The sequence below is a fragment of the Haemaphysalis longicornis genome, unplaced genomic scaffold (assembly GCF_048455015.1).
Source record: "Haemaphysalis longicornis isolate Haplotype H1 unplaced genomic scaffold, Haemaphysalis longicornis Haplotype H1 scaffold_19, whole genome shotgun sequence".
Classification (NCBI taxonomy): domain Eukaryota; kingdom Metazoa; phylum Arthropoda; class Arachnida; order Ixodida; family Ixodidae; genus Haemaphysalis; species Haemaphysalis longicornis.
In genome coordinates this window covers 2,982,907-3,127,085 of record NW_027526288.1, presented here as the reverse complement: position 1 = coordinate 3,127,085, position 144,179 = coordinate 2,982,907, and the positions used below count along the sequence as shown (strand labels likewise).

The 144,179-nt window shown below is 48.6% G+C and overlaps 2 protein-coding genes and 1 long non-coding RNA gene across 7 annotated transcripts; 1 reads left to right on the top strand and 2 right to left on the bottom strand.

Annotated features, from left to right (window-relative positions):
- Nucleotides 1-26,187: 26,187 nt before the first annotated feature.
- On the bottom strand, nt 26,188-130,971 carry LOC144166778 (uncharacterized). 5 transcript variants are annotated; one of them, XM_077696263.1, is made up of 10 exons: nt 130,874-130,971; nt 113,645-113,787; nt 112,964-113,280; nt 105,780-105,859; nt 81,523-81,839; nt 74,811-74,890; nt 47,072-47,725; nt 41,894-41,927; nt 34,665-34,754; nt 26,188-27,661 (listed from the first exon to the last, which is right to left on the bottom strand). In XM_077696263.1, the coding sequence occupies exons 8-10, from the start codon at nt 41,903-41,905 to the stop codon at nt 27,386-27,388; spliced, it is 378 nt and encodes a 125-aa protein (XP_077552389.1). In that variant the 5' UTR covers nt 41,906-41,927; nt 47,072-47,725; nt 74,811-74,890; nt 81,523-81,839; nt 105,780-105,859; nt 112,964-113,280; nt 113,645-113,787; nt 130,874-130,971; the 3' UTR covers nt 26,188-27,385. The 5 variants fall into 5 exon arrangements, with proteins under 5 accessions (XP_077552389.1, XP_077552391.1, XP_077552390.1 ...); XM_077696265.1 differs by lacking the exon at nt 112,964-113,280; XM_077696264.1 differs by lacking the exons at nt 105,780-105,859; nt 112,964-113,280.
- LOC144166779 (uncharacterized) lies at nt 34,450-37,581 on the top strand. Its single transcript, XR_013321769.1, has 2 exons — nt 34,450-36,029; nt 36,597-37,581. It is a non-coding gene; the product is annotated as an uncharacterized LOC144166779 (long non-coding RNA).
- Nucleotides 123,246-128,248, bottom strand: LOC144166777 (uncharacterized). The gene is made up of 4 exons (XM_077696262.1): nt 128,108-128,248; nt 126,568-126,721; nt 126,364-126,480; nt 123,246-124,304 (listed from the first exon to the last, which is right to left on the bottom strand). Exons 1-4 carry the CDS (start codon nt 128,224-128,226, stop codon nt 123,834-123,836), a joined length of 861 nt encoding a protein of 286 aa, XP_077552388.1. The 5' UTR covers nt 128,227-128,248; the 3' UTR covers nt 123,246-123,833.
- Nucleotides 130,972-144,179: the final 13,208 nt, after the last annotated feature.

Here is a 144,179-nt window from a genome sequence, read left to right as displayed (position 1 = left end):
CAGGAGAAGCGCAAGCAGGTGGTAGGAGAGAAGTGGAGAGAGTAACGCGCAGCTGTTGGAGAGCGGGAAGGGGGAGAGTTGCGCATGCGTAGTGTGAGTGCGGACGCCGACGCCGCGGGACATACCCCCGAGCAAGAGATGTTCCGCATCTAAAAAAAAACAGCGAAAATAAGTGCTCACCAGTCGAGCTAAGAATGCAACAAAAATGACTTTGATTGGAGAAATAAACATGTGCATAAAACGGTGCCAGGGCGACTTGCCTTTGAGTGGGGGCAAACAGTAGACGTGCCTACAAATTAGAACGAGAAAGCACGCAAACTTCCCCGCAGATCATCGCCTTGTAAAGTATCCAGCATTGCGAAAGGTTGGACCTCGTTCAGCCTCGGACCGTCGGCGGACCGCCCTGTATATGTGATCACGCAATTGATTTTCTCATGCGTTCTTAAGGGAGCTCCGGTCTGAAGGCAGTCCGCGAGCTGCCCGCAGACTTTCCAGACCTGGTAAATCGAGGATGTCTGTTATCAGAAAAGTACACTAGGAGCCGCTTCCGCTCATGGATCTCCGAGTAGCATTATTCGAGAAAAGAAATAAGGGGATGGTCACTTCACGCTAGCTTGTTATTTTCTGCCCATCGGTGCCTTTTGTTCACCACAGTCGCCTAGCTTCACCTCAAGACTCCAACTTTGCTGCGCCCGTGTAGCCATGTTGGGAAATCTTAGCCTACTCAACCACTTAGACCTAATGACATAATGGGATAGCTTCCTTAAAATGCATAGTTGACAACAAACATCCTCGCCCCTGCTTGCTTCGCTGCAGATGAAACCAAAATACAGCGCTTCTGCTGCCCCCGCAACGTGTTATTTTCCCATTGACCCATCACGCTACGCTCCTTTTCTCCTGCCCATCTGCCCCATCTCTTCCTACACTCCCGCTCCCCCTTTCAGCTCACACCTCCTCTTCCTGCTCTACCCACGTGTTCCACACCCTCTTCCTCCAAAGACACCCACGCTCTTCCAACCTTTCTCCACAATTTCTATCTCCCCCTTCACTCCTCTGCACCTATCCCTTCACATCTTTCACCCTATAATTTTCTGTATTTTTTCCCACAGCAGTGGGCTGCCATGCTGAACAGCGAGGTCCTGAAAACACAGCGTGGCCTCGTGACCCAGGGTAAACCCGTGGCTGGCCATGGCATTTCGGAATGCGAAGGCCACGCCTCCCCCTTTCCTAATTTTTGCAAACAATAAACGTTTAGCACTGTGCTAACAAAAGGTATAGAAGGTCTAAGAGCTTAACATAAACGAACACTACACCAAAACCGCCATCACACTTTTGTACACTTCATTCCTCCGCCTCCTCTTTCGTCCTAGTACCTGTATAGGTTCACTAAAATAAGCATGCTGCTGTAATGCACGGAAAGTACGACCGTGAAGCGTCAGCGTGCCTGTTTTCCTTCCTTATCAGTGTTGCATCGCTTCCTGATACAAAGACGAACTTTCCTTACTCATCGATGTGTACAGACACGCGATAACGCTGTGTAAACGCGTCAGAAGGTCGCTTTACTGACACAAAAGGTATTTGAACCATAAAAGCAGTCCGTGCTCGAGCACGCACACCGCACGTCCGTGGTAGTTCGCCGGAGGATTCTCAAAGCCACGTTCGCAGACCCATCGCAGACCCATCATGAATTCCGAAATACCTGTCACTGAAGAAATCAACGTTTTGTGCGACGTTTCAGACAGAAAGAACTTAAAAGCAGCCGTCAAGTACTCTTACACCGGAGGCATCATCACGGGCGCAGGGGCAATGCTTGGCGGTCTACTTTTTGGTCCCATTGGATTTCCCATCGGTGAGTTCTCCGCGGTTTATCGTAACTGTATACTCCGCGAACTCATCTTTCATTGCAAATCGAACTGAAACAATGAACTATCGACACATCAAATTTCTTAGTATTTTTTTTTTAATTTGAAAGCAGAAATTCTTAGAGCGAAGAAGTTGAGTGGTGCAGGTAGGAATAGCAATTATTAGTTATTAAGCAGCCCAGAGGAGTGTTGCCATCTTCCTAAAAGAAATGAACTTTCCCACTCAGACCACTCGGGAATGGAGTACGATGGGTCGAAGTCACAACTCAGAAAATGCAATAAATTTACCAGGCTAGGTTAATTATGCATTTTTAGTCCCGTGCTCAAAATGTCGAAATGAAGCCAATCATTGCTTTAGACAACCTCCCGAAATCATTTTCATGTATAAGGATCGCGGTAATCTTCTAAGCCGCGCATCCATTGTGGCACCACGTTATGAACATGGCCGTTCAATGTTGAAGGGGCCCGGTCGGAAACGCATGATTTGTGGGATCTTACGTACGTACAGCACTTAGGGAATCGTGTCTCCGCCTGGAGAACTCTCCAAAAATACTTAGACCGGTGTCTTACAAAACATGCGGAATTTTGTTTTCCTTACGGCCGTCTGCCCCCCTCTCCGTTGAGGTGTTCAAAATGATTCCGTTCCCTGGGCTTTCTTCACCATATTTTATTAGTCCACAAAGTTCCTGGTCCGCGAAGAATTCATGGCCACATATAAAGGACCAAAAAGAAAACAAAAAATTTCGATCCCATCAAAATAGAACCTCATCGGAGTAACACTCATGCCAATCGTAACTTGAAAGATGATCAGAAAGGTATATAAAGTAAAACAGAGGGGTGAAAACGCTCCGGCATTTTTCTACCATCGACAATTGTGGCTAAATGAGTAATTTCAGCGGTTTGCTGATGACGAGCGCATCAAGCGAATATGTAAATACTTTGCTAGGCCTGCAGCCTGAATTTTTCTGTTTTGTTACAAAATTCCTCTGTGATGATAGGACGTCGCAAACATCAAAGTTAATCGTATACGGAGGTTAGGAGCGGGAGGATCTGTATAGGCCATCTTTTGAGTGCTCTCACAATAGTGTGGCAGCTTTCAAATTCAGAAGAATTGCGAATAGTGCCTGCCGTTCACTCAGTGAGCATGAAAGGTTCCGCTCCGAAGCTTGCACGCACAAAGCCAGAGGCTCCACAACATGGCCTAGTGTTACCACATGCTAAAGCACTTTCGACATTTTGTCAGACTTAGTCCGTGGCTTCAAGGTTGCGGTTTCTTCATGGGGACGTCGAGTCAGTGTACGGACAGCATGTTTAAACACAAAAGTGTTTCATCCCGCGATTTACGAAGATGTCACTTACGTCATATCCGTCACGGAAGTGACGCCAGTACAACGAAGCAAGCGGCTTGTAAGGGGTGCGCCCCTGCACACAGGGTCTTCTTGCGGGAAATCAACCTTTACTACTAAAGAGTACGTTATACGTCGGGTTGTTCGTTTTCGGGTTTTATATTGAAACACGATAGTGTTTTATGCCGGGATACCCTAAGACTTCAGTGACGTCATATGCGTCACGGAAATGACGCCAGTATACCTTTGCCGAAGCAACCCGCCAGCAGGACGTCGCTCGCCATGCACAACCACAAAACAGCCACCGACCCGCAAATTATGGTGAGCTATTTCGTTGCAAATGTCACTTTCGTGTTTTACCGATTCCTATGACAGAGGAATCAACCACAGTTTTGGTTTCGTTACCTACTCGGTCACAGGGCCCTTCGGGAGCGTGTGACACGAACATATATTTTTAAGTGCGGCTTGTCGTCTTAGCTCGGCCGGATTCAAGGTATCTAGACACAGTTACAGTATCGCGGCGTCACGTATTCAAACAGAGGCTTTGAAAGATCACCAATTCCCCTGGTGGGGATCGAACCTGAGTCCCTCGCGTTACGAAGCCGATGTCAATCCTATTGCGCCACGGAAGCACATGTTACTCATGTGCAAAGTGTTGGGGGTAATCTTAGCGCATATCCGTTGCCACCGAGGTTGAGACCGCAAATAAGCACAAAACAATACAACATACTTAAACAATAATCACTAACGGATCAACTACCCAAAATTGATGAAAACTTGATCCGGTCTTTTTTGGGGCCATTTAAGGGGCTACTGCGCTCCTTCTCGACTAGTTTTGGTGTCAACGTTAGGCTAATACTGAAACTAGTCAAAAGTTGGCGCCACAGCCCCTATGGTGAATCGCTGATCCGCACTTGACAGCCTTCACATTGAGTGGAACTGATATAATTTTTTTTCGTGATGACGCCAAGTGGAAGTATTAACTGCCAAGTATTTCTAGTGAATTACCTTTGCATGTTTTCTCTATGGTTCCTTGAACTCTCAAGTTAAGGAAAACTACTTGACACCAGTAACGAACTTTAGGAGTGACCTAGAAACTTTAGGAGTGACCTAGCGACTTTACTCAACCTTTTTAAAGCTTGTATTCGCCCCGCAGAAGCATCTATCCGGACTTTTTTTGCTCTGGACAAGACCTTCACATCGCAGGCAAATGATGCGACGTTTCACTTGTGCAGGAGGCCTCATTGGTGGTTGCCTGGCCGCGGTAGCGACGCGGAACAAGTTTGTCGCTGTTTCCAAGATCATCAGTGACCTCTCAGACAATGAGAAAGAAGCACTCATTGCTCATGTCAAGACACGTCTCTCACTGCTCGGGCCTGCCGATGCCGTAAAACTGGGCATGTCTCTTCTAAACGACAAAAATGTGCTGGAAAGTATAGCCAAGTTCATCATAGAATTTTTATGCGACGTCAAAAATGTGAAAATTGACGAACCCCAGAAGTGAATTTGTGAGAACCTCCCTTAAAGTGTATTGCTGCTTATTAAAAGCATAAAATTTGTTCCTAGCGATGGCTCCGGCATGTTCTTGTACGAACGTTTGTGCGTTTTTGTACCTTTCATTTTTACTGCTTTCTGTACGTTTTGGCACAGTTACATCACGACCTTCTGCTTGTTAGAAATTTAAGCCTATAGATATATAAATCAGACTCATAAATGCTTCCTACAAATCTTCTGCAAGTAGCACCGTTGCGCCATGTAACACGCCTGCTCAGTAGTAGTGACTACTTACATATCCATTTTTTCTCCTACGACTGCTTCGGTTGTGGGCACATGGGTGGGCGGTCAGTTCCCACATTGGGGGTGAAGCAGGGTGTCGAACCGGGACCGGAACCGAACCGAAAACCGGAACCGAACCCGTATTCTTGCCTGGAACGGGAGCCGAACCGAACCCGTATTTTCCCGTCATGTTGGAACTGAAACCGAACCGAAACGAATTGAAGAACCGTTCTGAACCGGTCCCGGGAACAGTTTTAGTGATCTGACAAATATCGGGTCAGTCGGATCAACCTCTACATTGCGGGGGGCAATAGCATTTGCCAAGTTTACGGCGCACTCACTCCCAATCCATCAGAAAAGTTAATTTCACACATAAAATTCTACAAAATGTACTTCTTTATGCACGTATTGCGCTGTTACATTGTCTCTACCGTAATATTGAGATCTCGCGCTGAAGTTAGTAAATAGTTGTCTATGGACATTTCACATTTATGCGAATGTGCAGTAGTGTATTTCCTTTTGTAAGTCTGTGGACTAGTGTATTTCCTTTTGTAAGTCTTTTCTTTCAGCCACTTCACTTTTACTTCCTTCTTCAATCTTGCGGGCAGGAAGTTGCAGAGTGGCTGCTTGGGCGAGTTAGTGTATGACATCACGGTTGAGGAAAGCGTGAGCTGTCGACAGGTACAAAAGAAAAAACGAAGATGACGCAATCGCTACCAACAACTGAAATCTTATTTTGAGGCAACACAACTTGTCAACACTAGCAAGGTCACTGTAAAACAGGATGGATTGTGGGGTTTAACGCGCCGACGCAACGCAGGCGATGAGGCGCGCCGTAGTGGAGGGCTCCGGATTAATTTTGACCACCTGGGGATCTTTATCGTGCGCCGAAATCTCGTACACACGGGCGTTTTTGCTTTTCGCCTCCATCAGAAAAGCGGCCGCCGCGGCCGGGAATCGAACCCGCAACCTCGTGCTCAGCAGCGCAACGCCTTAGCCACTGAGCCACCGCGGCGGGTGTCACTGTAAAACAAAAACAGTACTAGGAAGTCTTAAATGTATTGTCACCTCGAGCGTCGAGAGACAGCGAGAGAGAAGCTTTAGTAGAAAAGGATGACCACTGGTCACAATGGACGAAAGGAATGGGGAGGGAAGGTAAGATGCCCTTCTTCCAGCTATTAGCCACGAGCCGTCCAACAGTATAGTAAGAGAGGGACACCGATGGAACGCTGATGCAATGGTAACCAAATTTATGAATTTCCGCCACTTCGATAATTCCTTGGGTATTTTGATTTCTGAGCCGGCTGATTACTGTTGTTACGAAGTTGCCATCCCACCGCTGACAACCCGTTGTTACATACGGAAAGGCGTCGCAGCACCGTGCTCCGTCATGCAGTGGTAGGGTGGTCGAGCGGCCAGCAAATGTTGCTGCCTTGCTGACGACAAGGAGCCGAGGGCAAACTTAAATGGTTTACTCTAGGCGAGAGATGAGCCGAAGAAAGACTATAACAATGCCCTTCCGGGCGAGGTTACAGTACAGGACTCGAGCAGAGTGACAGCATTGATTCACTGTTCAAACAGGAATGAACTACAGCGCTTGAGATCACGTATTTATACCCAAAGCACCAAGTTGCCCCCTGCTTTTTTCACACGGCGCGAACATAGTACACTACACACACACAACACTTTTTGCAGAGTTCCTGAGTGGTCGGTAGTAGCGGCGCACGGTGAGTCCGAGAGCTGTAGATCTCCGATGCGGCGTCCGCATCCTTCGGGCGTACCTCCACACGACGCGTTTGCCGCCGCCGAAATCTGAATCCCGCCGACAGCGAGGCGCCCGCGATACGGCCATTCCTAGGCACGTTGCAGCATGTAGGGATCTGTTGGCAAGCTTGAGTCACCTACAGAGAGGCGCCCACGCAGAAGGCGCACGTTGCGGTAGGCTCTGCCACAACGCACAAGAGCACTGCACGAAACTTGCAGCACAGCGGCGCACTGAGTCGTAACACTATGCACTGTTCAAAAGGCGGCACGCTGCCGCACTGGTGGCACTGTAAGCCTAAAATTCAGTGGCGTCGCTAAGAGGGGGCCGGGGTGTCCTGGGCTCCGGGTACGAGCCCCTCGGTAAAATGGGGGGGTGCCACTTGTCCCCCTACAATGTGTAATGCGGACATAGAAAACTGGAAGGAGACTATAACGAGACCACAGCTTTGCCCTGTTCAATTTACGTCCCCACCAGCCTATTCAGATTTGTTTCCTGGTACAATGGAAGAAAGCGAGTACAATTCTGGCATCCAGGCATGTCGCGGTAGTCGAGGATGGGCGCGGCTTTAGGAGTTAATTGGCTGCAGGATGAGCGGAGGAGAACAAGGTACGATTCCTGGAGAGGGGGCGTCGTCGGTATGACTTTGACGCTCGAAGGGGTGTAGCGAGCGAGCTTGTTTTTCAATGGGAACAGGGGGCTAACAAAGCGCTCCTTCATCACGTCCAGGACCACTGTTGGGGCGCGGACGAGGGCAGTAGGGGAGGAAGGGTGGAGGCATCAGGGCCAACTAGACTTTGGTCATGTGTCCTCGGCGGCTTTCGACGTGGATTTTTTTACGCACATGAGATGTTGTGTACGGGCTCATGGTGAATGTTTATCATTTTCTGGAGCCTTCGCGGTGACGCGTCGGAGACCGTGTACCCCGGTACGCTTGTCATATTTTCAGAAGGGAACCAAGGTGAAAATGACTTGAAAAAAAATATGGGGAAGATTGAATGTTGAGGAAGCGGGGACTGATAATTAAAACTAAATGCAAGCAAGTTGAAACATGCAATGAAGGTTGGTGTGGAGGAGCTAACTGTACAAATTAAGCCTGTGTTGGGAGGAGGGGCGCAAGTGGAGGGGGGGGGGGAGCTCAGGTGTCCAACAATGGGCGAGACAAATGGGTCGTCGCGATTTCACTTGGTTGCACCAGATTCCTTCAGTGCTTGCACTAACCAACCAATTCGCGATCCAAGCAATCGCGGAGGATCTGAAATCTGGTGTTGATAGCTCCGATTTTTTAAGTCGTTGACTTCGGTTCATCGTGCCCAGCGACGCAGCCAGTACATGGCGATTGCACGAAGATGGCGATATATGGAAGGGGCGTATCCGATGCGGCCCCTAGTAATTAAACTAAAGAACGACGGACGAGTAGGTTTTTGAACAAAGTATGCGAGAAATAGAACACTTATGTGGCCATTTATTTTATTTATCTAACTGATAGTCAGAGAAATCTACGTTTTCTTTATTTCATTCTCCTGTAAGTTTGAAGCAATAAAAATGAGTTCTGAATTGCGTTGCGCACATAAATAAAGCGAATATCATTGTGTTCATTTTCTTTCTTGTTTATCATGGTTTTCGTGTGGGCGTCCCACGGAGTTCTAAGTAAATAAATATTTGAAGCTGATAGCCTAAATACTTTGCTTTGGTAGGTTCATCTTTCAAGGTGGAGAGAGAGAGAGAGACAAACATTTATTTTAGTAATGAGCAGGAGGATGTTCTTAGGACCTCCACCCAGTGAGAGGCATCCTTATTCCAAGATGCCTTGGAGCTGGCTGGCCGTCCGGGCCCGTTCCACCAGTCGGCGCTGGTCCGAGAGCTCGGAGCTGGTCAGCTGCTCCACCCACTGCTGGATGAGTGAAAAAAAGGACAGGGCAACAAAATTAACTGCATAACAAAAAGATAAACACCTGGTACGTCACCCACTTACTATCATTCATTCGATCCGCTGAGTGCTTCCATCCTGGAAGATGGTCGGGGGACCACACGATAATTGAGGTGGGCGAGAGGGGCAGTTTCTGTGCTAGTAAAAGCGTTCTGCTGAGTGCTTTGTGGACATTACTAGAAAAAAAATGTCAAACACTGTGCGACAAGGGAACGGCGCCCGGTGTCGTATACAGGATTCTTGAGCTTAGGGGAAAAATCTACTGGATTGAGTCAGGCAGCGCAACGACGACGTCCGGCTGCAAAACCGTCGCCCAGTAATAGACCGCAAAGGAGACTTCGGTGAAACGTTCCGGAAGCGTGACCAACTGGAGAAAAAAATTACACCATCTTCCCACGTGGGAACCCTGAGGGGATGCAAAGCCGTGGAGTAGTAGCGTGTTAATTGGTTGTTAGAGTAAAGACACGTGTACTAGCGTATTAAATGTCTTCTTTATTTATCGAGTAGTGGGGAACGTTTTGCGGCTTCTCGTTCTCGAAGCGAGGAATCCGCTGTTCGGCGCTGGCGTATCGAAGCGTTGTCACGTTGCCGAACGCCATCTGGATCAGCTACTCGCCGCTGGCGTTTCAAAGCGGCTTCTCGTTCTCGAAGCGAGGAATCCGCTGCTCGACGCTGCCGTTTACGTTCGGCGTCGCGAGCTCTCCTCTGTGCAGCCTTGTCTTCGGAGGCACGAGACGAGCCGAGCGGCGAGAATGAGCGGCGAGGAGGAGAGCGGCGCTATGACAGCTGGTTAGGGCTCCTGGAGCGACAGTATTGCCGGTGTCTTCCTGTGCCGGCACGAGACGAGCCGAGCGGCGAGGAGGAGAGCGGCGTTATCACAGCTGGCGTGGAGAAGGGAACGAGGAGGAGAGGTACGGACGACGGAGGGTCGACTAAGAGATGCTTTGCATCTAAAAGATGCAAAGAACATAAATCCTTCCCTCCGAACCCTCCCACTTGTGTACACGCGGGCACCGCTCTCCGCAGAGAGGCGCTTTGTGAGTGACTGGCGCTACAACGTGACCCCAGTCACCCATGGCAGTCACCCCTGAAGAGGGAATCGAGCTGGTTCCCAAAAGTCTTGTTCTTGGTTATTAATTTGGTTGGAGAGGGAAATATTATTTGCTCAGCTATCGTGAAGATGTTGATTTGTCTAGGAGTCGTGTTCAACTAGTCGACTGCACAACGACGTGAATGAAATCGTTGTCACCAACATATCGGGATGGGCGCGACTGAACGTTTGTAAGCCAGTGTGTGGCGCCGATACACTCGGGCCCCTACGAATCTGATATTTTACGAAAGAGTTCCTTTTTTTATCACTTCGTAACGCCCTTCGATTCGGTTTTCCTCCATTGGAGCTGTGGCTGCTTCACTGGTAAGCCCGAACCTGTTCATTTTCCCAAGACGCATGTGAACTAATTTGCAAAGGTGTGATTGAATATTTTTACAACGTACGAAAGGAAACGACGACATCGTCGCCGACAAACACCCACATGACCAGCCGTGCCCTGGCTGCGCAGACGACTCGCGTACGGCCAGTCGTCTTTTCCCGCTAGATGTCCCCTTTCTATCTGCTTCCATTCTCACTAACGAGATATCTATTGAAATAAAGAGACCCGACAATGTATCTATTTCAAACGTACTGAAATGCTCACCTAGAGAAATTTCCAGCATGCAGTTGCTGCCACATAGGCTGCCTTTCTTTATAGGGTAAGTCTCGTGCCCCGCGCGGGGTACGAGATCTAGCCCCCTCGCGGTGGCTCCTGCCCCGCAGAAGTGACGTCAAACTAAACTAGTCACGTGACTTCCTGTGACGTCACTAATTTTTTTTTTTCACATTTAAAAGCGTTGACGGCCAGAGCTCTTCGATGTGTTGCTTCATGTGGGATTCTGGCCTTGGCTCCAACCGCAAGCCTGCGCAACGTTACGTCCTTATCGCCTTGCACAGCGGCTGCCTCGCGGCGCTTTTTTCTTGTTGGGAGGATTGTTTGCAGTTATTTATTGGGTATTTTTCGTGAACTTGCTGCTGCTAGTCTTGGTAAGCCTAACGCATCCTATTTTGTGCTATTTTGGCAAGCTGCTTTGCACCGCTTTTTTCCGTGCTCCTTTTGTTGCCTTTAAATATGTTGCTAGTTTCATATTGTCTTGCAATTCGCGTGCCATCGGCTTTATGCTCCTGCATTCGTTGTCTACTTGTTCCGATCGCTACTTGCATTCCAAGCCTTGTATTTTGATTCTGGCGTGAAACGTGTTACGTGCGGATCAGTTTTCCAGCGCTTTGCGCCGTGGCTAACGAGGTAGCTGACTTTGATGACGTGATAACGCGAGCAACGCAGTGTCAGCGGCGTCAGTGTGCACGAATCAAGTATCGTCAGGTAGCGCAGGGCATCGTCGAACGCAATCCGTCCTCGCATGTAGCCTGTTCTGCAATTTTTCTCGCGGGGCACTGCAAGAAACGTTACTACCCCGCGAAACGATCCGTGCACGCTGCATGCAGGGAGCGCAGCTCCACTTTCGTGGGTGGCCTGGTGAATGGGAGAGCCCAGCAGCCGTCCGTCCATGGGCAGCATAGGTACTCAGCTATCGCTGAAACCAGCCGCTCACTGGCTGGCTTCCTGTGCAAGGAGGCCCAAGCTCCAAATGTGCAAGTTCGGGAGAAGTCAAGCCGATAAGATCGCCGTTTGTGCCAAGCTTGACACTTGTGTTAAATAGTGCTTTCAAGTTTGGTGTGCTCAAGGTAAACAAGTGGCTCTTGTTGTTCATCTATGTTTTTCGAATTTGTTGCTTCGAATAATACTATTGTGCTTTCATGATATGCAAGACTTCAAATGAGCTGCGAATTCTAAGCAATCTGTAGGCAGCCATTATTGAATGCACAGGAGACAACGTTTTGTCTACCTTGAAATTTTCTACATAGGTACGTGGAACTGCCAGCTAGCAAGTTTAATGAAAGGTTGTTATCTGCTCAATTATAGTAAAGAGGTAGCAAGGGATAGATAGGATAGCCCTCCCTCCTCACCAGCTGATCGTCTGGCAGCGTCTCATAACTTCGTTCACAATTACCGCATGGATTTTATTTCCCTAACCTTTGCCCCACTGCCTTCTGCCTTCTTCAACCCGGTTAGTCAACAAACTTCATCCTGCATCTGTTTGATTATGTATTTTGGTACACTAGTTTTTTTGTTTACTCATGTTTGGCTTGGAAGTCAGCATAACCAACAACAATACTTTCATGCCCACTCAGTTGGATGGCCAGTAATGGTGAGAGCTTCTCTCGAAGGCTTACAGAGGATTCACGAATTCTGATTGACTGTTACCGCTGTTACATCAATGTACCCATCCGGAGCACCCTGTGGAATTCAACTTGACGTTAATACTTGTGTTCACAGCTGGTAATTGTCTGCTCGGTGTTTGGGGGAGGGGGTTGAACAGTAAAAGTTTCTAATTGCAAGGAGATATTTCATGTTCTTTTGCTTTTTAACTCTGTGCTGTGTAAAAAACTGTTTCGGCTAATTGCTTAAGTGACTATGCTTAGTCGTAAGGGTCATAATGCAGTGTCCCATATTTTGTTTGCAACGATGCATGCCCAGCAGAGCCCAACTGCTAGAAAGCACATTCTCTGGTGGTGGTAATTAGCTTGAAAAAAGGGCACTGAAACTATTTTTTAAGCTAACAAGCCTAAAAAACAGTTTATGGAGCACATCTACGAGGGAATGGTTCTTGTTCAGCTTGACATTACCCTCTCGTTGCGCTGCTGAGCACGAGGTCGCGGGTTCGATTCCCGGCCGCGGCGGCCGCTTCTCTGATGGAGGCGAAAAGCAAAAACGCCCGTGTGTACGAGATTTCGGCACACGATAAAGATCCCCAGGTGGTCGAAATTAATCCGGAGTCCTCCACTACGGCGCACCTCATCGCCTGCGTTGCGTCGGCGCGTTAAACCCTAGAATCAATCAATCAATCGACATTACCCTCTCCCGAAAGTACTTAATACCTTGTGCAGGAACTGGAGCCAAGGACACCTACGTGGACGTGAATGTCTTTATTGGTGTTTGTGAACATTGCAGTACAGCTGAAAGCTGTATGTATCCTGGAAGGCTTCAACAATAAAATGACTCCAGTGAATGTACTTCTGCTTTGGTGTCAATGGGCAGCATGTGAGCATTGATAAGTGCTTCGCTGTTGACATTTTTGTTAGACAAAAACAGGGTTGATCAGGCACTGTAGCAAGTCCTCATGAAAAAACACAGGAAAGAAACTGGACAAAAAAGCTGCGAACACATGAACACTGTTCATCACAGCACCTTTCTTTGTACTTCAGTACTGTTATTGTCGCTGTATTTTTCCCCAAAATATAAACCAACTCTCCCAGATTCACACCTTCAGACAGAAAGCAAACATGGTGTTTGTCAATGACAAGTGATTCTACCAAAATTCCGTGGCTGTGAAAAAAGTCAGTGAGTAGCTCTACTTTCTCTGCACAGTCTGTGGTGTGAAGTTCCTTTTCCAAACAAAACGCAAGGGTTTCTTGGAACAATACACAAAAAAAATGCCAAATAAGCAAGTGATGCCTTCTAGCACTACACTATAGTCCTGCAGGAAAGCCAAACAACCAAGTGATCTTTTTGCTTGAGTGCAAAGCTCTGCAGAGAAGCCAAGAAAGATTCCTTTTTTGTTGACACCAAAGCGCTGCTGGAAAGCCAAAACGTGTGGCTTCTGTCACTGCTGATTTGCTCTAAGACGGGCATGTGAATGTATTACAGTAAGGCATTTATTGTGTACATGTCCTTCATACCTAGATAAATATGAACCAGGCTGGCTGTGTAGCAAAAACGTCAAGTGAGGTAACAACCAAATGTTTTATGTAAAATGTTAGAATACTGTTTGTTATAAATAGCAATTAATGTTTTAATATGGTTTCGACAGTAGTTAAGTGACCTGTTGGAAATCATAGGCTAAAACTACACAGAAGCAATGTTTCATACAGCTGCAATCGTGTGAAATAGCAAAATAACGGTTTGGGCCCTAAATTCAGCAGGCATGTTCCAGCTGGGAATGTGTTTGTAGAGCACAACAATAATAAAGGTATGGAAAAAAAGGGTGAGCTGAGTTGAGTTACCCCTAAAGTATTGGTAACCAGTTAGAATGCTTACAAAAATTTATAAATAGTTTGGATACCCTGAAACAATAGGGGAAACTTCACTTGCCCTGGTTTTAAGTTTATTAGTACTGAGCTTAATGTGCCCCACACAACACCATTGAAGAATGTTACGCCTGCATGGACACAGCAGCGTTTAAGGTATAACACAGTTTTATTTGAGCAGAGGTAAATAAGAGAATATTCCATAATCAATCCATTTATACGTAAATTAGAAAAAGTAGGGTTTTTGAAGTGAAGCTCGGAAGCATGCTAAATGAAAGGAACGAATGGCGAGTTGATGTTGTTACTAATCACAAATTTCAACTCGACCACCTTGCCGGAAACAAACCCCTTCCATGGAGGGAGTGTGTGTAATCGCAAGAATTTTTATAGAAAAGTTTGTGAATGCACTGTACACGTAGGCCAGAAGGTATTTTGACACCCCAGCCGAGGACTCCGAGTCATCAGCGCTCTTCTCTGCTGTTTTGATGATCAAGGGCTGTTTGTTCAGGAACCGCCCCCTTTTCTCCCTTTGGCCACCATCTTTCTCATTAACTGCATTCATGTGCTTGCTGTGGGAGCTAGCAAACATGAGGACCACCTATAGGCAGGGTTACCTCAGGCTCGCACAATTGCTGGAGAGGCTAAACAATGTTTTCAAGGTCCCCAACTGTGAGCTTGCACTTTTTTTTTTTGCGAAAAAAAAACAAAGACATCTATATAGGCCTTTGAGAGCTGTCTGAAATCACAAAAGTGAGTATTATGTGCCCAAACTGGCCAGCTAACCTCACTAGTGAACCCACACATTGAATGCCTCGCATAAAAATCAAGAGACTCGCTGCATTGGCTTATTGCATGGCATTGTGTGGGTGGGCTTCTGGTTTCCACCTATGAAGCCTGTTGGTTGTGTTAGTGTCCAGTCCTGCTGTCAAACTTCTTTTGAGACTTGCACTGCCCTGGAGTGTACCACTGTGGATTCCTTGGAATTTATGTTGGCCATGAGAAATCCTAGTAAATCGTTACAAGCTCCTGCAGCTGGCTGGCAAATGGGCATTTGTTTAGCGACCACTGTTTAGGCTGTTACAGAGGCTACGAAGAAAAAATACAAGGTTCGTTCATTAAAAAGACTTCTTTGCCCAAAAAACAAATGACATCAATTTTATTGTAAACTTCAAACAAATAAGATAGTACAGAAAATGTGCAGAGCAGTGGAAGTTCCATACACACTTTCCAGCTATTTCTCTATGACATCACAGAATTTTGTTTGTGCAATTGACAGCCACCAACCTAACCCACCGCAAAAAAAGCATAACTGGGCAATTTCAGTGGGGCCTCCATTCCGTTTGATCGTATCACTTGAGTGCTAACGTACAGTTAACACACAGATAACTGCATTTACAGTGCACATCCATATGACGTCACTCGTGCCCATATTACATCAATGCAGTTTGAAATTGGGATGTTTTTCACCATTTCTTTTGGTTAAACTCGCACCATTACAGCCTTGACCTTTGCCTATCAATTACATTTGCAGTGTGCTCGCTGCTCATACCCATGGACACAAACCATCCGCTGAGGTTTTCACGTTCCAGGCACATCTTCAGATTCTCTTTGACGTTGACTATTGAGCCTGCGTAGAACCCATGGGTTTTCATATGCTGGAGACATGATGGTCGGCCAAGTGTATACCCTTCCTGTTACCGTCTGTACAGCTTCTTCTCTGACCCTATCGGCTGGGTGTCCTGAATTAAGTCCCTTTGCATGAGGGGAATCGGTAAAATCTGGCCAACATAGCCACATATACAGACGTGAAGGTTATGCCAATGCAGCAGCTATGGCATGAAGCGCATAGCTAGTGTACCTTTTGGAGGACCCAGTTTCTAATTTGTCGTAGCATCATGTGTGTGCCAATGTGAGGAGCTGAATGCATGATGGAAACTACCCAGCCACAATCTAGGCCACGGGATACGAGACTGCCAATGTTCTCAATCTTTCACTTCCTTTGTATCGCAGATGTATTTCTGCTACATTTTACTGTAGTGAAATGGCTCACCACTACAGCTGCAATAATTTCTTCTGAAAAATCTTTTCAAGCGCTGAATACCATGCATTTATGATGCAAGAAGCTCATGATCACCAGACTTTTCCGCGCACAAAACGTATTTCGGGTAAACAATTTTAAGCCACAATTCAATCCACTCGAAAATATATACAAAAAACGCGACAAACTGCCGATTTTCGGGTCTTTTTTGCTAATCTCCATAAAGGCGAAACTACTGTGCTGGGTTGTACGCGGTACATGTGTGGGAACACCAATGATTACCTTTTCTAGCTATCCGTGGTTTGCACTTGTAATGCGCACGTGCGACCAGTCAAATATCAGTGGCCGCGTCTAGCCTACGTCCTGAGCACTGTAAGTTCGGCGCTGCTGTCATTTTGAAAACACACCGCGATTTCAGGCCACCCATTTAGGCATTCTGAACTTGCCGTGGTGCAAACTGTTGATAGCAGATGCCGCCGCGCGGACATGCCGCAGCAGGCTCACATAATCACGCTCGGACGGTGTCTTTTCTTGCGTGGGACGTGGGCTGTTCGAACGGGGCCACTCGGCTGCGCGATGTCGTAGATCTAACGCAGGTACCATCGGCATACAGCAGGCGGTCACAGGTCAGCATTACTCGAGAGCGGATTTCGCTATCGTGTGGAAAGGCTGGCTTGGTCCCCGCATACGGCAACGTCGCAACGTTCTCGCACATTCTGATAGTGCTTCTAACTCTATCAACTCTGCTTCGTCTACGTTGTTGACCCAAGAAATTCAGGCATTCAGGGCTTTCGGCACTTTCGGATACGCCATACCGCCAGCATCGGCAGCATCGGCGGCTTCCGCAAGAACGAACAAAAAAATTATTTTATAAAACTTCTAACATATGAGTGGCTTCCTAATGTTTTATTAAAATGTAAAAAAATGTGCTTTTTGTATTCTACTACGCAATACAATAGCAATTGCTGTTAATATGACGTCACTATGACGTATTTATGACGTCACGCGGGGCAGGAGCCGTTGCGAGGGGGCTAAATCTCGTGCCCCGCGCGGGGTTCCAGACGCTGCCTAATTACAAACACAAGCCGTGATTTAGGCACCGACCCGTTTGGCCAACGTAACGCTTATTTAAGGAATGAAAATTAAGACACCGAATTAAGCAGCTCCTTTCACTCGCGGCACAAACGTACGTAGCTCAAGATCTAATTAACTTAATGTAGAATTAATTGGTGCGACTTAGCCTTGGGCGATTTTCTTTAACTTGTGAGGAAAATGATTCATGTAAAGGATGATCTTTCCAATTCGGGCTTCTCTTACGTATGGGATTTGAGTGAGTAGTGTTTTCTTTGTTCCGATTCTTTGATAGGACATACATCTAGAGAGGACAGAATTAAGATGCTCGGACACCTCGGTTCTTCAAGGCGCTGTACGTGTTTGGCTGCGGAAGCTCGCCTAGACCGTTTGGTGACATTAAAATATCTCCGCAGAGCAATCTTACAGCATCCCCGACGTGTGTCTTAGTCCATAGTGGGCCGAAGTGTCTACATTTGGACAGCTGAAGGACGTGACGTAGCTGTTAGCAGCACTGTGCCGCTTGTGCTTCTTCCATGGAGGAAAGAAAAGTCATGGTTTCTTCTAAATCGTCATGTTCCTCTTCGCGCTCTGTTCAATACCGCTTGGGATTTCATGAAAATTCACTCGCCTGGAATCTTTTTCCTCGGCTACCCAACGAGAGCCCGATGGCATGGTGATCCGCACGCTTGTAAGCGAGTACGCGAGCAAGAAACAAATACTGAAAATATCACTTTGAAATCGCACATAGTGCCAATGGTTCATACACTTTATGTGCCGAAACTGTTATCCGAATGTTTCGACGTTTCGACCGACGCGGAAAACAGCACAATGATCCAAAACGCCCGAAAAAATGCATAAATATTTTGCGCCCTCTTGCGGTACAAACCGGCATATGAAGGCCAATCTACGAAATATTTATGCAGGCATTTGTAATGTAGGAGGCTCTAGTCAGCGTTGACTAGAGTACACAATCCAATCCGCTGAACACCATTGTTTGTGTTTGGCGCGCCCGCGCGGGGCCGCGGGCCGAACAAAACTGCTCGTCCCGGTTGTGTTGAAGTGACCAAGATTCACAGAATGCAGGAAATGTGCTATGTAAGAGGTGAGATTTGTGCCGTGCGTCGACATTGCCGCGTGGTATTTCATTTGTGTATGTGAAGTGCGTAGTAATCACTGTTGTAACAAAGACGTCCCTGACCATCGGGAAAATGTAAGCACTGATGTGTTCGAACGACTTGCATCCTTTTTGACGCAAGCTGAGCAGGGAAGTGCCGTTGTACCACTTCATATCCTCGAGGAAAGGTTCGACGCGTTGTCAAACGGCATTCCAGGTGATTTAAGCATGCTGGCGAGAGATATCGTGTGTGAAGCAACGTCGTAACTGCATTTGTACGTGGCAACGGAAAGTAGGGTCGGAGCACGGTTTTGTTCATTTTAGTCTGTAACAGGACCTTAGCTACGAACGGCATGATCCGTGCACTTAGAATATTTTAGTCGCCAAAAAAGTGTTGCAACGTCCGCGTCTGTGAATTCGAGGCCTCAAATCCTGTGTTCGCTTGCCGGACGTCTACTGCAGGCAAATGACACACACACACCTTTAGTAATGGCGTTATACCTGTGCAATACGAGCGTTTAAAATGACATTTGAGTCGAATGACCTTCGACGAATTTTCAAATGCCATTCGAACTGGAAGGAGTTCCACTGACCTACACGACAGTTCTCAAAGGCAGTTGAAAGTTTCCGCGTTTGCCCGCCATCTTTTGGTGTCGCCACTGCTGCCCTGTTTCGTTCTTGGCAAAATTTTAATTTCAGAGTTAAAATTGGACAGAAGATAATTATTAGTGGTAAATTTGATAACACTCTGCATGCGCGCACAAAATATGCACAAGACAGCCAGTTTTTTTTTGTTTTTACGCACCGCCGGTGCTGAGAGTACCAAGTTACCTTGTAATCGTCGAGCGAGTGACAGAAAACACAAAGAATTGAAAAGGTATGAAGATCGTGCACTTTAATCACCTAGATTGCTTTTGCTATTACCGCATGCAGAAACTGTGCCCGAGGGTACGACTGTTTGTGTTTCAAAGGCCTTTGGGAGTCTCAAAGGTCAGTTGTCGTGCTCCTTCGACTCAAATGCCATTTCAACCAAATGCCTTTGCAAAACGTTATGTAGCAGCTCAAAGGGTGTCATTTGAGTCAAATGACGTTCGACTCGAAAGCCTTCGAAACGTTCGTGCGGCACAGGTATTAGCTGCCCATTACAAGAAGCCATTGCTGCGAGAGAAACCAGGGCAGTTTACAATTACACCTTCAACCCAGCACTTGCTGCTTGTACGTAAAGCTTGAACTTAAATTTGAACAGCCTGCCTTCGAAAAGCTTCCCAGATTTTCTGTTACAGTTTTACCCACATAAAGCACCCCAAACGGCGCTGACACTAGTTGTCATAAGTCGGGATTGCCGGGCGGTAACATCAGGATGGTTGAGAGAAATCAGGTTGGCTGAGTGGAGGTTACCGTGGACCAAAGGCCGACGAAGAAAGCAGGAATGGAGTCATGCAGTCTGAGCCCACCTGCTTGCCCAGAATGAACTAACTTTATTTTCCTTTAACTGGCAGTAGCCACCTATGACTGCGCCAGGCCTGCACAACACAGAAGGGACAGCACCATGTGGTGGGAGGAGTTTCTTTCAGCAGGACGTCTTTTGTTGCTGTCTTTACATTTTGTTACCTTACTGCTAGGTGTGCAGTTAGAACTGCTAGGTGTGCAACTTATGGGAATATGCAAATTCAACAGTAGCAGTCAGAAAGGCTCAGTTGTACATTGTTGTTGGCAGACAAGCTGGCGACGACAGCAGTCAGCCACGCTTAGTCGGCCAGCTGATGCTACCAAAAATACATGTCTCTAATGCAGCTCAATACAAGACAGTTCTTGTGAAGATGGTCGTGCCATCTGCCAGAAACCACTAATAGCGTCCTCGATAAACGTGCACCGGGGTTGCCCCCAAAGCCGGTGCTGTGCACAGTGCCCCACGACGGTGCGTATCGGCTGGGAGCGTCGATCGAGTACAAACGGAGCTCTTCTACCCAAGCACCATCTCTTAAGCTAAGAAAGCAACTCATAAAAACTTTCACAAGTGGCAATACAGCACTGTAAGGAGACACAGTGCTATTAGAAAGGATATTTATCGAAGGCCAATGATTATATGTACGCACAACCCATATCCGTCACACATGTGCGACAACGTACCTCTACCGCTTCCACTAAACAGCTACATACAAGCTGCTTCTCATCTTCGTTGGAGCCATAATGCGAGTGCCTGTTTTGTTCCATCCTTCTGCTACAGCAAAGCAAGTAGGTCTTTATGATCTTGGCACTCCAGTGACAGTTCATGATGATTCAGTCGAACGAAACAAATGCCAATCCCCAAGTGGCTGGCAATGCATACAGCCTTCTTTGAAGTACACGAAGTTCGCATCCTCATTTACAATCTCTGGCCATTGTTACCGCCCGTTCGGAGCCTGTCACATCTTTGCCCGATGAATTAGCAAGCAAGTCATCCTTGTCAGCAACAGTATACATACAGCTCCTTCCGCCTTGACATGAGTGCGTCGGTGCGCCGTCGCTGCAGCAGATGGCGGAGTAAGCCGCTTCTGTGGCGTCGTTCGCGATGTATTTTGGGATTGCACCACGCCGCCCCGTCGACTCTCAGAGCGCAACGGTGCTACCGGAAATCGCCCTGTGACGATGTGCCCCGGTTTATCGAGGACAGGCGGTGCACATCGGTGCGGTTTATCGAGGTTGAAAAGGCGCACCAGTGCGGTTTATCGAAGACGCTTGTTACTTGGGAGAGGGCGCCAGCTCTTAAACAAAAAGCATAATTCCCAAGCCAACGTTTTTGTACTATGCTGCATACTCGTGCTCACAACAATTCATGAAAATAGAGTGCAGGTACTTGTCACACGGTCACTTTTTCTGGTCCTGCCACAGAAATCTTGCAGCGTGTTGCTTATTTCGTCACTACCCGCCGCGGTGGCTCAGTGGCTAAGGCGTTGCGCTGCTGAGCACGAGGTCGCGGGTTCGATTCCCGGCCGCGGCGGTCGCTTTTCTGATGGAGGCGAAAAGCAAAAACGCCCGTGTGTACGAGATTTCGGCGCACGATAAAGATCCCCAGGTGGTCAAAATTAATCCGGAGCCCTCCACTACGGCGCGCCTCATCGCCTGCGTTGCGTCGGCGCGTTAAACCCTACAATCAATCAATCAATCATTATTTCGTCACTTTCCCATTTCCGATAATACGTGCCCGCAGTGTAGTGCAGGAATTTTCACAGTGCAAGACAATTTCACTGCTGTTCTTGCATATCCTGTAGCCAGATTGTTGAAAAATGCCAAGTGGTTTCACGCAGAGCAAATGCAAGCTTCCCCACACTGGAATTGAAGACTGCCAGCTCTGCCCCTGCTGTGGCTCGGAATAAATGATGGGATGGCCAGGCTGCATGGGGGTTTGGGATAGAGGCGTGCTCCATATTGGCACTGGCAGGGTAAGACCACGTCGAACAAAACTGTGGTTACAGTGTTGAACTGTACATGGCCCCGCTCTCACAGGCTTAACCTGGCCTTGCTGTGCGTGTGTGCATTATGTCAAAGGAAAAACGGGTCTGTAAAGGACTGAACGACTGGCGTGGGCTCGGCATTTTACTGTGGTGACTTATCGGAGCAATGCTGCATTTTTGGTACACAGCAAGAGCTTTTTTTTGTGGTTTAAAATGTGTCCTTCAGACTGTTTTTACACCTTGTGCACTTTTATAACTACTGCACTGAAGAATACCAAGGTGCAGCAGAGTGTACTCCTATCTGGTAATTTTGTATTACCCTGTTCAACTGTTCTTTGTAACAGCACTTACAAGTGAGCCCAGTTTCTAGGGTCTGTTGCTAGGGTCTATGGGGACGTGGCTTGCTTAGTTGCTGTTTATCCCAAGCCTCCAAAGTAAGAAGGGCACACACTTCTTATTTGCACTTTTATTAAGTGCCAGGATGCAATATCCATTGTGTTTGCTGCAAATGAGACCACAGCTGAAACTGTGTTTCTTGCCAACCTCTAAGGGTATCGAAGAAAAAAATATACAAAAAGCCATTGTTCAAGCTACTTGGTACACACTACCAGTGTTGTGAGAAAATCTGTTTTAGGTCGTTCTGCATCATCATGTGCTCCTTGCACTAAATGTTACAATGAAAAACATGTGCCCCATCTGTTCTCCAAAATTTATCTGACACAATCTGTGCCTTTGTGTCACTATTCTATTGATGGCGCAACATGCCAACAATAATTTTTTTTACACGTGTTGTCTTGTAAGTGGCACGGAGTTAGGTAAAAAGGCAGCGCGAGTATACTCCGGTGTGGTGAGTATACTCCGGCGTTGGACTGAAAGGGTTAGACATTTGTTGCCGGGCCAGGTGTGCACCAAGGTAAAAAATTTTAAGTACTTTAGTATGGCCTAAACTTTTCACTTGTTTGAGCTTCTGCCCACATGCCATGCCTGCTCATTCGTGCTAGTTTTGTGATAGCTATGCACTTGTTTTCCCAGGTGCATCTAGTCGACCTAGTTCCGACTTGAAGTGTCCAGGCCCAGGGAGGACCTTGCTTCGCTTCACAGTAGGTGCCTGGTGGCTACAACTGGCAAAGCAGATAGAGCACTTTTTTGCACAGAAAAAAGGCAAGTGGAATCGCATGCAACTGAGTTGTGGATAAATAAAGTTCTGTGTGTAATAATGTGTGTGTGTACGTAAGCACCAGCTGTTCCGTGCATTCCTACATTATCTTTAGCTACTGGCAAATCTCTCATGACTTAGAGACGGGAACTTCAGGCACGAAAAATGAAGTCACTAAAAAGTGCCATGTAGGCAAACATAGGCACCAAATACTGTCTTTTAGGCACATGTAGACTCAATTCATATTTACTTCAGCAGCGTATTTTATGACAAATTTTTTATAGGCAGTAAAAATAGCAGACAAGTCTTGTGGTGTGGGAAAGTGGTATTATTTTATCCATGAAAATAAGCCACTCCAGAATTTTAATTTCAACAGATTTGGGTTCAATGTAGGCTGATTTGGCAACAAAAGAAAAACTTAAAAGCCGTACTGTAAATGAAAAACCAGAGCCACCCCAATAATTTCTTGCTTGAAGTTGTACCTAGTTGAAGTCGATAATTGTGTGCGAAAAACAGCACCCAACAATCATTGAAGTTGCAGGAGCGTGCGTGTACTTCGGGATGTTCTATGACCTGATTCCATTGGGAATATCAGAACGTTTGCTGCTTATAACCTTTGACAGTTCTTTAACTGAGGGAATGGAGGAGTTTGATTTTACGCATAATGGCAGAATGTCGGACAGGAATGGCTCTAGCTGCAGTCGGTCCTTCGGGTAGTGGCAAATTTATCCTGGACCTTGGAAATGACTTCAGCGTTAATAGTCAGAGTGGGGCCCAAGCTCTCGGCTGCAGGTATTCTTTGTGCTAAGAGTGTGGAATAGGCACACGAATGTGCCAAGTCATGTTCAAGGTTAGCATGGTGCAAATAATTTGGGCTGCGGTACTTTTGTCGATTACAAAGCTCTTAGTAGCACTGGTGAGTGTTTTTGTTGGGCTTTCCACCTTTAGCCAAATTTTTTTTAAGGGGCAAGAATGGGCTCTGGCAACTGCTGCTTGATGACACATCTGCGCCTCAAAGATCTTAACTTTAAGATCTTAAGATCTTAAAAATCGTAACTTAAAAGATCTTATTTATTCGTTGACAGAGCAGAACGACCTCCTCAGCTCTTCACAACACCAATGAATCTAATGGATAGTACAAGGAAGTGCAATAAGTCCGTACAAATTACTAAGCTATTGTGTTCTACAGAAGCAAATGACAAGCTTCCGCATCAGTTCGACGTGAACCCGGCGTTACCGCAAGAAAAACAAGAAATCACTGGCTTTGCTGCATCGCTACAGCGGATGTTTTTCGTCGAGCTGAAAATTACGTCAGACACCTTTAGCGAAGCATCGAATTATAACCGAAGATGGAGCCCGAGCTACCCGACATTCACCGTACCGCGTGTCCTAACACGAGCGGGAAGCCGTCTGGACACAAGTCGAAGACATGCTCAGCGACGACATTATGCAGTCTACGCCCGTTACAACAGACCCTCTTAATCCGGAAAAAAAATGTCCGCTGTAGCCGAATATGCAGTGTCCGATCAAGGAGGCCGGGGGGGCACAAAAGTGGGTACTTTGACCAATATTGTATATACATACTATAGACACTTTGTTCTTTCTACATGCCTGCAGCACCTTTGCACAGTGTTCGCTCAAGGGCAAAGAATCGCGTAAAAGCCGTTTCCAAAGCTTAACACCGGCACTTCGAAAAGGCCTTATACATGCAGTCAAGTGTGCAAAGACGATTGATAATCTGAGTAAATAAAGCAAGAATATAAGTAGGAGCAATTACTAACCAACTACAAAAATCAGTCGTGGCCATCAGAATTAACTACGCTCTTTTAAATCTTTTCGTGACAAGGCAGGTTTACCCGAAACCGTTTGTCAAACAAATCGGATCGCTGCTTGACATTCCGCCTAGGCAGCTTCCACATTTTTAATGATTTTAATCTGGTCATTGAAACAGCTGATACAAAAAAACATGATGAAGGAGAGCTGTGAAATCAAAAGTTGGACCAGTTGGACTGCGCGCAGCCACCGGCAGATTGCACACAATGGATGGGAACCAACTACCCTTACTTTGAATGGAACGGGAACGAAGCACGCGTATGAATAATAAAGAGCGAACTTCACTGAACCCGAGTTCTTTATTACATAAAAGAATTGTGACAAGAGCAGACTCGACTCCGGGTGCACTACTTCGCGTATTTGATATCGCTTTTCAGTCTCACCGAAGTCGCGTTTATCGGCAGTGGCCTTGTTCTTGACGGTTGAGCGGACTCTGTTTAGACAGGCCTGTACTTCTGGCGATGGCGGTTTGCTTTTCCGTGCCCCAAATTTGCGCCCCTGCAGTTATCGAATGAAAAGAGCTATCGATTTCATTCAAACGCTGTGTTGTTGCGCGCAACGTTTTCTCTTATCTGTCCAAAAATGGTCCCCATGTTCAACAGCATTAATTATGCTTAATTTATGAACAGTGAAATCAGCTTCCCTGCCACTCATGCTGCTGATCACACAAAAAGAACATCGAAGCAACTGGCTCTGGCTTGGCTTGGCTGCGCCAACGACCCGGCTGCCAATAATTGACAGACAAGTTTTTGTGGTAAACTAAACAAAGAAAAAGCATATTGGGTGCCGGCCTGCGGAAGTCCACTATAAACATTCACTCAAAACAATTTTCGCCTAAAATTTAGTCTGTTGTAGCCGATAGCCTGCTGTAGCCGGGTCTGTTGCGAGTGGAGTGGATTCCATTCAAAATACATGGGGACCAGACAAGCCAACAGAAATTGTCGTCCGCTGTAACGGGCATAAATTGTACAGCCATCAAAAAGCCTCTGGGCTGCGCCGGTCGTATGTTGCGAGTGGAGTGGATTCCATTCAAAATACATGGGGACCAGACAAGCCAACAGAAATTGTCGTCCGCTGTAACAGGCATAAATTGTACAGCCATCAAAAAGCCCCTGGGCTGCGCCGGTCGTACTCGTGAAGAAAAAAAAATTCCCCGCATTTCCCCGAGGGGAAGAATGTGGAAGTGCGAAGTGCACGAGTTGAATTTGCGCGGTTCGGTAATGTTCGCGAAAGAGAGATCACACACACACACACAACTACAAAGAAAGAAAGATGCATTTATTCACAGACACCTATTTGTGTTGTCGTTGTACTTGATTGCTAGAGCGGATCTCAGCTTTGAAATTTCGTGTCAGTACTCCTTTAAGCGGGTGCATTAGCCCTTCTCACGCCCGATTACTGGCCAATCCCCCACGTGGGTATGTGCCATGTCAGCGGCCAGGCAGCGCGCGCCCATCTCCCCCCGTTGCCAAGGAAGACGAGGAGATTCCTGGCCAATCCCCCACGTGGGTATGTGCCATGTCAGCGGCCAGGCAGCGCGCGCCCATCTCCCCCCGTTGCCAAGGAAGACGAGGAGCGCGCGCACCCGCAGCTGTTGCTATGCGGACGGCGGCGGACGCTTCAGGCTCGCTTAAGAAGTGCATTCGCACTTAAAAAGACGGCACATTAAGGTTCTGCGTTGACTGCCGATGACTGAACAAAATCACCGAGAACAATGTACTGTACCCCCTGCCATGAACCGACGGCACCCTCGACCACCTTTGCCACATGAAGTATTTCTCTTCAACAGATCTGAAGACACGCTATTGACAAATTGAAGTGGACCAGAGATCAAGAGAAGACTCCATTTATGACCCCGGACGGCCTATACGAGTTCAGGGCGATGCCATTTGGGCTGTGCACGGTGCCAGCAACGTTTCAGACTCATGGACACCGTGCTAGCTGGCCTGAACGTGCTGCATTCGTGCTTTGTGAATGCTACCAACCTAAAATTGGCTGCTATCATGCCGTCGAAGCAGTCACATTTATAGGAATGTGGAGATCATAAGTTGGGCAGGAAGTAGGGGGCAAGCCCATGCATGACAAAACTTCAAGGGAAGGGGAAGACCCTGGCACCCTCTGCTTTCCCCCCGCCCCCCCCCCTTGGTTTTGGCGCTTCTGACTAGTTTAGTGCTGTGCCTGATTTGCTTTCAGTTTATTAGGCCATGGACAGCTGGCAGGTTTTCATGTGGTGGAAGTCCTGTGCGGGAAACAAGAATTGCAAATGTGTACTTAATGTTCATCTTAGCAATTTGGGCAAATTTTGCTGCTAATGGCTGCTGAAAGGGTCTTTTGCCTCAAATAAACTTGCTACTGACCTTCAGTGGCCTTTTTAAGTAAATAACTTATAAGCTTTAAATGCATGCAAAGCAATGTCTGAAAGCGTGCAATTCCTTTGAGGTTCATTAGGACAACTAATTTGTGAGCTTGATGTTGATGTGAGGCCTTAGCTTTCACCTGATAAGTTGAGCTTCCCAAACATTAGTGGGAAGAAAGACGCTTGAGTTGAATTAAGGTCAATAATTCGAGCAAGTGCAATAAACATCATTGCTTACACCTGCTATTTAACAACCTGGTTTTTGTGTATTCCACTTTCCACGCGCCATGTTACTTTCAGGATTTTAACTACAGTAATGGTATACAGAAATGCGAACGTAGGATCTTTTCTTGTCGATACAATAAGCCACAAGGCAATAAATGAATCGGAGATTAACAAAGCCAAGTGTTTACCTTTATTCTTTGGCTCAGTTTGGACTAACATAAGTAGTTGGTCAAATACAAATGCAAGTCACTATACATGCAGATCGTGAACTTGCACCCTTGCTACAAAAGTTAACATTGTTCAGAAATATTGATTTTGTTGCTCATAGTTCGGCCTGAATGAGATGTCAGCTAAGAAGTTGGAGAGGCGGCGCAGCTCTTCAGCAATGTTGATGAGTGGGAATTGCTGGGGGGGCTGGCCCAAGACATGTCCTTGCAAGATGCTAGGCACGTCTGGTTGGTGGCCCTGTTGCACCACCCAGTACTGCCACGAAACGGAGATGACCGAGCGATCCGCTCCCAGGTATGTCCAGTAGGCAACGGAGCTGTACTGCACGAGCAAGGAGTGACCGGATCCCTATGAGGGCACAAGAAGACCTCGTGAGAAAGGGGACATGTGAAAGATCACACGAGAAAAGAAGGAAAAATATTGAACGCTAGAGATGGAAAGAAAGGAGCCCAGTTGGCCTAACATAGGAGGGGGATGGCACAAGTAGCATGAAGGGCTGATCGGGAACTTCCAAACAGGGTTGGGCAAAAGAAAAGAAAGCAGTGAAGATAAACGAAATAAAAGTTTTGATTGTTCGTGAGTGTGTGTATTCCCTGCTCAAAACAGGGAAGTGGCACACTTTCGAAAGAGAAAACGTCATTACTAGTACGTGTGGTACCGTTTAATGTCTGACATCTTCACTGGGTCGGCAGGTTCACCTGTACTGTTGACATGAAAAAACAAAAGACTACTCTCTGTGAAGTCGCTGTCTCATAACGCTGTGCACACCTCTTTACGCTCGTTGCTTATCTTCCCCTTTTTTTACTGGTTTTATCTTGTCTTCCCATTGTCTCAGCACGGTGACATCGGTGGCAAGGAACCATTTTGAACGCCCATTTCACTACCAAAGTTTAATGAGCTCCAAAATCAGTTCCAAGCGGTGCATCAAAAAACTAATTATCTCATTGTATTCGCCAGGTTTCATGGTATTGGAAAATATATAAAGATTACAGTGTTATGACCAACACTGTTTTGTCTACTGTTCCTCCAGAAATCACTAATTATCTCTAATTGTCTTGGGAACTAATTGACCGACTCAAAAAATAATGGCATATTTGATATCAGTGGGGGAAAAAGGCAGCAAGACTGGCAAGTCTCACAGAGTTTACTTAAAAATAAAGGAAATTGTTTTAATAGCCTTGTGCCCCCTTAGCCTGGGCGGCGGATGAGAGCAGTACGCTTGTGAAAGCTTGTCAGCGACCTGGTTTTGCGAACCCGTCCTTAGCTGGATAGTGGTATTTTAAAACTAAAACACAAGTGCTCAGCTCCCCCAGTCCGCCAGAACTCATGGGAGGCGTTGTCTTCTCTCGTGACGTCGTCTTCGTCCGCTTGTGCTCTACTCCCCTTTTTGGACTGCCATAGCACCCACTCTGGCGAACACACGCAATGGCCATACAGTCACAATGGGAAAATATATGCTGCAGGCCGTGTTGCGTTCATCTGAAACTTTGAATCATGTTGCGAGGAGCCCATCTCAAACAACAACTGGATGGACTTAATGTATAAAGGTGCCGTCGTCGTTTCTTTTTTTTTTTTTTTGCTTGCCTGCAAGAAGGTCGACGAAACCTTAGTCGAGGGCGCCATTGGCTGCCATTGAGAATACTATAGTCCCCCTTTATTGACAAAAAAGTCGGTGAAGGGATTTTAGTTTAGACCTCGTCAGAAGGAAACGCTTGCAGGGAAGCAGATGTTTTTAGAAAGGCCCACCAAAGGCAGCGGGGAAAATCTTGTTCACGCCATGCTTTGACATTTGATCCGGTTGGAGCACGTGCGTTCCAAAGGCAGTTTCGGAGCACCTGCTCTTCGAGGGAGCAACGTGCTGTTTGGTGGAGCTCAGCGACCACCCCCGATCTGCCATGGACTTCAACATTAGTGCATACCAGACCATGGCCTCTGTCGACTACGGCGATGTCGGGAGCGACTCTGACTTTGTCGACTGTCAGTGATCAGACTCCTATTGCCGCAGAATAAGGGTCCGCATCTCCGGTGCCACACCACCTCCCAACAGTTGTTTGCGCTGCTAGTTGAGCCACTTTATGCTGTCCAATGGCGCAATAAACCGTTTCACTCATCATCAACCGTATGGTTCAAAATGGGTACTTGTTCCACCATCACTTTGCTCGCATATTTTGGCTTTTCTGCACAGTGACGCTGCCGCCGGACGCCTGGGCTTCCAGAAGACTCACAATCGTGTCCGGACACGTTCCTTCCAGCCTGGACTGTCTTCTAGGGTCGCTCGATACATGGCTTCGAGCATCTTTTGTCAGCAGCGAAAACTACCTGCTGGACCTCTACAACCGCTTTCACGACCTTTTGATGCAGTCGGAATTGATATGTATGGACCCCTACTTGCTACCTCCTGAGGATACCGCTAGATCGTCACTGCGATATGCAGAAACAGCGCCTGTCCGTGCTGGCTGTGCTTCAGGGATTGCTGAATTCTTTTTACGGGCAGTCCTTTTGCGTCGTAGTGCCCCTCGTGTTCTTTCGAGTTTAAGCAACTAAATTGGCTAATCACTTTAAAAACGTGCGGATAAACTTCCCAAACTGCAAGCAAGTAGCACGATGAGGAAAGCTAAATTTAATCCCACTATACTGAAGTTACGTGGGCATGTATTCTGTGCCAAAGTGTGACACCGAAACACGGACTATAATTGGGCTGGCCAAAATCTGCGCAAATTTGTGATATTTTAATAGCCCAAGAAGTCTGTGCAATTCGTTCTTACTAGCCTCATTGCACAACACATTTTACACTTCACAGCAGCAAACCTTCACCAACGGTCCTTTTCTTAACTTGAACTAGAGGGAACAAGGCGTCATGCATGCAAGCATTAGTGGTGCTTCCCATGAGTTTGCGTGGGTCAAACCAAATGGGATGCTGAGCACTGGTCAATGAGAGTTGCCACTCTGTCATGCCGCTTAAACTCGCACAAAAATTTGTTGTTTAGTGTGACGCATCGGCGAAAGTGTACAGAGAACCCTCAGTGCATGATGTTCGAAGTGGCATGTAGCAACTTTCGGTGAGTGCTGCTCAAGGGTGCAGGTCTACTACCAGGCAGTGTAATTGTGGTCTACATAGACAGAATGATCCTTACGATGACAAATTGTATAGATGTCTGTGAGTATAAACATTCCTCACTAATTTGGGTGTATTGTGACAGGGGTGATTCTGGATCTCGCTATGATGTCATGGGAAGTATTAACTCTATGTTTGCCACTTCAGTTGAGCACCCATTGTACCTGAATTATAGCCTCCTAAAAGCAAATAAATGAAGTATCAGGTATTTAACTTTGTGGGTTTCTTTTCAAGGTAAATTCCAGCCATGACAGTATGCGATTTTCCGGCGAGAGTTTCGCATATTGCTTGCGAATGTGTCATTAGAGAGTTTTAGACTTGTTTACGTTACCCTCTACCGTGTTTGCAGGAGTCAGCTGCGAATGCATGAGAGTTACCGCAAACGGCAACTTACCGGCACAGGTTTTATCGTTGCCAGCGAGCTTCCTGAGGAGATGAAGTGTACCCTCGCGTATTGATTACAGCAAATGCAGTGCACTCAGCGCTTGATGTTTGGTACAGCCGGTAAAGTTCTCTTAGTTGGTGTTGGTTATATGTTTTCCTTGTTAGATGTTGCTCCACAACAAACGACTATTTTTCTCAGATGGGCCAGCAAAATGGCCTCCCCTACTCGGACTAAGCCTTGCCTGCCTCAAATAGTTCAGATAAGTTTTTTAGGCTTTTTGGCTTCCAAAACTGCTGGGCAGGGTAGTGTAGGTTATTGAGTAATTACTACAACATATTTTGCTCATTTCTTGCCGAAATATTTAGTATGGCTGTAAATTCTAGTTTTCGTTGATTTCAATTATACTCAGCAGATGGTGCCACCAACATGTATGGCTACAGTATTCTCAAAACAACTAATCTTATTGTGAACGCTTCATCCGAAAAGTGAAACATTCAAGCTATTTTGAATAAAAGCAAGTAGATGTGAGCAACAAAGTTATGCCTGATTGGCTTTGAGACTAATCCGTCAAATGTTGCTACCTGCACAATGGCGGCGGGAATACCCAAACCGCAAACAATGTGCTAAAACGTGTCCTCCCATTTTCAGCGGTAGACAGAAACTCCGGCATCCGCTATCACGGTAAACGGTAACGCAAACACAGTAGCGATATGCTAAAACTCTTTTAGTGCTTCAGCATTTTATTCCAAAACCAACCTGCGTTTATTTCTACAAGCAATGGTCTTATAGCATCCTCGATAAATCGCACCGGTGCACACCAGGGCATACCGGTGCGCGTTTCCATCCTCAATAAACCGCACGGTTATGCACCAGCTGTCCTCGATAAACCAGGGCGCACCGTCGCGGGGCAATTTTTGGTTGCCCCATCGCGCACCGTGAGAGTTGACGGTGCGCCGGGGTGCAATCTCGAGATGCATTGCGGACGACGTCGGCAAAGCGGCGGCTTCCTCCGCCGTCTGCTGCAGCGACGGAGCATCGGTACAGTGAATTGCAGCATTGGCGCACTCGTGTGAAGGTGGAACAGGCTGTAGATTGTTGTTGACAAGGGTGGATTGCTTTCGAATTCATCCGGCAACGATGCGACTGGCTCATAACACGTGCTAATAAACGGCTAGAGATTGTAAATGAGGACGCAAACTTCGTGTACTGCAAGAAAGCTGATTGCATGGCCAGCCAGTTGGAGCTTTGCATTCGTTTAGTTCGAATGAATTACATGAACAGTTACTGGAGTGCCTAGACCATGAAGACTTGCATGCTTTGCTGTAGTGGATGGGCGGAACATAACAGGCACTCGCGTTATGGCTCTCAGGACGAAGATGAGAAGCAGCTTGTAGGTAGTGGAAGCAGTGGAAGAACGTTGTGGCGCATGTGTGACGGATATGGGTTGTGTGTACATTTAATCATTGGCCTTCAATGAATATCACTTTCTAGTAGCGCTGTGTCACGTTGCGCTGCTGTATTGCTACGTGTGAACGTTTTTATGAGTTGCTTTCTTAGCTTAAGAGATGGCGCTTGGGTAGAACCGCTCAGTTTATCTTTGATGAACGCCCTGCGCCGGCGCGCACCGTCGTGGGGCACTGTGCACCGTGCCGGTTTTGGGGGCAACCCCGGTGCGTGTTTATCGAGGACGCTATTACACACATTTGGTGCTTTTGGGGGGGGTGGGGGGGGCAACATTTTCATTTATTTGCACACCCCAGCTGTTTAGTTTGCAATTTCAAAAAAAGGCGCCTGGTTTAGTTTGCGTGGAGCTATGCAAGGGATTTGCATAAGTCTAGATTGTCTGCATCATTGTTTCGTCAGTCTGGACTACAGTTCTGTGGCTCTTTACTGTGGCAATTAACTTTGGTCACCTGGTTCATAATTGGGGTATCGTTCGTTTGTGCAACTCTTTGAAACACAAATTTCTCACTTCAGGTAATGGTGTCATAACTGCACTACTTTCATTGAATACTTTAACTGTACATACAGTGCTTCGGCATGTGCTGTGCGCACTGGCATCGCACACCTATGTTATTTCACCAGCACTTTTACGTGCAGTGCTTTTCAGAACACACTCTTTGCTAACTTTGCATATTGATACTGTACAGTTGGTGGTGTGCCTAGTTATCTTATTGCTGTTTGAGAGGTCTAGGACATTATTCGCTGCTGCAGCATACCAACGTTGCGTTGGCAACCAAAATTTCGCTTCCCGGATTTGTGCAGCTCTTCTCCATGCCCATTGCTAGCGTGCCTCACATACCAGTGTCCTTCTTTTCGTGGCTTAGACTACGGTTCTACTGCCATGTCCAGTCCTTTAGAAGCATGCTTTTCTTGCTGGCTTTGTGCTAAGGCATTCTTGTTTCAGTGGCCTTGGTTATGACTTCACTATTGCCTGCGTTGCTTTGGCAAGATGCTTAATCCCTTGTCTCATAATTAGCATTGTGCTTCTGTATTATGTCATCACTTATGGCGGTGCATGACGTGCTGCTGACATGCACAGGTATTGTATGAGTAGCGTGTCATCCTGTTGTACTCCTTCCTCTCCATTCTTGTTTTTTGTGGCTTCTATTATAATGAACGTTTTCCAACTCACTCAACTTTTCTTATTAGACAGGTATTGTGGCTTTGGTGAAACATAATTGTTTGTGACATCCTGAAAGAAGTGCTGCTGCTTTAATTCACAAATTGATGCTAATGTGGCATCACATATTTTTTCAAGAGTTTTCTTGCAGGGCTTCAGCACGTGTGTTGCCCTCTTGCTTTGCATGGAGGTGTAGGTGTTTCTGTGGCTTAGATTATTCTTTGCTACTGCGGGTGTTATCTGTGGCATTTTGAAAAGCACATTGCTCATTTTCATAAAAGTTTTGTTTTCATGACCTGTATCATGTTATCGTGGCGTTGTGGTAATATAATTTACACAGTCCTTCAGTTCGAGCGAAGCAGCTCAACGCATATGTGTCATATTTTTGGTTCACACTGCAGCAACATACATCAGCTGTGCATCAAATCACTCCCACATACATCAATCAATCTCCAAATTGTCAAGATTCCTCACAGTGATGTGGCATGGATCGTTTCTTAAAAAGACTCACTGTCTCCATTGAAATAAATTTTGTGCATCAAATCACTCCCACATACATCAATCAATCTCCAAATTGTCAAGATTCCTCACAGTGATGTGGCATGGATCGTTTTTTAAAAAGACTCACTGTCTCCATTGAAATAAATTTGCACTAAAGAGGGCATATTACAACTTGAATTGTCACTGCATTAGGAGGCAAACTTTGAGTGCTTGCATGTAAGCAGCGGTCACATTTATGATTTTTATTCATTGGTCTAGCAGCATGTTAAATATGGCTCCAGCTTATAAGGCAAACTTGCACACTTAAACTGGTTACAAACTTACTGTAAAGTGTAATTAGTTATGCTAATTTTCGTTACTTGTTTGTTCAATGGTTTCAAGGCATACACCTTCTTAAAAGTGGTGTGCATCCAGCGTTCACCCTCTTTTTTTGAAGCGGTGCAGATAAAAGCATACACCTTGCTTATGCTTGACGGCTTAGTTATAGGCATCATGGGCTGAAAATTTGTTCTTTGTTGCTGACCACAGCTTAATATTTTGTTGTCGATAATGGTGTAAGCCCAGCTCCTGTTAGAAATGTGCCTTTTTGTGCATAGTATGTGTGTAGTTAGGGGAAAGGTTACAGTGCTAAGACAGCTAGTGGGCAATTGGAGAAAGTAATGGTGCATCCGTGTAAGAAAAATATCCATATGCAGTTATGCCAAAACAATGAAACAACCTAACATACCGTGTTTCTTGTATATTGAGGAGGATTTATGTGGCGTCTCGCATTTCTACGGCTTCTTGAGAAGTTCCCATAAGGGTGATAGCGCCAGCTCTGAAAGCAAGACCAGCACCATTAGAACAAGCACACTAAGCTGTCTAGATGTTACCATAAATGTTCTTGGGATGAAACAAAAACGTGCATTAATAAAGATTGCATGTAACCTATCAGAGGCAGCCAAACAGAAAATTTCAACAAAATAGAATGGCTGAAATGCTTTACAAACTTGTAGCAAATTAAATTGCACATGCTGCAAAGGAATTTTAAATAAAGGCTATTCAAAGGTAGAATGTTGCCACGAAATGACTACGAAGTGGCTAGTGGTGTGTACTATGCTGATCGCTGTGGTCCCAACTATTGATGAAGAAGCTGGGTGTGTGTATAGCCTCTGGGACATCTCTCATGGCCAATTCTTGTAAATTCACATCCAGCCATGGCTCGTCATTTGCCCTGCCGCCACGTAACATCATGTCACACTAGGATCGTACAGTAGGGTATAGAGGTGGGGACAAAACTCCAGAAGGGAAGCATAACAGCACTCTTGTGGGTCTTTTTTTCTACCTTCCACATCTTTGCATGCTATACATGCAGGGTGCATGCCGACCGACTAGCCCAGCGTTGCATAATTCTACAATATAACACAGTAGTTGTGGAGTAGTCTACACCTGCAGGCATTTGGTATTTGCAATACCGCGGACCCGAGCTCATGTGGGTTGGACCCACCCACGCCTCGGCTGTGCAGGGCTTAGCCTTGTCCGGGGAAAAGGGCATCTTGGTGGCTGAGCCAAAGCTAGGGTTGTTTTGGACCTTCGTGACCCCCTGGCAGCGGCAGCCTGCCACTTTGGCCCCCACTTCCCGCAGACGGTGCTCCTCCAGGGGGAAATCAGTGAGTCGGCTTTTCCTATCCTTTTGTCCATTCTTTCTCTTTGCTATTTCCTTTCATAACCCTGTCCTGTCACCTCCTCTCTTCCTTCTTGCTTCGTTTTGAGGAGTATGTTCGTGTTCTGAGCTTCTCCCTTGAAATAGATCACCAGCCACTGCTAGCGCTCGTGACCATGGATGTCGACTTGTTTTCTCCGCGGATTCAACGGTTCCGACTGAAACTTGTGCAATTTACGTACCAGGTCCTCTACATACCCAACACCGTGTTCACCATGTGACCATTGTGGCTTCTAGCCATAGTGGACACACTCTCAAGCGCACCACTGGATGCTCCGCCGCCAGGGCATGCTGATCCAGTGGAGCTCTTTGTTGGAGAGCTTCTTCGCCCCTTCCCAGACTTCATCTCCTCACAGAAAGACGAGCTGCGCCATGCCCATGCAAACGATGGTGGGTGTGGTCTCCTGCTTGAGTGCACCAAGGGCTGCCCTAGGCAATCAAATCTGCCGCTTCACATCAAGAAGTACTGGCAGTATCAGGGAGACCAGTGTCTTCGGGGGGCTACTTTTGAAAGGAGTCCGCATTGTGGTGCCGTCGGCTCTTCAGCATTCTATGCCTGATCTCATTTGTGACGATACCAAGGTATCAACCGATGCAAAGCCATTGCTTAGGAATCTGTATGGTGGCCGGGAATCAACAGCCACATTGAGACCTGGTCTAACTGTGCCAAATGTGCTGAAACCTGCACTCAAGGCGCAGAGCCAGTGATGCCTTCTCAGACTCCAAGCCTTCCCTGGGAGGAGGTTGGAGTAGACCTCTTCCACCTGAAAGGTCAATGTTATGTTTTGCTGATCAACTACAGTTCACGCTTTTCTAAGTCATCAGTCTGCGCTCGACCACAGCACCGCTGTCATTGCAGCCATCAAGAGCGTGTTTGCACGCCATGGCATCCCAAGGGTTGTCCGTAGCGACCACAGGTCAAAGTTCTCATCCAGAGACTTTTCTGCATTTGCACAGGCTTACGGCTTCGAGCATGTCACCAGCAGCCCCCGGTTCCTGCAGTCCAAAGCCGAAGTGGAGAGAATGGTGCGGACCATCGAGGACCTGCTGCACAAGGCGGATGATCCTTACTTGGCACTGCTCGTCTACAGGGGCACGCCAGGCATCAACGGGTAAGCCTTGCACAACTTCTCATGGGCAGACACCTGCAAACAAGAGTGCTCAAGGCTTTGCAGAACTCTAGCCACAGTGGCATTCATCTCAGTCCTTTAACATGGGTGATCAAGCCAATCGAAGGAAGCAGGCCCTGGACTTTAACCGAAGGCATGCGGCTCACCCACAACACCCTCTCAAGTCTGGTGAGCATGTCTGGGTATGAGACATAAATAGCCCTGTGTTGGTTCTGGGACCAGCGCAATGTCCCCGGTCTTACGTCATGGAGACCCAGAAGGAAGTTATCCAACACAATCGGCTACACCTCGTCCCAGTGTCCAGCATCCCAGTGGAGGAGGATCCGGTCGAGCCTGCCACAAAGGAACCCGAGAGTGAGCCATCCAGCAGCAATACTAATGCAGGAAGGCCAGAGCTAGTTCCTCTGACGCAGCCTTCCTTGGCTTCACCCCAGTCAGTCTTCAAGTTCGCCTCTTCATGTGTCTAGGTATGGGAGAGTGATCCGGAGGCCCAGAAGACTAGACTTGGGTTGTGTGGTGAAATGTTGTGCGTGCAGTACTGCAGTAGTAGTACCCATGCTGATCGCCGAACCGTTGCAGCAATGCTGATTTCACGCATGGAAGATGCCCCAGTCCATGTAGGGGAAACTAAAAGCAGCAACTTCTGGAAATGAAGTTGCTCAACGGTGAAAAAATGGAAACCCTCCAACAATGCCAACATGAACCAAAGACCATGACTTGCAACACCCCGAACATGATGAAAGCACAACCATGACCATGCCCATCGTTATCAATATGATGACAGGGATGGTGCCGTACTTACCCGATTTAACGCGCACTTTTTTTCCGGAAAAATAGGTTGAATAATCGCATGTGCGTTAAAATCGGATACGAAACCGAAACTGCCGAAACAGCGGAAATTTCATCCCACCCATTGCCATTGCCATCTCAAGATGGCGCCAAAGCTTTTAGCAACGATTTTTCGGACACGGGAAGCATAGGTGCCTAGGCTTTTCTATCGGCGTTCACACAAATCGTCAAATCGTTCCACTTGCGCTCTTGATAACAGCAATGACAGCAGCGGCTTTCACGCGTTCAAAGCGAGCGGTCGGCTGAAGCGTGCGCCTCTGGAGAAGCTCGTGGGAAGGGCATGCGAGGTGTGCGATCCCATCGACCATGGTTGAACGTTCGTTCAGAAGTGTGGCATCGTGAACGCGCTTGACGGCACCAAGGACGAGATGTTGTGGTCAGCGGAGAGCAACGAGGAGTGAGATTACTTTGAGAAATAAATCGCCGGTTTCTCTCACATTCGTTTTTCTTGCTCACAAAGTTCCGTGCGCGTTACAATCGGAGGTGCAAGTTTTTTCGTTTTTTTTTTTTTTTTTTTTGCCAGGAAAATCAGGTGCGCGTTAGAATCGGGTAATTACAGTGCTTAGCAGCAGGCTGTCGACACACAAGCCAACATATGGAGCTCTGATGCACCCGAAACTAAAAGACGACAGCGTCTAACGTACGGCTATCCATCTACGGCCTGGACATAGTCGCTCTGATAGACACTGGAACCAAATACTCGGTGATGAGCAGATCACTCATGACAAAGCTAAAAAAAGTGATGACCCTCTGGGATGGCCCGCATATCTGCACAGCAGGAAGTCATTTCGTCATGCCAAGTGGAACGTGTAAATTGTGCATCACTATCAATGGCACAACGTACCCTGCTGCTTTAGTCATACTTCTAAACCGCTCCTGCGACGTAATTCTCGGAATGGACTTTCTGATGGACAGTGGTGCTACTATTCATCTGCTGGCTGTCAGCTTCCCCGCAGATTACACCAAAGCCAAGCCTTGAACAGCATCCTGCTGTAAGGATTGCCGATGAACACGTCACCGTTCCTTCCCGTGCAAGCCCAATTGCTGTCTGCTATTGAAATGCTGATCCTGAAATTGACATAATTGTGGAAAGCGACCAGAGCTTGCTTCTCATGCATGGTGTCTCCGTCGCATGAGGCATTGTGCACTTGAAGCAAAGAAACTCACACACACATTCTGGTTACTAATTTTACTGTGGACTAGTAGCTCTAAACAAGGGCACTGCAATTGCATTCGTAGATGAAATGGACAAAGCAGGTGATGTGATAGCAGTCACCGACTTCGAACACCAGCCAAACGCCTTTGAGCCTCAGGCTTTCTTCGGTGTAAACACAGCACTTACACAGGACAAACAATAAACGTAACGGCTTTGCTAGGCCAATATAACAACTGTTTTTCCTCAACTTCGAAGTCATGCCAGATTCCCCTTGCAAAGCACCGCATTATTACCAAAGATGGAGCTCAACCTACGCAACAGTCACCATGCCTCGTGATATCACACGAGCGCGGAGCTATCAGAACCCAAGCTGAAGACATGCTCAGTGACATTATACAACCCTTGAAAAGTTGTGCTCATGAAGAAAAAACACGGCACTCTGAGGTTTTGCGTTGACTACCGACTATTGAATAAAATCACTGATTGAACAAAAGAAGATGTATATCACGAATCGACGACTCCCTTGGTCACAAGTACTTCTTTTCGATGAACCTAACAATAGGGTACAGGCAAATAAATCGATGTCGATGACAAAAACTGAAAAAACAGCGTTTATAGCGGAATGGACTATGAGCTCAAGGTGGTGCAGTTTGAACTGCGCAAGGCACCAGCAACGTTCCCAGGAGTGATGAGCACTGTGCTAGCCGGCCTGAAATGGCACACCTGCCTCGTCTTCTTTGACGACATTTGAAGGACCCCTCTGGCCGCCTTTGGCGATGGAGCCGGTGCCTGCACGAATTTGACGTCACCATTCTATTTAAATTCGGCATGAAACATTCAAATGCTGGCAGCCTATCGTGTGCCCCTGTCGGCCCGCCGCCACAGGTCTCTGATGAAGGTGCTGCTGTGTTCGGCATCGTTACAGAAAGTGACCTACTCCACTGCATTCTGCCTGTAAAATTCGGTAATAGTGAAGAACTTCGACTCTACCACGAGAAAAGTACCTTCGTGTCTTCCCTGCAAACCTTCAAGCCATAATTTCAAATGCATGCTACGAGGGCCCCCCTTGTGGGCACCTTGGCACAGCACGCACAGTGAGAAACAGTTAAGGCAAAATACTACTGCTTCCACCTTCTGTTGCCTCTCACTACGTCTGGAGCTGCTGTGGTTGCCAGTGACGCAAAATATCAATGATTAGATTCGCTGGACTTCTGCAGCCAATCGCCATCTTATCGAGGCCCTTCCAACCGATCAAAATGAAGCTTATTGGCCCATGCGCTACATCACGAGCGAAGAACAAGTGGATTGTTCTGATACAAGGAATCTTGTGCTACATTAACACTGATCACCAAAGAACCACGTCGTACCGCCCCCAAATGAATGGAGTAACGGAACACCTGAACAAGGCGATTGTGGATATGTTATATGTGTACATCGATGTTGAGCATAAGACATGGGATGAAGTTTTCCCCTATGTCACATTTGTGTACAACACAACTATTCAGTAAACTGTGTTTGAGCTCGTCTACAGAAGGCAGTCAACTATGTGGTGCTCAATGCCATGCTGCACCACGTAGAAGACGGCCTCAATGTCAACATCCGAGGGTGACTGCAACGTGTGGAGGAGGCTCGCCAGCTTGCTGGAGTGTGTACAATGGACCAGCCTGCTGGTAGATGCCAGGCGCTACAGCCCATGATGCCTAGTATCACCCAGGAGATGTCGTACGTTTGGACCCCAATCCGACGACACACGACCTCAATGTCAACATCCGAGGGTGACTGCAACGTGTGGAGGAGGCTCGCCAGCTTGCTTGAGTGTGTACAATGGACCAGCCTGCTGGTGGATGCCAGGCGCTACAGCCCTTGATGCCTAGTATAACCCAGGAGATGTCGTACGTTTGGACCCCAATCCGACGACACAGCCTCATGGAAAAGCTTCTGCGGCGATATTTGGGACCCTACCGAATTCAATGATGAACCAGCGAACTTTTCTACAAAGTTGTCCCAGAGGGTGACCCCGGAACATCACAACAATGCGCACGTCACAAGTCATCCTGTGGTTCGCCTGATTCCTTACTACATCAGATGGCAAACTGCTGTTTTGTTTTAGCATAGGGTCAATGTGTTTTGTTTTCAGTGTCTGGCCATGCCCAGCTGTGTTATGTGTGTTCAAAATGGAGCGCATGTTTTTTCCCTTTATTTTGTATGCCACATAGACTATCTTATTTGATAGGGAGAGTGCATCACCCTGTGTTCACTAGACTATTTTATTTTTTAATTGCCAGTGTTCTCCACCTAATTTGATGGCTCCAGAAAGCATTACATGGAAAGATAAATGCTTGCAGGGCTAATGCGGCAGCATTTGATTCCTAGACATTCGTCCGTGCACATCACTTTGTTGGCGGCTTCCACACGACTACTATTTTATTTAAGTTGTTTGCAGAGCATAAGTTCACTTCAATAAACGTTATTCCTCCAAGAGCCCTGCATTCTCCTTGGCTGCATGACGATGTGACATGTTCTTCATGCTAAAGCCACTGGGTTAAACATTGATAATGATTTGTGATAGAAAACTGCACAAAACTGTGTACATGCAAACATAAATTTGCCGTGTCACCTTTTGTTACGTGCCTGTGCTTTGTCATGACATGTGCTTGTCAAAAGGGAAATTCATGGCTATTGAAGGAAGTTAAGGCATGCACAAGGTCAGTGGGACTCCTGGAAGGTGAATAAATGGACTTTGGGGCTTCATGTGTCTTTGAAAATAATAGAAAATATAATACGAACATACACTTGTAAAATAGAACACTAGTGTATAATTTTTTAGTGTGTCAAACATTTTGGTTTTATCGCAAAAAAAACTATATTCAACACATGAATGCTATGTGGTATTCAACGTTTCTAGAGTGCATTGATAATTTCACACTCATTGTGATTCATGGCAAGCCATGCAAGATATTCCTTGCTGCGATGGCGCCTGCAGAGAGATTCATTTCCTGTGTCTCATATTTGTGTTTTTTGGCATACGTTTAGTTTGTATTGTTTGAATGGTAGCAAGAAAAGCGGAGTGCATAGCAAAAGCATAAATGACAAATCTCATGAAAATAGATGCAAGTTACCATTTTTGCCATTGGTGATTGCAGAATGCCGCCTCTGAAATTGAGCAATGCGAACAACATTAGTGGTTGCCCTAAAGCAGAGGATGACAGGCTAACATGGTAGCTTTGACCTCAAGTGGGGTTAGACAGGAACAGAGCAAGATCGCTTCCAGTTGGCATTGTGCCCCATCTTCACACTTAGATAACGTCTTCACTTCCTTGCTTTGTGCAAATCCAAAAAAGCCCACCCTTCTGATTTGCCTTGCCATCTGGCCCCCGCCGTGTCGGCTTCATGCAACTCGGCCCTCTACCTTAAAACGTTGCCAACGCCTTCTCTAAAGGACATCAAAAACAGAAAAACTGAATAAATAGATAAGACGTCAACTGGTTGACAAGGAGGCATACATATACAAAGTACGTAGTATACCTACCGGCAGCACACGACAGAAGCAAAGCTTGCCTATTGTCTAGCGACCCACCTGCTCAAAAAATACTTCGCTCTGAAAGTCGCTGAGCTTGCGGTCTGTCAATAAAGCGTTGTTTCCTTAAAAGGTCAGCCCGTAGCCTAGATTTCGCTTCTTCGTTGAGACAATGCTGGTTTGTGGCAAAACGTGCGCCGGACAACCCTAACTCCGGCCTTTACCGCCAACCGGATGTGGTGGCTGAACCGGATGCAGATCAGCCACCTACACCAGTGCAAAAAATTTGGGCGACTCAGCAGTAAAAAAATATTCATGTAAATAAAAATAATGACTATTGATTATTATTTCATTTCAATTTTTACATATATTTGTATAGCAAAGTTTTGTAAAGCAAATTGTAAATGCAAAGTTTTGCATGTTTCACAGTCGACGCTTTCTTCCCCTGCTTACTACCGTATAAACCGGAATATAAGTCGAGTTTTTTTTCAAAAAAATCCGCACAAATGTCACCCCTCGTCTTATATAGCGGTCATTGGCAGAATGTAAATCATTGGTCTGGCAACAATGTGCAAGCGTAGTCCGTCGCCAATCGCCATTGCCATTCGTGTCGGACTGCTCTCTCGCTCTATCAGGCCTTTATTTGATTTCGATTTTCTCTAGTTTTTCGTCTTTTACTCGTCTATTACGCGTGCGTGCGTAGATTTCTGTACGTCTCTGTTCAGAGATGAGTGGCGGCAGTCGACGCCAGTTCACCGCAGCGTTTAAGCTGACGGCGATTGAGTCACCGAGCAGAATGGGAATATGGCGGCGTAACGCCAGTTAGGCGTTTCAGATAAAAGTGTGCGGTACTGGCGGAGCCAGAAAGCTAAGCTGTGCGCGTGCAACCCCCGAAACCGATCGTTCTCTGGACGTCAAGCGGTGCACCCCGAGTTGGAGAACAAACTGGCGGACTTCGTCCGGGAACTTCGCTCACAATCGCTCCGGAGGCCATGCGCGGACCGGCTCCGCGAACTGTACAATGAGAGGATGGCCGGCGACAACAAAAAGACCTATACGGGCCGGTTGCGACCATGTCAAGCTGGGTGTCCTTCTCTGGGCAGTCGCTGCCCGACGACATGGTTACACGAGCGTTCAGGAAGTGCTACATCAGCAACGCGCCTGATGGCATGGAAGATGACAGTGCGAAGCAGTCATCCTCAGACGACTCTGAAAGCTCGGACGAGTGACTTCGGCAGGCATAGTCAGTGGCAGTGACGGACGGGCGTCGAAAATAAATATAGACATTGTGAGTGCGCTTCTGTGCCGAATTATTTTTTTTTTGTCAACTTTTCCCACCTCAAGGTACGGGGTCGACCTATATACCGGGTCGACCTATAATCCGGTTTATACGGTACCTCAATAACACGCCTCTCGAAAACGTTAAATCATATCGGTACTTAGGTGTTAATATTTGTGATAATCTAACCTGGTCTTTGCATGTTGAGAATTTAATTAACAGCGCTAATCGCATGTTAGGCTACTTTTGCCGCAATTTTCGTTCCCCACCGGTCTCATTAAAAAACACTGTTATACAAAACATTAGTTAGGTCAAAACTGGAATACGCAGCTTCTATTTGGGACCCCAGCTCTGAAACTCTCGTTAAATCACTAGAACTAGTCCAGAACAACGCCGCTATACATGCTTAAACACGAGAGGAACGTGCACCACAAAAAGTGCACAAGCTCAAGCATCCAAATGAAGCGTGACAAATGCGGTCACGCGTTGCAATTTCTGATAACCTCGTCCTTCACTACAGAGCAATGCACAATTTCGACGATGAGATTCTGCAACTGGTCTTCGGCAGCGCTGAAGGTAAGAAAATGTGGAATTGTTTGTTTTTATTTAGTCAACGTTAATCCGCTTCGTCTAGCGCTGTGCTGAGTGATTTAATGCCTCTTAGTGCACGAGTGACCTTGAATAGCTGCGAGCAGTGCTTACAAGAAAATAAATGTGAGCGAACAGATATTCGTATTTCATGTAATGGACGAAGGTATTGTATAAAAGCGATGACCGCATTGTTTTATTTGCGGATTTGTTACAAACTTTGGTTAGGCCTAAGCGTGGCCCTAATAACTATGTAACTCAAGTCCACGCTCGGCGACATTACAATTAATGCAGTGCGATCGATGCCTTTCCCGCTGTTAGCTGAATCAAATAAAATTAAATGTGAGCATGCATATGTTCGCCACTAATGCGTAAAAGCAACTTCCGACTGTTTTGTGTTGAGCCCGTTTCTGATTTCAACTAGGCCAGCGTAATTAGCGTGGTAATGTTTGCAAGTTGCGCGCTTTCACCATATTGCAACAATATTACGACGCCGAGTCGTGGTTCTGGAGATGTTGGTACATAATTGCAAGGGTCTAAAAGCTCCGCAAATACGGCGGCCCGATTGTCCGTCGTGCAGCTTTATGGTGCATCCACCGTGGCATTGTGAGAGTTGTAGAGAAAGTCAGGCAGCTATTTCACGCTCTGACCAGGCCCCTGGCAACGGGGGCGAAAGGCCGGCCACCAAGGCCACACTTCACGACGCGGCCCAGCCGATACTCAATGGTTGACAGGTGCAGGCGGAGCAGAAAACGTAGCCGAAGCGTGGTCACGTGATCGAGAGTCTGCTCTCCGCGCTGTTGAGAATGTTCTAGTTCATTCTAGCGCAGTCGTCTGCTAGTTTCTCCACGCCGTGAAGCGCCGCCGAAAGAGTCATCGGGTGACGTTGTGCAACGTCATATCCGTGTGCTTGCGCCGCCTTTGTCGCTCGTCGTGTGAAGCGCGCACAACAGTCTTACCGGGCATGGAAAAAAGGTTACGTATCAGGAGCGTTGGTGTTGGGTAAGAAAAGGCTGCGGTTTTAAAGCAAAGCTGTCTGGCTTTACCAGCCAGCGGTTCTTTCGTGGCGTGCGGAACAACTCCCAGCGCGGCGGAGGCGGCAGTGGGGGGGGGGGTTCACTCACGGAGCACACTAGATGCCGCGGCGAATTTCCCCAGCGTTCCTCTCGCGGAAATGTCTGCTCGTCGGCGGTACAGCTTTGTCGTCTGCTTTAGCGACGGTGGCTTTGGGCCTATTTTGGTACAGCTTCGCGTCTATTGCGCGCTGCCTTCGAACGGCTTGATTAACTTGTTCGATAGCACCTCTGGCTGGATAGCCCGCACCCGACGGAATTACGTGGTCGTACGGCGAACATGCGTGAAAGATTGGTTTGCAGGGCGGGAAAACAAAATGTACAAACCACATGCAGACATCTGGCCGCTAGAGAAACGCTACCTTTTGCGCTCTGCTTGCCATGAATGGGACTTCGTTTTCTAAATTGGTGAATACCGAGAAACGGTTACTATGTCCGGGTACGAAAACTAACCTTATCCAGCCTCTCGTGGGTCGTATGAGGATGAAAATTGTTTTTATTTTGTTTTGTTTTTACGGGAAGGATTTGGAAGGCTGACGTTACCCACTCAGATGTGCGTAAAACGGTCAAGGTATTTTTTTTTGTCTGCGTGCGGGTGGCGCTGCGGTCCCCGGAGAGTGAGGACGCACTTCACGTCGGCTCCTGCTATTATGCTCATTAGTGCAGCATTAATGAATCGCAACCACAGTTTTACCATCACTATCCTGTGTAGTAAGGTGTAAGGAGTGGAACGATACCAGATTTGACCCGGTGGTGCGTAATTTTGTCCATTTATCGCCGATTTTGTGCACTGACACGCCTAGGCTTAGCACGAGTACGACTCCTCGTCGCACCGGCGACGGCCACCCGGCCTCGCCTGTGTCCCCCTCTGGAACGATCTCTACGACCATGACGACCGATATGGACACCAGTGCTGTAATTACCGAAGACTCTGCGCCCATGTACCCGAATTTTTAAGTCGACCGCAGCTCCGGCCGCACGGCCATCGCCGTGCCCGGAGCCGAGCTCTCGCCGTCGGACACGGAGGGATGGAAGGTCTCCGGCAAGCAAGTCTTTTACTGCCATGACGACAGCCAGCAAAAGCGTGCAGTGAGACCAACCACCATACGCGGCCGGTATATCGTCCCACCGATGAGGTGAACTGTGCCATTTCCATCTGACTTTTGAACACTGCATCCTAATGCGTGTCCTGACTGAATTCGCCTAGTTACCCGCAAATTCTATTTCAATAAATTAACGCGGTATGCATGAACGGCCACTAGCGCCACTCTATGTTTACGTGGGGGTGACCATGCGTAACAACATTGTGTGCGTCCACAGCATGCTCCTCAGTTTGTTTGCCGTGCGCGCGAGTGGCCGCGCTGTTGCCCCTTCGTAATGTAACTGGAAGCTCATTAAACAGCACTGTATGTCAAGAGACTTCAGTTCAAGAGAATATCAAGAGGGGAGACTGTACACACATGACTGTGTAAGAATGCTGTGGGTAGCAGTCTGACGAAAGACGGCATGAGGCAATTCTTACCGTAGTCTTTAATTTTGTAATCTACAATTATTTCCCGCTCTGATTTATTTCTACCTCGTGCCCGGAATCCCGCACCCTCAAACTGTGGTGCGCAGCCGCAGGTCTTGAAGTGCGTATAGCCAGAGTAGCCCTTCATTGTTGTTAACCGAAAGGGTGCGCTCGCGGGCCTTGGGTTTTATTAATGTTCACTTTTACACAGGTTAGTGGAATTTTGTACACCACAACGTGCTCGCACCGTGGTTTACACGAGGTAGAAACACGAGGCTCACATTTTACCTGTTATTTACAACTATGAGAGTTCGAAAAATAATGTCTTACCATTGTGAATTCTTGTTGGTGTCTTCTTGTGATAGAGCACGTATCCATGTGAAACTTTTCTTCACAAAAACACGACGTCAGTTGCACTGATCGCTGACATATTTTGGCCGCTGTCTTGAATGTAAAACAGACGGTTTGGTGACATCACAGAGGCACTCACATTTACACCAATACACAAGGAAGGCACACACATCGCAAAGGCTATTTTTTCTGGGGAAGTTGGCCTGATTTGCGTTTTCACATCGTCAAACGCCCGCACCGTCTGTAGTTGTCGACACTGGGAGCAGAGCTTGTAACAGCGCCATTGCAGAACAAAGCGCTTGTGCCGGCTTCATTCTACGTTCCACATGTCTGCGATGTGATGATGTGAAGCGGTCGAAGACTTGAAGGAGGTGGGCGACATTGCGAACGCTCAGGTCACACACGCATTAGCACTCTCTTTGCAACACTTCCACCACAAACAGCTGCTGAAGTTGCTTGTTTCCAGGAAGCTGGTTTCACTCGCGTGTGAGAAGCCACAAATGTATCCAGGAGTCCATGTTGACCAGACAGGTGGGCACTGGAGAACTTGGTTTCGGTTGAAATGCAGACCATGCACTGTACTGGTGATCTACAATGGCTTTTGAATATCTTGCTGATACGGCGAATCCGGCCCTTTGAAAACAACGAATAAAGCAATTAAATAATGTGCGGCAGTACGTTCGTCAAGGCTGCTGTAACTATCACGAGTTTTGCACAAACGCATGCAGCTTAGGCAGTTTAACTCATTATCTACGCTTGCGTTAAAGTACAGTCAGCATAGGTGCTTTGGAAACCTGGTAATTACACTGCTTCAAAAATTTTAGTGTTCTGGAGTCTAAACTCTGTGTTACGGACTGGTTGTACAGAGCAAGGGGAACTTGTAAAAGTTCTGTAATTTTTGTAGCGTTTACGGCAACCACCGACCGCACACGCTTTACAGAGGCAACACTGTAAAGAGGCCGAACGCAACACTGCTACTCGCCCCTGGGGAAGGTGTTTCATCTTAAACGATTAATGTATTCCCGAAACAGGCGACACCGGGCAATTAAAGTGTCTATCGTGAATCATTTGTTCTTTATGGACTAATTCGGTTGTTTAACCTACAGCACTATACTACTGAATGCTGCCTGCACTATCAATTTAGAGGCCAAGGCCACCACTTGGTTAGAGGATACTTTGGCAGAGTTGTGCATTCTGTGTGGACTAAGTCTGCGGGCGTGACTGATGGCAGCCAGGATCATTGAAGCCGGCTCAAGAAAATGGACCAAGCTTTCTCTATTTTTTTTCTAGCTTAGCCAGAGTATTGTAAGTATATCTCTTATGGAGATTTTTTTTTCATCTGTCTTAGGGAAATGAAATCAATACATTCTATTTGTTGTAATAAGAACAATTGAACTTTCTTGTCTCGGTTATGGGTGACACACGTTGAGGCTCTCGGCAACTGGTAAATGGGGCACGGCTTACGCGTGTATGATCATTGGGTGGGAATCGTGGAGAGCGCGAACCAGATTCTATTGCGGGCGGTCGGGAGAAGGCGCGCCGAGAACGCGACGTCAGGTGGCGTTGCTAGTTCAGCAGAGCGTACATAAACATGCAGGGTGGCATGAAAAAAGAGAAGTGGATGGAGATTAGTGAGCAGCTAGAACAGGAAGAAATCCAGGTATACGCTGTGACCGAGACGCACGTACGAGACGGAAGAACCTCCGGTAATCGGAGAGTATGTATGGGAAGGTTGTAACAGGACGGCTGGATTGATTGTGGGGTTTAACGCGCCGACGCAACGCAGGCGATGAGGCGCGCCGTAGTGGAGGGCTCCGGATTAATTTTGACCACCTGGGGATCTTTATCGTGCGCCGAAATCTCGTACACACGGGCGTTTTTGCTTTTCGCCTCCATCTGAAAAGCGGCCGCCGCGGCCGGGAATCGAACCCGCGACCTCGTGCTCAGCAGCGCAACGCCTTAGCCACTGAGCCACCGCGGCGGGTACGGCTTGATTGAGAAAAGGCGGAGGAGTAGGTATGCTTATACGGCAGGGGGCAAATTGGAAGAGAGTGAAAGAAGACTGTAAGGAACATGTATGGGTGAAAGGGATAGTGGAGGGTAGGGAGATGGCTTTAGGGGTGGCGTACCTATGGACGGGTAGGGATAGCAAAGAACAAAACGAAAAACTGGTGGCGTGGCTAAAAAAGTACATCGAGGATTTGAAACGTTCCGGGGAGGTACTATTGGTAGGGGACATGAGCGCCCACATTGAAGATCTAGACGGGTACACAGACTTCAACGGAAATCTAATGCTAGTTATGTGTGAGTACCAAAAGCTGATCATAGTAAATAGGGAACAAATGCGAGGGTCAGATAACGTGGGAGTGTGGTAGGAGACTGTCAACTATTCACTACTTCCTTATTTCAGAGGGACTCTATGAATGGTTGGATGGAATGACCATAGATGAGGAAGGGGGCCTCAGTCTGGGCAGTGACGACAAGCGCATAAACCTGAGTTTTGGGAAGCTGGGGGGCGAAAAGCAGGGTCGACCGGGGCAGCGCACAAAGTAAACAGCAAATTGCGGTTATAGCCAAAAGCACAGAGGCTGACATAGAAAGAAATCCTGGAGAAGATTGGGAATATGACAGGCTCGTCAAAACTATGCAGGAAAAAAATAGTCATGGCAGAGGGGGCCAATCGATAAAGAGGAAAGAAAACACCCAAAAGCTGGTGGAACAAAGAAATCAAGGAGGCGATAGAGAGGCGTAAACAGGCGTCTAGACATAACAGACAGGCCAAGAGGGTAGGGAGACAGCAGGAAGAGATGGACCTAAAATGGGAGCAATATAAGCAAATGAAACAGGAAGTGCGGCAGTTAGTGCAGGCGAAAGTAAAGGGAGACAGCGAGCGATGGGTAGCGCAAATACGAGGGTGGGGTAGGGACGCGCCGAAAAGGTTTTGGAACCATGTGCAGGCATTAGGGAAACGCACGAGTCTCACAGAAGGCGGTACTATAGAAAACGAGCAGGGACAGATGCTCAAGGGAGAGGAAGCATTGTCATACCTACACAAAATCCTCACTGAGAAGTTCGGTAAGATGGATGAAGAGGCTCCGCAGCGACACAGAGATGTCGCGACGGGTAGGCCGGAATGTCTGGAGATCGAAGGGGACAAGCTGAAATGGAAAAGAGCTGAGGAATAGTCCCCAAAAATACCGCGGTAGGCACAGATGGGATACCGATGGAGTTGATTAACCAATTAGGACCAAAGAGCAAGGGAAAGCTACTACAAGCCATCAGAACAAGGATAGAAGAAAAGGCAATACCGGCCGCGTGGCAAATGAGCAGGATGAACTTTGTGCACAAGGGCAAAGGAGTGAAGACAAACCTGAGTTCGTATAGGCCAGTAACCGTCATGTCAGTGCTCTAGAGGTTAGCAATGCAGGCAGTGAAGTTCGAACTAGAGGAGTGGGTGGAAGAAAATAGGATATTAGGGGAACTTCAAAATGGGTTTCGAAAGGACAGAAGACTCGACAACTTATTTGTGGTGAGCCAATGCATAGAGGTGGCGAAGATGCAAAACCGACCTTTGTGGTTAGCCTTTCTGGACATTAAAGCGGCGTATGATAATGTAGACAGGGAAAGGCTATGGAGTATCCTGGAGAACAAGGGAATTGGGGCAGAATTCGTTAGCTTACTCAGGGAGCTATACCGGGAGAACCAAGTGCAAATAGTGTGGGAGGGGATAACACACAATCAGTGCCGTAACTAGATTGGATGGCGCCCATGGCAAATAATTTTCGCGCCCTTCATGATAATAATAGTGATTATTATTAATATTTTATATTATTATTATCATCATCATCATCGTCATCTATGTTGAAAGAAGGCCATCTGGCTGTTTTGGGAAAGCGAATGAGTGATTTTTTGATTGATTGTTCGCTACAGTGGACTATAGCCGTCTTAGCATACGTATTCATCGTACAATACCCCAGAAGTCCACAAGGTTCGAAAGAAAAGTGAAAGAAGAAATGGATCTTGTCGGTCACCGGTTCTCATCTCCATGTATCGTTTTTGATGGAACACGACCATAATGGCTTGGTGTATATATAAAAGAGGATCCCTAAAATCTACTGCACGTGGTTCACCTGAAGTTTTAAGAGTACCTGCAAAGGATTAATTTAATTGTAAGGGTGCAAATTTTAAGAGCGCCACCCACCCCACCGCCCGCTTCCGGAATACAAACGAAAACCTAAAGCACATGCAGCACGCACACACACTGGATATCATCTGGGGTTGCCTCCTGGACTCTGTACCTAAGTATTCACACATCGGTGGCGCCGCTTCGTGACAAGGAGAGCAGAAAGGAAATAAACTTTGAAACGCCTCATTGCAGCAAAATAATAGTGCTGAGGGAGACAAGGACGGACAGGAAAAATATACGGGGCGCTATGCCGGGAGGTGCGTGGGCGCTAGCGCCCCGTGTGCGTCCCCGACATTGCCCCCCATGTGTGACACCAGCTCGTCGTCCTTGCCTTCCTCAGCACTAATCTTTTGCTGCAATGTCGTGCCAACTGGCCAAGACTGGCGCTTTTTTGCGGCAGTGCCGCACAGCTGCGGTGACATACGGTAACCCGGTGCTCCTTTTTTCCCTTGGGCACTTGTTGGGAGGACTCGGCTCGGCGCCCCCTCCCAAGTGGCGCCCGGGGCACTTGTACCCCCTTGCTTCCCCTTAGTTACGCCACTGCATACAATAGACCTGTATACACCTACAAGGGTTTGAAACAAGGATGTCCTCTCTCTCCGCTGCTGTTTATGATCTACATGGCGGGGTTAGAAAGGAAGCTAGAAGTCAGTACGCTGGGTTTCGACTTATCATACATGAAAAACGGGCACGTGGTGGAACAACGGGTTCCGGTACTAATGTATGCAGACGACATATTATTGATGGCGGATAAACGGATAGGTGTGCAGGGCTTGATGGATATATGCGGTGAAGAAGCGACGCCCCTAGGGCTATCCTAGTGCAGCAAGTAGAAATACCATTGGTGAAAGAGTATAAATATTTAGGAGTATGGCTGAAGGACAGCGAAGATTACACGCACGCGCATGAGGCGCACCTTAAGACGAAACGAAGAGGGAACGCGGCCATAATGAAGCATAGAGCCATCTTGGGATACAGCAAATACGAGGTGGTATGGGGAGTCTGGAAAGGGGTCATGGTACCAGGATTAACTTTCGCAAATTCAGTTCTGTGCATGAAGCCAGAGACCCAAGCCGGCCTGGAGGTAAATCAGAGGGCGGCAGGCAGATTGGCCCTAGGGACCCACAGCAAAACTACAAATGAAGCGGTACAAGGGGATATGGGCTGGTCGTCTTTCGAAGCGAGGGAGGCGCAGAGCGAGATGAAGTTTGAGGAGCGACTTCGTGACATGGAGGACGAAAAATGGGCCGCGAGGGTGTTTAAGTACCTGTATATGAGGAGCGTGGACACGCGGTGGAGACCGAGGACCAGACAGCTGACCAAGCGGTACGGGAATTCGGTAGGGGAAAGTGGGGTTTACACAACAGTTAAAAAGCAGGTAAAGGCAGCAGAGACGACGAAGTGGGCACAGAGAATGGAAGCGAAAAAAAACCTGGAGACCTATAGGGCAGAGAAACGGGAAATTAAGAAGGAGGGATTCTATGACAATACGAGAGGCAGTACTTTGCTCTTCGAGGCACGGACAGTGTGCCTGAGAACCCGGGCATACACGGGTAGCTACAGGCAGCAGGATAAAACATGTGCGTGCTGCGGCAGTGATCGGGAAACTATAGACCATATTGTCAGGAACTGCCCTGAGATACGGCCACCGCGGGGTGAGGGGGAAACGACGCTGGTGGAGGCTTTGGGATTTGGGGCGAGGGTGAACCTCAACTTCAAGGCCATAGAGGTGACGAAGAGGCGACTGGAGTGGTGGTTGAGGAAAAGTAGGGAAGGGATGGGTACGCAGGCGGAGTAATCATACGGATGAGAATTTAGAAGAGCGAGGGGAGAAAAAAACGGGGGTGGGGGTGATGAGTTTTAAAACGGAAGAGAGGGAGATGGGAGGGAGGATGCAAATCTATAAGGTTAGCTGGGAGTAGGGCGAGTAAGCGTAATAAAACTGGCAAGTCGGTTGCTGACAACCGACGCCCCGATTCAAAGGGAAATTCACTAATCATCATCATCAGCTCCGAGAGATGGCAGCGCGGCTCCACGCGCTTTCGTCGGCTTGAGGTCGGCTGTCGAGGTGTACGCACGTGCGGAGCGCGGCGGAGGCGTCGACGACGAAAACGGGTAAGTGTTTGAATTTTGATATATCGTTTTAAAGTAGCAATGCTTTAGAGGAAACAGATGTAGTTTTATTCAATATGGTTAGGTGGAAAGGAGCAGGCGTTCTGAGGAGTTGTTAGCGTAGGGACGTGACCAAGCAAATGTAATGTTACCCGTGGTTGTTGCACGTAGTGGTTTAAACTCGTAGTAGTGATTCTAGTGAGTAATTACTGAGAGAAGAATTGATGCTCTAGGAAAGTATCGCACGGTGTGTTGTACTTTTTGATCAGAGAGGAGTGCGCGGGAGAACGCGACAGTGAAATGAGTTTGAGCTGATGTTGGCGCAAATGGCGGGCGAGCTATACTCCGGTACAAGGTAAAGGACTACTGATGAAATTTCAAAGCTCAGATAACTATGTGAAAAGCTTCGTTTGTATATGGACATACCCCCTCGGAAGTTGAAACCGTAACTGCACAGTAGAACATATTTTAAATCAATTTTAATCGTTGCGCGCATGAGAAAGCTCATGACGTCATCCGCGCTTCAACCGAAACGGCCGACGTATCGAGGCGGCCGCGGTGCTGTCGGCGCGCGCTTTTCCGTCTTCTGCGTCATTTGCGCCTGGCGTCGCGTGCGACTACGTGCGGTCGGGCCGGTCTGGCGCGCGCCCAGACCGGCATCAGCTGAGGTGCGACGAGAACAGTGACGTTTAGTGCGGCGTAAGCAGGGAACAAAGGGAGATAGCTAGGTCGGTGCAGACGAAAGGGGCGACGACGGGGTGCAAAGAGGGGGAGAACTGAATACACATGCAGGGCGGCAGATAAGAAGAGAAGTGGGTGGAGATTCGTAAGCAGCTAGAAGAGGGAGATATCCGGGTATATGCAGTTACCGAGACGCACCTACGGCCCCTGGGAGAACCTCCGGTAATCGGAGAGTATGTGTGGGAAGGTTGTAACAGAACGGCTCACACCCCGCACGGGGCACCTTGAGCAATCTTGGTGACGGTACTGGCGATACCGCGGACCCCGAGCCCCCAAACATACGCTGGATCCAACCGTGGCAATGTGTTTATAGGTGGAGGGTTAGAAGCCGTGAACGGTGGCCGTCGGAGCCCAGGTCAAGCTCCGGCGGATGGGCTCCCTGTCTGTTCACCAGGCAGGGAGCTCCGGGACCTCTTTGGCTACCAGGGTAAGGTCAAAGGAGAAAGTACCCCCGTCTCCCTGCTTTCCAATGTGTCATATGGCATTTTCCAAACCCCCCCCCCAAACGTGATCGGCCCCTCAAAAGGGGCCGCACCGAAGTTTCGTACCCACCTCTTTCAACAACTGTCTTGTCAACAACCGCGAATAACTATGCTCGCTTTCTTGTGATTGAGTCTGCTGACTCAGCACGACCTGTCGCTTCCATGTCCGTATTCTTGATCTCTAAATTTCTGCAAAGCACCATAGGTGGCAAATATCAAGCTAAAAAGCTCAGGACCGGAGAAATCCTGGTAGAAGTCAATGTTGAACAACAAGCCCGCACTCTTCTTGCACAAACCCGCATCCATGATCTCGACATCAGGGTCACGCCACACAGGAGCCTTAACAGCTCTCAGGGTGTGATTTCTGAGACAGATCTCCTGACGGAAACAGATGCCGACCTTCTCGAAGGTTTAAAGGATCAGGGCCTCACAGCTGTGCGGCGCATCACGATGCGCAGGGACGACAAGATAATCCCCACCAAACACATCATCCTGACCTTTGACCGCTCGGCACTTCCACAATATATAAATGCAGGCTTCATCCGATGCTCCATTCGACCTTACATTCCGAACCCGCGCCGCTGCTTCAAGTGCCAGCGGTTCGGGCACAGTACAAACTCTTGCCGTGGCCGAATGACTTGTGCAAAATGCGCCGCGTACGATCACCCCAGTGACAACTGCCCATCCGACACCCTCACGTGTGTGAACTGCGGGGGGCCGCATGCAGCGTACTCCCGCAAATGTGAAAAATTTCACACAGAGAAAAAGATCATCAACATCAAGATAACTGAGAACATCACTTTCCCAGAGGCGCGAAAGAGGTTCGCCTCTTTCCCTTTGGGGAGGTACGCCGACGCGGCTCGCCGGGGGGCGGAGCGGCGTCTGGTGTCTACAGGGACCCAGTTCAGCGAGTCTGACCTGGTCCCTCCCCCGCCCCCCCCTGGGGTGCCTCAGGCAGCCCAATCTGTCGCCACGCCGCTTGCTGAGGCAGCAGCGGTTGTGGTGACAACCTCTTCTGTAGGGACCGGTGCTGCTCCCGCCTCCGCCTCCCCGTCCTCCAGTGCGTTGGAGGCTACCGAGGTGATGGACACCACGGGCCCCGCATCGGCTCCCAACGCCACCGCACCGCCTGTGCCACTTTTGGCGTCCCCGACGCCCGCGGCGGTGGCGGCTCAAACGAAGGGCTCCCGAATGGGGGCCAAGTCCGGGGGGCCCGGTCCGTCGGGCACCCCTCGGACATCCGACGATGAGATGGATGTCGGGCCGTTCCTGCCTGCAACGCAGCGCAAGGAGCGGCCTCCGACGCCCAAGCCAGCAGCAGAAAGGCCCAAAAAGCCAAATCCTAGAGTAACAGCCCCGAAAGACACATGAACACAAATACACACAGACTTCAGTAGCTTCTAAATCTCCATAATGGGAAGAGAAAATATTAGTCAATGGAACTGTAGAGGCCTCATTAAAAATCTTGATGATGTCCATGAGATATTGCATTCGAACCAGCCAAGTGTGATGTGTCTTCAGGAGACGCATTTGAATCCCAATCACACAAATTTCTTAAATAGGTACATGGTATTCAGAAAGGATAGGGTTGGCTGCACACACTCTTCGGGCGGTGTAGCCATAATAGCCCGGAAATCCCTAGCACGCCACCCTATCACTCTCAACACCGTCCTTGAGGCTGTAGCAATACGCACAATAATTTTTAATAGGTTGGTAACGGTATGCTCAATTTACATTCGTCCTGATTATGCACTTTCCAGCTCTGACTTCGAGGCGCTGGTCGACCAGCTGCCTGAACCGTACATCCTGACAGGCGACCTTAATGCACACAACTCTCTTTGGGGCTCCTCCAGAACGGATGCCCGAGGTCGCCTGATAGAGAAATTTCTTACATCTTCAGGAGCATGCCTTTTCAACAAAAAGCAGCCTACATACCATAACTTAGGACATAATACATACTCACATCTCGACTTGGCTATTGGTTCCGCAGTTCTCTTTCCATGTCTTGAGTGGGGTGTGGGCACAGACCCATATGGTAGTGACCATTTCCCCACTTCCCTAACATATATAGGTAAAGGCCCATGCAGTCCATCTTCCCATTACAGGTTTAATGAATCAAAAGCAAACTGGAGTATATTCACAGAAACATCTAAACTACACCACACAACCATAGAACACCTACACGTAGAGGAAGCATCCCAACTCATCACGGCACACATCCGCGACGCTGCCGAAAAATCCATTCCCCACGCCTCCAGCGCTCCGCGCAACCAAAGGAGGCCGTGGTGGAATGAGGACTGTAGGCGGGCGCGAGAGGCCCAGAACAAGGCGTGGGGTGTCCTTCGCCGGTACCCCACATCAGATAATCTCATTTCGTTTAAACGGGCCAAGGCTTTTGGGAAGCGAGTGCGCCGTGAGGCGAAAAGGGAGAGTTGGCGCACCTTCCTCACTTCCATCAACTCCTACACTGACACGCGAAAAGTATGGACACGAATACATAAACTAAAAGGACAACAGACACACAGCCTGCCCCTGGTTAGTACAACAGGGGACACACTGGAAGACCAGGCTGACGCGCTCGCACAACACTTCCAACATGTGTCCAGTTCAGCGCACTACACCAACACTTTCATAAAACTCAAAACATCCTGTGAGAAGAAGTCCTTACGAGACAGTAATAAGTCGACCTCATCTTATAACACCCCCTTCTCACTGCATGAGCTGAAGATCGCACTTAGTACTTGTAAACCTTCAGCTCCAGGCGCAGACATTACATACACTATGATTCAACACTTGCACACAGACACACTTGAAACCCTCCTTCACCTCTACAACAAAATATTGTGAGCTTTGTTTGAGGCTACAGCCTGTATGCCACCATAGGTAGCAATTGCCCACTATCATCACCACCGGCTTGAGGTGATCACTTCTTCATTTCCTGTACAAACTCATCATCATCGACGAGCCCGCTTCTTCGGAGATCATCATCAGTGCTGGGGCTTGATCGCCATCTTGCGTTCTAGTCGACTCGCCTCCGAATAAAGGAGCTACGAAGCCACGGTCTGGTCGCCTGCTATCTACGGCCTCACAATATTTCTTTCGGGGCACCTCCCAGGGTCATGGAGGGAGGCCATTGTAGTGGCCTTTCTGAAAGAAGGGAAGGACCCTTCCTCTCCCGCAAGTTATCGTCCCATCGCCCTCACAAGCTGCCTGTGTAAGCTGTTCGAGAAGATGATCAATAGGAGACTCATGTACTTCTTAGAGTACAATGGTCATCTCGACAGCTGCCAGGCTGGCTTCAGGGCTGGGAGATCCACCAATGATCAACTGGTTGCATTGGAAACATATATAAAAGATGCCTTCATTCATAAGCAGTATTGTATAACAGTCTTCTTCGATATGGAGAAGGCCTATGACACGGCCTGGCGGTACGGCATCTTGTGTGACCTCAAGTCGTTTGGTGTTTCCGGCAACATGCTGAACACGCTCAGTAGCTACATGTCGGAAAGGACCTTTCGAGTGAGGGTTGGCAGTGCCCTTTCGAATGTATACGTGCAGGAAAATGGCGTCCCTCAAGGCGGTGTCTTGAGCTGCACACTGTTTATTGTTAAGATGAACTCACTTCGGAAGGCACTGCCACCAACCATTTCCTGTTCTATATATGTAGATGACATTCAAATATCTTTTAAGTCCTGTAACTTTTCAGTTTGTGAACGCCAAGTCCAGCTTGGGGTGAACCAACTTGCTGGCTGGGCGGACACAAACGGTTTTAAACTGAACCCTGGAAAGAGTACTTGTGTTGTGTTCTCCCGCAAGCGCGGGATTAAGGCAGACCCGGAGATCACCCTTCATCGCGCTTCTATCCCTGTAAAAAAGGAGCACAAGTTTTTAGGTGTCATATTTGATGAAAAACTCACGTTCATTTCACAAATCAAACAACTTAAACATAAATGCCTGAAAACACTAAACATTCTCAAAGTCCTCTCCCACCAGTCCTATGGTGCAGACAAAGAACTCCTTCTTCGCGTTTTTACCGCCTTAGTCGGGTCTCGGCTAGACTACGGTAGTGTTGTGTATGGGTCGGCATCAAAAACAGCACTAAAAATGCTTGACCCAGTTCTCCATTTGGGCCTGCGCCTTGCGTGTGGTGCTTTCCGCACTAGCCCGGCCCAGAGTCTGTACGCTGAAAGTAACAAATGGTGCCTGGAACATCAACGAATGTACAAAGATTTATTATATGCTTTTAAGGTCTCATCATTCAATAACCATCCTTTTAAACCTGTCCTCAATGATACATCTACAACCCAGCTATTCTCAAATCGTCCATCTGTTCCTTTGCCCTACTCTCTGAGGGTGAGAGAGGAAGCTTCAGGTCTTTCCGTTGGGTTTTTAGATGTCTGTACATCTTCATCATTTTCTGACGTTATACCACCATGGCAACTGCAGCCTGTTTGTTGTGATGTTTCATTTATGAAAATAGATAAAAATAGGGTTCCGAGAGCTGCGATTCTGCAGCATTTCTTGTCGCTTCAGGATAAATATAAATGTGCCGAATTCTATAGCGATGCCTCGAAAACTTCAATTACAGTGTCGTGCGCCGCTCATGGCCCCAACTTTATTGCTTGCAGAACCATGAGTGTACACACCACTATTTTCTCTGCAGAAGCATATGGCATTTTACTCATCGTTCAGCACATTCTTAAAAAACGAATTCCTAAGTCCGTCATCTTCACAGACTCTTTGAGCGTTGTACGTGCATTGTCTTCACACAGACCCAAGAAAAACCACATTGTCAATCTTGTCTTTAATTTCATAATGTCTATATATGCAAATAATTTTCAACTAATCCTGTGCTGGGTTCCAGGCCATGCTGGAATCGCGGGGAATGAGACCGCAGATGAAATGGCCGCCACTGCTGCACTTGCAAACACAGTGGACATAACAACAATACCCTACACTGACCTCAAGCCACACATCCGACAACACCTTCGCAAAACATGGCAAGCCGACTGGAATACACAGACAGACAACAAGTTACACATAGTAAAGCCACACTTAGGACAATACACTAGTGACTCACACAACAGATTCATCGAAGTTGCCCTAGGTAGATTACGGATAGGCCACACACACGCGACACACTCCCATCTGCTCACCGGATCTCCAAGACCCCTGTGTAGCAGGTGTGGGGAGGGCCTATCCGTACTTCACATCCTCATTACATGCAAAGCACTCCAGACAACAAGACGCAAGCACTTTCCTCAACTCTACAGACAACACATTCCACTACACCCAGCACTCTTTCTAGCGGATGATCCCGTGATTCCTGTGCAACGCACTTTTAAGTTTCTCAGTGACATCAAGTTTTTACATCTCATTTCCTATCACGCGTAGTTTTTTAAAGCTTTATTTCATGCCACGCACCATCACAACCTGGCCCTTTACACCAGCCATCCTCACTGTCTTTTATTGATTTTACTTTTGTTCTTGCTTACTGATATCAGTGTCTAAGTTCTCACCTCTCATATTTAACCACTGTTTTGGCGCTCTTTGCCCTAGTTGGCCTTGCGCCATTAACATCCAACCATCATCATCATCAGAACGGCTCACACTAAACTGACACCCTTTTTGGTTAAAAAGGATGCAGCATAAGTAGAAAAAGGGTGTCGTAAGCCCATTACACCCGCTTCCTTGAATCTCAACACCCTTTTCCTAGCTCTACACCCATTTTGTGAAGAGGGTGTTGATCAATGTCGACGACCTTTTTCTTAGGGTGTTACAATGTTGTTGAAAAAGGGGTTCAGCTTTTCATTGAATAAGGCCATGCATGCATGTATAATTTCACTGTAAAGAACAAGACATCCCCTCATACCCCCGTCTACACTCGTAAGAAATGTTCAATAGCCAAAAGAAATTGTTCGTCTGCAATTACCGCTCGTTTCCATATACGGTGCGCCCCATGCCCCAAGTTTAGCTTTGGCACGTGAAATATCAATTTGAACCTTTAAAATTAGAAAAGACTATAGTTGTGTGGCGAAAGGGGTGTTGACCGACTGCAATACGCTTGGCTTTCTGTAGGGTGTTGAAACGGTGTGAAATAGGTGTTCAGTTGCAAAAAAAAAAGAACAGCGGAGCTGGGGGTCGACCTAGTTTCTTCCGGTGTTACTAAGTTTTGCTACGTTTTCTAGGCTTTGCGATGTTCTTGCTAAGCTAGGGTAAGCGCTGAGGGGTGAGGCCAAGTTTAACCGGATTTTACATGGCAGCTCCAGTGTGTCCCCCACACTGGCAGCGGATCCAAGGGGTAAAGAAGCTAGGTCGACTCCCAACAATCCAGCTTTGCACCACCATTGCAAGCTGCGCCAATTATTCTTGCGTTTTAGTATCCAAAAAATACCAGTACCTTTGAAATGGTGTAGTAAGGGGTGCGTATACGCTTGCGCCTTCTGTGATAACACTTGAACAGGCTACAAAGCCGGCTTCACTGGTATAATACCTTATCTTCGGTAATGCACCCTTTACAGGGGGCGCAGTTTGTGTTCTGTCTTTTTTTTGCTAACGCCACCGAACCTAGTTCAAGGTTAAGCAGCTTCATTTGTAATAAATTATGCCAATTTATATTGTATGAAATTTCGTGAGGTACAAAACGTACTCCGCTTGTAGAAAATGCTCTGCCCACCCAAGTAAACGGGCATGAAATTCCTCCAAAGGTGGAGGTCTCATACACCCTTTTTCTCAGTTGGCGGTCTTTTCTTACACCCTTTTTTACTCACTTTTTCTTAGTTTCCAACACCGTTATATGTAGCTTTACACCCTTTTGGAAAAAAGGTTGTTGAAATAATGAACACCCTTCTTGGAGGGTGTTGAGATGGCGGGGAATATTTGTTTGGTATTTTATAAAATTCTATGACCTATTAAACATAACTACCTCGCGATTAAAACGGATTTGCAAATCCGCATGCTGATTTGTATATGCTCACATTAAAATGAACATTTCCGAAATTAGCGCCAAAATATCTTATTTTTGCGACAGGCCCACCGACTCTATCGGAGGACTTTCCTCTGCTGGCTATAAAAGCAAGCACATGTATTTCCAAATTAGTATGAACTCGCTGTCCCCATGCAGCCTGTTGGTTTTCTTGCTCAATTCACTTGATGGTCAAGTGTGACTTGTGCATGTGGAATCTGTCTGTCATGCTTCGCTCTCGGCCCATCCACACCGTCACGCGTAGCTCCGCTGCCCACACCCTTACTTTAGGGTGTTGAGCAACCTTACACCCTTTTTAGGGTGTACACACGAACACCCATTTTTCATTTTTACACCCTTTTTTAGCCAAAACCCTTTCTAAAGGTGCTTGCCATGGGACAAGATTCTTACATCCTTTTCGGCCATAAAGGATGTAAGAAAGTTTAGTGTGCTGGATGGAGAACAGGCACAGAATTAGGTACGTTTATATGGCAGGGGACTGATTGGAGAAGAGTGAAAAAGACTAAAAAGAGAAGAGTGAAAAAAGACTAAAAAACATGGGTTGGTGAAAAGGATAGTGGGGGGTAGGGAGGTAGCTTTATGGGTGTCGTACCTGTGGACGGGTAAGGAGAGCAAAGAACAAAATGAAGAACTGGTGGCGTGTCTAAAACCGGATACCGATCATTTGAAACGACCCGGGGAGGTACTATTTATAGGGGACATGAACGCCCACAGTGAAAATCTAGACGGGTACACAGACTGTAACGGAAATATAATTCTAGATATGTGTGAGGACCAGGACCTTATCATAGCAAATAGGGAACAAAAATGCGAGGGTCAGATCACGTGGGAGTGTGGTAAGAGGCAGTCGAGTAGTGACTACTGCCTCCTCTTGGTGGGGCTTCATGACTGCTTGGATGGAATGAGTATAGATGAGAAAGAGGGTCACAGTATGGGCAGTGACCACAGGTGTATAGGGACCGGGAGGCCGTTGTATGGCACCACCGTCGCTTCAGCCAACAGCGCCACGCGTGGCGAACTGTTCGTCAGTGGAGTGCCGGCGGCGGTCAGCGCAGCGTAGTTGTGCATGGCTTCCTGTCGTTCTGCTGCGGTGCGGTTTGGAAAGCGTGGATAACCGCAAGGACTTTTTTCAGAGCGGTAAATCTTGAAAATAGAGGCGCCCTTTACGAGGCATGCCATGTGTGTGATATACGCTTATACTCAGTAATTACAAACAGCAGACGACGCTCAATGCGCCAAGCTGGAAGTGCAAGTCCGTTTCTTCATGCAAACTTTTCATGCCTGCATGCAGTTTGCGTGTCGAGGAATAGACTGCAGCTAATTGCTCCTAAAACCGGTGTGTGCAGCCGATCCAGGAATGCTGCGGCGCTTGCCTTTGGCAGCTAACGATGAAACGGCGTCGTGCACAAGCGAGACAAAGTGGGGGTGCCCTGTATGATTTACCCCAAAGCAGAAATTGGGATAGACGATGCTCCGTAACTTCATTTACTAGAGTAGAAACGTGTTTAATTTCACAGAAATACGTTCACTATGCAGCCATCGCGAATCGTTTACAGAATAAATACCGCGTGATAGAACATTATTGCTTGTCGTGCAAAATCATTGCGTTATACATAAAACTTGCAATGGTTGCTGGCTCGTTGGTTAATTGTTTTTCAAAAAACAATACCCGAGTGGCTGAAATACGAGAGGCAGGCTGACGTGGAAACCGTAGTCAGTGAAAGCAGTGAAGATAATTTAAAGTGATAGAAATGCATACTACTAATTCCTACTCGGATAGCGTGGAGACAGGCGCAAAGCGCTGCAAAAAGCGCTAATCTCAAAAGCGCTCATGTCAACCTTAGAAGAGTCCAATAAGTGTACGTAGCCGTTAACGCATTTAAGAAGGATTTAATACTAATAATAGCAGTTTTATTCGTACTCAGATCAGGTGGAGCCAAGCGTAGATCACTTCAAAAAGCGCTCATGTCATTGAAGCCCACACACAACTTTGAAGGCGTCCGACAAGTTTACGTAGCCGTTACTGCATCTAAGAACCCAACCCATCTGTCTAGACTTCGTCTCGCCGCACATATCCTCTCACAACACCACCAAAACATTCAAAGCACCGAAGCAAACACTGCAAAAACAACGGTAGGCTGCGTAGTCCAATACACCGCCTTATTCCACTAACGAGGGGAGCGCGGACTGGTAGCGTCACCCGTTTAAATGCCCCGTCCCTATACAACCGAGTTTTGGGAAACCTAGGAGCAGAGAACCGGACCCACCGGTACAACACACAAAGCTAAGCAGCAAAGAGATTGCGGTTATAGCCAAAAGCATAGAGGCTGACATAGAAATTCCGACGAAATATGGGAATATGGCAGGCTCACCAAAAGTGTGCAGGAAACAATAGTCAAGGCAGAGAGGGCAATCGATAGAGGGGAAAGAAAACACCAAGACGCTGATAGAACGCAGAAATCAAGGAGGCTACAGACATGTGTAAACAGGCATCTATAGTACACGGGCTGGCCAAGAGGGCACGCAGACATCAGGTGGAGGTGGACCTAATATGGGAGCAATATAAGCAAAGAAAACTGGAAGTGCAGCAGTTAGTGCAGGCGACAGTGAAGGGGGATAGTGAGCGATGGGTGGCCCAATAACAAAGGAGGGGTAGAGATGCACCGAAAAAGTTTTGGAATCACTTGCGGACATTAAGGAAGCGCACGAGTTCCGCAGAAGGCAGTGCCATAGAAAACGAACAGGGGCAGATGCTCAAGGGAGCGTCACAGAAATGCTACGATGGGTAGTCCGGAATGTCTGGGGATGGATGGGGACGAGCTGCAAGGCAAGAAAGCATAGGAAAATGTCCCCGAAAATACCGCGGTAGGCCCGGATGAGACACCGGTGGAGTTGATCAACCAATGAGGGCCAAAGAGCAAGAGAAATTGCTACAAGCCACCAGCACAGCGAGAGAAAAGAAGGCAATACCGTACTCGTGGAAAACTAGCAAGATGAACTTAATGTGCAAGAGCAAAGGAGACAGGACTAAACCGACCTCGTACAGGGCAGTCACCGTCATGTCAATGCGGTACAGGTGGGCAATGCAGGCAGTGAAATTTGAGCTAGAGCAGTGGGTAGCAGAACATGACATGCTAGGGAACTCCAAAATGGGTTTCGAAAGGACAGAAGACTAGATGACAACCTATTTGCAGTAAGCCAATGCATAGAGATGGCGAAGGTGCAAAACCGATCTTTGTGGTTCGCGTTTCTGAACATTAAAGCGGCGTTTGATAACGTAGACATAGAATGGAGCGGCTATGAAATGTACTGCAGGACGAGGGAGTGGGGGCAGGATTTATTCACTTACTCAGGGTACTATACCGGGAGAACCAAGTGCAAACAGTGTGGGAGGGGATAACACGGAATAGGCCTGTAAACGCCTACAATGGCTTGAAACAAATGTCGTCTCTCTCCACTGCTGTTCATGATCTACATTTCGGGATTAAAAGTAAGCAAGAGGGCAGTAGGCTGTGGTTCGGCTTATCATGCATGAAAAACGAGTAACGAACAAAGAGTTGCAATGAATTGAACAACGGGTTCCAGGATTAATGTTACGTAGACGACATACTGTTGATGGCGGAGAACCGTATAAGTATGCAGGGCTTGATGGATATATGCGGTGAAGAAGCGACGCACCTAGGGCCATCCTTTAGAAGAGAAAATCGGGGATCATGTTCTTTAACGGAGACACGGATCGCAAAACAGTATCAGAGCAACAAGTATAAGTACCACAGGTGAAAGAGTTTGAATATTTAGAAGTATGGCTGAACGACAGCGAAGATTACACGCACGTGCATTAGGCTCCCCTTAAAATGAAAGGAAGACAGAACGCGGCTATAATGAAGCATAGATCCCTCTGAGGATACAACAAATACGAGGTATTAAGTGGTCTGGAAAGGGGTCATGGTGCCAGGATTGACTTTCGGAAATTCGGTTCTGTGCATGAAACCAGAGACCCAAGCGGGCGTGGAGGTAAATCAGAGGGCGGTAGGCAGACTGTCCCTAGGGGCCCACAGCAAAACTACGAACGAAACGGGGCAGGGGAATATGGGCTGGTCGTCCTTTGAAGCAAGGGAGGCTCAAAAGTAAGATAAAATTTGAGGAACGAATTCCTGACATGGAGGACGAAAAATGGGCCGCGAGGGTGTTTAAGCGTCTGTATACATGAGAAGCATGGCCACGCGGTGGAGACGGAAAACCAGACTGCTCATTAAGCGGTACGGAATGTCGGTAGGGGAAAGTGGGGCATACACAACACTGTATGCCCAGTGTAAGCAGGTAAAGGCAGCAGAGACGACGAGTTCGGCAGTGAGAATGGAAGCGAAAGAAAACCCTGGAGACGTATAGGACAGAGAAACTAAAAAACAGGAAGGAAGGTTTCTATGGCAGTACGAGAGGCACTGCATTGCTCTTTGAAGCACGGGTGGTGTCTGTGAACGGGCATACACAGTAATCTACAGGCAGCAAAATGAAACGTGTATGCTGCGGCAAAGATAGGGAAACCATAGCCCATATTGTAAGGGACTGCACAGAGATCATATGCAACCGCCGTGGTGTCAGGGGGAAGCGGCGTTGGCGGAGGGTTTGAGTTGAGGGGGAGCCACAACTTCAGGGTTAAGGTGATGAAATGTGGCGGCTGAAATGTGATGACGGGAAAGCAGGGGGAGTAATCAAACGGATGAAAATTTTGAACAGCGGGGGGAGGAACAAACGGGGGAGGGAGCGATGGGAGTCTAAAACGGGTGATGGGGAGATGTGTGGGAGGCAAATGTACAAGGTTAGCTAAGAGTAGGGCGAGTAACTGGAATAAAACAAGCAAGTCGGTTGCTGACATCCGGCGTTTCGATTCAAAGGGGGAGCCACCAATCATCATCATCATAGTCATCAGCTTGCTCGCAAGCTCGGGGTCCGCGAACGTGCGCGCGGTGATCGGCTCTGTTAGAGAGAGAGAGAGAAAGAACTTTATTGGATCTCCTGCGGTCGGGGACGGGTCAGGCCTCGCAGGGCTTCACCGTCCCGTAGTCTTCGCCGCTCACTGCGGCGTCGGGCCGACCCCGAGGCCTGCGTCTGGTCGGCGCGGGCTACTTGGAGTGCCGCCGCTGTCTCCCCTAGCCCTCGCTCCCGCAGGAGGAGGCCGAGAGGAGTGCGGGTTCTCCTTTCGCCGTTGCTTGCCCAGTGCAGCCTCGAACCGCTGGATAGCCCTTAGCTGGTGTTCGCGCTCCGAAGAGCCGATCGAGTCCGTAACGTCCGGAGGGAGGGTCGGCCTCCCGTCACTCGCGTCGTGTCTTTCACAACCCCACATCAGGTGGGTCAGGTCCGCGGTCACTCGCGCACAAACAATGCACACACAGTTTTCATACAGGTCCGGGCACACGTGGCGCGCGAGCGCCGGCGTCAGCACCGTCCGAGTCTGTAGTTGCCGCAGAAGCACGGCCTCCCTCCTCGCGAGCCCCGGATGGGGCGGAGGGTAGGCCCGCCTCTCTTCCCTGTACCAGCGCAGCGTGATTCCTCGTCGACGTCGGCGTCCGTCGCTGGCGCGGCTCGGCACGTGGCGAGATCACGGGCCGCGGCGTCGGCTACCTCGTTGACGTTTCGGTGGCCGTTGCGGAGCTCCCGGCCCATGTGAGCCGGAAACCACCGGATGGTCGTGCTGGTGTTCTTGCGCACTCCCTCTCCGATGCCGGAAAGGACGCGCATCGTCGTCTTGCACACCGTGCCCCTGGCGAAGTTGGCTATTGCGGACTTGGAGTTGCTGAACACCGTCTTCGTCCCCGGGTGGAGCAGGGCCAGCGCGATCGCCGCCTCCTCCGCCTGTCTGGCGGACTTGGCGCGCACGCTGCCGGCGCTCAGTAGTTCTACCGTGGCGGCTCGCACCGCCACCACCGCGTAGGCATCGTCTCGGTCCCGATGTTTGGAGGCGTCCACGAGCACCGCATCGCCTCTCTCGTTGTATTCCTTGGCGAGCGCGCACGCCTGCGCCATTCTCCGTTCCGAGTTCCGTCCCGGCGCGACGTTCTTCTGGAGCGGGGGCACCACCACGCTGTTGGCTATGTCGTCTCGTAGCGGGATCAGCTCGTCCTCCTCCTCGAAGGGGCAGCCCAGTCCTACGCGTTGCAGCAGTCTCCGGCCCGTCCGGGTCGACCCCAGGCGTTCCAGCTGCGCCACTCTCTGCGCCTCGCTGATCTCCGCGAGCGTGTTGTGCACTCCCAGAGACGCGAGGGCCGCGTTCCTCGTGCCGTTGAGTAGGCCCAGGGCCGCCCGGTATGACTTGCGGATCGCCGCGTCGATCTTGGCTCGTTCCTGGGTCCTCCATTCGTGAAACGCTCCCACGTAAGCCACCTGGCTCACGACGAACGCCTGCAGCAACCGCAGCAGGCTCGCTTCTCTCATGCCGCGCGCTCGCGTCGCCAGTCGCTTGACGAGGCGCGTGGCGATGCCCTTCTTCGTGATCAGCCGTTCCACGGTGGTGTTGTTGTAGCGGCGGCTGGCGTCCACGTGCATGCCGAGAACGCGTATGCTCGTCGCCTTGGGTATGGCCGTGCCGTCGCTCGCTCGCACCACGATGCTGCGCTCCGCTTCGGCCGACGCCTTCTTGTGATACCGGCCCGACGGGGGCACGATCAGCAGCTGCGACTTTTGCGGGGCGCACCGGAGACCCGTGCCGCGCAGACTCTCCTCGATGCCGTCCACCGCCTCTTGCAGCGCAGACTCGATGTGGCCGTCGCTGCCGCCCGACACCCACAGCGTGATGTCGTCGGCGTAGATAGTAAACTTTACGTCGGGCAGCTCGTCCAGGCGACGGGCCACGCCGATCATGACCAAGTTGAACAGCAGCGGCGAGATCACCGAGCCCTGCGGCGTGCCGACGCTGCCCAGCTCTCGCTCTTGTAGTTACGTTTGGCCCACCTCCAGTCGGGCCGTGCGGCCGGTTAGGAAGGTCCGGATGTAGTTGTAGGAACGCTGTCCCAGGCCGAGCCGGGACACTTGGGCCAGGATCGCCGAGTGCTTCACCTTGTCGAAGGCGCTCTGAAGGTCCAGGCCCGGGATGGCGCGGTTGTCCGAGGTCGGCCTCGTTGGCGGGGCCAGCACCTCGCGCTGCAGCAGTAGCATCGCGTCCTGCGTCCCCAGACGCGAGCGGAATCCCAGCATCAAGTCGGGGTACAGGTCGTTCGTCTCCAGGTACCGCTGCCACCGGTCGTTGAGAACGTGCTCCAGCACCTTCCCAACGCACGACGTGAGGGAGATGGGGCGCAGGCTCTCTAAGCCCGGCGGCTTGTTGGGCTTGGGTATGAGTATCGTCTTGGCCATCTTCCGCTGTCGCGGGAGGCTGCCGGCTCGCCAGCGCTCGTTAAAGTACTTCGTGAGTGAGGTTACAGCCGCGTCGCTCAGGTTGCGCAGCGCCTTGTTCGTGACTCGGTCCGGGCCCGCCGCCGACCGGCAGTTCAGGGCCTGGGTAGCGCCGGACCTCCCACTCCTCGATGTCTCTGTCGAGCGAGGGGTTGGGCGGGCCGGCATATTCTCCGTGCCGTTCTCTCGCGGTCTCGGGAAGGTAGCGCTCGTTGAGGCGCTTGGGAACCTCCCGCTCCCCGAGCTCCTTCGTCGCTGCGTACATAATCTGCGCGAGCCGGTGTCGTTGGTACTCTTTACTCTGGCTTTCGTCCATCAGGTGGCGGAGGAGTTTCCACGTGCCGCCCCGTTGGAGCTGGCCGTCGGCCTCGCTGCACAGCTCGAACCACTGCTGCGCGCATAGCTGGCGACTGTACTTTTCGATTTCTCGGCCGAGCGTTGCGATTCTCTTGCGAAGGGCGCGGTTGTGCCGCTGCCGCTTCCATCGTTGTAGCGAGCGTCGTGCCTCCAGCATGTGCGCGAGCCGGGGGTCCATGCGCGCGGTCTCCTCGGACGTTTCCGTGACGGTCGTCGCCTTCTCCGCGGCCGCGACTATGCTTCTCGACCACTCTTCGATGTCTTTGATCTCGCCCAAATCCTCGGTACGAAACTCGTGCCAGTTTGTGAGTCGGTGCTTGATGCTCCCGTCTCCGGTGTCGTCGCCGCCTCTGCCGTTGGGTCGGAGCGGGACGACGACTTCGATGATGTAATGATCGCTCCCCAGGTTCACTCCCGTGTTCCTCCAGCTCGCCGTCCGGTCGTCGGGCAAGTGCAGGAACGCCAGGTCCGGGGTAGTGTCTGACTGTGGACGTGCCGATGCGCGTGGGGTGCGATGGGTCCGTGAGGAGAACGTAGTCCGCTTCCGCGGCGTCCTCCAGCAGGTCCCGGCCCTTGACCGAAGTGTCGGCGTGGCCGAGCTCTCTGTGTCGTGCGTTGAAGTCCCCGCACGTGACGACGACGGCGCCGTCGCATGCGGAGACCGCTCCGCGTGCTTTGTGCAGTAGTGACTTGAACTTTTGCTGCCGGTGCTGCGGGTTGCTGTACACGTTGACCGCCATCACGGTCGTGCTCGTGCTCTTCCCTTTGCGTCTGCCGGTGGCCACCGTCAGCTCGGTCGCGCATAGCTCGATCGCGCTGCCGCGGCTTCCCATGAGTGCGTCGTGCTTGACGAACGCGATGCCCTTTCGGACGAAGGTGCACACGCACTGCGCCGCTCCGCGCCCGCAGGTGCGAGCGCTCGGCGGGCTGGCGTGCGTCCTGTAGCCCGGCAGGGACACCGCGCCGACGTCTTCCGCGTGAGTTTCCTGCACCATGATGACGTCGGGTTGCTCCGTCGGCGCCAGGGTGCGGAGGTGCTGTTGTAGGACCCTTTTCCGGCACCGAAAGCCGTTCGCGTTCCAGTGCCAGATTCGTAGCGAGGTGCGCTGTCGGGCCGTCGTCATCATGGCGATACGTTGACGGTGACCTGGTTGTGTTCTTGTACGACTCCGCACGCGGGTGCCGTCAGTTTGCTGAATTGTTGTTGTATCTGCTGCTGGATAGCAGTTTGCATCTGTTGTTGGAAGGCTTGCATCTGCTGCTGGAAAACTTGCATCAGCCTGTTGGTGATTCTCTTCTCCAGGACCTCGAGGTCTCTACCCCAGCGGTTCATCTGGCTTTCGATTCTTCTGATGCGGTTGTTCAAGCCGGCGTAGCCCGGCGTCTTGCTCAGGTCGAGGACGTTCGATGCGGAGGCCGACACGCTGGAGCCCACGTCGTCGGCGTCCTCGTCGCATTCCTCTTCTATGTAGTATTCGTGGGCCGGGGATTCCCGTCGCTCCTCCGCCGGCTTCGGCATCGGGGTCGGGTCTCTCACTGGCGGCGGTTGCTTCCAACTCGTCGCCCGGCTCGGACGTTCCGCCGGGCTAGCGTTCGTTGCCTCCGCGGGTGCGGGCTTTGACCTCGTGGTCGACTTTGGCCCCCATAGCTCTTCGAGCTTCGTGGTGAGCTGCTCGATTGTCACTCGCTGGGCGTGTACGGTGGCTTGTAGCTCTTTCAGCATCTTGCGTAGTTCAACGGTCTCCGGGGAGGCTCTCGCTTGCTTCTTGTCGTTGCTGCGTCGTGGCGACGAGCGGCTAGCGCTTCTCCCTCTGGACGCCGAGCGCTCGCGACGAGCGGACTTTGAGCGCCGGCGAGCCGGCGCGGCAGCTGCTCCGCCAGCTGCGCCGTCCGTGATCGCCGCCCAGGAGGCGGGGCCTCGCGACGTGGCGCGACGGCCGCGCGATGCGCTCCTGCCGCGGCTGCTGCCGCGCGTCGGGGCGAGTTCGGGGCAGTCGTCCCTTCTAGAAAGTCTGACTTTGAGCGCCGGCGCCGACGTGGCCGCCTTCGCGCGTTCTTCTTCGAGTTTCCGCTCCCACTGCCGCTTGCGGACTTGGTATGGGGTCTTGAATTTGTGTTTGCACGAGCGCTCGCCCGTGGGGTGTGGGCCGCCGCACAGACGGCACCGCGGCTTGCATTGACTCTTGTGCCCGTCGCCCGGGTTCTTCTGCCCGCAGGCGAAACATACCCGAACGTTCGGCGTGGGACACACGTCCTTTCTGTGGCCGATCTGTCCGCAAATCTTGCAAACTTCCTTGTGCTGCCGATACAGGTAGCATCTCGTAACTACGCCGCCGTACCGCACGTAAAACGGCACTTTGCTTCCGTGAAACAAGATGACGACCGCCGTCGACTGGCCGAGGCGGTGAGCGTCACCGCCAGTGGGGTTGTGTTTGTTCACCACGTGGCGAAATATGTCGTCCGCGGTGTCTTCCGGACCCACGCCACGTATTACGCCGCGAGAGGTGTCCTCCGGCGCCGCCCGATACGCGTAGGTCTCGAACTCTCGTCCTCCGATCGCGATCTTCTTCACGACCTCGTATTGCATCATCCTTTCCCAGCTCGGGGTACTGACTACTAGAATGTTCTGAGCGAGGTTCGGCAGCATGGTGTCCTCCCACTCGGCTTCCTCGCTCGCTTTGGCCGCCGCGAAAATGGCTCTTCGCAGGTCGGTCAGCGGCACCTTGCCTACTTCTAGGCCGCCACGTGGCCGCACGACCACGCGGAACTCGTCTCTCGGGGCGAAATTGGGCATGCGCGCCGTCTTCGCCATGTTGGCGTTAATCTTGCTCGCGAACTGAGCTCGCGTAGGTTGAACGTGGCGTTGCGAAGCGTTAGGCTTACCGGCGTGTGACGAAGCTCGCGGCGTGGAAGCTTCCAGAACACTCACAGATTTCTTGCGACGACGCTGATGAGACACGCAGGTCCACCCGGCGTGGTCGTCGCCTTCCTCCGGCTCGTCGTCGGCGTGCGGACGCTCGTTGCCGTCGATTTCGTCGCCGTCGATGCCGGAGCACGTGGTAACAGTCCTCACCGACACACAGTCCGACAGTCTGGTCGCGTTGAGGAGAGTCCGCAGTAGTCACATCCATTTCGCAGGATTCTTGGAAGTCTTCTACGTCGGCGCGCCGATTCTCCGCCCGCTGGGCAGGTCCGGGCACGCCCGCGGCGGTGGCGGCGGCCGTCGACGTGGCCGTCGCCATGCCCGTACTCGTCGGTTCCCTCATTAGGCTTAGCTGGGCTGCCTCGCCTCGCTGAAGAAAAATGCTCGCAAAATCGCCCAAATTTGGTACCTACGTGATCCTCTCGATGAAAGGAAACTCGTATGCACAATTTTGGACATCAGGGGCGGGATGGTCCTCCGAAAAATTCGTGGCGACGACGGAGCCGACGTGGAGTGCGTCTGCTCAGCTCGGCGACCGCAGCGGCCCCCCCGGCTCTGTTAGAAGAACAGCAGAACGCGTCGAGGAGTACGGACCGAAGAGTCTCAGGTGAGCTGTTTTCGTTGCGAGCAGTTTGTCTGCCGTTCCGATGACGACGTCGCGCGGCTCGTGTGTGACGTCGAGCTTCGTGCTCGCATGTTTTGGGAGATGCCAAAAAATGGCTGTGCTTTGACACTACTGTTTATTGTATTCTCATATCGGCGAACCTTGTTGGGCTGCCGTATCTACATATGGCGGCCCACGTGCTTAACGTGCCGGTAACAAGCGTGGTGGCCTGTTCCGGAGAGGCGGCAAGGTCACCCCCGAGAACCCGCATATTCCGCGTGGTGCCCAAATTGTAAGATGAATTAGAGGTTCGTTGCTGCTAGCTCCGCGAGAACAATGCCGCTGTATTGGTGCCTGATGGTGTTCGCGGACCTTTACGGCCAGGACCGTTAGGTCCCGACCGTACTGCGTCTGCTCACCGACCGAAGTTTAGGTTCACGGTACCTCGCTTAGTTCGGAGGATATCTTGAAACTCCTCGCTCCAGTTGGCTGCAGGCAGACAGTTTATCGTGCCCGACACAGCCACAACGGCACATTTGCAAACCTTCCTAAACGTATGAGATGGTACGGCCGAAAGATATTTACTCTGCGTCCTTCGAGCAACTGCAGTTGCGGCTCGCTTCAGAGACGGGAGGCACGTAGGCGTTGTTCCAACATGGCGGTGGGTCGTCTCCCTCGTAGCGCCGTACCCGCCCCGATGCGCTCGCGGTGCCGGTTGGTGTCCCGCACCTCAATAACCTTGTGTTACCAACTTCAACCACCGATAATTGCTGTGGGGGATTTTAATGCACATCACAACCTTTTTAAAGGGGCAAACTACAGCCGGAGGAAACTAAGCACACTGGGTCAGTACTAACTGTCGAGTTGTTTAGAATAACAGAGACAGGGCATTCTGATTGCTGTGTAAGCTTGTCTGCAGTAGACCATTTTATTGGGTCACCAAACGCAGATTGACTATGAACGCACCGCAGTGAACCATCCACATGCAAGTGACCACTTTTCTGCCTTGCTGGGAGACTGATCCCCGTCCTGCTCTCAAAACCTGTCCACCCAGATGGAAGCACGAGAAGACAGATCGGGAAAAATGTAAGGACATAGTTTTTTTTTTTTGATGAACTTGGCATGAGTATGTCTGGAGATGATGCAAGTTATTACATTGGTGCTGAACTCCTTAAAGTTTCTTTGGCGCTCTTTGCCCTTGTTGGCCTTGCGCCACTAAACTGACAGTATCATCGTCACATTCGAATATAAACTGAGGCCACCTCGTCTACGAGGGTGGTACTGGGAGCGCCCCGTCCGACCCAGACCTTGACTGCCCATGCTCGAGCAAGCGGTGTGTATCAAGGTCTGGCGGTCTTCAAACTCGCCCAACTTACCGCCTTAGTTGTACTTCAAACTTCATTTCCAGCACTTTAATTCTTCATTACCCTCGTGCTCAAATTTTAGTTTAAGGGCCTTTTACACCTCCACATACATAACTTTTGCTAACTCCATACTCATTGCATTACCATAACAGACTGAATGACTCCTTAACACTTTGGGAACTCCTGCCACAAATGCCCTTGCATTATTAACATCAACATACTACTACTACAGAACCGTGCCCGAAATTGCCCTATTGAATGTTTACGTTTGTCATTTTGGAGCAAATCTATTCGACTAAAATCAGCCAGCGTATCACAGTACCACGCATAACACCTATTCATACCTAAATTTGGTAATCGGCTCTCCTGCTTTCTTTCCTTCAGTTTAATGGGGGTATACGCCAAACGAAGGGAGCTACTACGTCCCAGTTATCTTGGAAGGCACAGGCAAAGGCCCTAGCAGTTGCATTTTTCACAAAAGGTTCATAGAAACCGGTGCAGACTGGTTAAAATTCAAACAAGTCACAATTGTCGCAGACATCTTTACCAATCTAGGCATTTGCCAAGCCTGTTACCTGGTGATGGCACATGATCTTCCTGCTGCCAAGAGCTGGATTTCCCAGACCTCAGGTGCTGCATCTGGCTTGAGCAGGCCCTGGGGGAACGAAAAGCGGAGGCTCGCACGACAGGCTCATACCAAGGTCTCGTTTGTCCTTCGGCGGTACCCAACTGCCCAAAACCGTGCATCTTTTCAGAGTGATAAAGCAGAAACAAGCTGTATTGCCCGTCAGGCAAAAGGAAAAGTTGAGGACCTCCATAACATCAGTAAATTTCTGTGCATATGTACATTGAGTATGGAATAGACTTAAAAAGCTCAATGGACAAAAACGGTCTCTACAAGAATGTTCGTACGTGTAATTCTCAAGCACCAGTAGCAGATAACGTACACTACAATCCAACCACCTGCACACGGGCACTACCGAAGCACTTCTGCGTTTATTTAACAAAATAGAAGTGGCGGACCAGTTTCCTAATGCCTGGATATAAGCGGTAGTAGTTGCCATATTAAAACAGAAAAGACCCATGAATGTCCTTACGCCCCTGCAAGTTTAAACAAGTTGCCTATGCAAGATTTATAAAAAGTGGTGGAATAATTTTTTTTCGTCAATTTTAGTGTCACCCTGGACAGTTTCAAGTGTGTTTACGTTCAGGCTGCTGCACTACTGACCAGCCCGTTGGCTTTGACTATGACGTAAGGGTCGCTTTATGCACAAGCAGCACTGTCTCTCTGTCTTCGACTTAGAAAAGGGAATACAACGCTACTTAGCATCATGGCATGCTGCTCGGTCGGTAGGCTTGCGGTATATTTGGCTTCATGCTAAACACAATAGAAAGCTACATTTCAGAAAGAACATTTAGGGTAAGGATTCCGACAGTATTAATGGGAACACAAAAAATTAATATGCCTCCAGACGAAATATACCCGGTTTTTAGTTAAAATTAGTTCACGGGAAAAATCGTTGCCAACTCCTATTTCTTGTGCTATGTATGATGATGACGTCCAGATTAGTTAAGGTCATGCAACTTTTCCATCCCGAAAGGCAGCGGCAGCTAGGCATTAAGCTGGCAAAAGAAATGGCTTTAAACTGAGTAAAAAAAGTATGTGTGCTTTTCGCAACGCACCGTGGCATCCGCCCGGAATGAGACGTCACCCTAAATGGTGATGCGATCTGTGACGGAACACAAGTTCTCGGGTACATTCAATCCTCATTAAAAACGCTGAAACAAAAATCCTTCAAAAGAATGAATATTTTCAAAGCATTGCCACATCAGAACTACAGGACTGATAATGGCTGCCTTTGCCGCCTTTTTATCACTTTGTTGATTGATTGATTGTGGGGTTTAACGCGCCGACGAAACACAGTCGATGAGGCGCGCCGTAGTGGAGGGTTCCGGATTAATTTTGACCACCTGGGGATCTTTAACGTGCGCCGAAATTTCTTACACACGGGCGTTTTTACGTTTTGCCTCCATCAGAAAAGTGGCCGCCGCGGCCGGGAATCGAACCCGTGACTTCGTGCTCAGCAGCACAACGCCTTAGCCACTGAGCCACGGCGGCGGGTTTTTATCATTTTGTAAAGTTCCTTATAGACTGTGGAAGTGTATATGGCTCCGCGTCTAAAACTGCCGTGAAAATGTTAGACTCAGTGCAGCATATGGGTCCCCGCCTTGCATTTGTAGATTCCCGCACAAATCCCATTCAAACTCTACATGTCGACTGCGACCAGTGGTGTCGAGAACACAAGCGCGCTTGCCACACGCGTAAAAAGCGTCACACGAAAATAATGTGGCCTAAAGCCGGTTCGTGCTTGTAGTCCAGCTCTCCAATCTAGTTCAGTCCATTCTAATTTACCCAGAGCTTTAACCACCACCTGCTTGTTGAACGCTTCTGCAGTAAGCCATGTGTGGGCACATTCAACTGACTAAATAACGTTGATAGCACAGTCCTTGCTGGAGAGTAATCGAACTGCGAGAAAGGGAAGCTTCACGACGTGCAGTGTTACTGCTTCTTGCTCGATATTGTGCTTGTAGAGCAAAAGATGGGATGATTTTAACTGCCGGCTACCGGGCGTTCTTTCGATAAACGTGTTCATGCTGTTTCTTTCCCTTTTAATCTATGGGTCATTCATCTCGTCAGGCCAGGAAGTTCTTCGCCTCACTCACATTGCCGTTTTCGTTGTTCGACGTAGGCAAGGTTTAGCCAGAACATCGACTACTAAATGACGGTTCAGACTGGAATGGAGCAGCGAAAGCAGTTTGCAAATTCTCAATTTACGTTAAGGATGGTTAGTTGTGCCTGCGCCGCTCGCCCACGGAAGCAAGAGTGCTTTACTGGGAGCTCGACCATGTTGATGAGTCGTATGAGAGGTCAGACATCGCCCTCCAGGAGCGTGCGAATTTGATCATGGCGCCGATGCTGTCGCAGTATCTGAAGCCTGCTCTACGCCGACATTTTGTGCAGACAGAGGGCTCTATGATTGGCTTCCTATAACATGACGCTATTTCATGACCTGAGAAAAAATGTCCGGCGAAATCGTAACTGCATTTCTGACGTATTTGCTGATATTGGCCAACAAGACGGCTACGCATATTTTGTATGACAAGGGAGGAGGAGGAGGTGAACTTTATTTAGCCAAGCTCTGTTACGAGGACGTGGTGGCCGCTGGCTTTAGCCTAGAGGTGACAATGGCAGCCCGATTCGTCAGGGAGGCTTGAACCTACCTCCGGATCAGAGCTGCCCAGCGCCCTCTCCCAGTGCCGCAGTTCTAAATCGCCACAACATTTTCTTTTTCTTCACGAATGTCTTCACGACCCCTTTAACTCTCTTCCAAGTCTGATCTCAGACCCCCTCGGGAATAAGGTCGGTACTGGTAGTTTCATGTACAGACTAGTCCTGTCAGGGCAAGGGTTCAGTGTTTGAGTTTCCTGGTTCTTTTCTTGCAATGTCATTACATTTCACACTTAATGACCATCTCCATGTTTCAGATCAGAGGTCGGCAACCTGCGGCCCGCGGGGCTGTATTATGGGGCCTCTAGTACGCCGTCGGAACCCCCACCCCTCCACCTGACACTTCCTGCGGACCGACACGCCAGTTATGACACGGAAGACGAAAAAAGAAAATCGATGGCTTCCAGTTGGCACTGTCCGCCATCTTCTCATTTAGCCAGATTATTGTCAATGATTGTCAAATATTACTGCCAATTCGCCGATTTTTTTTTCTCTTTGCCTGCAAAGCCCCCTCCCCTGATTTGCCGTCCGGCCCCCGCAGCCGTGTCGTCTTCATGCCACTCGGCCCTCAGCCTCAAAATGTTTCCGACCCCACTTTAGGTCATGGGCCATATACACCTACAGACTTCCCATTTTATCGGCATACCAAGCATTCATGAACATTTTAGTGGACCACTTCAGGAATGGAATGGCCAAACACCGGTATGGCGCTGTTCGGCCATTGGTACCCTTACGCAATGAAATAGATACTACTACTACTACTATACTACTACTGCTACTACTACTACTACTACTACTATTACGAGCTATCGCAACCGGAGATCGCAACCGGACTTCGGGGAAAAGAAACGTTGGAATACGTTTTGTGCCTTTATCTCTCCCTGGCTTCGTTAGCCTCATGTAATCTCTCCAGTCCCAGGCGCATGTTATTGCAAACCACCAATGCGCCCGTTCGAGCACAATTAGTTCGTGTTGGTCCCCGAACCTTCCAACAATCGATGCATCCACATTCAGGACGTCTGAATTAGTGCACCCATTTAATACACCTTGTACTTCTGAGTAATGCACCTTCTACTGCGCCTTCTACTTCTGATGCACCTTCTTTTTCTTTCACCTTCTACTCCCGAGCGCAAAGGCCGCGTGAATAACGTGTGTTGGTCGGATCTAGAACAGCTTACTTGTAAACGTTATAACACAACAAAATGCACAGATGAGACTGCAGACACGCGGACTGAATTATTTGTACGCGTACGTACTTCCCGCGCCAATACGATTCAAGAAAACCCATAAGTACCCAGAACATAGTTATGAACATTACCCCGCTCCAAGTAAACCAAACCTAAATGTTTAAAGGTGGCCACGGCCGGGCTGGAGTAGGCGCGCTCTCTGCTGCGGCTAGGAAAGGGGAGTTAGTGTGTGCGCGGGCACATGTTTACAGGTGAAAACAAGTGAACGAAGCTTCGTCGCGTGAAGTGGCCTGCACACCTGCCGTACACTTATTCCGCCTTGCATCAAGTGACATTTCGCAAGTTTAGGCACTGGACCTTTCATGCATATTCGCGAACTTCTGAAGGTACTACCTCTGGATCCGGTGCTTTGCTTGTCAGGATTCCGCTAACGTGGCTATGGTGTACTGCTGCGTGCCGTTTTGTATGTTGCGGCCAGGAAAGACTCCAGGTTGTGTCGTTCCACCGATTTCCAGTTGATGAGGAACTCCGCTCGAAATTGCGCAAACACATTTCCCCGGAAAATCTTGTTATTATTGACAAGTCGGCCTCGACGGTAGTATGAAGCAAGCATTTCTTACTGAACGACTATGTCAGCGAGTGTGAAGCTCAAGCTCATCGGTGATCTCGGGTGCGATGCTTGTGTCATGCTTGTGATGACGAACAAGACAAGCAGTCCTCTGTACAACCTTGTGCGTACACAAGAGAGATGTGAACTTCGCTATCAAAGCCGTATTCTAGCGCTGCTGGAAATGATTGTGACGTGTTTTGAAAAGGCAGTCAACCATCTCCCACGAAAAAAAATCCTCGAAGCTTTGCAGCTAATCATCGAGCCACATCTTGAAGATTCGGCTCTCCAAGACTGCCCGGAGGGTGTTGGCAAGAGTCACGCCAAGAGGTCAGCACGCGTGATATTCGAAAAGTTTCTCCGAATTCTTCTCGTGGACTATACAAGGAAACTAACAGACCAAAATGACAAGCCATGTGGTTTCATCCACAAGCCAACGCGGAAGCACTTCAGGCTGTAAACGACATTCCTTGGAACTTAGTCTCGCGACAGTGTTTTAGAGTTTATTGTAGTGCGCCTGTTATGGCTCTTAATTCTTTTGAGTATGTGCGATGTTATCTGAGTTTTAAAATGCTAAGCTTTCGTTTGGTGTAATGTGTTCAGTGCAATAAGAACAGATTGAATGGATGCATTTAAATGTTTTCTAGTGTCAGATGCTGTTAATGTCGCAAAACAAAAGTGCGATTTTTTTACATTTTCAAGTACCACAACAGAATTTTCTCGCCAATAGGATGAAAATAAATGTTTCCTGAACCTCATTCCTTACTGAAATGTCTTGTTGTCTTGTTCACTCGCCAGTAACATATGATACAGCCGTGCACCGCTAATAGTACACGTCATCACTTCTGCGCGCTAAATGCAATGGTTTAAGTTTTCTATTCTGGCTCCCTGAGTGAGAGAAAATGGTAAGATTAATCGCTTTGTGTGCTTATAGCGGTTACCGCGAAAACCGAGGTTGTTATATTCTTGTAAGACGTCAGGAGTAGCCGTTCAGCGACCTGTGTCAGGTGTACGAACGGGCGCGCCAAGGCTCTCTCGAGCGAACAACTCAGCGGCTCCCCGCGAGCGGAAAGGCAGAATCGCAGAACCCCCGGAGAGTTTTGGCGGCAAGCAGCAACAGCCCCCCGTGCACAGGCCGTAAGCACAGCGCGCATCGCGTACTCCAGTCCGGCCGTCAGGTAGCCAATAAATGGCACTGAAATAACAAAAGAATAGTGGATGCCTACATTGAAGCGCTATGTCAATAGTCAAACATAGTTATCCATTGGTGTGCACAGGCCATGCAAAGATGTAGACAGGGAAGAAACACAATACAAGAATTGCCTACATACGCTTTATTTAGGGCACTACCAACACACAATGCATGCAATGGACAGCAAACAGTGCAAGTACCTAACTAGGCATAACACCCATACACGCATTCCCCAATACATAATGCATGCGCACGTGTTACACGCATATTACGAAAGCACAACTATTTGGAAACTCTGTACTCGACATTTAAAACACCTATCGCAGAGGGTGTAAAATAGAACACATATGAGCTCGTTCTAACCTAAAAGAAGGAGCGAGTACTAGCTATAGTTCGACGTTTCGTCACATGTAACCTGTGTAAGTGCAAGTTCTTTTCCCAGCCAGGATAATAAAAAATGACACCTGCACGTACTTGACGGGGAGAAGACGGATCGAGATCGCTGCAGCCGAGCCAACAAGCATTTTTACTCAGACTGGCGCGAAGAACGCTAGCGGAGTAGCGCTGATGTGAGAAAGGTGTTACCTTAGGCTATGTTACACAAGAATAATATTGTCACGAGGTGTCGGGCTCGGCGCCCAGCCGGACCGGTTTAGCGCGATAATGGTTAAAACTATGTGCGGGTGGTTTATGCTTCTTGGTCACCTATGTGCCATTACGCTCCGACAGGAAGTGGGAGCCGGGTTTGCTCCCCGACGTTCAGGCGGCGTGAGGGAAGAGGACGAAGACAACGATGTGCTTCGGACTGCTGTAGTGTGCGTCGCCGGCTCTGCCTGCACCAGCTGTATACCTACCTAAAGTGTAAACAACCCTATACAGCAGTCACCCCTGTTTCACCGTGACACTATGTTTACGCAAGATACACTTAACAGATAGAGTACATGAAGTCACGAAAGTGAGGCACACTACCGCGGTGCGGTTTCCTCACAGCGCGCTTCGGGACGGCACTTGCCGGTCATGTTACGACGAGGGAGTCGTTCTGAGGCCCGCAAGTCGTCGCCCACGTCGGTTAGCGATGGCCTCGTCCGCAGTGGCAGGTCCGGCGCAGCCACTTGTGGTGTTCCCTGTGGACCGCGCAGTAGTGCGCGACCCCGGGCCTCCAAGGGCGCTCGGGCTCCGGGACTGGTGATGTTTCGAACACGAGTGGCCCCGTAGCCTCGTCCTCGGCAACTCGTCCGCTCAACCAGGGGGCCAGCGAAGAACTGCTCTCCGCCGCTGCTGCCCACTCATCGACGTCTGAGCTCCAACTGCCTGGCGTTCCGCGAACCGCTGCGGTTGATTGGTTGGTTATTATCATGGCAGACACCCACGCGGTTAATTGACCAATTGCATTGCTGCAGAAAGTAGGCTGTGACCTTGACTACTTTAGATGCAAAAGTACGTGCAGAAAACAAAGAAAAAAAGATAAAGAAAAAACCTGACCTATCACCGACCTTGACATCTGTACGCCCCTACCCCCACCTCCTTCTCCTGAATCGGCTTCGAAAATAGAGCGCTACACGTGTCTTAGATAGCGGGCGCGACCAAGCAAAGCGCGAAATTTCTGAGGCTTTCTATATTCAAAAGGAGGCAGTTAACTGTATCAGTAAGCCTTCCATCGCTCTGACGGCAAAAGAGCTGAATTTTTTGCAAGGCCGCATGCGCGGGATGTAATTTGGTTGTGTGGGTCATACGCATTTAAGATTGTGGACGGTTTTATCTCTTTTGTTTGTTTTTATCACTTGCAAGGTCTATCATCCTTGTCTGTTGGCATTTTCATATATTACGTGTTTCTTGTGTAAACTTTTCAGTTGAAGTCTAGCGAGTGTCCCGTCTGCTTCTTTCTTCGTCCCTGTCTGTTTTTTCGCTGGTAATATGCATCTAAGTCAACACCAACTAGCCCAACTTTCAGCCTTAACGGTAGAGTACCGTGCACCTTGCGTTCCGCCCGCAGAGTCGTAGGATCGAAACCTGGCGCCGGCAAGTATTATTTTTTATATAGTGTAGGGGGAGCGATGCGGACGCGGACTACGGACGCCAACGCGGGTGACATCGTGAGTTACTGAAATGCTCTGCATTTAAAAACACATAGGAAGGCTCGTTAAGAGTGTAGGTATGATCTCCGCACTGGGTCTCAAAACATGCAAGGTTCCGCCGACCGGCAGGACGATCGGGCGGCATTCATCATACTTAGGTCTATTCTTCCGCTCTGTTCAGGAAGTCGAAGGGGTCGTCCCTGATCATGAACCCGGGGAAGGGTGCCTAACTAATCCTCTACCCGCACGCGGGAGTGGCTCGGATCCTTTGTTGGAGTAAACTACGGCGGGCGCCTCGAGGTTGTTTGTGGGAAATGCCGCCTGTGTGGAAACCCCAGAAAGGGAATAAATAAAATACTGGAGGACGTGGGTTCGGATCTCACCTGGCGGGCATTTTGTCTCCACTTTATTTCTTTCCAAATTCTCCCCTTTGCTTTCCCCGGTTTTCTTGACTGCCCACTCTTATTTCAGTGTTATATATAAAGTCTACCCGGTTGCACAGGCCTGAAAGCTATCAGCCTTAATACTATGGGCAGTACCTTAGGATGACGAATTGCACATACATGATTCAGTGTTCTGCTAGATGTCTCACTTTTCCGCAATAGCTTTATAACTTTGCTGAAGGGCTCACCTTTTGAGCAAAATTTCCGGGGATAAGGCACTTGCAAGCTGAATATCTCCAAACACTTTTCCAAATAAGGACAACTCACTAACACCCAAACCCACCGCCACACTCAACACTCACAGTGACCACGAATGTGCGCCCCAATTTCTTAAAGTTCGCCAAACGTGCCGACAGAGTGCCTAGAACAATCCCACTGCTGACGTAGATCGGCGTCCATTGCAAGTGGCTCTTCTTAAATCTTCGTGTTCTAATGCGGGAAATGGGTGAAGCTTCACGGGGAGGGTATTTACCACAACATTATGGTTAAGGTCAGAATAAAGCTTCTTTAGCAACGCCGTTTAATATGCTCAAACTTCAACCTTTTTTTTTCTACGTGTCCTTTACGAAAGGCTCACAGGCGCTGACGCATTTGAAACAGATGTGCTGCGCTGACGAGGCCTTCCACGCGGCCACAACTGCCTCGCCATACTGTGTTGAAGCATACAGAGCCTGCTATGGCAAAAGTAAGTTGAAGTAGACCGCAAAAACAAAGCCAGAAAACAACAAAAAGGGGAATTTCAGGTAATTTACTAGGAAATAAAGTTTGGTCATGTAGTCGACAATTTCGACAATTTCTTTGGAAATTGGCGGGACAGGGAAATTCATGCTCCTTGTGATCTATAACTTCGAAGAACTCGAGAAAAAAAAGCCAATGTTACCACACCCACAGTGCCCGCAAACCTACTTGATGGTCTACGTAATGCCCCAGCTACGTGTGATGCGCAATCATTTGCCGTTGTGGATTCACGTCGTCGTCGTACACGCCTTCCAAAGGTGTTTATCGCATTTACTATGTGACTATTTTTAAGCGGTTATTCGTGTCTATTGGCGTTAATCAAAATTAACCATATCAAGAATTCATTTTATGCACACTTTTCTTAGCCCCGAAAAAGGAATGCAATTGAGATTTCCCCTGAGATGAATTTACCTAGCCGGAAAAATATTTGCATTAGCAGATAATGAACATTGATCCGCGGAATGAAATCTGTATGCAAAAAAAAAACGGGGGAAACGCATTATGCACAAAATACGAGTTTTGGACACCTGCGTTAGCTTCCGAGTCCGGTTCGGTGCAAAGAGACTACAAACGACGCCCTTAAAACCTGTTTTTTGTTTGGCATCAACTTCTGTTCCGTTTCTGGCAGTAACAAGAAAACGCGAGTAAACGTTAGTCAGTATTGAGTGAGCATGAGCGCGAAACATGTCCGGAAACATTGTCTTAAGAAGCCGGAAATCTACTCACGCTTGTGCCTGCCCTGCATAGCAACATCTGCTCGTTTTTCGCCTCAGGTTCGAATGCTATCTTTCGAGCGCATTGTTCTCTATTTTCGCGGAACTCTGGGGCGGAGCCACATTTACAGATGACGCAGCTAGCTATACTTCGCCAGCTGCTGGCTCTTTGGCTTTAAGAACATATACCTGGCGCTCTCGTCGCGACTACAGAATATCGTGCTGAGGATGGCAAGCATTGTGTCCCCGCAGACCGGCAAACTCACTTTATATGCGTTGCTTTTCCCGAAATTCTTTCCAGACTTTTTTTACGAACATTTGTCTTGTCAGACTTGTCAGAGCTGTCGGTTTTTGAAATTACTTTGCACGCTTCTACCTGCGGGGGTATAAACGACAGGTTTGCTTTTAATGGGTCTTTGTCCCCTAAAGTACAACCTGTCCGTCTCCGGCTCTACAACGCCGAAAAATTGTTTAAAACTACTGTTGCACTAAAGGGCATAAATACGAAATCTACAGAACAAGAAAATAAAAGATTCAGCGTCTAAAGGTCCAACGAGCCGTAAGATCCAACGAGACTAGAGGTCCAACAGTGAATATTCCGTCTCGATGGATCTTTCGTCTCATTGGACATTCAGGCTTGACTGGACATTCAGAGTCGGTGGATCTTACGTCTTGTTGGACATTCCGGCTCGAGTGGACCTCCCGTCTCTGTTGATCTTTCGTCTCGTTGGACATTTAGGCTCTTACTATATCCGGTGCACTTAAATGAATGTCCGGAGCCACTGTAAAGTTACCTTGAATGCCCCCTACTCCTATATAGTTGTGGGACCTCCTGCATTTTCACATGCAATAATGATACCGTGATTGACGGCGCAAAATTTCAGTCTGCCTGCAACGCTATTGACGAAAGCAAGCTTGGTCGCGAGTACGTTGCTGAGAGTTCCAAATAGGACTTCATTTTTTTTTCGGACCTGTTTTATAAGTTGAGCAAATGTAATGGCTTTTTTTTGAGTGCGTGCAATAATATCAGCGAAAACATAATGTTCCTGAGCTTCATGCGCATGACAGGCACGTGAGCGCTAAGCAAACAGTCACGTGCTCTTCCATCCAAAAAAGGAGGGCACAACGGCAGTCGCCTGACACTCTCCGCGTACGGGCGTGAATTTCCGTCAACTGCTTGCAGCCCGTAAGAAGCGGTCGATACGGGTGAGGGTTGTATATTCTCAGTTCGGTCTTATCAAGGCGTCATTTGTCATCCAGGATTTCACATATTAATCAGTTAGTGAGATAAAAAATCTAACTTGAACATCTTCCCTTCTGATATATTGTTTAAATTTCCCGCCCACTCATAAAAACGACATTATTGTGGTTCACGCTGTCACAAGAGCAAGCCTAAACACAAACTTCAAGCCTTGGAATGGCCATAGTATTCACTTTTCATACCTTGAAACTTTTCAAAAACTCTTCCTTTCATCGATTCCCTTTCCTCATCTGTCGGCAACACTAGAAATTTGGCGATGCTTTCAGTAGCATAGACTCAGCACCAGGATACAGTCTAGTCCACTTATAACAATATCCAAGTGCCAAGAAAATCCCATCGTTATAACCGATAATCGTTATAAGCGGGTCGAGAAAAAAAAAGCCACAAGAGAGATCAAAACATTTTATTAGCATGCAAGTGGGGTAGTGCAACTACTGGTTTGCAGAAAAGCCATAGTCAGTCAGCTTTGACTGCTTCACGCGAAGCTGACGCACATCTTTTTCGAGAGCATCTAATTGCTCCACATAGCTGAGCGGGAGGTCCTTCGCGAAAATGAAGTCCCGTAGGAACTGTATCATTCGTTGGGCCTCGTGCGATGACGGTACCTGGGTAGGCTGCTCAGCCGCGTCGTCGTCGTCGTCGCTCTCACCGCTGTCCGCTGCACCACGCACACTCGCAACGATCGCCTCGTCACTGAGGCACTCGGATGTTTCCACACCATCGTCGGCATGGAGAAAATCGTCGAGACCCGACGCGTCTTCGTGAAGCGCCGACCATAACTATGGCACCCCTTCATCGTCGGGTGCTTCCGTGGCCTCCCCTGGGATCGCTTCCTCCTCGCCTGCTTCCTCCTCGTGACGCATTTTCGCATTTTCGGCGCGCGCGGTAAGCGGATTCAATCGCTATATCCGATATCGCGGCTCGGGAGCATCGTAATAAGCGGGTTATTTTACCATAGAAAGCATACAAAATTGGACGGTGCAATCGTTGTCCATCGTTATATCCGATATATTGTTATAAGCGGTATCGTTATAAGTGGATTCGACTGTATACCGGGTGTTACACTGATAAATGGAACACTTCAAAAAAATTTCCTCAGCGTCTCGCTGCTCTGTTTGCGCTCAAACTTCACATGGAGGGGTCTATTTTGTTTGGCACTTGGAAAAACGACCGTAGATACCTATTTATTCTGCCAATACATAAAAACGATTTTCGACTATGGCAAAATGGCAGCCATTATGGACGAGCATGGTGATCTTGGATCCGTCGTTCCACCTGGGATATGCAAAACGAAACGAGCGATGATGATTCACGGTAGGAAATAGCCGAATGAGGTAGCAGACTAGCCAGAAAACCTCTTTTGTCGATAGCTTAGGATGGCCACAAATAATTACATAGCAGCTAGTACAAATCATAATACTGTATTCCTGCGGTTCATTGCTGTCGATGCCAGTCATCTGGTTTCAGATCAGCTGTCGTCTGCTGTGCCAGGTTACCCCACTTTCCGAAATAAGGCTTACGATTCTTTGTTCACGTTTGCTGCTTTGTTCTCGTTTTCTTCTATTATTATTTTTTGCGTGCGTGTCTGTGCTTGTGACATGGCGGCATGAGATCATTCACAGTATATGAAAAGGCATATTCTGTTCACCTGCAGTGAATGTTATCGTGGCGTCATGTCACAACCACAAATTTATGTTCGCCGTTCGGCTGGCTTGAGAGACAGGTAAAGTGTGCCGTACATAACGTGCCTTATAGATGGTATTCGTTGAAAAGTTTAGCGATCAATTTCTTCGCTTGGTAACACTGGAAACGGCCACAGACATGGCCGATGCGCCACGGACATGGACAAGTATCGCCATCCCGCGGAGCCCGACGTAACGAGTGATGGCGCACTCACACGGTTACATGGAGGAGAAGGGAGTCCCTGATCTGGGGGCCGTGCGCACAACGTCGCCAAGCAACAGACGCTTGGCCACAGGTGGCGTCCTCTACAGGTGTTTGTTAATATTGCAGTACAGCTGAAAGCTGTATGTCTTATATATTGCTTCAACAATAAAATGACTAATGAGCGTACGACTGCTTTGGTGTCAATGGGCAGCATGTGAGCATTGATCAGTGCTTCGCTGTTGACATTTTTGTTACACAAAAACAGGCACTGTAGCAAGTATTCGTGAACAAACACGGGAAAGAAACTTGACAAGAAAGATGTGAGCCCATGGACACTGTGTTTTCGTCACAGCACCTTTCCTTGTAGTGTTATTGTCGCTGTATTTCTCCCCAAATTTTAACCAACTCTCCCAGCTTCACACCTTCAGCCAGAAAGCACACATGGTGTTTGTGAATGAAAAGTGCTTCTACCAAACTTCCGTGGCTGTGCAAAAAGTCAGTGAGCAGTAGCTCTACTTTCTCTGCACAGTTTGTGGTATGAAGTTCCTTCTACAAACAAAACACCAAGGTTTTTTGACACAAAAAACGGAAAAAATGTCATGATGATGATGATGATTATTGCTATTGGTTTCCCCTTTGATGCGGGGCGATGACATGTCATCTTACCAAACAGGACTAATATAACCATGTTTTACACTCTTGGTGTAATACTAGCGCTGCTAGTATTAAGCAAGTGATGCCTTCTAGCACTACACTACAGTACTGCGGGAAAGCCAAACCTCCAAGTTATTATTTTGCTTGAGTGCAAAGCTCTGCAGAGAATCCAAGAAAAAGATTCCTTTTTTGCTGACGCCGTAGCTCTGCTGGAAAGCCAAAACGTGTGGCTTCTGTCACTGCTGATTTGCTGTAAGACAGGCATGTGAATGTATTGCAGTAATTAAGGCATTTGTTGTGTACATGTCCTTCACACCAAGATTAATGAACCAGGCTGGCTGGGTAACAAAAACCTCGAGTGAGGTTACAACAAAATGTTTCATGTGAAAAGTTAGAATACTGTTTGTTATAAATAGCAATTACGTTTTAATATGGTTTTGACAGAAGTTAAGTCACCTGTTGGAAATCATTGGCTAAAACTAAAAAAGCACTGGTTCATACAGCTGCAATCGTGTGAAATAGCAACAGAATTGTTTGGGCCCTAAATTCGACAGGCATGCTCCAGCTGGGAATGTGTTTGTAGAGCACAAAAATAATAATGGCATGGGAAAAGAGGGTGAGCTTAGTTGAGTTACCACCAAAGTACTGGTAGACAGTTAGAATGCTTACAAAAATTTAGAAATAGTTTGGATACCCTGGAACAATACGGGGAACTTCACTTGCCCTGGGTTTAAGTTTATTAGTGCTGAGCTTACTATACCCGACATAACACCAGAGAGTTTTAGAATAACGTACGCAACCGTGCGCAAACAGTTAGCGAACGCTATTTTTTGCGTCGTTCGCACTGCGCATGCGGCGTACGTTAATCCGCTTCTGCGTTTAGTGGATGGAAGAATAGTGGACGCTATTTAGGCAAAATAGCGTGCGTACGTGAGGCGGCTTGCGTTTCCAACATGGCGGCGAGTAGCTTGACCATGGAGGAAAGAAAAGCGCGAGAACCAACCACGGTTCCGCTCTACTGTGGACAGTAATTTGCTTCGGATGGACCAAGTTTTCTGTTCCTGTGTTTTTAAATACGTCGAGTGGTTAGCACGTCGCCCTCCGCAGCTCTGTATCGTCGTAACTTCGCTGATTGTACGAATTGTAGAGACGCGCCCGGGTGGCGCGGACGCCGCTAGCCGGGCCGAATGTGGGCGTGAAGCCCGCGAAGAATGACGCAACCACGCGCAGTTCACGAACAGCAAAAAACCCCGTTTAATCCCCACCCAGAAGCGCCAACTACGGGGGGGGCAGTGGGGCTCGTGCCCTCCCCGGACGGCTTTACGGGGGGGCAGAGCCCCCTCCGGCCCCGGCTGAGGATTTTTTTTAAGGGCTTGGCTCGGCTCTGCGCCCGTCGACATCGGACTGTTGGCCGTCGTGTCTGCCAACTATTGTTTACAATAGGGGTTGGGATCTTGAAAGACAGTTCCGTCCTCCCGACAGGCAGGGGGAAACGCAGGGCCGTGTCGCTTTTCTTCATGGTGAGTTAGACGTGCTCAGTGTGCGGATTGTTGACAACAATGTAGCGCTGCACTTGGCTATGGTGGCTAGAAGGGTGGCCCTTCTAGCCACCATAGCCTGGCTTCAGCAGCACGCTAGCAAAGCGACATTTTGTCGGGAGCGTAGATCGGCGCACTCACTCGTGAGTACACTCATTTGAACTCATTTGTACTCAAACTCACGAGTGAGTACGATGATGAGTGAGTAGTACAATACTCATGAGCATGAGTACTCATGAGTATGAGTACTGGTGAGTATGGTACTCATGAGTACACAGTACTCATGATTACAATACTTATAAATACTGTATTTTCGAGTGCTTGCACTCGTGAGTACAGCAGTGCAAACAAGCTCACAAACTCAAGTCTGGACGCACGTGTACGAGTTTCAGACATTTAGCGGTGGCGCTGTGCTGCTTCACTCTCAAGGATAGTAAAATCAGGCAACGAAAACTGCACCTCCCTCCTTTGCCTGTCCTTGTTTGGCGCTGTTAGCGTTTTTCGGCGGTCGCTCGCTAAGGGGTCGCGGTGAAAAGGGAAAAACGAGGGGGTTAGGTCCCGGTGGGAAGCGCGGCCACAGTTGCTCTGTTTCTACGGCACCTGTTGATTGGAGCAGTTATTTTTATTTACAAATGCGCGGCCTGGGAACGCGTAGCTGCTTCGTTCCGCTTGCTTCATTCAAATTGTTTTAGGGGAAGCGGTGGGGTCTGCTCACAATGCATGCACTACGAGCACCGAAGTCGCTCTTTTCCGGTCTTAAAGGAGCACTGACACGAAAATTTTAGATGCAGAGCATCTGATTCACTCGCCTTGTCCCTCCGGCGTCGTCGTCGTTGGCGTCGGCGTTGTCCACCCCTCCCCCATTCTCCTCGCCGCGCCAGCTGCGCTCTCCGCCCCTCACCCCCTCTCCTCTCCGATAGCGAACACTCTCTCGCGAGGGGCATTGGATTGGATTCGATTCGATTGGATTGGCTTGGATTGGATTAAAGTGGATTGTGTTGCGTAATAGCCGCGGCAGACGCGCTGGGGCCGGCGCATGTGCAGTACTCTCTCTTCCGCTGTTTCCTCTCCTTCGGGCGCGCTGCGCATATAACCGGTGTGCCGTTCTCCGGCGAAGCAACATCCACGCTTGGCTCAAACACCTAGAGTCCACGCCGCTTTACAAGTACGCCAACGTCGTCATCGACTGGGACCGGCTTACGCAGTCCCCTCAACGTTATGCGCGCTATAAAACGAGGTCCCTTCGCCGCTCCGCCTATGCGTCGCATCTACACAGGGGTTCCCGCGAGGGGAGGTGGGAGTTTTTAAGTGCGAATGCACTTTATAAGCGACCCTGAATTCCGGTGACCGCCGTCCGTCCACATGGCAACAGCTGCGGGTGCGCGCGCTCCTCGTCTTCCTTGTCAACGGGGGGAGATGGGTGCGCGCTGCCTGGCCGCTGACATGGCACATACCCACGTGGGGGATTGGCCAGGAATAAGTGCGAATGCACTTTATAAGCGACCCTGAATTCCGGTGACCGCCGTCCGTTCACATAGCAACAGCTGCGGGTGCGCGCGCTCCTCGTCTTCCTTGGCAACGGGGGGAGATGGGTGCGCGCTGCCTGGCCGCTGACATGGCACATACCCACGTGGGGGATTGGCCAGGAATAAGTGCGAATGCACTTTATAAGCGACCCTGAATTCCGGTGACCGCCGTCCGTCCACATAGCAACAGCTGCGGGTGCGCGCGCTCCTCGTCTTCCTTGGCAACGGGGGGAGATGGGCGCGCGCTGCCTGGCCGCTGACATAGCACATACCCACGTGGGGGATTGGCCAGGAATCTCCTCGTCTTCCTGGCAACGGGGGGAGATAGGCGCGCGCTGCCTGGCCGCTGACATGGCACATACCCACGTGGAGGATTGGCCAGGAATCGGGCGTCAGAATGGCTAATGCACCCGCTTAAAGGAGTACTGACACGAAATTTCAAAGCTGAGATCCGCTCTAGCAATCAAGTACAACGACAACACAAATAGGTGTCTGTGCATGGCACATACCCACGTGGGGGATTGGCCAGGAATCGGGCGTGAGAAGGGCTAATGCACCCGCTTAAAGGAGTACTGACACGAAATTTCAAAGCTGAGATCCGCTCTAGCAATCAAGTACAACGACAACACAAATAGGTGTCTGTGAATAAATGCATCTTTCTTTGTAGTTGTGTGTGTGTGTGTGATCTCTCTTTAGCGAACATTACCGAACCGCGCAAATTCAACTCATGCATTCGCACTTTCACATTCTTCCCCTCGGGGAAATGCGGGGAAATTTTAATGTTACACTTTTATTGCTTTTATCGATGCTTAATGGCCTGGCGAACCTGAAACAGCACTTCAAATACTTCAGCGCGCGATAGTTAATTACATTGAATGGCCTGAAAATCGTTTGTTTCAAATTCCCGCGCTTTCATCCCGAACGGCGCATATGACAGACTCCCTGCCTGACCTCACCGCTTTGCGGACGTCACCGGCGCCCGCTTGAGAGGGTGTTGCGCCCGCTCGCCGCTCGTGGGTCCGCGCGCATGAAGTGACGTCACGAGCTTTTGACGAGCGCTGCCGCGTCACTTCTTTTGGCTCTCCCTTGAAGATGTCACGCTGATGTCCATTTGCTGAGTGCCGCTCTGCGCGCTGCTCCGTTGGCGTGATAAATGAGATCCAATTAAACTATGTTCTTCACGTCGCAGGCCGCTCATATTTCACCCAGGGTATTCTGTTGTGTGAAGGAAGCGAACTGTGCAATAATATTAACGCCGAAAATTGGTGTCAGTGCTCCTTTAAGCAGTTTCCATAGATGCATGTCATGCTCTGGAGCCGTTTCGTGAGCGGAACCGCTCATTTAAACAGTCGCAGTTAGTTTACGTGATTCGCGTCAAATTGACTGCATGGTTTGTATCAACCACATGGTTTTATTAGGCTCTCGTTTTGAAACTTTTTGCTCAGGTTTGGTAGAACTATCTATGTCCTCGTGCTGTCCATTTACAAGTGAGCATATAGCCCCACCGTGCAGGTTGTGGGCTGTTAATCGGACATCATAATGCCAAGTCGAACGGGTGTGACGCCTTGTTTCGCCTCGCATATTTTGTCGAACAGCGCTGGCATCTTCTGCTGGAGGAGCGTTTTGCTTTCGGCTGGCAACTGATGCGCTGCTTCTCGTTTATGCCACCGTGTAATGATGAAGCTGACGACGACGGTGAATTTCGGTGGTTGTTCTTCCCCTACCTTCATCTGCTGTTCACTGGCGGGGCGACCACTCCTCGCTAGCAACTTGTGCTGAGTTTAAGCTCGCACTGTGGAAGGCCTCGTGAAAGGGCCGTTTTATATGATGAACGCCAACGCCAGACGTTGGGTTTTTACCTTTAGCTCGCGTCTTGGAACGTCTCGTAAAACATGTTGCTTGCCCATAACGACGCCACCGCACTTTTTTATTGATAGCTCTCAGCTTCATCAGCGCTTCTCGAACCAACAGCTGCAGATTTCCACTGTGCAACCGACGCACCAACACGGGAATATAGTGACGTCAGTGCAAGCTATCACGCCTCCGAAAAGCCTGTCTGAAAACTTTGTTTTCGAGGTCACAAAGCACGCCAGACCAGTTGGACAGTGCTGTAACGGCTGCCAAGCACCGGCAGGAACTGGGTGCACTGCGGCCGTCGACTGCGAGCGATACCCGCTCCAAGCCTCCAAAACACACACATACACTGTTGGGACTGGGCCATCCCAGCTCAGTCACTAGTGTTGCGACGTTGCCCTGCCCAGTCCGCTATCGACGCGGCGCAGACCATAGCGACGAAGTAGCCGAGATGACGGTTATTTGAAGCAGCATTTATATACAATATATGCAAAGGTAGCAAGAGCGTTACATGGCTAAGACAAGCGCGATAGCACTTCTCAACTCAGGGCCTTCGATGAGATGCCGCCGCACCACCGCTGCTTCCGGGCTGGTTTTATACCTCTAGGGTTCCATTGCAGCCGCGTGCAGTTCCGATGCTGGCCGCATTATGAATCTGGCAAATGGAGGAGAAGCGACTGCGTCAGCCGAGCCGCCCGGACCGGGAAAGGGAAGGCGACTCTGCGGCGGCGTCTCCAGGCTCTACTTGCTGCGTGTCTGCGGGGATTAGTTCATCCCAGGCATGATTTGGTCCAGCCGTCGCAAAGGGAAAGGGAGAGCAGACTCGGCGGCGCCTTTCCCGCCAAGTCGCGGCACGTCTGACGCGGGCGGTTTGACCTAGGCGCGAATCAACCCCGCCATCGGCACGTCGCCAGGTGCAGCGAATTAGTGTCGGGCGCTCTGGCACAACACACACATGGATACAAAAATGAGCGGTCAAAGTCAGACCCGTTTCGGGGGCTCTTAACGGAAATGAACATAGCAGCGCGTAGCGCCCCTGTCGTGTCCCTTTCTTGTGTCCCTTTCCTTTTACCCCCCGAACTGCCCATTAAAAGAAAAACAAATCGACTCGTTTTTTTGTGCTGATGGTTCAGTCATGCAATAATTTTGAATAAATGTGACCAGTAAAACACGTATTCAAAGAAATTTCTACTGGATGCGTCAAACCGCTGAAGTTCACGGTTCATAGATTTGCGGGACGTCTTATTTGGGGACACCTCGTAGTTAGCCGACACAATGTAAAAGGCCCTCACTGCTGCAGGTGCCACTTATGATGATGATGATGATGATTAGTGGTAGCCTCTTAGTAGCGGGGTGATGACGCGTCATCTCATAGGGACCCTCCCCATCGCTTCCTCCCCCCCTACCTTCGCCGCTTCGAGGCGCACTCCAGGTCTGCCCCCCCCCGGAAAAATTAGAAGTCTACGCCACTGTCCCCACCAATGCCTTTATACAGAGTGGGGTCGCCACCTCCCAGTTACTCGAGTGAACAGGTGGCGTCCTCTACATCCCTCCTTCCGGAGCTCTCAAATACGAGTGCTACAAAAGAGCACCACCAAGAAACAATCCTTGCAGCAGTCTCACAAATCCAGTCTGCGAGGTGGCGCCACGCGCCGGCCGTATCGTGTGCAACGGTGGCCTTTCGATCGTGCCGCAGGTGCAGGAGCTGGAGTGCATGCGTCACCGGTTGCTGCCCGCTGTGGTCCTGGAGACGGCGCAGATGTCGGGGCCGCGGGGTCATCTGAGGGGGCTGACTGAGGATTGCTGCAGGAGACGAGGTGTCTGCGGTTTCTCACTAGTATGCCACTGGGCGTCTGGACGATGTACGAGCGTGGTCTCTGAGCTGGGCTTAGGACCGTCGCCCTTGACCGCGTGTCGCGTACCCATACTTCCTCCCCATCGTCGAGAGCACGAAGGTCATGCGCTGCGTGTCGGTTATTGTAGTCTCTCCGTTGTCTTCGTCTCTGGGCGGCATCCCTGTCATTGAATTCTTTCACCTGTGGCCAATCTGGAACAAGGCTTTGAGCCGTGGCTGGCACACGAGTTAGCAGAGAGTGTCCCATGAGCAGTTGAGCCGGGCTGTAGCCAGACACACCGGGAGTGTTACGGTATGCTAGCAGAGCCAGAAATGGGTCTGTGGCCTTCAGAAACAACTCCTTGATTGTGCGAACCATGCGCTCTGCTTCGCCGTTGGACTGCGGGTAGCGTGGACTGCTCGTGACATGCGTGAAACCGTAGGTCTTCCCAAAGTCCTCGAAAGCTTTTCAGGAAAACTGTGGCCCATTGTCGCTGACTACAGTCACCGGGATGCCGTGTCGGGCAAATGGGCTCTTGATTGCAGAAATAACGGCGTCCTCAGAAGTGGACCGGAGTGTGATGACCTCTGGGTAGAGAGAACGGTAGTCTACAACCACAAGGAAATATTGATTAGCCAAATGAAACAAGTCTATGGCCACCCTCTCCCACGGAGATGATGGTGTCACGGTCGGAATCATGGGCTCACAGCGTTGGACACGTGTAGAAGCACATGCTGGGCAGTTCTCTACGGCTGCTTTAACCTGGCTGTTGAGACCGGGCCACCGCCAAGCATCGATTGACGCCTTGATGACCATTATGCAGCAGGTTCACGATGTCTCTGCGTAGTGCTTCGGGCACAACTAGACGTCCGCCCATGAACAGCAGGTCCTCGCATATGGTGAAGTCCCCATGGTGCTCCCAGTAACGTGTCATGTTGAGCGGCAGCCGGTCTCGTCGAGGCCACCCCTTCATGCTGTATGCTTTCAGCATTGAGCACTCGCCGTCTGAAGTTTGGTGAGACCTGAAGTCTTCAAGACGTACGGCCAGGGTTGAAGGAAGGGCTGCCACGACCATAGACACAAAAATTTCTGTGCTGTCCACTTTGGACGTAGAAGAGCATTCAGGATCCCTAGAGAGAGTGTCTGCAGTGGCCAGGTACTTCCCTGGAACATACTTGACGGTGAACTGATATCGCATGAGCCTTATGCGAAATCTCTGGATGCGAGGGGGCATGAGGTCAAGATCGGCGGAGCCAAGCAACCTGACGAGCGGCTGATGGTCTGTTTCAACGACAAAGCTGAGTCCGCGCAGGAATTCCTCAAACCTCTCGATGGCCCAAGAGACACCAAGCGCTTCCTTCTCAATCTGACTGTACCGCTGCTCAGCGGTAGTCACTGCTCTTGACGCGAACGCGACAGCCCGTCGCTCTCCCGTCTGTTGCTCCTGCAAGAGAACCGCGCCTAGCCCGAACGAACTGGCATCTGCCGACACAAGAGTGGGTAGCACCGGATTGTAGCTGGCCATACAAGCATTAGATGCCACCATTCTCTTCAATGTCTCGAAAGAGGTCGCTTGCGCTTGGTCCCAGGTCCAGACCGCATTCTTGTTCAAAAGGAGCCGAATCGGTGTAGTGACGGCAGACAGGTTCGGCAAAAACCTTCCAATGTGGTTCAGCATGCCCAGGAAACGACGGACGCCTTGCGTATCTGTCGGCGGTTTCATGTTCACAATAGCAGATACCTTGTCGGGGTCAGCCGAGATGCCAGTGGCGCTTACCACTACACCAAGGAACTTGACGGAAGATACCCCGAAGGAGCATTTCGAGGCATTCAACGTGATGCCCGCTTGTTCTAACTTGCGAAGGACTGCTTGGAGTCTGCTGTCGTGCTCGGAACGGTACCTGCCGAATATTAGAATGTCATCTACCATGTTCACACATCCTTCCAGACCCTCTAGAATCCGGGACATCTGGCGCTGAAACACTTCGGGACCGGAGGTGATGCCGAAGGGCAGGCGGCGGTAGCAGTAGCGACCAAACGGGGTTATGAAGGTAGTCAGTTCCTGACAGCTTTCAGATAGCCTTACTTGATGAAACCCCGATTTTGCATCGAGTTTCGAGAAGACTGCGGCATTGCCAAGACGCCCAAGTACCTGGTCCACCGTGGGCATAAGGTGTCTCTCCCGGAGAACTACTTGGTTCAACTTCGTGAGGTCGACACAAATTCTGTACTCTACATCCGCTTTGGGTACCAGCACAATACCAGCACACCATGGGGTTGGCACAGTGACTCGCCGGATGACCCCGTCCCTTTCCATCGCGTCTAAGTCCTTCTTGACTACGCCTTCTAGGGGAATAGGGATGCGCCTAGGAACGCTGAGAGAAAATGGAACCGCTCCAGGCTTGATGCGAATGTGATATTCTTCAGGCATCTTGCCAAGGCCTGAGAACAGCGAAGCTGCGGCCTTGTCGGACGTTGGGGGCCTGTTCGGAGCTTCCACGTCTTCCACGGCGTCAACAAACTGGACGACTCCCAGGTCCACCACCGCCGAGTACCCCAGCAGAGGAAAGTCAATATCTGCTACGACGTACAATTTTTTGCATACCGTCCGGCCTCGCCACGACAGGGTAGCAGGAAACGTCCCGAGCAACTTTAGGCGGCAGCGGCCCGGCCCCATCAACTGTTCATTATTGCGTTTGTCTAGGTCTACTGGGCACCCCGCGAAGCTCGGAGGTACGACCGAAACGTCCGCCCCAGTATCCACCTTGAATTGAAGGGGGCGTCCATTGACATGAACAACAACGTGCCGGCGTTCTGTTTGCGCTGCATCCACGGCGCAGAGCTGGATTTGGCTTAAGCGCCTAGTACTATTTGAGCGGCAAACCGCCGCGAAGTGTCCGTTCTTGCGACAGTGGTTGCATGTGGCCCACCGTGCAGGTCACTCAGATCGCGGATGAGGGGCGTGTCCGCAAAAATCGCATGCCGACTTCGGGCCGGCGCGGTACTCGGGAGGCCGACAGACGTTACTTCGTGCAGTTTCGCGCGCTGGGGCGGCGGCCATTCGGTACTGCTTATTCGCAACGGCGTCGACGTTCAGTGCGTCTGGTGCGAAGTCTGTCCCCTGACGCCGCCTTTTCTCATTTTCAGCGTCTTCGTACGGACGAGCTTGGATGAGCGCCTCGTCCAGTGTAAGCTTTGGATTGCGGCAGAGCTGCTCGGTCATGCGAGAGTCAAGCAACCCTACGATAAATCTGTCCCGAACCAGCCGGTCGTCAATCTCCCGAGAGGCGTAGTTGCATTTCTTCACGAGATTTCGGAACGCCGTGAAAAACGCGTCGACTGACTCGCCTACCTCTTGCGTGCGCTTGTGGAACCTGCTCGATTCGTATACCTCGTTGACGTGGTGTACAAAATATCCCGAAAGACTCGTTGTCACGCCAGAGTACGAGCGATAGGCCTTAGCGCCTGACATGAGAGACGAAAGCACCTCGCGACCTTGGGGACCCATACAGTAGAGGAGCGTGCGTACCTTGGTTTCTTCGGGGGCGGAGGACAGCCGTGAGGCGAAGGAGTAATCCTCGAATTGTTGAAGCCACGCGGTCCATTGGGCTGGGTTGTCGAAAGTGAACTGCGGCGGGGTTCGCAACGTGAAGCTGGCGGTCACGGCAAAGGCGGCGGCTGGGTTATCCTCCATGTTGCACGATTGTCGCAGGATCCCACTCCTGACACCATGTAGAGACGCGCCCGGGTGGCACGGACTCCGCTAGCCGGGCCGAATGTGTGACGAAACCACGCGCAGTTCACGAACAGCAAAAAACCCCGTTTAATCCCCACCAATGCATTTAAACAGAGTGGGGGCGCCACCTCCCAGTTACTGGAGTCAACAGGTGGCGTCCTCTACACGAATGAAGCTTGCAGCCAAGCCAGCGACCGAAGCTCTGTGTGTGTGTGTGTGTGTGTGTTGTAAACGCGTGCGCTTCGCGATGAAATGCGACGTTGTACTTCTGCGGGTGGATAGTGCTTCCCATGCTCTGGATTATCTTTCTCGAGCGACGTACGACTCAATCTCGCATCGGGTATGTGCAATGTGCGTGGCCAAAAGCCGTCACGGCTTGCGCGCCAGAGTTAAGTGACTTGCTGTTCGTCCCCGCAAACCACGCGCGAGGTAAGTGCCGAATTTACGACGAGCAGGAGGAGGCAACCGATCACCTGTCAATCGCGGTTCATACTTGCAACGCATGTTGTGACATTGTGTTCGTTCGAAACGCATCTCTGGATTGTTTTGAAGTTGAATAAAACGTATGCGTCAAACCCTGGCATTCGGTTCAGGGCGTTCTCTGCGATTGTACGAAAGAAGTGCCACGGTGCTTCAATGCTTTCTTTATGGAGCGTACTCAGGTAAGAGAATATTCATGTCGTGTTATGGCCGTGTTGCATTCAATACTAACGGGAAAGCGTTTGTTTAAAATTGTTTGGATAGTCGTAAAACGTCTAAGCACTCTGGCACTCCGCTAGCAGATCAGCCAGTGATTCATTTCACAAAACATTCGACAGATGGCGCGGTAAGCATTAGCGTGCCGCTACGCAAAACTGATGAGACGCTTTACTAAAACTCCTCTCGCAGTGTTTGCGTAGCGTGACGCAAAAATTTAGCGTTTACCGTACGAAAAGGCAAAAAAACGCTGTACTATAACTTCCTACCATTGAAGAATGTTACGCCAGCATGGACACATCAGTGTTTAAGGTATAACACAGTTTTATTTGAACAGAGGTAAATAAAAGAATATTGCATAAGCAGTCCATTTATGCGCAAATTAGAAAAAGCAGGGCTTTTAAAGTGAAGCTTGGGAGCATGCTAAATAAAAGGGACGAATGGCGAATTGATGTTGTTACTAATCAGAAGTTTCAACCACCTTGCCGGAGACAACCTCCTTGAATGGAGGGAGTGTGTGTAATCACAAGATTTTTTAGAGAAGGAGGGTATTTTGACACCCCACCCAAGGACAGTGAGTCGTCAGCGCTCTTTTCTGCTGTTTTGATGATCAAGGGCTGTTTGTTCAGGAACCACCCTCGCTTCTCGCTTTGGCCACTATACTTATTAGGCAATGCACTCATGTGCTTGCTCCCCACACGGGGCACCTTGAGCAATCTTGGTGACGGTACTGGCGATACCGCGGACCCCGAGCCCCCAAACATAAGCTGGATACAACCGTGGCGATGTGTTTATAGGTGGAGGGTTAGAAACCACGAACGGTGGCCGTCGGAGCCCAGGTCAAGCTCCGGCGGATGGGTTTGCTGTCTGTTTACCAGGCAGGGAGCTCCGGGACCTGTTTGACTACCAGGGTAAGGTCAAATAAGAAAGTACCCCCGTCTCCCTGCTTTTTCCTATGCCGTATGGATAAATCAAAACCCCCCTCAAAACGTGATCGGTCCCTGAAAAGGGGCCGCATCGAATTTTCCTTTCCATCCCTACCAACCATCAACATTCCGAAACCTGACAACTATCCTCGTTTTTTGGTCCTTGAATCAATAGATAAGTCCAAACTCCTGTTTTCTCAGTCTGTATTCATCGTCTCAAAGGTTCTTGAAGGAATCATTGGGAAATATTTCGAGGCAAAAAAACTACGAACAGGCGAAGTGTTAGCTGAAGTCAAGACGCAGCAGCAAGCCACAAATCTGGCCCAAACCCGCATGGCAGATCTGGACATCACTGTCACACCCCACCGCAGCCTAAACGCTCGCAGGGTGTGATATCTGAGCCAGATCTGCTAAGTGAAACAGAGGCCGACCTTCTGGAAGGCCTGAAGAATCAGGGCGTTACCGCTGTCAGGAGAATCACAATCCGTCGTGACAATGTAAAAATACCAACAAAGCACATAATCTTGACATTCAACAAATCAAAACTTCCTGAGCAGATCAATGCTGGCTTCATTAGGTGTGGTGTACGTCCGTACATACCTAACCCGCGCCGCTGCTACAAGTGCCAGCGATTCGGGCACGCTACAACTGCTTGTCGCGGCACAACGACCTGCGCGAAATGCGCCGCACATGACCACCCTACTGAAAACTGTGACTCTACTACCTTCACATGTGCAAACTGACAGGGGCCGCATGCAGCATCGTCCCGCAGCTGTGAAAAGTTTCAATTAGAAAAGAAAATCATTAACATCAAGGTCACTGAAAACATCACTTTCCCAGAGGCGCGGAAGAAGTTCGCCTCCTGCCCTCTGGGCAGGTACGCCGACGCAGCTCGCCGGGGGGCGGAGCGGCGTCCGGTTTCGGCGGGGACCCAGCACCGCGAGTCGGACTTGGTCCCTCCCCCCCCCCCTCCCGGGTTCCCCCGGGCAGCCCAACCAGCCTCTTCACCGCTCGCTCACCCAGCAGCGGCTGTGGTGGCAACAACGTCTGTTGGGGATGCCGCTGCATCCACTGCTTCCTCTCAACCGGCCCAAAGCACACGCAAGGGCACGGAGATGGAGACGGAGGCAGTCGCAGCGACCCCCTCCCCCGCCTCACTGCCTGTGCAATCTGTGGTGCTCCCCACGCCTTCGGCACTGGCAGCGCAGGCAAAGAACAACCGAAAGGGTACCACGCCAAGGGGGCCCAGTCCGCTGGGCACCCCTTTGCCTTCAGATGACGACATGGACGTCGAGCCCTTCCGGCTTTCATCGCAGCGGAAGGAATGGGCTGCGACGTCCAGGCCAGTAGAGAAGGCCAGAAAACCCCTTCCTAGAGTCCAAGCCCCGAAAGACCCTACATAAATAGTCACACTCCAGTAGCTCCGAACACATCATAATGGGAAGAGAAAACATAATACAATGGAACTGTAGAGGCCTTCTGAATAATCTTGACGATGTATACGAAATACTGCATGCTTATCAGCCAAGTGTAATGTGTGTTCAGGAAACACATTTGAATTCTAAACACACAAATTTCTTGAACAGTTACTTGAATAACAGAAAGGACAGTGATGGCTGCACGCACTCTTCTGGCGGTGTGGCCATAATTGCCCGGAAATCCTTCACCTGCCACCCTGTCACTCTGAACACTGTCCTTGAGGCTCTAGTAATTCGAACAATAATATTTAATAGGTTGATAACGGTATGCTCCATATATATTTCCCCTGATCTTACACTTTCGAGCTCTGACTTCGAGGCATTGGTTGACCAGCTGCCCGAACCATACATCTTAACAGGCGACCTTAATGCTCACAATTCTCTATGGGGCTCTTCTCGTACGGATGCCCGGGGCGCCTGATAGAGAGGTTTCTTACATCCTCTGGAGCATGCCTTTTCAACAATAAACAGCCTACATACCATAACATAGGACACAACGCATACTCATATCTTGACTTGGCTATTGGCTCTGCAGTTCTCTTTCCTCTTCTCGAGTGGGGTGTGGGCACTGACCCATATGCCAGTGACCACTTCCCCACCTCACTACATACTTAGGTAAGGCCCATGCAGTCCATCTTCCCATAATAGGTTCAATGAAGCACGAGCTAACTGGAATACATTTACAGAGACATCCAAACTACACCACACATCCATAGGACACCTACAGGTTGAAGAAGCTACTCAACTGCTCACGGCGCACATCCTCGACGCCGCCGAAAGGTCCATTCCCCACGCCTCTGGTGCCCCGCGCAACCAGCTTAGGCCGTGGTGGAATGAGGACTGTGCGAGAGTCCCAGAAGAAGGCGTGGGGTATCCTTCGTCGGTACCCCACGTCGGGTGACCTCATTTTGTTCAAACGGGCCAACGCGTTTGGAAAACGTGTGCGCCGTGACGCAAAACGAGAGAGTTGGCGCACCTTCCTTACATCCATTAACTCATACACAGATGCACACAAGGTATGGACACGTATACGCAAGCTCAAAAGACAACAGACACACAGCCTGCCCCTGGTTAGCACAACAGGGGACACACTGGAAGACCAGGCTAACACACTTGCACAACACTTCGAACACGTGTCCAGTTCAGCACACTACACAAACACTTTCATGAAACACAAAACATCTGCAGAAAAAAAGCCCTTACACGACAAAGACAAATCAAAAACTCTGAATGCACTTTCTATGAGTTGAGGGCTGCCCTGAGCACGTGCAAACCTTCAGCTCCAGGCGCAGATATGATTACATTCACCATGATACATACAGCACCTACACCCAGACACTCTTGAAACACTCTTACACCTATGCAATAAAATATGGCTTTCGGGGCACATTCCGCGCTCTTGGAGGAAGGCCGTAGTAGTGGCTTTCCTAAAGGAAGGGAAGGACCATTCCTTTCCCGCCAGTTATCGTCCAATTGCCCTGACAAGCTGCCTGTGTAAGCTCTTCGAAAAGATGATAAACAGGAGACTCGTGTACTTCTTAGAGTGCAATGGTCTTCTCGAGAGCTTCCAGGCAGGCTTTAGGGTGGGGCTATCTACGAACGATCAACTCGTTGCGTTAGAGTCATATATTAAAGATGCTTTCCTCCACAAGCAGTACTGTATGACAGTATTCTTTGATCTTGAAAAGGCGTATGACACTGCTTGGCGGTACGGCATCCTCAGTGATTTGAAGTCCTTTGGCATGTCGGGTAACATGATGAACACGCTTGTTAGTTACCTGTCTGAAAGAACGTTCCGCGTGCGAGTTGGAGCTGCACTCCCTAGGGTTCATGTGCAGGAAAACGGCGTGCCGCAAGCTGGAGTTTGGAGTTGCAATTTGTTTATTATAAAAATGAATTCTCTTAGGAAGGCACTGCCACCATCGATCTCCTGTTCAATCTATGTAGACGATGTTCAACTCTCCTTCAAATCGTGTAACTTGTCTATCTGCGAGCGCCAAGTGCAGCTTGGTGTGAACAAGCTAGCCGCCTGGGCAGATAGCAACGGTTTTAAAAATCGCGTTCGATATAAAAAGTTTAACATGCATGTAATTTTTATCGGAGTTGTATAAGGGTTCGATATACGCAATAATTCGATATATACGTGTTCGATATAAGCGGGCTTGACTACATATGGCGGCCCACGTGCTTAACGTGCCGGTAACAAGCGTGGTGGCCTTTTCCGGAGAGGCGGCAAGGTCACCCCCGAGAACCCGCATATTCCACGTGGTACCCAAATTGTAAGATGAATTAGAGGTTCGTTGCTGCTAGCTCCGCGAGAACAATGCCGCTGTATTGGTGCCTGATGGTGTTCGCGGACCTTTACGGCCAGGACCGTTAGGTCCCGACCGTACTGCGTCTGCTCACCGACCAAAGTTTAGGTTCACAGTACCTCGCTTAGTTAGGAGGATATCTTGAAACTCCTCGCTCCAGTTGGCTGCAGGCAGACAGTTTATCGTGCCCGACACAGCCGCAACGGCACATTTGCAAACCTTCCTAAACGTATGAGATGGTACGGCCGAAAGATATTTACTCTGCGTCCTTCGAGCAACTGCAGTTGCGGCTCGCTTCAGAGACGGGAGGCACGTAGGCGTTGTTCCAACATGGCGGTGGGTCGTCTCCGGTTGGGGTGCCGGTTGGTGTCCCGCACCTCAATAACCTTGTGTTACCAACTTCAACCACCGATAATTGCTGTGGGGGATTTTAATGCACATCACAACCTTTTTAAAGAGGCAAACTACAGCCGGAGGAAACTAAGCACATTGGGTCAGTACTAACTGTCGAGTTTAGAATAACAGAGACAGGGCATTCTGATTGCACTGTAAGCGTGTCTGCAGTAGACCATTTTATTGGGTCACCAAACGCAGATTGACTATGAACGCACCGCAGTAAACCATCCACATGCAAGTGACCACTTTTCTGCCTTGCTGGGAGGCTGATCCCCGTCCTGCTCTCAAAACCTGTCCACCCAGATGGAAGCACGAGAAGGCAGATCGGGAAAAATGTAAGGGCATAGTCTTTTTTTTTGATGAACTTGGCATTAGTATGTCTGGAGATGATGCAAGTTATTACATTGGTGCTGAACTCCTTAAAGTTTCTTTGGCGCTCTTTGCCTTTGTTGGCCTTGCGCCACTAAACTGACACTATCATCATCACATTCGAATATAAACTGAGGCCACCTCGTCTACGAGGGCGGTACTGGGAGCGTCCCGTCGGACCCAGACCTTCACTGCCCGTGCTCGAGCAAGGGGTGTGTATCAAGGTCTGGCGCTCTTCAAACTCGCCCAACTTACCGCCTTAGTTGTACTTCAAACTTCGTTAACAGCGCTTTCATTAGTCCTTATCATCGTGGTCAAGTGTTATTTTAAGGGCCTTTTACACCTACAAGTACATAACTCTTGCTAACTCCATATTCATTGCATACACTCAAATTTTACTATAAACAGACGGAATGACTCCTTAACAGTTTGGGCACTCTTTGGCCACGAATTCCCTTGCATTATTAGCATCAACAAACTACTACTACAGAACCGTGCCCGAAATCGTCCTATTGGATGTTTTCGTTTCTCATTTGGAGCAAGCCTATTCGACGACAATCAGCCAGCGTATCACAGTACCACGCATAACACCTATTTACACCTAAATTTGGTAGTCGGCTCTCCTGCTTTCTTTCCTTCAGTTTAATGGGGGTATACGCCAAACGTAGGGAGCTACTACGTCCCAGTTATCTTGGAAGGCACAGGCAAAGGCCCTAGCAGTTGCATTTTCCACAAAAGGTTCATAGAAACCGGTGCAGATTGGTTAAAATTCAAACAAGTCACAATTGTCGCAGACATCTTTACCAATCTAGGCATTTGCCAAGCCTGTTACCTGGTGATGGCACATGATCTTCCTGCTGCCAAGAGCTGGATTTCCCAGACCTCAGGTGCTGCATCTGGCTTGAGCAGGCCCTGGGGGAACGAAAAGCGGAGTCTGTCATGACAGGCTCAGAACAAGGTCTGGGTTGTCCTTCGGCGCTACCCAACTGCCCAAAATCGTGCATCTTTTCAGACTGACAAAGCAGAAGGAAGGGGTATTGACCGTCAGGCAAAAAGGAAAAAAATTGGGCCCATCTCCCCGCGAGGGGGACTCGAGTAAATGCGTCGCATAGGGGGTGGGTGTATTGCGTTAACGTTTAGTGTTTGGGGAGTTGGTGGTAGTGAATGCGTTGTATCAGCAGCTTCTTGACGTAGTTTGAATGAGTCAAGGATATAAGGCGCGTTCGTAGCCTTTCATTCTGTGTCGGTTTTGCGGCGCAGTGGGAAGAGCACCATGTACCTCGCGTTCCGCCCACAGGTAGTGAATGCGTTGTATCAGCAGCTTCTTGACGTAGTTTGAATGAGTCAAGGATATAAGGCGCGTTCGTAGCCTTCTATTCTGTGCCGGCTTTGTGGCGCAGTGGGTAGTGCACCATGTACCTTGTGTTCCGCCCGCAGGGTCGTGGGATCGAAACCAGGCGCCGGATAGTTTTTTTTATATGGTGTAGGGGGAGGGGTGCGGACTACGACTACGGACGTCAACGCGGGTGACATCGTGAGTTACTGAAATGCTCTGCATTTAAAAGCTGGAGGTCCTCCATAACATCAGTAAGTTCATGTGCTGATGTACAGTGAGTATGGAATGGACAAAAACAGACTACAAGAATGTTCGTACGTGTAAGTCCCAAGCACCAGAAGCAAATAACGTACACTACAATCCAACACCTGCACACGGACACCACCTACGCACTTCTGCGTTTATTTAACAAAATAGACTGGCGGACCACTTCCCTAATGCCTGGAGATAAGCGATAGTACTTGCCATACTAAAACAGAAAAGACCCATGAATATCCTTACGCCCCTGCAAGTTTAAACAAGTTGCCTATGCAAGATTTATAAAAAGTGGTGGAATAATTTTTTTTCGTCAATTTTAGTGTCACCCTGGACAGTTTCAAGTGTGTTTACGTTCAGGCTGCTGCACTACTGACCATCCCGTTGGCTTTGACTATGACGTAAGGGTCGCTTTATGCACAAGCAGCACTGTCTCTCTGTCTTCGACTTAGAAAAGGGAATACAACGCTACTTAGCATCATGGCATGCTGCTCGGTCGGTAGGCTTGCGGTATATTTGGCTTCATGCTAAACACAATAGAAAGCTACATTTCAGAAAGAACATTTAGGGTAAGGATTCCGACAGTATTAATGGGAACACAAAAAATTAATATGCCTCCAGACGAAATATACCCGGTTTTTAGTTAAAATTAGTTAACGGGAAAAATCGTTGCCAACTCCTATTTCTTGTTCTATGTATGATGATGACGTCCAGATTAGTTAAGGTCATGCAACTTTTCCATCCCGAAAGGCAGAGACAGCTAGGCATTAAGCTGGCAAAAGATACCGAAGAAATGGCTTTAAACTGAGTAAAAAAATTACGTGTGCTTTTCGCAACAGCGTGGCATCCGCCCGGAATGAGACGTCACCCTAAATGGTGATGCGATCTGTGACAGGAAAGAACACAAGTTCTCGAGCTCGAGCACAACGTCTCGAGCTCTTAGTGAAAAATTAACATCCAATCCTCATTAAAACCTCTGAAACAAAAATCCTTCAAAAAAAATGAATATTTTAAAAGCATTGCCACATCAGTCCTATAGGACTGATAATGTCTGCCTTTGCCGCTTTTTTGTCAGCTTTGTAAAGTTCCTTATATACTGTGGAAGTGTACATGGGTCCGCGTCTAAAACTGCCGTGAAAATGTTAGACCCAGTGCTGCATATGGGCCCCCGCCTTGCATCTGGAGATTCCCGGACAAATCCCATTCAAACTATATGTCGACTGCGATCAGTGGTGTCTAGAACACATGCGTGCTTGCCGCACGCGTAAAAAACGTTACACGGAAATAATGTGGCCTAGAGCCGGTTCGTGCTTGTAGTCCAGCTCTCCAATCTAGTTCCGTCCATTCTAATTTACCCAGAGCTTTAAGCACCACCTTCTTGTTCAACGCTTCTGCAGTAAGCGATGTGTGGACACATTCAACTGACTAAATAACGTTGACAGCACAGTCCTTGCTCTGCGAGAAAGAGAAGCTTCACGACGTGCCGTGTTACTCTTTCTTGCTCGATATTACGCTAGGAGAGTAAAAGATGGGTTCATTTTAACTGCCGACTACCTGGCGTTCTTTCGATAAACGTGTTCATGCTGTTTCTTCCCCTTTTAATTTATGGGTCATTCATCTCGTCAGGCCAAGACGTTCTCACATTGCCGTCTTCGTTGTTGGACGTAGACAAGCTTTAGCCAGGATATCGACTACTAAATGACAGTTTAGACTGGAATGAAGCAGCGAAAGCAGTTTGCAAATTCTCAATTTACGTTAAGGATGGTTAGTTGTGCCTGCACCACTCCCCCGCGGAAGCAAGAGTGCTTTACTGGGAGCTCGACCATGTTGATGAGTCGTATGAGAGGTCAGACATCGCCCTCCAGGAGCGTGCGAATTTGATCATGGCGCCGATGCTGTCGCAGTATCTGAAGCCCTCTGTACGCCGACGTTTTGTGCAGTGGGCGCTATGATTGGCTTCCTATAACATGACGCTATTTCATGACCTGAAAAAAACAATCCCCGGTGTATTTGCCGATATCGGTCAAAGAGACGGCTACGCATATTTTGTATGACAAGGGAGGAGGAGGAGGCAAACTTTATTTAGCAAAGCTCTGTTACGGGGACGTGGTGGCCGCTGGCCTTAGCCTGGCGGCGACAATGACAGCCCGATTCGTCAGGGAGCCTTGAACCTCCGAATCAGAGCTGCCCAGCGCCCTCTCCCAGTGCTGCAGTTCTAAATAGCCACTTTTTTTCTTCAAGAGTGTCTTCACGACCCCTTTAACTCTCATCTTCCAAATCTGATCTCAGACCCCCTCGGAAATAAGGTCGGTACTGGTAGTTTTATGTACAGACTATTCCTGTCAGGGCAAGGGTTTGAGTTTCCTGGTTCTTTTCTTGCAATGTCATTACATTTCACACTTAATCACCATCTCCATGTTTCAGATCAGGGGTCGGCAACCTGCGGCCCGCGGCGCTTTATTACAGTCAAACCCGGCTATAACGAACCCGGATAAAGCGAATTATGCTATATATCGAACAAAAATATTTCAGTTACGGAAATACTTGGGAAACATATTCCTTATAACGAAGTTCACATCGGATATATCGAACTCTGTTTGCCTATAATGGCCGCCGAAATGCATGGTCTCGAAGCGGCGATTGAGATGCGGATTGGCCGCGACCACGGAGCAAGAGCCATGACTGAGACATTGCGCCTCGCACGGAGCGACGTGACGCCCGACACTTTCCGTAACTGTTTCGGACGCGCGGGGCTAACGATGGAACCCGCACAGTCAGCGCGTCCGGGCCAAGACAGCAGCATTGGTGAACTGTGGGAAGAGCTCGCCAATGTTCCCGATGATGTCGCGAGTGAGAGCCGTCCGACGCTTATGGTGAAGCGTTTTCGGCAGTCGATGTGCTCCGCCAATGCTTCTTCGATTTTGGAGGGCGCGGACTCGAACTGGTCCAAACAATGTTTCGCGTAGAGAATGCTATGCTAGTTGAAGCCGCCAAAACGAAAGAGTGAAAAAAAAAATCACCGTTTTTTTTACAAAGTAGGAAATTGGGGCAGAAAGTAGCTTTATTACTTGCAATAGATGGATTACATTGGGTGTGTTAATGGCTACTTTACTGTGTTCGTTTCTGCATGCGGGGATGGTGGAGTTGGGGAGGAGGAGGGCTCCCGCGGGTTGCAAACTCGTAACAATCAGCTCGTTAGAAGCGGGTTCGGCTATATCGAACTATTGGATATATCGAACTAATCGAAGTGTATATTGCAGTTCGCTATAAACGGGTTTGACTGTATGCGGCCCTCATTACGCCGTCGGAACCCCACCCCTCCACCTGACACTTTGCGGACCGACACGCCAGTTCTGACACGGGAGACAAAAAAAGAGAATCGATGGCTTCCAGTTGGCACTTTCCTCCATCTTCACACTTAGCCAGATTATTGTCAATGATTGTCAAATATTACTGCCAATTCGCTGATTTTTTTTTTTCTCTTTGCCTGCAAAGCCCCCTCCCCTGATTTGCCGTGCGGCCCCCGCCGCTGTGTCGTCTTCATGCCACTCGGCCCTCAGCCTCAAAATGTTTCCGACCCCACTTTAGGTCATAGGCCATATACACCTACAGACTTGCCATTTTAACGGCATACCAAGCATTCATAAACATTTTAGTAAACCACTTCAGGAATCGAATGGCCAAACACCGGTATGGCGCTGTTCGGCCATTGGTACCCTTACGCCAATGAAATAGATACTAGTACTACTACTACTACTACTACTACTACTACTACTACTATTACTACTACTACTACGAGCTATGCAGAACCCGGAGAGACGTGCAGTTTCTTCAAATATTACTAGGAGAATTTATGTGCCCCCATTGCTACAGGTAGGCTTGGAGTTTAAGGGTTCGCGCTCGAAGTTAAGGGTGCGGCTGCGTGCCGGGCAACCAAACGAAAGCCGCGGCGGTAAGAGAGTCTCCGTCAAAGTGGTTTATATACACTTGAGGCATAAATGAGTTCGACTCGGAGTTCGCGGCGCTCAAGTGATCTGTGCACGTTTGAAGCTGTCTGAATTAGAAGTTCTTATATTACTCATGGGCTCAGTAATGTAATATAAATAGTTGTATGAAGTCTTCACTTCTCTTCCTTGTGTCAACAACGTCTCGAGCTCGCCAATTCGACCAGCATCTTCGAGAACATCACCATCGCCCTGCTGAGCCTCCTGCCAAATTAACCGGAGCCCGGGCGACTGCGCAACCGGACTTCGGGGAAAGGGAACGTTTGGAATATTTTTTGTGCGTTTATCTCTCCCTGGCTTCGTTCGCCTCATGTAACCTCTCCAGTCTCAGACGCATGTTATTGCAAATCGAGAACAGCTTACTTGTAAACGTTATTACACAACAAAATGCACTGATCAGACTGCAGACACGCGGACTCAATTATTTATACGCGGACGTACTTCCCGTGCCAATACGATTCAAGCAAATCCATAATTACCTAGAGCATAGCTATGAACATTGTCGCTCTCCAAGTAAACCTATCCTAAATGTTTAAAGGTGGCCACGGCCGGACTGGAGTACGCGCGCTCTCCCCTTCCGGCCTGAGCAGGCGCCGCGAGGGCAATACATTTTTTTCTGAGCTGCCGGGGCGCCGATCTCCGAGAGATGGCGCCGCGAGCTCACCCTTGCCCCGGCCGGACTGGAGAACGCGCGCTCCCTGCTGCGGCTGAAAACGGGGAGTTAGTGTGCGCGCGGGCACATGTTTACACATGAAAACATGTGAACGAAAGCTTCGTCGCGTGAAGTGGCCTGCACACCTGCCGTACACTTCGCGCGCCTTGCATCAAGCGACATTTCGGAGTAAGTTTCTGCACCGGACCCTTAATGCATATTCGCGAACTTCTGAAGGGGCTGCCTCTGGATCCGTTGCTTCGCATGTCAGGATTCCGCTAACGAGGCTATGGTGTACTGCTGCGTGCCGTTTTGTAAGTCGCGGTACGGAAAGACTCCAGGTGTGTTCCACCAATTTCCTGTTGATGAGGAACTATGCGCGAAATGGAGCAAACGCATTTCCCCGGATAATCTTGTTATTAATGACAAGTCGGCCTCGACGATAGTATGCAGCAAGCGTTTCTTACTGAGCGACTATGTCAGCGAGTGTGAAGCTCAAGCTCATGTCAAGCTACTCAGTGACCTCGGCTGCGACGCTTGCGTCATGCTTGTGACGAAAACAAGACGAGCAGTCCCCTGTACAACCTTGTGCGTACACAAGAGACAGGTGAACTTCACAATCCAAAGCCGGAGTTTCCAGAGCTGCTGGAAACGATTTTGGCGTGTTTTGAAAAGGCAGCCAAACATGTCCCACGAACAAAAATCCTCGAAGCTTTGCAGCTAATCATTGAGCCACATCTTGAAGATTCGCCTCTCCTAGACTGCCCGGAGGGTGTTGACAAGAGCCACGCCAAGAGGTCAGCACGCGTGATATCTAAAACGTTTCTCCGAATTCTTCTCGTCAACTATACAAGGAAATTAACCGACCAAAATGACAAGCCATCTGGTTTCAGCCACAAGCCAACGCGGATGCATTTCAGGCTGTAAACGACATTCCTTGGAACTGAGTCTCACGACAGTGTTTTACAGTTTATTGTAGTGCGCCTGTTATGGCTTTTAGTTTTTTTGAGTATGTGCGATGCTATTAGAGTTATAAAATGCTAAGCTTTCGTGTGGTGTAGTGTGGTTAGTGCAATGAGAACAGATGGAATGCATGCATTTAAATTTTTTCTAGTGTCAGATGCTGTTAATGTCGCAAAAAGAAAAGTGCAATTTTTTTTTACATTTTCAAGTACCACAACAGAATTTTCTCGCCTATAGGATGAAAATAAATGTTTTCTAAACCTCTTTTAGTGCTGAAATGTCTTGTCTTGTTTCATTTTTTGCACCCGTCAGCAACATATAATACAGCTGTGGACCGCTAATAGTACCCGTCATCACTTCTGTGTGCTAAATGGAATGGTTTAAGTTTTTTATACTGGTTCCCCGAAGTGAGAGAAAACGCTAAGACTAATCACGTTGTGTCTTATAGCGGTCACTGCAAAAACAAAAGTTAAATTCTTGTAAGACGTTAGGAGTTGCCCTTCAGCAAAATGGGCCAGGTGTACGAACGAGCGCACCAAGGCTCTCCGAGCGGAAAGGCAGGCTTGCAGAGCCCCCGGAGAGTTGCGGCGACAAGCAGCAACAGCCCCCCGTGCACAGGCCGTAAGCAGAGCGCGCATCGCGTACTCCAGTCCGGCCGTCAGGTAGCCAATAAATGGCACTGAAATAACAAAAGAATAGTGGATGCCTACATTGAAGCGCTATGTCAATAGTCAAACATAGTTATCCATTGGTGTGCACAGGCCATGCAAAGATGTCGTCACAGCGCGCTGTGGGGCGGCACTTGCCGGTCATGTTACGACGAGGGAGTCGGCCTGAGGCCTGCAAGTCGTCGCCCGCGTCGGTTAGCGATGGCCTCGTCCGCGGTGGCAGGTCCGGCGCAGCCACTTGTGGTGTTCCCTGTGGACCGCGCTGTAGTGCGCGACCCCGGGCCTCCGAGGGCGCTCGTGCTCTGGGACTGGTGATGTTTCGAACACGAGTGGCCCCGTAGCCTCGTCCTCGGCAACTCGTCCGCTCAACCAGGGGGCCAGCGAAGAACTGCTCTCCGCCGCTGCTGCCCACTCCTGGATGTCTGAGCCCCGACTGCCTGGCGTTCCGCGAACCGCTGCGGTTGATTGGTTGGTTATTATCGTGGCAGACACCCACGCGGTTAATTGACCAATTAGATTGCTGCAGAAAGTAGGCTGTGACCTTGATTACTTTAGATGCAAAAGTACGTGCAGAAAACAAAAAAAAGATAAAGAAAAAAACCTGACCTATCACCGGCCTTGACAACATCTGTACGCCCCTACCCCCACCTCCTTCTCCTGAATAGAGCTCATTTATCTGCAACTTCGTCCACCGTTGCGCATAATCAGTTTAACAATAACAGATGTATCTCCAGAAATGCGATATTTCTCAAGCTCGGTGCACCACAGTGAATGCTACACAACTCCCAAAATTCTGCCCAATAATTGCGTTAAACTCACCCTGGCGTTCTACGGTGGCTGGCTGGAGAAAGCGATGCTGGGCGTTGGGGCCTTGGTAGGACATTTCCGTCTCTCCGCTGAGCAGGTGGAAGCTTGTTTTGAGAAGACCATGTGACCGGAATCCATTAGGAACATTGCATTTGCTGCACAAAAATACAGGAAAACTCGCAATGCCATTCCTGAAAACCGGCATTTTTAGAGTCTCCGGAGCCCCGTAGCTGTAAAACAGGAGCCCAAATCTAGAATTTAAAATTGTGTGAGCATGGCATATGATAGCCGAACGTACACTCAATTTTATCCCTCACACTACCCAGGATACACTGACGGCTACCACCTTGTCATGATTTGCTAAATGATCACAGTGAGTACGTGAGTATCTGCTTACCCTTCTGCAAATGACGTCACAAGACAATAGCTTTTCGGCCGCCCCTGCCACGTGACGCCACCGCCTCGCTCTTCATCCCACCCCTTACACTAAAAAAATGGAGGTTTTAGCGCGCCGCAGTGGAGGGCTCCGAATCAACTTCCACCCCCTCAAAATTTCTAACCTGCGCCGAAATCTCGACGCGCGGATGTTTTGGCTCCTAGCCTTCATCTAAAAGCAGCCGCCACAGCCGGGATCGAACCCACGATCTTGGATTACCCCTAACACTCCTCTCATTAACCTCTCCCTCTCCCCTGCCGGCCTCGCTGCCCCTCAATGAATCCTACCGTTCTCACCTCTCCCCCTTTCCCTATACGCCTCCACTACTCTCCCTCATCGCATTTTCCTCCTTTCTGGTGTATCCCTTTTGCAGCACCCTCACACTGCGGCCTTTCTGCCCCCGAGAATCACAGTGCGACCTTTCTTACACTGCCCCCGAGTATCTACCTCCTTTTCGGTCCGCACCTAGTGCTCCACTGTTATTTTATTTCCCCCCACCTAGTCCGCGTATTTTTCTTCATTCACATTCGTCGTCCCGCCCCCAGTCTACACCCTGTCCCTTCTCTCTCCCGTCTCTAGCTCCTTGTACCCTTTCTCGCCATAGGTAGCTTAAGAGGGTTCTTTTGTTACCCCGCTAGCTGACCGCCCCGGGCACGGCGTATAGGTGCTCGAGTCACGGTCCGCGGTTAGTTACACCCCGAGTCGTCGGAGCGACGCTGCCACCACACTCGCGCGGAAGAAGCCATTGCATTTACATATATACCAAGGAACGCGGGAAAGCACAGCCTTCTCAGCAGCGTACTTGGTATGGCATCGCACAGGTGTTGCAATAGACGTGGGTTTGCGTGCCACACCCTGGGAACATGTTTTCCTCTGCTTTCTTTCTGTCAAAAACTGTTGTGTGAGGGATGAATAACCTTTTTCCTTTTATAATATATATATATATATATATATATATATATATATATATATATATATATATATAGAAATTAAGAGTTGGCAGTCAAGAAAACCTCGGAAAGCAAAGGGGAGGTTGTGGTGGGTCATAGAAAGACATGAAGATTTTTTTTTAGTCGAAAAGAAAGTGGTGAAAAAATGCCCGCCGGGTGGGATCCGAACCCACGATTCTGGAGGTCGTGGGTTCCGTGGGTTCTGTGACCCACCACAACCTCCCCTTTGCTTTCCGAGGTTTTCTTGACTGCCAACCCTTATTTTCTGTCTTATTTCATGGAGCCCCTCATTTCCCATTTTCTGACTCGCTATATATAATAAAATATAATATATATATATATATATATATATATATATATATATATATATATATAGCGAATCAGAATAGGAAATTAGGGGCTCGTTGAAAAAAGACAGAGATAATGGTTGGCAGTCAAGAAAACCTCGGAAAGCAAAGGGGAGAATATAGTAGGTCATAGAAACAGATAAAGAATTTGTAAAGATAGAAAGTAAAGAAAAAAATGCCCGCCAGGTGGGATTCGAACCCACAACCTCCAGAATACCGGTCTGGTGCGATAACCAGTACGCTACCGTCGGGGCTATTTTCCCCTCCACTTTCTGGGGTATTTATGTCAATGTAATTTTTTTCCTTTGCTTGGGGGTGGTAGCCAGCGCCACTCCGACTTCTCGGGGTGAAGGGGGCCTTTTTACCCCCGGGCCGTGACTCGAGTTTCTACGACATGTCAAGAGTGGTCGACCAGCGGTGAACTCTCTTGAGCTCCCTATGGCACTAAGACTGCCAGAACAGAGGCCCTCGCTATGCATGTAGCAAATCAGAATTGGAAATGAGGGGCTCGTTTAAATAAGATAGAAATAATGGTTGGCAGGCAAGAAAACCTCGGAAAGCAAAGGGGAGGATATAGTAGGTCATAGAAACAGATAAAGAATTTGGAACGAAAGTGGAGAAAAAATGCCCGCCAGGAGGGATCCGAACCCACGACGTCCAGAATGCCGTTCTGGTGTGATAACCACTACGCTACCGGCGAGGCTATTTTTCCCATCCACTTTCTGGGGTATTCCTGTGCTTGGGGGTGGTAGCCAGCGCCACTCCGACTTGTCGGGGTGAAGGGGACCTTCTTTTTAACCCCCGGGCCGTGACTCGAGTTTCTACGACATGTCGAGAGTGGTCGACCAGCGGTGAATCCTCTTAAGCTCCCTATGGCACCAAGACTGCCAGAACATGATGATGATGGTTGGGCTTTATTGGCGCAAGGCCGACTATGGGCAAAGAGCACCAAAGAAGACCTACCACATCCTCCCCTTTGCTTTCCGAGGTTTTCTTGGCTGCAAACCGTTATTTCTGTGTTATTTTCAACCAGCCCCTCATTTCCTATTCTGATTCGCTACATGCATAGCGAGGGCCTCTGTTCTGGCATTCTTGGTGCCATTGGAAGCTTACGAGGGTTCAACGCTGGTCGACCACTCTCGTCATGTCGTAGACACTGGAGTCACGGCCCGGGGTGTTAAAAAGAAGGTCCCCTTCACCCCGAGTAGTCCGAGTGGAAACAAAAATACCTAAACATAAATACCCCAGAAACCCGAAGTGAAAATCGCCCCACCGGTAGCGTAGTGGTTATCGCACCAGACCGGTATTCTGGAGGTCGTGGGTTCGGATGCCACCTGGCAGGCATTTTTTCTCAACTTTCTTTCTTTCCAAATTCTTTATCTGTTTCAATGACCTACCAGATCCTCCCCTTTGCTTTCCGAGGTTTTCTTGACTGCCAACTGTTATATATATATATATATATATATATATATATATATATATATATAGTGAAAGAGAAGACTGAAGGGTAACGAACGAAAATGTATTAACGTTTCGGCTTCGGAGAAGCCTTCGTCAGAGAAGCCTTCGTTTCTGACGAAGGCTTCTCCGAAGCCGAAACGTTAATACATTTTCGTTCGTTACCCTTCAGTCTTCTCTTTCACTGTATATTTGTTACCGGCCCCATCGTACTTCAGTCATACGCTATATATATATATATATATATATATATATATATAGATATATATATATATATATACAGTCGAACACGGATATATCGAACACGGGTATATCGAATTATTGTCTATATCGAACTCATGAATTATCCCCTTGAAAATTCTGTGTAAAAGTATAGGAATTCGTACGTTTATATCAAACGGTATTTTCCCCGACATTGGGTATATCGAACACCGCAAGAGCTGGAAGGTGCTCTTCGGCGGTCGCTGCACCCCCGATTTCCGCTGTCGCTTAGTGCCTTCGTCGAAACCCGACAGGGACAAGCCGGGGCGTCGGAGCGTCACGCTTGCCTTCTCGTGGATAACTGCTCGGCCAACCAAACCACCTGCGAGCTCGACAACATCGAGCTCAAGTGTCTGCCTCCGAACACAACAGCCAGGCTGCAGCCGCTCGAGCGTCCTTCAAGGTTGGGTACAGGAGGCGACTCCTCGACAGGCTTTTCATGAACCTCCGCGTGGGCACCGAGCTTAAAGTTGACCAGCTGGGGGCCATACACATGATTACGGGTGCCTGGAACAGCGTAAAGCAGAGCGTGGCCAACTGCTTCCGGAAGGCAGGCTTCGTGACGGCCGAACATTCAGAAGCTTGCGAAGACGGCGACCACGACGAATAGGACATGGTCGACCCGTTTCGCGAGCTGTCGTCCCTTTTCCCGGCTGCTGTTCCAGCCGAACTGTCTGCCTGCGACTTCGTGAACGCTGACAGCAATGTTTAGGCTGTTGCGAGCGTCGGTGACGAGGATATCGTAGCTGCGGTTGCAGGAACCCAGGCTGATAGCTCGAGTGGCGAAGATCGTCCGGACGAGGATGCGGCTACACGATCGTACTCCGCCGCGGGTGAACTGGCGGCTGCGTTCAGCCTGATTCTACGTAGTTGCGGCGACATGGGAGGAACTGGGCTGTCACACCTGGATAGCCTCGAGAATATCGAGACCAGCGTCTTTAATTCCATGTACAGGACGAAGAAGCAGGCCAAGATCAGCGATTTCTTTTCACGCAAATAACGCATCCTGTTGCGTCGTTAGTGCGGAATTAGTTGTCGTTCTTGAATGCGCCGATCGGTAAGTGGTCGTCCGCCACAGGTGAGGTCTCAGAGCCCATGTTTTATATCGAATTTTTCATATATCGAACTATTTCGCGATCGATCCCTTTGGAGTTCGATATATCCGTGTTCAACTGTATATATATATATATATATATAGCGAATCAGAATAGGAAATGAGGGGCTCGTTGAAAATAACACAGAAATAAGGGTTGGCAGTCGAGAAAACCTCGGAAAGCAAAGGGGAGGATGTGGTAGATCATTGAAACAGATTAAGAATTTGGAAAGAAAGAAAGAAAGTGAAGAAAAAATGCCCGCCAGGTGGGATCCGAACCCACGACCTCCAGAATACCGGTCTGGTGCGATAACCACTACGCTACCGGCGGGGCGACTTTCCCCTTCACTTTCTGGGCTATTTATGTTAGGTATTTTTGTTTCCTGTGCTTGGGGGTGGTGGCCAGCGCCATTCGGACTACTCGGGGTGAAGGGGACCTTCTTTTTAACCCCCGGGTCGTGACTCGAGTGTCTACGACATGTCCAGAGTGGTCGACCAGCTTTGAACCCTCTTAAGCTCCCTATGGCACCAAGACTGCCAGAACAGAGGCCCTCGCTATGCATGTAGCGAATCAGAATAGGAAATGAGGGGCTCGTTGAAAATAACACAGAAATAAGGGTTGGCAGTCGAGAAAACCTCGGAAAGCAAAGGGGAGGATGTGGTAGATCATTGAAACAGATTAAGAATTTGGAAAGAAAGAAAGAAAGTGAAGAAAAAATGCCCGCCAGGTGGGATCCGAACCCACGACCTCCAGAATACCGGTCTGGTGCGATAACCACTACGCTACCGGCGGGGCGACTTTCCCCTTCACTTTCTGGGCTATTTATGTTAGGTATTTTTGTTTCCTGTGCTTGGGGGTGGTGGCCAGCGCCATTCGGACTACTCGGGGTGAAGGGGACCTTCTTTTTAACCCCCGGGTCGTGACTCGAGTGTCTACGACATGTCCAGAGTGGTCGACCAGCTTTGAACCCTCTTAAGCTCCCTATGGCACCAAGACTGCCAGAACAGAGGCCCTCGCTATGCATGTAGCGAATCAGAATAGGAAATGAGGGGCTCGTTGAAAATAACACAGAAATAAGGGTTGGCAGTCGAGAAAACCTCGGAAAGCAAAGGGGAGGATGTGGTAGATCATTGAAACAGATTAAGAATTTGGAAAGAAAGAAAGAAAGTGAAGAAAAAATGCCCGCCAGGTGGGATCCGAACCCACGACCTCCAGAATACCGGTCTGGTGCGATAACCACTACGCTACCGGCGGGGCGACTTTCCCCTTCACTTTCTGGGCTATTTATGTTAGGTATTTTTGTTTCCTGTGCTTGGGGGTGGTGGCCAGCGCCATTCGGACTACTCGGGGTGAAGGGGACCTTCTTTTTAACCCCCGGGTCGTGACTCGAGTGTCTACGACATGTCCAGAGTGGTCGACCAGCTTTGAACCCTCTTAAGCTCCCTATGGCACCAAGACTGCCAGAACAGAGGCCCTCGCTATGCATGTAGCGAATCAGAATAGGAAATGAGGGGCTCGTTGAAAATAACACAGAAATAAGGGTTGGCAGTCGAGAAAACCTCGGAAAGCAAAGGGGAGGATGTGGTAGATCATTGAAACAGATTAAGAATTTGGAAAGAAAGAAAGAAAGTGAAGAAAAAATGCCCGCCAGGTGGGATCCGAACCCACGACCTCCAGAATACCGGTCTGGTGCGATAACCACTACGCTACCGGCGGGGCGACTTTCCCCTTCACTTTCTGGGCTATTTATGTTAGGTATTTTTGTTTCCTGTGCTTGGGGGTGGTGGCCAGCGCCATTCGGACTACTCGGGGTGAAGGGGACCTTCTTTTTAACCCCCGGGTCGTGACTCGAGTGTCTACGACATGTCCAGAGTGGTCGACCAGCTTTGAACCCTCTTAAGCTCCCTATGGCACCAAGACTGCCAGAACAGAGGCCCTCGCTATGCATGTAGCGAATCAGAATAGGAAATGAGGGGCTCGTTGAAAATAACACAGAAATAAGGGTTGGCAGTCGAGAAAACCTCGGAAAGCAAAGGGGAGGATGTGGTAGATCATTGAAACAGATTAAGAATTTGGAAAGAAAGAAAGAAAGTGAAGAAAAAATGCCCGCCAGGTGGGATCCGAACCCACGACCTCCAGAATACCGGTCTGGTGCGATAACCACTACGCTACCGGCGGGGCGACTTTCCCCTTCACTTTCTGGGCTATTTATGTTAGGTATTTTTGTTTCCTGTGCTTGGGGGTGGTGGCCAGCGCCATTCGGACTACTCGGGGTGAAGGGGACCTTCTTTTTAACCCCCGGGTCGTGACTCGAGTGTCTACGACATGTCCAGAGTGGTCGACCAGCTTTGAACCCTCTTAAGCTCCCTATGGCACCAAGACTGCCAGAACAGAGGCCCTCGCTATGCATGTAGCGAATCAGAATAGGAAATGAGGGGCTCGTTGAAAATAACACAGAAATAAGGGTTGGCAGTCGAGAAAACCTCGGAAAGCAAAGGGGAGGATGTGGTAGATCATTGAAACAGATTAAGAATTTGGAAAGAAAGAAAGAAAGTGAAGAAAAAATGCCCGCCAGGTGGGATCCGAACCCACGACCTCCAGAATACCGGTCTGGTGCGATAACCACTACGCTACCGGCGGGGCGACTTTCCCCTTCACTTTCTGGGCTATTTATGTTAGGTATTTTTGTTTCCTGTGCTTGGGGGTGGTGGCCAGCGCCATTCGGACTACTCGGGGTGAAGGGGACCTTCTTTTTAACCCCCGGGTCGTGACTCGAGTGTCTACGACATGTCCAGAGTGGTCGACCAGCTACTTTCTGGTCGACCACTCTGCTACTGGTGGTCGACCACTGCTGGTGGTCGACCACTCTGGTCGACCACCAGCTACTTTCTGATCGACCACAGTGGTCGACCAGCTACTTTCTTTCTTTCTTTCCAAATTCTTAATCTGTTTCAATGATCTACCACATCCTCCCCTTTGCTTTCCGAGGTTTTCTCGACTGCCAACCCTTATTTCTGTGTTATATATATATATATATATATATATATATATATATATATATATATATATATATATATATATATATATCAGCATAATGCGGCTCAACAATGCCATTTGTCCTGGGGAGGGAGGCCTCGTTCCCACCACCACTTAAGAATGTTTAACTCTTTGTGATCTATTCATGTTTAACCTTTTGTGACCCTACCTATTTCCTGTTCAATTGCTAGCTTCTGTGAAATGCTCTTTTGTGCCCCCTATCTATTCTCTTGACCCGCGGGGGGCACACCTAGAGTCACTAAATAAGGTTAGAGTACCGTCACTGAGGCACGCAAGTGAGCAGCGGTGGCCATTTTGGTGCTTATCAATGTTGCCAGATTGTCTCTTCTACCTTCTCGCCGCTAACTTTGACCGGGTCGCTTGTAAACAACATGGCCGGGCTGGCGGGGCCGTGCAGCCGGCGGTGGTGCCTCGAAGTCAGAAGCTACTAGCTAATGGTCTCAAAATAATACTTCATACGCACAATTTTTTTCATTTAACACGCCGACGCTAGACAGGCGAAGAGGCGCGTCGTAGTGTAGGGCTCCAGATTAACCTTGAAAGCCTGGGGGATCTTTGACGTGCGCCGAAATCTAGAACGCACGGTCGCTTTCGCTTTTCGCCTGTGCAGAATCTTTCAAGTGCACTGCAAATAATTTATAGTAACAGAGTGCCAACACCGCGCAAGCATTTGTAGTAGCTCACAGTAACCCTTTTTCTGCCCGGTTTCTCCGAACTTTTGCGGCAGAAATGTCGCATACGGGCGCTGCGAATTAGCGAAAAACGGTTATTTCGGCAAAGGCAACCGCGCCTAAGATAAAATAACGCTCGGTGCAATGACGAGTGATCCACCTAAACGACCGTTTAACTTGGAGGCGAGCGATAACGATCCGCAAGCCCAAATATTAGCAACTTAGCCCGTGTACGTCACCATTCGATTTGCAGCGTCAGTTTGTGCGCATGTAGCTAATTTTCCGGTTGATTTCCGAAAAGCAAGTTTTCCGCTGATTCTGCCAGTCACCTGGGAAATCACTTTCAAGAAGCAGGCATTAAAATTATCAAGAACACAAAAGACGAGCTGAACCCGCCCCATGCTTTGGATTTTTTTTTTTTTCGGGCGAAACTGCGAATTGCATCAGCAGGTATGTATTCCGGGCACAATCCCTACTCTTGCTAGTCACTAAATAACCTTATGCAGTAACGCTGGCTTTTACCCAGCAATGCGCGCTGTTTGCGACAAGCGCAGGTTAAATTTCGGTTAGCCATATCAGAAACTCATAAACATAATTTAGTATAGCTTGGTAACGTTTTTCTAGTCTGCAACTTAGAGGACATACCTAAGATTCTTCTCTTATCCCCTCACAGCCTCCTCTTTCCTTCTGGAACAGGATGGCGATTCGCATGGTATCTTAACTAGCTGCAGTCTGTGTATGCATTTATTCTGAGGGCCTGTTAAACATGGTAAATGCATTCCTGGTTGTACTAGTGTCACTAGCTAGTACCACTATATAAAGTTTGTGACACCACTAGCGGCTAAATTTCGATGAATTGAATTCAAAGGACTTGAACATGTTTCATTTGTCAAGTTTCCTTTGCAAAGAAAATGCAACTCAGTCATCAAGTGCCAAAATGGATGCTTTCAGGAAATAAAACTCACCAGTAAACCCTACCTGATCACAAAACCCCCATATAAGTGCTGGTTTTTGTACGCACTGAATTCAGTGAACTTTAGTGAGCGGCTATCATTTAGCGGCTAAGAAAAATTCAGTAATGCAGCCACCTCTTTTTCTGATAATGGACGTTACTACCTAGGTGATGCAGAACGATGCTTGAACTCTCATTTGGCTCGAAAAGTTTTTAACACTTCAGCCCGTTCAGCACTAACGCCCAGGTCATTTTTAGCTCCAGTTAATGGAGTGCAGAAATGCCTCACATATTCTGGGAGTATTCTTTCACTGCTGAAAATCAAAATACTATCAGAAGGATATCAACGATGAGCATATGAAAGCAGAGCGGGCAAAAAAGAACAACTGAATGTAAAATAAATATTTATTGAAGACAACGGCCTCAAAAAAAGAACACAACCAATCGCAGTTCAAAAAAATCTGGAAAAATTCATTATGAACTCTAGCAAGCCTTTCCGAGGACAATGAGGCCGATTCCGAAGACGACTTATGCCAAACGGCATACTATCGCAATGAAAAGAAGAATGCCTCGAGATCACAAAAACTATCATAGCAGCAGAAAAAACCACACTTTCCCCTGAAAGAAAGCAAAGTGATTGCCATATAAACAGGAAAACTCTGCTGTTTTATTGCATAACTTAACACAAAACTGGTACAAAAAGTAGAATGCAAAGACCCCATGACTTGCACACACACACACACAACGCATTTATCCAACAAATATTCTGTACACAGTGACTATGCATTTGGTAGCATATCAGTACTTGGCCAAAGTAACACAAGGAAGAATTTTGTATGTGCATCTATGTGCAAAGCTGATTATGTCACACTTGAAAACTATTACCCCGAGGATGAAATCACATTACTTCACAGTGAAGTCACATTGCTACTGAACTATAAAAACAAACCTTTCCAAGAACGTAATTATTGTAACTTAAAAAATTTGACAAAAACAGAGTTTCTGGTGCTGAATTTGGAGAGCACTTGTTGTACTAATGAGTACACCTGCTTGTACGGGCTTGAACTGGTCCCTTCGGTTGCTCTTTATGGAGACATGAGCAAAAATCTCCATACACTCCCTGAGGAACGCCACTGCCTCATCATGAGCGTCCGGCTTAAACATGCTCATAGCGGTGCCGATGTACCGCGACGTCATCAGGGTGAACCACCGGTACACCCGCTCAACAAACCACGCTGTGGTTAGGGCCTCCTCCTCCATCCGCCCAAGACTCACTAGTACGCGTATAGCAGCGCCAACACTATGGTTGAGGACAGCAACCGCAGATGCCACGTTCATTTTGGCAAAATGGTCCTGGTCCAGGTAGGCCGGCTTGAGGTGGGGGGCCAACTTGAGGTCGCGTTCGGCATCAATATCCGCCAGCTTTCTGATGTGCTTGACTGACACCTGCGAGATGCACAGAACATATTTGAAAATGGTTTAGCTTAAACTGCACTAAAATCCCCCAGCTCAAACACTAACACACTATCCCTACGTTGATAATCATTCTAGCGATCGTTGCTGTGCTCATTCTTGCGTTCGATCACCTCTTTTGAAATCACCTTGGATGACAATCCGTAGCACAATTTTTCACCACACTATCACCCTCTCTTGCACGTTTACCTTGCTTTTCGCGCCGGCCTTGATTCTGGACGGCAGCGAAGGGCGGTCCCTGCCGCGGCATGTGTGGTGCTAGCCGTTTTGTGCCCCGTACAGGCATGCACGACCGGCAAGTGTGCGGAGCGCTTCCGCGCGCATAAAACGCTTCATGCTTTCAGCTTGCTTGATTTCTTCTTAAAATCTTATTCAGCTAAGCTGTCGTCACAGCCAACAACGTTGATCGGGAAAACAAAAGCCTAGAGCGCTGTGGTCCCACAAATTTCCTAATTCCCTTATAATAATGGATCAGGAACTTGGGGTACCTCCGTATTTGTTTGAGCCCGTCGCTTCGCGTACAAAGCACAGAGCACCCGACGACACGGCCTGCCCCGCGACTACTCGTGAAGGCAATGTAGTAGCCACGGGCGCTCGGGTAGGAAATCTCCATGGTATCTAGGAGCCGCTTTAGGGAATCACGCAGTAGCATTACGGTTAAAAATCGACGCAGAAGCAACTCTAGACAATGATGATTAATAAAGTGCAGGTTACACGCCTGCTTAATTTGGAACTTCGCCCAGAAAACTGGGACACAGCGAAGCGGCGGCACACGTCGCTGGCCATCTTCCGAATATGACGCTACTTCCGGTCGCTGCCGCTGTTTCTCGCTCTTCCGGCGATGCGGCAGGGAGCGGTGGGTCAACTTAAACGACGAATACCGCTGTCCCCAAGCTAAAAATGACGAAAAAAACTTTACAGGCATAAACTGACCAATGTAATAATTGTAAAAAGTAGAGCTTTGCCCGGTTTTAAAAGCATGATGGGGCTAATTAGTAATGATGGGGCTAATTAGTAATTAGCCGATGATGGGGCTAATTAGTAATGAATCAGTGGCACCTGTTTCATTTCAGGTTGGGACGATGCAGCATTGAAGCTTTTACCTCAGACCTCATCACATGCATGAACCTTTAACAGAGTGCTTGAAATTTCCACTAATTACGCTAGCTGGCATACTTTACGGACAAGACGAGCACGGCTAGGTGCCCAGCCTTAACCTGGACTAGTTTGGTTGTTTTGAGGTGAACACACGTACATGGAATGCCACGTGCAAGGTACACCTTCAACTGATGTCTAATGATCAAACGTGTACCGTGATAACATACTAAAGCTTGTTCGGCACCACAATTTGAATATTTCAAAAACAGCGCAGAGACGAAGGTGTATGGAGTGACAAACTAGGGCGCTATGATTTGTCAATTGTCTCTGGGCTATTTTTGAAGCAGTCAAAGCGTGTATTGTGCTCTTGTTCTGCTTATAATTTCTGCTTCGTCTACATAAAAAAATGAAACAATTAAAATCTTCGGTTGAATCTTTGTCGTTGCCATGCCTAATTTCATCCTGTACATACCTCGTGACTGCTTCCACCCATACTGCTTGCAAAATTGCTTAGCTTCATTGGGAGCTCAGGTGAAGGACGGTCATGCATTCAACGCCCGAGAACACTGTCACCAGAGCACATCACCGTCTCTTATACTCCTCAAGAAGCGCACAGCAGGCCTAGGTGGCATGTAAAACCACCGCCTCATCTCACACGCCAGAGCCACATAAAATATCGTCGCAGCCTTGGGTGGAGACGTTTTCCTAACTCAAGCCGCAGCGGTTTGAAGCAACGCAAGACATAAGAAACTCCCCGCACAGGGATGATGCTGAGATAGCATGAAGCAAGCCGCGTTATCCATGGCGCTGTACGTGCCTGCCCAACCGTACAAATGGAGTTGGCGCCATTTGTGTGTGTGGTGAACTTGAAACTGGCCCACACATACCTACATCTTATGAAGCTATGTTCACTTCCACACACACATATGCTTACCTGTCTCAATTGGCTGAGCTTCGCCATCCAATGGAGGAGGTCATACTCCATGTGCTTCACCTGGGAATGGGCGAACGGCAACAGAGGCAGCAGGTGCATCGGCGGCATCCAGTGTGTCTGAGATGCCAAAAAAATAAAAACCATACATGTCATCGAGATAATGCATGGTACAATGCTCAGCAGTGCATCAGCTAAGTGACATACCGTGGGCTTGTTCACTGCCTGGCCTCCTCGGAACCTTCCCCTTAGCCCGTTTCTGCTGGTTGTTGGAGGCTTCGATCGTTGGCACAGCATTCCACTTGAGGAGCTTTCGGCCATCAGCCCTGCCCGTTTCAAATTGGCTGTCTTCAAAGTGGTCCTAACAAACAATTCAATACAATAAGCAAACAAGAAAAGTTTTATCAAATGCAGAACATTGTGTGAATGCTTTCTCGCTTGAACGTCTCTCTGTCAACTTCACATGAAATTGAAACTGCTAAATTGCGCCCCACAATGCGTCTAACGGCCTTATTCGGCAGCATCATGTCGAAATTCCGAGTTTACAAGCCACACAACAGATCGCAAGCAGTATACCCGCAATTAGTGATCAAGGCATTTTAGAACATGCCAGAATGCTAACGCTCATTGGCATTATAAATGTAGGCTGCGAAAATATCTTGAAAATTTTAGTGTACGCATAACTTAGTGCACACAGAATGCTTTTGTTTTGTTCTTATTTTTTCTGAGAGTTTCGTGTTATACTACAGAATGCACAACCTCGTAGAATTTATCTAAAGTGAACAGGCCAAGCTTTATACCAGAATTGGCAGCAGAATGGGGTGAAGGCGTTTGTGACATTAATAACACATCTGTGGGGCCTACTTGGTGCCGCATAAATGAGTGGGAGAGCGCCTAAACATTAAAAAACGAATGAGGACGAAAGAACATGGCGAAACAACGCGCGATTTGTAAAGTTTAAGCGCTTTCACTCGTGACAGTTCGCGGTGTACATCAAACCAAAACTTCCAAAATCTTCTGGAAAGTTCCGCACTAATTCCCGTGACCCCTCCGTGAACGTTAAACTGCCGAATTAAAATTTATCCAACCATTTCGGATTCTCGTAATGGCAGTCGCCCAACGGGATGGAACGTCCCACGACATGCAAACGTCCGGGGCGGGGACGAAATAACTTAAACGGATGGCGGTATTTATTTTGGCAGGCGCCTCGTAGGCGTTGTGAACCCCCCCGTACCCTGAGACATATATGTTAATTCCCTGCGAGGCCACATGCGCGCATTTCACCTTCAATTTCCACGTATGTGAATTCTATGCCTCTATGAACTCTAAGACAGGCGTCGTCATATGCGTGCCGGATTGTGAAATTGCCGTACTCGCTCGCTGGCGCGCGGCCCAAACTCTCTCACCGTTTCCTTCCCTTGCATACTATTTTCTCCCCCCTGCACTTTGTAAATTCTCATCTGTTTAACTACGCCTCCTGCGTCCACATCTCTTGCCTACTTTTATTCCAGCACAACTCCGCCAGCACCCGGCCGACGCGTACGTTGTCGGGCCGCGTTGGCGAGCGAACGAGTACAGCAATTTCACGACGCATATCGCGGCCCGAAGACCGCGGTCGGACGTTCGCGGCGGCGGCGGCCGGTCTCGCGAGCTCATTAGCTGCGAAGCGCTCGGCACGGAATTCTCACAACGCCTACGAGGCGCCAGCTTTTATTAACTATCGCGAATTCACTTCAAACAATCTCACCTCACAAATCCTGGAGTACGGGGTGGGCACGAATTCATCGCGGCTGACGAGTTGCAGCCACACGCGTAGCCGCTCCCCGTCCTTTTTCCCCAGCGGGCACCGCATGAAGCGTTTTCCATCTTCCTGGGAGTTGTAACAGCTGAGTATGCAGCAAAACGGCATCTCCGGACACACTTCTGCAGCTAAAATGCTGCGAAGCGTGCCAAGCGCGGGATGGTTTGGTCGGTTTAGTTCACGTTCGGAACGTCGGTCGCGCGCAGCCACAGGGCGAACAGCTAGGACTACCACAGTTGACCGACTGAAAACGCACAAGCAACAAAATGGCAGCGCCCATGAACCGTCGCAGTGTAAACAAATGTCACGTGTCGCGAACTGACCAATCATCTTGGCGGCGGCACGGAACAATGGGAGAAAAGAGTGCCGATACTCTAAAACCGTATATAGTGACACTAGGCACACCCATCTTCGTTTCCCCGAACCAGTCTCAGCAGTCACTGAATACCTCAGTGTATACTCTTCCCTTTCTTTTCAAACCGCGGTTGTCCAGTTTCCCCCATTGTCTGAACTTGCAGCCCGCGCGGCATACGTTGACCCGTCATGGTGCAACCTTGAACGCTGCATTGTTAGCACGACCCCTTTTTCTCTCTCTCGCTCCCCCCCCCCTTTTTTATTTTTCTTGTTTGTTTGTTGATATTGTAACATAGGCGTAGCCTGACTGTATGCACACTCCCCATTTCCGAAACATTTTCCGCTCTTTCTCACAGTTTTATGCAAACCTATATAAGAAATGTGTTCAAAATGTTTGCGACATCAAAATCATGTAACTTTACTCTGATGAAGGCAAGTCCCGTTGCCGCTACGTAAGTAAACATTGTTTGTTATTGTTCTTGCTGTGTATCCGACTCTTTACTTATACTATTTCTGTGCGCTTTGTGAGTTTATCTTTCTCTCTCTCTCTCTCTCTCTCTATATATATATATATATATATATATATATATACATATATATATATATATATATATATATATATATATATATATATATATATATATATATATATCGCGAATCAGAATAGGAAATGAGGGGCTCGTTGAAATAAGACAGAGATGATGCGACAGAAATAAAGGACACGAGGCAACACGTTGCCTCGCGCGCAGTTTCATGTTTGGGCGAAAAGTCTACCCGGTTGCACAGGCATGAAAGCTATCAGCCTTAATACTGTGGGCAGTACCTTAGGCTGTCCAATTGCACAAACGTGATCCAGTGTTCTGCTAGATGTCCCAGTTTTCCGCAATAGCTTTATAACTTTGCTGAAGGGCCCACCTTTTAGCGAAATTTCCGGGTATGAGACATTTGCAAGCTGAATATCTGCAAACACTTTTCCAAACAAGAACAACTCACTGCAACACCCAAACTCACCGCCACGCTCAACCCTCACAGTGACCACGAATGTGCCCACAAGTTTCTTAAAGCTCGCCAAACATGGCGACGGAATCCCGCTGCTGACGCAGATCGGCGTCCATTGCCAGTCGCTCTTCTTAAACCTTCGTGTCTTAAAGCAGGCAATGGGTGAATGCTTTTCATCTTCACGGGGAGGGTTTTTGGTACAACATTATGGTTAAGGTCACAATAAAGCTTGTTTAGCAACGACGTTTAATATGCTCAAACTCCACCCTTTTTTTTCGTACGTGTCCTTTACGAAAGGCTGACAGGCGCTGACGCATTTGAAACAGATGTGCTGCGCTGACAAGGCCTTCCACACGGCTACAACTGCCTCGCAATACCGTATTGAAGCATACAGAGCCTGCTATGGCAAAAGTGAGTTGAAGTAGGCCGCAAAAACAAAGCCAGAAAATAATAAAAAGGTGAATTTTAGGTAATTTACTGGGAAATAAAGTTTGGTCATGTAGTCGGCAATTTCTTTAGAAATTGGCGGGACCGGGAAATTCACGCTCCTGATAATGTATCACTTCGAACAACTCGAGAAAATAAAATTTTAGCACACCCACAGTGCAGATGACGCAGCTAGCTATACTTCGCCAGCTGCTGCCTCTTTGGCTTTAAGAACATGTACCTGGCGCTCTCGTCGCTACTACAGAATATCGTGCTGAGGATGGCATGCATTGTGTCCCCGCAGCCAGGCAAACTCACTTTATATATTCGAGAATTTTTTTACGAACATTTGATATTAGACTTGTCAGAGCTCTGGGCTTTGATGGTCTACGTAATGCCCCCAGCTACGTGTGATGCGCAATCATTTGCCCTTGTGGAGTCACGTCGTCGTCGTACACGCCTTACAAGGGCGTTTATCGCATTTACTATGGGACTATTTTTAGGCAGCGATTGGTGTCTGTTGGCTTTAATCAGAATTAACCATACAAGATTTCAGTTTATGCACACTTTCGTAGCACGGATAAAGGAATTCAATTTAGATTTCTGCAAGATGAATTAACTTGGCCGAAAAATATTTGCATAAGCAAATAATGAGCATTGATCCGCGGAATGAAATCTGTATGCAAAAAAAAGAACCGGGGGAAACGCATTAAAAACAAAATACGAGTGTCGGGCGTCTGCGTTAGCTTCCGAGTCCAGTTCGGTACAAAGAGACTACAAACGACGCCCTTAAAACCTGTTTTTGTTTGGCATCAACTTCTGTTCCGTTTCTGCCAGTAACAAGAAAACGCGAGTAAACGTTAGTCAGTATTGAGTGAGCATGAGCGCGAAACATGTCCGGAAACAGTCCTAAGAAGCCGGAGATCTACTCACGCTTGCGCCTGCCTTGCATAGCAACATCTGCTCGTTTTTCGCCTCAGGTTCGAATGCTATCTCTCGAACGCATTTTCCTTTATTTTCGTGGAACTCTGGGGCGGAGCAACATTTACAGATGACGCAGCTAGCTATACTTCGCCAGCTGCTGCCTCTTTGGCTTTAAGAACATGTACTTGGCTCTCTCGTCGCGACTACAGAATATCGTGCTGAGGATGGCATGCATTGTGTCCCCGCAGCCCGGCAAACTCACTTTATATATTCGAGAATTTTTTTACGAACATTTGATATTAGACTTGTCAGAGCTGTGGGCTTTTTTAAATTACTCTGCACGCTTCTACCTGCGGGGTATAAACGACAGGTTTGCTTTTAATGGGTCCTTATCCCCTAAACTACAACCTGTCCGTCTCGGGCTCTACAACGCCGAAAAATTGTTTAAAACTACTGTTGCACAAAACACCATAAATACGAAATCTACAGAACAAGAAAATAAAAGATTCAGCATCTAAAGGTCCAACGAGACGAAAGTTTAAACGAAACGGAAGGTCCAACAGTGGATATTCCGTCTCGTTGGATCTTTCGTCTCATTGGACATTAAGGCTAGACTGGACATTCAGAGTCGGTGGGTTTTACGTCTTGTTGGACATTCCGGCTCGAGTGGACCTCCCGTCTCTGTCGATCTTTCGTCTCGTTGGACATTTAGGCTCTTACTATATCCAGTGCACTTAAATGAATGTCCGGAGCACTCTAAAGTTACCTTGAATGCCCTCTACTCCAATATAGTTGTGGGACCTCCTGCATTTTCACATGCAATAACGATGCCGTGATTGACGGCGTAAAATTTCAGTTTGCCTGCAACGCTATTGACGAAAGCCAGCTTGGTCGCGAGTACGTTGCTGAGAGTGCCTAAATTTTTTCATTTTTTCAGTTTTTTCATTTCGACCTGTTTTATAATTCGAGCAAATGTAAGGGCTCTTTTGTGTTTTTCTTTTTGTGTGTGCACTAATATCAGCGAAAAAATGTTGTTCCCAAGCTTCATGCGAATGGCAGGCACGTGAGCGCTAAGCAAACAGTCACGTGCTCTTCCATCCAAAAAAGGAGGGTACTACGACAGTCGTCTGACACTCCCCGCGTACGCGCGTGAATTTCCGTCAACTGCTTGCAGCCCGTACGAAGCGGTCGATGCGGGTGAGGGTTGTATATTCTCAGTTCGGTCTCATCAAGGCGCCAGTTTGATGTGTCATTTGTCATCCAGGATTTCACATATTAATCAGATAGTGAGATGAAACATCTAACTTGAACATGTTCTCTTCTGATATATTGTTTAAATTTCCCGCCCACTCATAAAAACGACATTATTGTGCTTTACGCTGTCACAAGAGCAAGCCTAAACACAAACTTCAAGCCTTGGAATAGTGATAGTATTCACTTTTCATGTCTTGAAACTCTTCAAAAACTGTCTTCTTTTCATCGATTCCCTTTTCTCATCTGTCGGCAACACTAGAAATTTGGCGATGCTTTCAGCTGCATAGACTCAGCACCAGGGCATACCGGGTGTTACACTGATAAATGGAACACTTCAAAAAAATTTTCTGAGTGTATCGCTGCTCTGTTCGCGCTCAAACTTCATATGGAGGTCGCATTTTGCGGACTATTTTGTTTGGCACTTGGAAAAACGACAGTAGATACCTATTTATTCTGCCAATACATAAAAACGATTTTCGACTATGGCAAAATGGCGGCCATTATGGACGAGCAAGCTGGTCTTGGATCCGTGGTGCCACCTGGGAGATGCAAAACGAAACGAGCGATGATGATTCACGGTAGGAAAGAGCCGAATGAGGTAGCAGACTAGTCAGAAAACCTCTTTTGTCGATAGCTTGGGATGGCCACAAATAATTACTAGCAGCTAGTGCAAATCATAATACTGTATTCCTGCGGTTCATTGCTGTCGATGCCAGTCATCTGGTTTCAGATCAGCTGTCGTCTGCTGTGCCAGGTTACCCCACTTTCCGATATAAGGCTTACGATTCTTTGTTCACGTTTGCTGCTTTATTCTCGTTTTACTTCTATTATTATTCTGTGCGTGCGTGTCTGTGCTTGTGACATGGCGTCATGAGATCATTCACAGTATATGAAAAGGCATATTCTGTTCACCTGCAGTGAATGATATCATGGCGTCATGTCACAAGCACAAATTTATGTTCGCCGTTCGGCTGGCTTGAGAGACAGGTAAAGTGTGCCGTACATAACGTGCCTTATAAGAAAGGCTTAAGTCGGATGACGTCTGGTTCATTCACTCCTGCCCGTTTGTGTTTGATGCGGTGAATGAATTTGGTTAGCTGAGTCATGGTGCGTTGAAGTTGTAGTACTGCAAGGGAGCCTAATCCGTCCTGTGGGATGGTGAGTCCAGGTCAGCAGCAAAGGCCAACTGAACTCAAAATTTCAACCTCCTGAAACCGTTATTTCCGCATAGTCAGCCTAAAAATACTGCATGCATGCTTAGGCAATAAAAGACTAAAAGTTAGTTTTCTGGCGGACTACTTGACTGCCCCAATCATTACACCCTTTAGGGACTAAATGTGGGCGGACGAACGGTTAGTCCACCACCCGGTTCGTCAGTTCCTATACTCCACAGGATGGACAACTATACATGAAACGATTGAGCGAACAAGTGAGAGCGCCAGCCGCCGATATTTTTCTTTAAATTGTTCTCATAGCGGTTCAGATGATTTTGTGTGCACATTAATTCTAATCAACCATTAAGGAGTGCTCCAGCTAACCCGAGCAGATAGCCCATACGTTGCTAAAAGAATGAATTGAGCAAAAGTTCTTTTCTAGCTTAAGAGTAACTGGCGAAATTTTGTGATTTCCGGGCCAGTCTTCACACGTCATTAATGATACGATGGTACTCTGTGCCACGAACAAACAGATTAGTCTTATTTAATTCCAAACTCGAAATCCTACTTGTTTGTTTTGTGGTGGAACTATTTTGAGGAGGTTGACGAAAGCCGTCCGGTACGGCACGTTCATGTGCAACTCTATATTGATGCAAAGGTGAGGCCTGCACACGTGTACCTGCGCTGTCACAACGCTCATTTTAACGTAGTGTAATGTTTGGCACAACATACTTGAACCTATCGCTATCGGTTTAATCTTCACAAAAATGCTTGTCTCATCCGCAACGAACATGCGGATCTGTATTTTGTAGCGCTTCGCGCCGTGCTAACGAGCTAGCTGACTTTGATGACGTGATAACGTGAGCGATGCAGTGTCAGCGTGTCAGTTTGTGCACGAATCAAGTATGCTCAGGTAGCGCAGGACATCGTCGAACGCAATTCGTCCTAGCATGTAGCTTGTTTTGCAACTATTCTCGCGGGGCAGTGCAAGAAACCTTACTACCCCGCGGAAACGATCCGTGAACGCTGCGTGCAGGGAGCGCAGCTCCACTTTTGTGGGTGGCCTGGTGAATGGGAGAGCGCAGCAGCTGGCCGTCCACGGACAGCATAGGTACTCAAGCTATCGCTCAAACCAGCCACTCACTAGCTGGCTTCCTCTGCAAGGAGGCTGAAGCTCCAACTGTCAAGTTTGGGAGAAGTCAAGCCGATAAGATCGCCGTTTGTGCCAAGCTTGACACTTGTGTTAAATAGTGCTTTCAAGTTTGGTGTGCTCAAGGTAAACAAGTGAATCTGTGTTATTCGAATTTGTTGCTTCGAATAATACTATTGTGCTTTCATGATAGGCAAGACTTCAAATGAACTGCGAATTATAAATAATCTGTGAAACAACGTGAAACAACGTGCACGTGAAACAACGTTTCATCTATCTTGAAATTTTCTAAATAGGGTTCATGGAACTGTCAGCTAGCAAGTTTAACGAAACGTTGCTATCTACTCAAATATAGGAAAGAGGTAACAAAGGATACATAAGATAGCCCTCCCTCTTCGTTCACAATTACCGCATGAATTTTATTTCCCTGACCTTTGCCCCAGTGCCTTCTGTCTTTGTACACCCAGTTAGTCAACAAAACTTCATCCTGCATCTGTTCTGATTATGTATTTTGGTAGGCTAGTTCCTTGCTTACTCTTGTGTTTGGCTTGGAAGTCAACATCACCAACCACAATACTTTTATGCCCACTCAGTAAGAGCTTCTCTCGAAGACTTACAGTGGATTCACGAATTCTGATTGGCTGCGACATAAATGTACCCATCCGGAGCACCCTGTGTAATTCAACTCGACATTAATACTTGTGTTTACAGCTGGTAAGAAGTGCTTAGTTGTTCGCTCTCTGAGTGTTTGAGGGGGGGGGCAGTAAAGTTCCTAATTGCGAGGAAATATTTCATGTTCTATTGCTTTTTAACTCGTAAGGGCCATAATACAGTGTCCCATATTTTGTTCGCAACGATCTATATCCTCTCAGAGCCCAACAGCTAGAAAGCACATTCTTGAGTGGTGTATAGTAGAGTCCCTGTATATAGCTCCCTCAGGGAGCTAAGAGTTGCGCGACCGCCCGCCATCTTGTTATCCGGATTACTGCGGGAAAGCCGCCCGTCGCGAGTGTAGGAGCCTCGCCGCCACGCTTCCGACGGCGGCTGACGCGCGGCGGGGGCGCTTCGGTCGGCGGCGCCTTCCGGCGGCTACGCTGGATTCCTGCGATGTCGCTCACGCTGGTGCTGCTGCTGTTCCTGGGCGGGGCGCGGGGCCGCCCGCGTCGGCGGCTGCGCCGCAGCCGTAGTGGGGGCTTCTCTGCGCAGCATGGATAACCGGAGCGACGTCATCACGGCGGCGCGTGGAAAAGGGTTGCGCAACTCTCCCTGCGGGAGCTATATACAGGAACTCTAGTGTATAGAGATACCTTGTGGTATGTGAACATTACCTTAAAAAGGGGGGCATTGAAACTTTTTTTAAGCTCACAAGCATAAAAAACAGTTTATAGAGCACATCTATGAGGGAATGGCTCTTGTACAGCTTGTACTACCCTCTCCAGAGACTACTTAGTACCTTGAGCAGGAACTGGCGCCAAGGACACGTATGTGGACGTGAATGTCTTTGTTGGTGTTTGTTAATATTGCATTAAAGCTGAAAGCTGTATGTATCATATATGGCTTCAACAATAAAATGACTAATGAGCGTACGTCTGCTTTGGTGTCAATGGGCAGCATGTGAGCATTGATCATTGCTTCGCTGTTGACATTTTTGTTACACAAAAACAGGCACTGTAGCAAGTATTCATGAACAAACACGGGAAAGAAACTCGACAAGAAAGATGTGAACCCATGGACACTGTGTTTTCGTCACAGCACCTTTCCTTGTAGTGTTATTGTCGCTGTATTTCTCCCCAAATTTTAACCAACTCTCCCAGCTTCACACCTTCAGCCAGAAAGCACACGTGGTGTTTGTGAATGAAAAGTGATTCTACCAAACTTCCGTGGCTGTGCAAAAAGTGAGTGAGCAGTAGCTCTACTTTCTCTGCACAGTTTGTGGTATGAAGTTCCTTCTACAAACAAAACACCAAGGTTTTTTGGCACAAAAAACGGAAAAAAATGTCAATTAAGCAAGTGATGCCTTGTAGCACTACACTACAGTACTGTGGTAAAGCCAAACCTCCAAGTTATCATTTTGCTTGAGTGCAAAGCTCTGCAGGGAAGCCAAGAAAAAGATTCATTTTTTGCTGACATTATAGCTCTGCTGGAAAGCCAAAGCGTGTGGCTTCTGTCACTGCTGATTTGCTGTAAGACAGGCATGTGAATGTATTGCAGTAAGGCATTTGTTGTGTAGATGTCCTTCACACCAAGATAAATGAACCAGGCTGGCTGGGTAACAAAAACCTCGAGTGAGGTTACAACAAAATGTTTGATGTGAAATGTTAGGATACTGTTTGTTATAAATAGCAATTAACGTTTTAATATGGTTTTGACAGAAGTTAAGTCACCTGTTGGAAATCATTGGCTAAAAAAAGCACTGTTTCATACAGCTGCAATCGTGTGAAATAGCAACAGAATGGTTCGGGCCATAAATTCGACAGGCATGCTCCAGCTGGGAATGTGTTTGTAGAGCACAAAAATAATAATGGCATGGGGAAAGAGGGTGAGGTTAGTTGAGTTACCACCAAAGTACTGGTAGACAGTTAGAATGCTTACAAAAATTTAGAAATAGTTTGCATACCCTGGAACAATACGTGGAACTTCACTTGCCCTGGGTTTAAGTTTATTAGTGCTGAGCTTACTATACCCGACATAACACCAGAGAGTTTTAGAATAACGTACGCAACCGTGCGCAAACAGTTAGCGAACGCTATTTTTTGCGTCGTTCGCACTGCGCATGCGCCGTACGTTAAGCCACTTCTGCGATTAGTGGATGGAAGAATAGCGGACGCTATTTCGGCGAAATAGCGTGCGTACGTGAGGCGGCTTGCGTTTCCGACATGGCGGCGAGTAGCGTGACCATGGAGGAAAGAAAAGCGCGACAACCATCCACGGTTCCGCTCTACTGTGGACAGTAATTTGCTTCGGATGGACCAAGTTCTCTGTTCCTGTGTTTTTAAATACGTCGAGTGGTTAGCACGTCGCCCTCGCGCAGCTCTGTATCGTCGTAACATCGCTGATTGTACGAATGAAGCTTGCAGCCAAGCCAGCGACCGAAGCTCTGTGTGTGTGTGTGTTGTAAACGCGTTCGCTTCGCGATGAAATGCGACGTTGTGCTTCTGCGGGTGGATAGTGCTTCCCATGCTCTGGATTATCTTTCTCGAGCGACGTACGACTCCACCTCGCATCGGGTATGTGCAGTGTGCCTGGCCAAAAGCCTTCACGGCTTGCGCGCTAGAGTTAAGTGACTTGCTGTTCGTCCCCGCAAACCGCGCGCGAGGTAAGTGCCGAATTTACGACGGGCAGGAGGAGGCAACCGATCGCCTGTCAATCGCGGTTCATACTTGCAACGCATGTTGTGACATTGTGTTCGTTCGAAACGCATCTGTGGATTGTTTTGAAGTTGAATAAAACGTATGCGTCAAACTCGGGCATTCGGTTCAGGGCGTTCTCTGCGATTGCACGAAAGGAGTGCCACGGGGCTTCAATGCTTTCTTTATGGAACGTACTCAGGTAAGAGAATATTCATGTCGTGTTATGGCTGTGTTGCATTCAATACTAACGAGAAAGCGTGTGTTTAAAATTGTTTGGATAGTCGTAAAATGTCTAAGCACTCTGGCACTCCGCTACCAGATCAGCCGGCGATTCATTTCGCAAAACATTCGACAGATGGCGCGGTAAGCATTAATGTGCCATCTGATGAGACGCATTACTAAAACTTCTCTCGCGGTGTTTGCGTAGCGTGACGCAAAAATTTAGCGTTTACCGTACACAAAGGCAAAAAAAACGCTGTACTAAAACTTCCCACCATTGAAAAATGTTACGCCTGCATGGACACAGCAACGTTTAAGGTATAACACAGTTTTATTTGAACAGAGATAAATAAAAGAATATTGCATAAGCAGTCCATTTATGCGCAAATTAGAAAAAGCAGGGCTTTTAAAGTGAAGCTTGGGAGCATGCTAAATAAAAGGGACGAATGCGAATTGCTGTTGTTACTAATCAAGTTTCAACCCCCTTGCCGGAGACAACCCCCTTCAATGGAGGGAGTGTTTGTAATCACAAGATTTTTTAGAGAAAAGTTTGTGAATGCACTGTACACGTAAGCCAGAGGGTATTTTGACACCCTAGCCAAGGACAGTGAGTCGTCAGCGCTCTTTTCTGCTGTTTTGATGATCAAGGGCTGTTTGTTGAGGAACCACCCTCTCTTCTCGCTTTGGCCACCATATTTATATGGCGCTGCACTCATGTGCTTGCTGAGGGAGCTAGCAAACGTGAGAACCACCTATAGGCAGGGTTACCTCAGGCTCGCACAATTGCTGGAGAGCTAAACAATGATTTCAATATCCCCAACTGTGATCTTTCACGTAAAAAACAAAAACGCGTATAGATAGGCCTTTGAGAACTGTCCGAAATCACAAAAATGAGTATTTTGTGCCCAAACTGCCCGGCTAGACCTAACTAGGGAATTATTTGGAATGCCTCGCATACAAATCAATCATTGAAAACCTACGCTCTTAATACTTACTAGAGACTCACTGCATTGGCTTATTGAATGGAATTGTGTGGGTGGGCTCCTAGTTTCCACCTATGAAGCCTGTTGGTTGTGTTAGGAGTGTCCACTCCTGCTGTCAAACTTTTTTTGAGACTTGCACTGCCCTGGAGCGCACCACCGTGGATGATTTGGAATGTATGTTGGTCATGATAAATCCTAGTAAATTGTAACAAGCCCCTGAAGCTGGCTGGCAAGTGGGCATTTTAGCGACTACTGTTTAGGGGCACACTAGGCAGGCTGTTAAAAAAGCCGCGAAGAAAAATACAAGGTTCGTTCATTTGAAAAAATGTGATTGTTTCCTCTTCCATAGGAACCGGTAAAACACGAAAGTGAAATGTGCATTCACAGGACCAGCTGAATGTTTATTGGGCGTCGATATGAACTTGCACGTTGCTATTTTTATTTCGTCAGAATGGCACCGTTAGACGCGCCGGAGCGTTGCGTAAATCCGACTGAAACCACAGGCGCTCGCAAACCGTCCTTGCGAACGAAAAGAAACGGGTTGTCAGCAAATCGTTTGGTGAACACACGGTCCGCTGCAGCGAAAGGAGCAGCGGAGCGGGTCACGAGCGCGACATACGCAAGTCGGCTTCTCCGCAGCTTACTCTGCGCGTCCCGGCCGTATACGCAGGCACTGGCATCCAGGCGCCAACTGTCGGCGCTCATTAGCGTCATGATGCAGCACCCATGGCCTCCGCGATCTGCTGCCGCCGGCGCGCGACAAACGCGCCTTAAAGCCTTTCTTTAAGATGGTGCTGCGTGGCCTCCGCGATCTGCTGCCGCCGGCGCGCCACCGGCAGCAGATCGCGGAGGCCACGCAGCACCATCTTAAAGAAAGGCTTTAAGGCGCGTTTGTCGTCCCATTCACGCGCCGGTTCGTAGCGCCGTCGGAAGAGCGCCGCGTACCTTCCGTTGTGGCCAGGGAGTCCAAGGTGAGTCGTGGGACCGAAACCGGGCGCCGCCGCGTCAATGGCACTTTTTCTGGCGACGTCACTTCCGTGACGGATACTATCACGTCACTAAAATCTTTGTGTAGTCGGGCATAAAACACTTTCGTGTGAAAAGAATTATTTGCCCGAATAACAAGTATTGACTTCATTGCAAACTTCAAACAAATAAGATATTACAGAAAATGTGAAAAGCAGTGTAAGCTTCATGGACACTTTCCAGCTATTTCTCTATGACATCACAGAATCTTCTTTGTGCATTTGACAGCTACCGATCTGATCCGACCTAAAGCGATTAACCGACTGACCCAACTTTTTTTCAGAGTAACACACAATACATTTTCTTCTATTGACCTAGCGCTGGGGTCCGCTACTCTATTTCCTCTAGTTGAATGGAGTGTTGCTCCAAGTCCATATGGCAGTGATCACTTTCCTGCCATACTTAAATTAGCTCACAACCCTGCAATTTCAACCATCCCAACAAGGTAAAGAAGAGGGAGCAAACTGGAAGAAATTCAAAGAATTATCAGAGCTTACACATCCATACAGCATGTAGACATTGACCAATCCACAGACATTATTATTGCGCATATAATCGATGCCGCACATTCCTCCATCCCTCGAGCTCCAATAAACACAAAAAACAGGCCCAGACCATGGTGGAACGATGAGTGTAGGACTGCACATAAAGAAAAAATAAAGCATGGAGAACCTTCAGAAGATATCCAACAGCTGAAAACCTCATTGCCTTTAAACGAGCAAAAGCCAAAGGGAGACAAATTCGACGTGCTCCGAAAACAGAGAGCTGAGAACATTCCTGACCTCTATAAATTCATTCACTGATGCACACAAGGTATGGAAAAGAATAAGAGCACTTCAGGGTCAGAACACGAACACTCTCCCACTTATTAGCACAACAGGTGACACACTAGAGGATCAAGCCAACGCCCTCGGCAAGCATTCTGAACATATCTCCAGCTCTACCCACTATTCAGCGAGGCCGTCCAGCAAGCGCTGGAGGCTCTCGAGCGCCAGCGGCCGACAACACGTTCTCCTCGGAGGCTGGGTGCGAGTAGGTAGCGAGCGCCGGGTGGCCGTCCAGCGTGACGTTCAGGCCGCGTCTTTTTGCCGGACAATAAAAAACGTTGTTTCTCTTTCTCTTCTTCATCATAAAAAGATTGCAGAACGTAAACCTCTTCACAACAAGAAAACATCACGCGACGGTTATAATTCTCCACTCACAAAACAGGAATTTTCCATTGCTCTTTCATCGTGTAGGAGAACAGCTCCAGGGGCAGACAACATAACATACGAGATGATAAAACATTCACACCAAGACACGGTTGACGCAATTCTTTACCTTTTTAACTTGATATGACAAACAGGATGACTGCCAAAGTCATGGAAAGAGGCAATTGTCATTCCTCTGCTAAAGCAAGGGCACGGATAGCAAGGGAGAGGCCCAGGTCTACCTATAGCCAGCTACAGGCTAATAGCCCTTACAAGCTGCTTGTTCGAATTGTTAGAAAAGATAATAAACTGGCGTTTACTGTATTTCTTGGAGTTCCATGGTGTGCTGGATAATCATCAATCAGGGATTCGAATGCATCGTTCCACAAACGACAATCCTGTGACATTTGAATCTTATGTACGAGACGCTTTTGTTCACAATCTTGCATGTCAGTATTGTTTAACTTAAACATGGCGTATGATTCCACGTGGCGCCACGGAATTTTACTGGACTTAGGCTCGCTTGAAATCTGCAGAAACATGTTAAATTTCGTTACAAGTTACTTCATCCACCGTATTTTCAGTGTAGATTGCTCGCTGTCGCAAACCTTTACCCAAGAAAATGGCGTTCCTCATAGGGTTGTCTTGAATTGTACCCTTTTTATCGTCAACATGAATTCCCTGAAAAATGTCTTGCCAAGCTCTTTATTCTATTCTGTTTATGTGGATGATATCCAGATAAGTTTCAAATCATGTAACGTAACAGTTTGTGAAAGACAGGCGCAACTAGGAGTTAACAGGATGTCAAAATGGGCAACCGAAAATGAATTTCAGTTCAACGCCGACAAAAGCTCCTGTGTTTTGTTTTATAGGCAGCGAGGCATCATAGTGGAACCGTGCATTACGCTTAATGGAAACCAAATCCCAGTGAAGAATAGACAGCAGTTTCTGGGTATCTTTCTTGACAAAAAGCTCACTTTCATTCCACATATTCAGCAACTCAAAATAAAGTGCATGCAATCCTTAAACATACTGATAGTTTTATCACACCAATCCTATGGCACTAATAAGACATGCTTACTGAGAATATTCTGTAGCCTAATTATCTCTAAAATTGACTATGGAAGCATTGTGTATCAGCCGGCTTCAAAAACAGCCCTCAAGATGCTCAATGCTGTTCACCACCTAGGACTCCGGCTACCTACAGGTGCTTCCTGCACGAGTGCCGTTTTAAGTCTTTATGTGGAGTCTGACATGTGGTCCCTAGAACACCAGCGTAAATTCAGTGCACTCTTCTATGTCGTTAAAGTGGCCTCGCTACCTCAGCATCCCTGTAACACTCTACTAAGCATCACACTACCGCAAACTTGTTTTAGATGCGACTCCATCTCATTCACTCGCCTTGTCCCTCCATACGACGTTGTTGTTGTCCGTCCACACCCCTCCCCCATTCTCGCCGCGCGAGCTGCGCTCTCCGCCACTCACCCCCTCTCCTCTCCGATAGCGAACACTTTCTCGAGAGGGGCATTGGATTGGATTCGATTGGATTGGATTTGGATTGGGTTAAAGTGGATTGTGTTGGATTGTGTTGCGTCATACCTGTGCCACGTTGCCTCATAGCCGCGGCAGGGGGTTCACGGCACGTTTCACGCTTTGGGAGAATCAACCTAACGGAAGCAACAACGGAACCTCATATGCGTCGCATCTACACAGGGGTTCCCGCGAGGGGAGGTGGGAGAAATTTTTACAACGGCCCTCACTTCCCCAATGTTTTTTTTTACAGCCACATCTGAGGCCTCTGAGTTGGGAATATTTTTTTACGGACACTCAGAAAACTGTTTTTACGGATTTTATTGCACCTTGAAAACTCCTGTTCGTGTCATGCGACTTGTCATTTGTTAAAATTGATAAGAACCGTGCCCCACAGGTCCTCATACAACAACACTTCCTAAGTCTGCTACACGAATACCAATGAGCAGAATTCTACACTGATGCATCCAAAACACGCTCTGCAGTAGCATGCGCGGTACTTGGACCAAACTTCTTCTGCTCAGAAACAATAAACCTAAACGCAATCATATTCACTGCAGAAGCATACACTATTCTATGGCTGTTGAACACATAATACAAAGCATAATACCTATGTCAGTTATATACACTGACTCACTTAGTGTTACGGATTTATCGTCTGGTAAAAGCCACAAAAACACATATTCCAACCAGCTTCTAAACACTATTATGTGTGCATACTCCATGGGGCTCCAAATTACAATCTGCTGGGTCCCCGGCCATTGCGGAATAGTTGGCAATGGGTCTGCTGACAGACAGGCAGCTGCCGCCACCCAACGGGATGAGCTTGACGTGACACTTACACTGATCTAAAGGCTCTTATCAGACGCAAACTCTGCAAGCAATGGCAAGAAGAATGGGATACACAGACAGAGAACAAACTTCATGTAATTAAGCCAAAAATAGGCAAATACATCACAGACAAACGGAGCAGAATCATTGAAGCCACACTTCGTAGGTTACGGATAGGACACACACACGGCACACATTCTTACCTTTTAAATGGCACACAAAGACCACAATGTTCGAGATGCGAACAAGCACTTACCGTTGTTCACATCCTTGTTGAATGCAAAGAACACGACGCTGACAGACGCAAACATTTTCCAGAACTCTACACGCACCACATCCCAATTCATCCAGCACATTTCCTTGAAGACAATCCCATGTTTGCTTGCAGTCGTCTTTTAGAGTGTTTATCTAGCGTCGGATTTTTACAAACAATTTCATATCGACCGTAATTGTTTCACCGATCTCCCTCTGATGAGGACTCCGTAATCACTGAAAGCTGAACTGCATTTCCATTCATCACTTCTAGTTCTTAGCTGTATGTCCCTCTAGACCAATAGGTTGCTTTTATGAGATAGCCTTCTACACCATTTTTTAACCATTTTACCTAAAGAAGTATACCTGCAAAGAA

Bases quoted from the DNA above. Each gene is read 5' to 3' on its own strand.
- LOC144166778 (XM_077696263.1), bottom strand. The intron at 27,662-34,664 runs GTATGTTAGGTT...GTGCCCTCATAG, and splicing joins CTCAATATACAAGAAACACG to GGATCCGGTCACTCCTTGCT.
- LOC144166777 (XM_077696262.1), bottom strand. From the start codon at position 128,226: ATGGAAAACGCTTCATGCGGTGCCCGCTGGGGAAAAAGGACGGGGAGC. The intron at 126,722-128,107 runs GTGAGATTGTTT...ATTGTTTGTTAG, and splicing joins CGTACTCCAGGATTTGTGAG to GACCACTTTGAAGACAGCCA. The intron at 126,481-126,567 runs GTATGTCACTTA...TTGGCATCTCAG, and splicing joins AGGCAGTGAACAAGCCCACG to ACACACTGGATGCCGCCGAT.